The sequence below is a fragment of the Trachurus japonicus genome, chromosome 10 (genome assembly GCF_045865225.1).
Source record: "Trachurus japonicus isolate A0001 chromosome 10, Traja_1.0".
In the NCBI taxonomy this organism is placed as follows: domain Eukaryota; kingdom Metazoa; phylum Chordata; class Actinopteri; order Carangiformes; family Carangidae; genus Trachurus; species Trachurus japonicus.
Window position 1 is genome coordinate 22,921,936 of NC_140916.1, and position 141,846 is coordinate 23,063,781.

The 141,846-nt window shown below is 41.5% G+C and overlaps 10 protein-coding genes across 10 annotated transcripts in view; 5 read left to right on the plus strand and 5 right to left on the minus strand.

Moving 5' to 3' along the window:
* Positions 1–6,826, minus strand: part of neurl1b (neuralized E3 ubiquitin protein ligase 1B) — a 10,917-nt gene extending 4,091 nt beyond the window's left edge. The window contains exons 1-3 of the mRNA XM_085790130.1: positions 6,556–6,826; positions 2,184–2,425; positions 1,763–2,096 (exon numbers count right to left, since the gene is read on the minus strand). Of these exons, the coding sequence (XP_085646256.1) occupies positions 1,763–2,096; positions 2,184–2,425; positions 6,556–6,586 (607 nt within the window). The 5' untranslated portion in view covers positions 6,587–6,826. The remainder of the gene's footprint in view (positions 1–1,762; positions 2,097–2,183; positions 2,426–6,555) is intronic.
* A 20,431-nt stretch (positions 6,827–27,257) lies between these two features.
* dusp1 (dual specificity phosphatase 1) lies at positions 27,258–30,609 on the minus strand. Its single transcript, XM_085790132.1, has 4 exons — positions 29,946–30,609; positions 29,538–29,683; positions 29,196–29,415; positions 27,258–28,526 (listed from the first exon to the last, which is right to left on the minus strand). Exons 1-4 carry the CDS (start codon positions 30,352–30,354, stop codon positions 28,171–28,173), a joined length of 1,131 nt encoding a protein of 376 aa, XP_085646258.1. The 5' UTR covers positions 30,355–30,609; the 3' UTR covers positions 27,258–28,170.
* Positions 30,610–34,440: 3,831 nt separating this feature from the next.
* On the plus strand, positions 34,441–50,833 carry ergic1 (endoplasmic reticulum-golgi intermediate compartment 1). The gene is made up of 10 exons (XM_085790136.1): positions 34,441–34,571; positions 40,198–40,259; positions 43,027–43,099; positions 43,549–43,643; positions 46,037–46,161; positions 46,809–46,913; positions 47,009–47,069; positions 47,325–47,425; positions 48,233–48,355; positions 49,429–50,833. Exons 1-10 carry the CDS (start codon positions 34,552–34,554, stop codon positions 49,534–49,536), a joined length of 873 nt encoding a protein of 290 aa, XP_085646262.1. The 5' UTR covers positions 34,441–34,551; the 3' UTR covers positions 49,537–50,833.
* A 977-nt stretch (positions 50,834–51,810) lies between these two features.
* On the minus strand, positions 51,811–93,732 carry flt4 (fms related receptor tyrosine kinase 4). Its single transcript, XM_085790133.1, has 30 exons — positions 93,291–93,732; positions 77,613–77,709; positions 74,684–74,958; positions 72,372–72,505; positions 72,068–72,233; positions 70,902–71,041; positions 70,657–70,828; positions 69,512–69,629; positions 68,209–68,393; positions 67,402–67,567; positions 64,297–64,432; positions 63,554–63,662; positions 62,229–62,588; positions 61,501–61,647; positions 60,506–60,637; positions 59,784–59,890; positions 58,576–58,711; positions 57,969–58,073; positions 57,680–57,793; positions 56,869–56,957; positions 56,484–56,643; positions 56,291–56,385; positions 55,036–55,158; positions 54,730–54,841; positions 54,428–54,527; positions 54,157–54,262; positions 53,942–54,066; positions 52,852–52,972; positions 52,569–52,654; positions 51,811–52,067 (listed from the first exon to the last, which is right to left on the minus strand). The coding sequence occupies exons 1-30, from the start codon at positions 93,346–93,348 to the stop codon at positions 51,857–51,859; spliced, it is 4,185 nt and encodes a 1,394-aa protein (XP_085646259.1). The 5' UTR covers positions 93,349–93,732; the 3' UTR covers positions 51,811–51,856.
* Positions 93,733–99,268: 5,536 nt separating this feature from the next.
* Positions 99,269–104,151, minus strand: trim105 (tripartite motif containing 105). Its single transcript, XM_085790135.1, has 7 exons — positions 104,067–104,151; positions 103,182–103,516; positions 101,666–101,761; positions 100,717–100,950; positions 100,567–100,580; positions 100,292–100,407; positions 99,269–100,041 (listed from the first exon to the last, which is right to left on the minus strand). The coding sequence occupies exons 2-7, from the start codon at positions 103,467–103,469 to the stop codon at positions 99,485–99,487; spliced, it is 1,305 nt and encodes a 434-aa protein (XP_085646261.1). The 5' UTR covers positions 103,470–103,516; positions 104,067–104,151; the 3' UTR covers positions 99,269–99,484.
* A 2,994-nt stretch (positions 104,152–107,145) lies between these two features.
* On the plus strand, positions 107,146–111,768 carry npy7r (neuropeptide Y receptor Y7). Its single transcript, XM_085790137.1, has 2 exons — positions 107,146–107,417; positions 109,859–111,768. The coding sequence occupies exon 2, from the start codon at positions 109,896–109,898 to the stop codon at positions 111,009–111,011; it is 1,116 nt and encodes a 371-aa protein (XP_085646263.1). The 5' UTR covers positions 107,146–107,417; positions 109,859–109,895; the 3' UTR covers positions 111,012–111,768.
* Positions 111,769–112,873: 1,105 nt separating this feature from the next.
* On the plus strand, positions 112,874–116,841 carry prelid1a (PRELI domain containing 1a). The gene is made up of 6 exons (XM_085790138.1): positions 112,874–112,971; positions 113,592–113,711; positions 114,607–114,832; positions 114,929–115,042; positions 115,358–115,436; positions 115,846–116,841. The coding sequence occupies exons 2-6, from the start codon at positions 113,620–113,622 to the stop codon at positions 115,965–115,967; spliced, it is 633 nt and encodes a 210-aa protein (XP_085646264.1). The 5' UTR covers positions 112,874–112,971; positions 113,592–113,619; the 3' UTR covers positions 115,968–116,841.
* Positions 116,842–116,982: 141 nt separating this feature from the next.
* Positions 116,983–120,874, minus strand: mxd3 (MAX dimerization protein 3). Its single transcript, XM_085790143.1, has 6 exons — positions 120,675–120,874; positions 119,877–119,976; positions 119,660–119,689; positions 119,437–119,551; positions 119,094–119,259; positions 116,983–118,341 (listed from the first exon to the last, which is right to left on the minus strand). The coding sequence occupies exons 1-6, from the start codon at positions 120,748–120,750 to the stop codon at positions 118,223–118,225; spliced, it is 606 nt and encodes a 201-aa protein (XP_085646269.1). The 5' UTR covers positions 120,751–120,874; the 3' UTR covers positions 116,983–118,222.
* Positions 120,875–121,640: 766 nt separating this feature from the next.
* fam193b (family with sequence similarity 193 member B) lies at positions 121,641–134,542 on the plus strand. Its single transcript, XM_085790139.1, has 10 exons — positions 121,641–121,930; positions 123,376–123,654; positions 124,258–124,444; positions 126,691–126,909; positions 129,361–129,787; positions 129,915–130,098; positions 130,221–130,454; positions 132,742–133,798; positions 133,890–133,965; positions 134,105–134,542. The coding sequence occupies exons 1-10, from the start codon at positions 121,772–121,774 to the stop codon at positions 134,199–134,201; spliced, it is 2,919 nt and encodes a 972-aa protein (XP_085646265.1). The 5' UTR covers positions 121,641–121,771; the 3' UTR covers positions 134,202–134,542.
* Positions 134,543–136,074: 1,532 nt separating this feature from the next.
* Positions 136,075–141,846, plus strand: part of ddx41 (DEAD (Asp-Glu-Ala-Asp) box polypeptide 41) — a 5,849-nt gene continuing 77 nt past the window's right edge. The window contains exons 1-17 of the mRNA XM_085790140.1: positions 136,075–136,233; positions 137,217–137,312; positions 137,464–137,614; positions 137,726–137,800; positions 137,905–137,965; positions 138,061–138,197; positions 138,435–138,507; positions 138,618–138,771; positions 139,000–139,136; positions 139,373–139,535; positions 139,973–140,104; positions 140,224–140,295; positions 140,388–140,484; positions 140,774–140,923; positions 141,024–141,095; positions 141,191–141,301; positions 141,498–141,846. The exon at positions 141,498–141,846 is cut by the window's right edge and continues 77 nt beyond it. Coding sequence (XP_085646266.1) covers positions 136,207–136,233; positions 137,217–137,312; positions 137,464–137,614; positions 137,726–137,800; positions 137,905–137,965; positions 138,061–138,197; positions 138,435–138,507; positions 138,618–138,771; positions 139,000–139,136; positions 139,373–139,535; positions 139,973–140,104; positions 140,224–140,295; positions 140,388–140,484; positions 140,774–140,923; positions 141,024–141,095; positions 141,191–141,301; positions 141,498–141,634 — 1,845 coding nt within the window. The 5' untranslated portion in view covers positions 136,075–136,206 and the 3' untranslated portion in view covers positions 141,635–141,846. The remainder of the gene's footprint in view (positions 136,234–137,216; positions 137,313–137,463; positions 137,615–137,725; positions 137,801–137,904; positions 137,966–138,060; positions 138,198–138,434; positions 138,508–138,617; positions 138,772–138,999; positions 139,137–139,372; positions 139,536–139,972; positions 140,105–140,223; positions 140,296–140,387; positions 140,485–140,773; positions 140,924–141,023; positions 141,096–141,190; positions 141,302–141,497) is intronic.

The following is a 141,846-nucleotide window of genomic DNA, read 5'->3' on the forward strand; positions in this document are numbered from 1 at the left end:
CAGCAGGGAATCAAATACTTATTTGTCCTACTGTAGGTTCAACTCATGATTCATCCCATTATTGATTATTTTCTCAGTTAAAGCAGAAGTAAGCGATCCGGTCGTTTTGGCTAACTTCTTGTCAGCCGATGGAGTTAGCAGTCCCCGTCCTCGTCATGGATCTATTGGTCCTCGTCCCTACGTCACCACATTCACGCACATCCCTTGGCTGCACACACAGAGAGGACTGCCCCTTTATGCCGTTCTCTCTCCTCATTGGATAAAGGTTGTAGGATACAAGGAAAGTTTTCTCCTCGGTTTACAGCAGAGCAGAGTGACCGACAGACCCGTGTTTCAGACCAAACACTCTATATAAGTGATTGATGTCGGTAGATATAACTATTTAAGACTTATATTAACACAAACATTCCGCTTACTTCTGCTTTAATTGATTGATAAAAACATGTCTATAAAAGATGGAGAAAACTGTGTCCATTATAATGTCTTGAAGCTTAAAGGTAGGGTTGGGAATCTTATTCTGTGGCATTTTTACTGAATTGCTTGAAATCCTCTTCACACCCCGATTGCAACCAAGTAATTTAATGCATTTAAAGTCAGTCACCTGTGGAACGAACAAGCCTGAAAAAACAGCATTCAATCATTTTTAACGCGGCATTCTCAATGATTGGATCGAGATGTGTTAATCAAGCAGCTGTCTCTGTCTCTCTCGTACCGCTCTTCCTCCACTAAGTCTTCACCTACTAACGACTGCGGAAAAGACAACGACAGCGATACAATGTACCACACTCCAGTCTGGTAGGTGACAATGTAGCTATAAACTGGATGTTGGGTGGTTTATTATTATGCCTGGTGTTTTCTTTCACGTGAATGAGCCATGAGAAAAAGCTGGAGGAAAGTTTGCGATGCTGCGCAGTGAAGGCGATACTTTGCGGTGTGACCCACGGTAATCCTCATTTTTTGAGTTTGAGTACAAATAAGCTGTGTCGACAAGCTGTTTATTTGGCATTCCCCAGTATATTTACCTCCCTAATTAATTTCCATTCTTCTCTAAACCCATCTGCAGACGCGTTTGTACACAGAGTTCATAGTAGAGCTGAATTTCTCTGTGTACGGGGGGGGGGGGGGCTGATATAAACAAGTATGACACTAGTAGCCCTTCTGGAGCAGTTGCGTGCACTGGCCCCTCACCAAAGCTCCTGGGATCTGCGTCTTGACCAAACATGGTCATTGCTCCTGTCAGACTGAAGATAAACACACCCAGTGAGTACGAGAGGGAAGCGAAGGGGAGATGGTGATGGAAATGAAGGAGGCGTAGAGGGAGAAACAGCCCAAGCGCGGGAAAGTGATAGTAAGTGAGTGTTAAAGGAGAAGCGGGGAAAGTGATTAGGAGTGAGAGCTTCAGGACGGATCGAGTGGATGACACTCTGTTGAACACAGACTGGTTTTGTCACACGGATCATTGAGTCATCGCGCCGCCCCAGGCAGATCTACCTACTCTCACTATACACTGGCCTGTGCTGCTGCAGAGCTTTGTGGCACAGCTGCTCTCTGAACTCACAGGAAGCTGCTTAAATTAGCTGTGGATGTGTTGACACTATAAAAATAAGTTTCAGGGTTGTCAAAGCCATGGTCAAAATTACACGGCCTTGGAGCTGACAGATGAAGATAATTCCAGTCAGATTATCCCTAACTCAGTGCTTAAATGGATGTATGTAAGTAAATGGATGTAAATGTAAGTGAACAGCATGATAAAATGTTTTACCGAGCAGCGTGACCTCCTGAGTGATGCCGTAGATATCTACGATGGCCCACAGTGGACAGCCGATGCTGAGCCCACAGTGGAAGAGGATGGGCTCTCCGTCATTGATGCTGTAGAAAACTCTCCCATGGCGATCGACCCAGAATGACAACACATTGTCCTTCAAGGCCAGTCTCTCAGGCAGAGCTTTGGCCCAGTAGCCGGGTCGTGTCACCAGGTCCGGGCAAGCGTACTTTGGGATGTCGGTAGCAACCAGTTCGCTAGGGTCCAGGCTGGTGAAACCAAAGCGAAGAGCTCCACTCCAGCCAGTGTGAACACCAGTCAGACGGAGACGCATCTGAATGAACAGAAGTGATGTAAATACACTATATTCCCCAGATATCCCTTAAATACAGAGTGGGTGAAGAATGAGATGGAAACAAACCTTCTCATAGAGATGCACAGGCCGATGGCTGAATGTGATGCCGTTACAAAAGCTGTTCTTGCGAGTGGCACGGCGAAGCTGCCCATCCAGCCTGATATTCTTGCCTTTGGCGTGGGGGTGAAAGCGGGGTGAGTCCATATTGATACTAACCGGAGGAGCAGACGTCCTCCTCTCCACACCTCCATTGTTAGGCAGGGTGTAGTACTGCCTGTTGGCCACCGGGCGGGGTTGCAGAGTCGCATCTGTGGGTACAAAAACAGTGAGGGAAGAGAAACACATTAACGATTCAACCTGATCAACTAAGTGAGAGGCCAACACGGTATGTGAACAGCTAGTTGGGTTTTGTGTGACTGTGACAAGGTCGAAACGGGTAAAGTTCGTGACGCCAGCTGTTGGAAAAAGAAGCAAACATATCCACACACAATAACTCGTTTGCGAGCGGGCCGTGGCAGTTGGTTTAGAGGGCAGAGAGGCCAGTTATGTGAAGGAGCCCGCAGTCTCACACACTTCCTTTCCCACACTGACACTATGAAGCCTCTTTACTCCTCTCAACAAGTCTACATTCAATAATCTCTTTTAGCATATAACCCACATTTACAGTATAAAAAAGCAAACTGTCCCAAATCAGTCCTCTTACCACATCCATATGGGACATTTATATCACAGAAGTGAAAAAAGGTACATTTAGACGAAACCCTGATGTATACATCACAGGGGAACATGTCAGGTAAAGCAAAAATTAGTAGCACCACAGGAAAGAGAAATGTAAAAAAAAAACTAAAAAAAAACTCAGAACGTCGACATCAGACATGATAAGTCTTCCTCTTATTTATGGGCTACACACACCCTTGGCCTACAGCATAAACAAACCCTGAATAGCCCTTTTCATTCCTCCACAGTTATCTTCAGAAAGGGAGAATGAATCACGCAGTGCAGAGTCAGTAAAGAAATACCCAAATAAAAGGCCTAATCTTCACAGGAGTTAATGTCCTACTTGAGGAAAGAATTTCTTGATGAGCGCCACAGACCGAATTAACAAGGATCTGAAATCAAACAAGACACACTGGATGCGGGCTTAAATGAGACTTGGATTGTTTGGGTTTAATATTAAATACAAGTAAAGCTGTAGATGAGTGTTTATGGTATAGACTGGCTGAAATCCAACATTCAAAGGGAGGCCATGTTTCTCCTCCCCTCCAGGGCCACAGAGTGATTACATTTCTGTTTAAAATTCACTGTGATCTGCTGTAAAGACAATAACTCAGTGAAATGTTCCACAGTACATTTCCTAAATTAGACATTATCACTGATTATATTCTAAACTATGAAGCTGCAACAAGAACATCTGTAACATCTCAAATGATGTGCGGGGTGCCCCTTTTCCTTTCGGCTCAGAGAATTTGGCTTTTAAGGGAGTAAAATATACTCTGGGTGGATGTGCAGAAACATGTTGAGGGTTAGCCTACAGGCTCAGCTATCTCTCTGACAGAGTGATGTACTGTGAGTCTGCAGTCGAGGGACCGACAGTGAGGACTGATATAGACACTTGCCATTATTAGATGAAAGGCATAGCACAATAGATCATGAAGTGAGGGACAGCTCACAGCCTTGTTGATGTTCGCTCCAGTTTGTGCTTCTCGTATATATTACCATTACATCTGAGTCACATGCTAAACATGAAGAATAAAGAAGAATAAATACGGCGTTGTGTTTATGTAACACAGCTTGTCAACCGGGCTGCCATATAGAGCAGTTTCGTTATGAGTGACTTCTAGGATTGTGCTGATTGGCGATCTTTAGAACGATAGTCGATTGCTCATGCTTTGGAAAATGTCACAATATTTGACCTGTTCTCTCATTATTGTAGTAACTTATAATTGGTGGTATGAAATTAATTTAAAAGTGGATTTGTCATATCACATATAAGAACATATGATAACGCTTACAACACGCACAGTCACTCTGATAATTTGACCTTGGTTAAGATCGCGCAACTCTTGTGGGTCCCCATTCTGTTTGTCTTGAGCGCACGCACGTGGGAGACCTGACAAACATTACCGCAGATGGTTTCATACTAAAGCTGCATAGGAGGAGCTAATTTGCCAAGGAAAACAGAAATTTACCAACAGAGGTGCAGAAGAAGAAAACAACTGGCAAGATAAAATTAAAGTAGCATAAGCATGCAGGTTTCAAAATCAAATAATTTGAAAATCAGATGTGTACAGATACATTTAGTGTTCAGTTGAACACTGAACTCTTTGTTCATGAGAAGCTCAATAGGTTACTTTTAAATAACTTTACTGTCACATATATTGGCCTATATGTTACTTTGTTTTCCATCAAAAAGTACTCTTTATATTTATTTCTCTGTTGTTGCGCAAACAGAGCAAAGTCACATGTATGTATTTTTACAATTTATTTTTTTTGGACAACTGAGGGACTATTGGGTAGTCAAAAGAGTCTTTTAGAGACTATGACTCAGATGTATTGTTAGCACATAATGGGTACGGATTTGGACTGGGTCAGTGTCAGTGATGGAATACCAGACTCCTTTTTTACCAATCATAAGACAAAGCACTTTAAAGCAAGTCTCTTCAGTGTACTATTAGGAGTGCTGAACGGCAGTGTCAGTGATGGTCCCTGTATTAAGGACCAGCCAAATTATGAGAAGAGCAGAGAAACAGACTGGTCGAGGCAGCTGATCAGTGAAGCTCAGCTGAACTTTGGAGGTTGCCACTGCCAAAAGCAAATTTCACATGGAGGATATTTCTGCCAGAAGCCGTGTTGTGCAATTAATTCAGGAAAGAAACATTTGGGTAATGGGAACGGTGTCTCCCTGTCTTGTTCTGAGTGATGGAAAATACACAAATGAATGCAATCATAAGACTGCACAAGACACACTGCTGTACCAAGGGACGCTTTTTGAAATGTAAAACTGATTACGTGCATTCGTCAGAGTTATCTTTGGCTACAAGATGATCAGACTCTTTATCTTCTCATATCCCTAGGCCATCACCATACTGTAACTCATTTACTGTGCAGGACATGAAATCTCAGTGCATCTCAGGAGAATTTCATGGTTTGTTTAGTTACATCTTTGTCTTAAGAACTTGTGAAAGTGATCAATAGCATCACTCGAAACTCTTTTTGGTTTAATGACCTCTTCATCACATGCAGGCCTGCTAGATAAATGATGCCTGATGATAAATGAACCTATAAAAGCTTCCCTTATGATATGCAGTGCATATTTCTTCTGTAGTCCCATAAAACACAGATATCTTATTAATTCCATAATTAATTGAAACCATACAGTGCAAGCAAACTGCCCCTGCCCCTCTGACTAACTGTTCTCAGTCCAAACCCTGTGTCAGCTGGCTCTGGTGGAAGTAACCACATCATTTAGCTGCCAGTGGGTCTGTTGGGGGCGTGGGAGTGTGACAGAGATTAAATCAAAGTGATATGGGGAGCTGATTGTCAAGTTATACGCTTTAGGTGTCATGACAAAGTGGTCTGGAGAGCGATATTCAGAGAGCTCATAATGACAGTTTTATGTAAAAACCCCTGACAATCAAGTCACATGCAGGAACAATTCCCTGGCAATCACTTCAAGTTGTAATTTACATAAAACAGCTACTTGGTGTCACTAAAGGACATTACCAGGCATTATCAGGCAATACAGTACACGTATTTACAGCATTAAACATTCATGTTATTGCTGCTAGATTTGCTTATGAATTAACAATATTCTTTATGACATGAAGGAGGCAAAATATGCCTTCCTGTCTAAATATAGCAGTTTCACAAAGGATAATGAAGACTACGTTTCTGGAAATGACACAAAACGGGCAAGAGGAGGCAGCAAGCACTGCACATTATGATGACACTCAAAAACCTTAATGTGCAAGTCATTCGGTGGCTGATCAGGGATGTGGACTTTAGAAGTTCCACTGCTGAGTAGGATTTGATGTGAACCATCATAAACTGAAGCTTTGGTAGAACAAGCCTTTGCTTGATGATGTAGGCTATACCCTTTGCACGCTTCAGGTTGATCACCAACATTTCATCTTTTAAAACTAAGCTTGTGTCGCTTATGAGGTTTCTATGATAGGTGAAAGAAAGGTGAATTTGCAGAAAAAAAGCGGCTGCTGGAGCGCTCGCTTGGACTCGCTCCCTGGGAATCACGCTCGGCTCCCCCGTGATGGGAAGCGCGCCTCTCTACGCAGAGCGAACACAAGTAGCCTAGAGGAATTAGGACAAGCCATGTGTATCTCCCTCTAATCAGGCACCGCTCCGTGCATATGCACATATGTGTTTTTGTGCATTAGCCTACATTACAAGCCCCCGCGAATGATAAATGAATAACCAGACTCACCTATTAAAGGTTTAGGTGTCGTATTCCCCATTATATCGAGAATTTCCTCGCACCGGCTGACAAGTTAATTCCGATTGTAGTGTTTCTCTGTCCATCCATGTATGATGATCTGAGAAGGATCTGCCTGCAGCTAGTTCAGTCTGAGTATCAATGCCTTCAGATCGCGCTGTATCTCCCCGCTGAAGCATGGACGCGCTCCTCTTAATGTCAACCCCAAGCCGCTGCGACAGGCAGACACCTCCAACTGGCGCACAGCAGCCCCCTCCTTTCTTTAGTATAGGCTCCCCTCTGCACGACTTTAAAGACACAGTAAGCACAGAGACCACCACACTCCCTCACCCCCCCGCCCCCCTTCAGAAGCATCACAGAGCCTCTGAATAATTCATTTAATAATTCACTCAAAGCCTGTGATGAAGCCTAATGAGTGTGGAGCCTATAGGACAAACACCAAGCTTGAAGGGGTTTGTGTATTATCTAAAGGAAGGAAGCCTTGTCAAGTATATTTGCATATAGAGAACCACGAAGACAGCATGGTGCAAACTTTGATAGCACTGTAATGATTAAGAGATCATTGCTCATGACTGTTTGACAGAGCTTTTGTTCTTGAGTGTGAACTTTAAAGGGGGTTAATTTAAGCTGATCAGACTCAAGAGATTTCCAAGACTATTGATCCTTCGACGCAGTCAGACTTCTAAATCAAAAAACCCAAAGAGCCATCAGAAGGAGGTGATCAGCTCGAGATAAATCACGTATTCATACTTTTGATACGAGTCCAAAGCGCCATATGAGGAAATCCCCTTTTTTCCCACCCTATCCTCTGCCCTCCCATAGCCTTGACTGCTGGGGCTTCTCTCAAGCTGTTTCCTGTCTTCTGGACCACACCGCTCTCTGAGGAGCCATGGCCTGCAGGGTTCGTAGGACTGAGACCATTAGAGGAGGGAGTGCCGGTACAGCGTATCTCCCATAGTGGAGAAATAGAGGGGCCTGAAGCGTTACAGCAGCTGTGTGTCAGATATTCTGACCACAGCACTGCTGCTTAGGAGATGAGAAAGCATGAAAACAGAGAAGTGTGCAAGTTATACCTCCTTGACGTCAATGTAATGTTCAGATAGTGATGAATTGTTAAACATTTGACAGCACCAGTGAAATTTTTTCTGGCGTATATTTACAGTGTTGTTATTAACTACATCAAACACAGGAAAAGTGTCTCTGGGCTTCTGCAGTCACCAACATATTCTAATTCTATATCAGGGCAAAGAAGTCTCGTGAGAGATGGCGTTTGGGTGAAAGCAAACTGGGACTAAAAATAACTCAGAGACAAAAGCATTTGTTTCTACCACCTCAATGCTGTTTGTTTTAGCAGGATATGGTGGCTCCTTATGAGAGCCTTGGGTGAATGGTGTTTGGGGTGAAGCGAAGCAGAAGTGAAATTCCCCCCACGCCCTCGTCATTGCCTCCGAAAGAAAGAGCTGCTATGGCAAAGGGGATTAACACAGGAAGTGAATATGAGGCTGTGATGGAGTCTGCAATCAAGCCTTCCCTGTAAACACAGCAGAGCAGCAGTAACAAGTGCCGCTTCCCCCGATGCTTGCTTTACTGCCTGCCTGACTATGGGGTGCTAATGAAAGCATAATGATTGCTGGGCTGATTTTATTCCAAAAGGCAAGGGACTGTACTTTGCAGGATTATCTTCAGCACAAGTGGGGTGTCTACAGAAAATATTGAACGATACAGAGAATGTCAATAGAACTGTTTGACATTTTCTGGAGGTTCACTTACTTCCTTTCATGCATGTCACATGAGAAGATCAGACACTTTCAGTTTGGTAAATATACAGTTGGAGATAGAAGCCAGTTATTTTAGCATAAAGATTAGAAAAGGGGAAACAGCTAGCTTGACTGTGTCCAAAGAAGAACGCACGTGGGGGAACAAAAATCTATTATTGCAATGTTTTGAATGGCAATATTGTATCGATGCACGGGTACCAGGAATCAATCTTTTATTTTGTAGGAATTGCACATACAGATGTACGTTTTTCGCTCTAGAATACTGTTTATGATTGTGTTGGTGAGTCTGTTTTTCCTGACCCTCCCACTGAAAGAATAAAAATGATTGTTAATGGTTTGTCCTCCCAGATGTTTTCCTTCAGAACACATACAATTTAATTATACGCAGATGATGTACCTATTTTTATGTATGAAGGAGCCATCTAAATCTATACCAGCTTTAATTAAGATCATATATGAATTTAGTACCTTTTCTGGATATAAAATAAATCATGATAAGTCCCTGGCCTTACCCCTTGGGAAGAGGAGCAGTGTTTCAGAATATCTGCCTTTTAACGTAACTTTCAACTGATTTAAATATCTGTATTTCTTTCCGCCCAATCTCTTTGATTCAACTAAATTGAAATTTTTACCTCTAAGATCAAATCAGACTTACAAAGATGGGTTAATTTACCAGTGTCTTTAATAGGCCAAATTGCAGTTATTAAAATGAATGTTTTGCCACGTTTAATGTATCCAATTCAGATGTATTTCCCCAATCCCTTACCCCCAAACACACCCACATTTTTTTTTGTCCTTTACATATTTTTGTGTTTTTGGTTTTTATTGTGTTGTGTTGTGTTGTGTTGTGTTGTATCATCTTGTGTTGTATGTTGTGATTTGTGACCATGGAAGGCTGTGATCTTGTGTTGCTTTTTTGATGAGCTCTTCTTGTCGCGAAATGAAAATTAAAAATAAAGTTTAAAAAAAATTATTGAAGTCAGATGAACAAACTGGGAACTTCTTATTTGATAAATCTGATGTTGATAGTTTTTCCTTGCAGTTGAACGCAATAAACACCAATAAATTGTAATGTGTCACCATATGCTATAGGATATTGCAAAATTCTTAAAATTGCAATAATATTGTTCTGTGACGATAATATTGTATTGTGGAGCCTTGGGTGATTTCCACCTCTCCTCTATGCTAAACCAAGATAAGCTCACCAGATGCTGGCTGTAGCTTCAAATATTTACAGCACAGACACGAGTGGTATTCATTTTCTTACCCAACTCTGGATACAAAGGTGGAAAGGGACAATAATGGACACTTAGATGATTACTGATGCGTATTGTGGTGATTTTAAGAAGCAGTCAACTCTGAAATACTATGAAAGGCATATTTCATCTTTCAGTGACTGTATATGCATGCTTAACTCTCTGATACGAAGTCAAGCCTCTCTAAGTAGAGAGTCTGCAGAGAGTGGAATGTTAAACAGAACGTATTAGTTTAGAGAGCGTGTCAGCAGCCTTCTCCATATTAATTTTTACAACTCAGCATCATTGTCCGTCGAACCCTGGTTGCTCTGAACACAGATTCACAGTATGATCTTCTTGAAGTTAGTATGGAGACCAGCTGAGAAACAGCGTTCATCATTAATGTGATCGCTCATTTACTGAAAGAACTTCAACTTGGCTTAACTTCAATCGAGGTTCTTCCCTGTATTCTTCACAATAGTGAGCCACACTTCCTGGCAAATGCAAAACATTTTGGTGTGATTAGACAGTAGCCCCTTTTAAACATATCCCACTCTATTGCCAATAAGAAGCCCCCTCATTATGTTTGTTTATACTGAAAAATACGAAACTGGCTTAATGGTGCTCCAGTGTGTGGTAGTGCCCAATAATCGGAGGTATGTTGTATAGCTCATGGGCATCCTGTCCTGCGTTGCTTGCTGACCCTTTTTCCACGCACATTAATTCAGCTCTGACTCTACAGCTGTGGAGATAGTTGTACCACCCCCTCCTATGTCCATTACCTTGTGTACATCTTGTATACAGCAAGTTGTAATTTACACCAACAAAACTGGGTGAAAGACATACAGTACAACACACTGTGAGAAAGCTGTGTCTATTTTTATTTAATTGGATGCAAATGGGAATTCTCTGCTCTGGCATGAACCATAATGTATACTGTCCCCCTTTTGGGTATCAAGCATCTGTGATGCGGCGATCTCATGAGAGCCCCGACAGCAAACAAAGTTATTTCCAGAGAAAAGAGGACAGACATGCCTCGTTTGCTCAAGGAAACTTGGCCCAAAGCAGTGTGACTACTGCCATGCAGAGCGATGCAGTGACTGGTCTTTGGACAGCAAAGTGTTACATTTGCAGTATTTTAATTCTCTTTAAAGATTCAAAGGCAGTGTAGAAATGCTGAGCAGATGGCTGTTTGGGAGGGTTTGAATGTGGTGGTCTCAGTATCAGGGGAGGGCTCCTGTCCAAACCCCAGTCACTGATCTAATGGATGAAGTGAGTCATACCCACCTTCAATGTGAACACACAACCATCTCCATCAAACACACATGGGCCAGCACAATGAGCCACATTCATACAACAATGTTTTTCTGGTCACCTCTTTCTGTTCAAGCGCTGTTTTCTACCACACCGCATTCACATGTGTTTTCAATATGAGCTCCTGTCTTAGGCCGTTGGAGGCACCTGCTTTTCAAAATCACCGTAAAAGCTCAACTATTGCCAAAAGTGTTGTATCAGTAAAAGAAAGGTCCCTCACATAGATGATGAGGCATAGTGTGTTGAAAAGTGTTTTTTTTTTTGTCTTTATCAAACCTAACCGCGTTCAGCATTTGCCTTTAATTGGAGCCATTTTAGGGGGTGTTCTTGCCATGTGCTCGGTGCCCTCACAGATTGTTCTAATTTCCAAAATCTTCAGATCATGAGACTGAATGCTGTGGCAGTCTTTAGCAGACAAAATGCATGCATGCTTGGTTTCACTTCTGCAATTTCAGATTTCAGTAAATTAAAAACACCACTGAGAAGTGAATCACCAGCAAATGGTGTAAATTGGGAAAACAAAGCACTGCCGCTGGTATGAAGACTGCATTGTAATGGAGTAATTTGACAATCTGGTGTATAACGTTATACTCATGTTCGCTCCATAATGAAATAAAGTTTTTTTCAGGGCTTTGAATTGCTTTCAGAAAATAACAACAATGACTACTTTTTCCTTATTTTGTGTCAACAACACAAGAAGTAGACAACAACTAATTTTCAACATTAAACAATCGTCATTCAAACCACATGTGAACTCCTCTCTGTTTAAAACTAAAATAGCTTGGAGAAAATCATTTCAGTTGATTCACTCTTGCATTATATCAGTCCTCTCTTAATAGTTCACGACATGCTCTCATGCAAAAGTACTTTAAATAAGAACAAAGCATCTTTCTGTTGTTGATATGCCATGGTCTTTGGAGTTTTCTCAGTTGTCCCATAAATCTGTATGTTCATCGCAACAGAGAAAATTCTGCTACGGAAGTCTGACAATGATTCATTTTCCAAAAGTGAAAAAGGACACATTAGGCTTTTCATTATGAAAGATTCAAGGTCAACAATGAACTTTCATACATCTAAAGCCAGTTGCGGTCCGTCGCTATTCTACTCAGTCCTGCTGACTTTATTTTAGCTGTCAAACTTTGCAAGTTATTGGCCAAAATGACAGGAAACATGGGGGGTCAGATAAGTGGACAACACCAGACAAAATTTCCCAGCCAATATTTGAAGAGGGGACATTGTGTCCACATGGCACATGTCCATGGAAGTGTTAACAAATGGTGATGATAATGGACAGAGATATTGACTTTGATATGGGGAATTTCCTGATTCATTTTCCATTGAAGGAGTCTAAATTATGACATTACGTAACACGTCGACCCCTGACATTAAACGACTCCTGCTACTCGACGATGAAAGAAGAAAGTGGGTGGCATTTGTAAAATGCATTTACTACTGTTGTAGGACATTTTAGTCAAATGAATTAATCAGTGTTGCAGTTTTCTACAAAGAACGGCATTTTGGGTTTGCCGCAGTGGAACATGAAACAGTGGCACAGTTCCACCAAAGTGTTGTTTTAGGCCTCTCTGTCAGTGGGAGACGTGCTAAAAATGGCCTTTCAATGCATTCAATCAGATGCACGGACAGTGTTCTTCCTCCATCTGTTCTATTGTCTTAGTGTTCTCTGGGATGAGGAGCGGATGCACCACCGAAGGAGATGCAGGAAATACTCTTGGCCCAGAACAACACAGCCAAGTTCTTCTAGCCTTTTGCATAGTGGCTTCTTAAGTGCATTGTAAGACGGTGGCAAACTGGGGGTATTACCTAATGCATGATCCATAATGTCTTGTTTTATGAGTTAAGGACAATAAGTCTTCATAACTGTGATTTACAAGGGCACAGAACATTGTTCCACACAAGAATTTAATCTTCATCCTTCTTTCATCTGTTCAAGCAATGACTCAACAGTAGCATGTTTGATGTAGTGGGAAATTAATGAAGAGTCCTGCTATTGTCAGAGGATTAATCACAGCTCTGACTGGTGTCCAGTATGTGGGCAAAGAGGAACAAGGAAGTCCTAACTGGTGTCCATGTCAAGGTCTTTGTCATCTTTAACATGACTCCACACAAACAGCACTGGCTTGCCTAACACTGTTTCTGTCAGGGCACACTCCAGAAATAGACATTCAGATCCAGCATTAAAATTTACAAGGTAAAGCCATATATTTTTAATCATGCTTCAAAAACGGATAAAAATAAAAGTGAGCCCTGTAAAAGACGAGAGGTATAAAACACTAAATAAAAAGAGGGTTATGTAAATATGGGCCTGTTTTATGTCGGTGTGTGTGTAACAGTGTAAATGTGTGTTTTTGTGGGAAGTGTTATGAAGGTGGGATGGATGTTGTTGACCCAGAGCATTTCACTGCTGCACAGCAGTTATTAAAAGTCTTGTGCCATATTCACATTAACCCTGTCAGGCACACAGTGGAAAAGCAGTGAATTCTTGTGGTGTGTATGAAACAACAAACCTATAGTTAATAAGATCCCAATTAAGCCTGTAAAAATCATTAGAATTTATGACACAGCACAAAAGAAAATCGCAGGCTTGTCAGAATTTGCCTTCAAGCTCCCTAATTCTAACCTCTAAATTGCTTCACTCTCACATACTCAGTAGAAAAGAAACCAAAATCTCATTAGAGAAAGGCAAGTGGTTTTGAGGAACTGCTGAGCAGTCCATTTTGGGGCTTTTCAGTGAGAACCACTTTACCATTGAATCAGTTTCTTTATGTTGCTCCTCTTTCATGTGTTGATCATGCAATATAGTTACTCAGTCAAGCCAAGCCAGCAGTTTATTAAAATTAATGTTCCAGAGAAGTGGAACTGGATTTTCACTGTGATGTGACCTGTAGTCACATAGTTCAAGTTTTTTTTTTTTTTTAAATACACTCAGGGGTAATTAAGAAGCAATAAATACTCACCCAAATTACACAATCATTTTTGATGTAGAGTATTTCCTCTACGAACTTCAAATTAACTAATGGAATAACTTTCAAGAACAACAGCAGCTGAAAATTGGCGTAAAACATTTCACTCTCTTCTGGTGCTCTTCCCAAGTCAAATATTAGCAGATCTAAATATTTCCTACATGTTGCTAGAAGTACCAAAATGTTCACACACTGCCAGTTCCCCTGGTGATTTAAATCTTGACTGCAAGGGGCTGAATGAACCACTGTGGGCCCTGGGGTTATGACACAAAATTCCTCAGCTATTATTACACTGCGCAGTCACTCAGTACGCTGAAATACATCTAAGCCCACTTTCAACAACAGGCTTGGACAAAATGTTGGTTCAAGAAAAGATTCCAACATTTCCACGAATATAAAGAAGTTCAAGAACAACAGCCAGCAGCTGTCATATTATATGCTGACCATTAGTGTGCAATCGCTTTGTCTCTCAGTCTCAAAGGAAGGGGCATATAGGGATAGAGAGCTTCAGGTACAGCATTGCATAATAGCATACTTCCTTCCAAAGCTACTCTCTTTCCATTCAGTCCTCTGCAGTTGAGACGGTAAATATGGCAACCTACTGCTACTCTAATTTTTCTGTCAGATGTTTTTCTACCAGTTGCCCTTTCTCTGCCCCTCTCTGGGTACGGCCGACACACTGGCTGACTAGCTCCGAATTTTCCATAGAAGGCAGAAAAATCAAACTGGACAAAGGGTAAGAGTCAAAGGTCATGGAAGTTACTTTGTTGCTCCTGTCAGTGCAGGATTTATTGGCACGAGTGCTGAATGTTATCAAAACAACTTAACTCCCTTTGGATTTATCTTATGGCTGCTAATAGACCCATTACTGGTTATAAGATTTCTTCACGGTTTCTGTACTCTAACCATGGCTCACCTCCAAACACAGATCCCCAGATCAAAAGCAAATTAACTTCTGAAACTCAACTAAACTAAAACAGAGACTCTAACACAAAGAAAATTTTGTTCTCCACTGGACTGTGCATCTCGATGAAGGACACATAATTGACACTCTGGGGGACATAAGTTGAGCCTCTCCCTCCAGAGCTCTGCCTGCATGAGTCACTCACGTCAACTGTCATTAAAGACATTCAAGCCACTAGCAGCAGTGTACCAGGTCTAGCAATAATGTGCTGTTCTTTTTTGCGTCAAGGGCAATTTCAAGGCCTGCAGCTCTTTTTGCTTAGGCTTTAATATGTTGCCTCTCTTCATGTCACATGCCAACTATCATGTCCTCTGACTTGAAGCCACGCTGGAGTTTCATTAGTTGACATAATGTCATATAACATGTTCAGCAAAAGAGCACTCTCAGCACTTTTTTCAGCACATTTTCAGCATTTTACCTGCCATCTTCGCCCTATAATCACGCCAGCGCTGTACCCAGAGCGCCTGTGTCGTTTCCTTTCCAGTTTCCATGTCCTCGACTGCTGCCCTTTTGCCTTTATGCATCTTTCTTCCACAGACTCTGTCAGGACAAAGTGGCACCATGAAATCAAAGAGATGTTTGTTGTTTCTATGCTAAGGGTCTTGAACTGAGGCTGTCTTGCTGCTGACTTGGGTGGGCGTAGGTAATTAGAGAGCAGGTCCTGTTGGTCCAGGTCTCCAGGGAAACAGCTGCCATCCAAGCCCGGTTCCCATGGAGCGGCTTGAAGCTGAGGTGTGTGCTGACTCCTCTGCTGTTCTGGACAGATGCCCTTCACTGAGCACATCCAGGCTTCCTTCTTCCCTTATACCTGAGGTATACTGCTTCAGGATTACCGATCACTGTCACAAATTCTGACAGCTTCAGAATGACATACACAGAACAACATGTCTGTGGGGGGAACAGATGAGATCATATGGATTTCTCTGTGTCCAGGATTCAAGCTCCTCTTCTTGCCGGGCACAAACTATTACTGTCACTACTGTTCAAATCAAGGAAATTGTCAGAAAATGAGAAAGCACAAGCAGAAAATTAGCAGTGATCATCACATCCCCAGATAATGAATATGGAAAATAAACAATGTACATGGCAAAGCAGCAGTTCTTCATCATGATTGAGCTGCAGCAGCAGAGTTAGATCAGAGCCAAATAACCAGGCTCCCTCTGTTTTTCTATGATTCAGATCAGCTTGTTTTGGCTGACTCAATTTTAGTCCAGCACCAAAATAAACAGAATTGTGTATTTTCTTACATGGAAGCAAAGGCCCTGAAAATATAATTTTTTTGAGAATTACTAAATCTTTTTTCTTTTTTTTAAATAGCAATATGAGACAGATGATTGATGAAGTTGATGAACTTGAGTGCCAAATCAGACAGTGCTGGTCTGCTTCATTCAAAGTAAACGTACATGTTTGAATAAAACATATTCAGAGAAACAGACCTGAGTATGGATATATCAAAAAAGTAATCATCTATTACTTTGTGCTTCTTTTTAATCTAAGACCATAGATAAGGACGGAATGCAACATTTACTTCCAGTGCCACTAAAATCTAGGGAAATGGGAATGTGTTGGATCGGACACTCGCCGCTATCTGGCGGCTCACTTCATAGACGGACCACATACCAGACATCAAAGACCACTGTCATGGAGGGACATGAGCCAGTGGGAACCTTGTAAGCTGATCTCATGTCCAGGACACTCTGAGACATTACAATGTACAGTATGCAGCCAATATGTTCAAACAGGTAAACAGCTAGCCCCCAAAGCCGTGGATGCCATAAACACCCGGTTACATAACCGTTGCGCTGGGTTTGAAGGAGGGGAAACATCGGGGTCAGTTTCACAGACACTTGGTTCACCTTTAGCACTTCTACACTGAGTGCTTCCGTCCATCTGTGCCCCCTTTTCCCGCTCTCCACGTCCCTCCGCTGCCATCAGGTCAACCGCCATCCAAGTCCTTACTCTTAACCTCTGTATCCTAACATGAGTCTGTACGCTTCAATCAATCTTAATATCATTTTCATTTTTTAAAGCAAAACCCCCAAACTCTCCGCCCCACCCCCATCCCACTTCCCCCTCTCCTCGTTCTCTTGTCATGACATTGGCCTGTGACACGTGTGGGAAACTTCTGTGGGGCCCAAGCTTCGGACAGGACACTGATATACTGACAGTGCTGGGTGAAGGGGCTATTTCTGGAACTTGTAAATATGAGAACTTCCTTTCCTAAAGTGTATCTAATATCTCAGAGGACTTAACAACAAGAAGCAATACAGGGGCAAAAATGCAGTCTGTCCATTATCACTTCTAGTACAGCTTGTTCTTCCATTTTTCTGTTTGAATCAGTGGGATGCAATCAAACTGAGCTCAAGACCTTCAAAAACAGGTTATATTACCTTCAATCTGGCTCACGCTTATGAACTGCCTCTGTCAGCAATTGTTCTTCTATCTCTATAATAGCATTTTCAGGTGCTTCCACACGTTAGGCCCAAGTTTTATGGGGATTGGATTTATTGGATCAGATGAGCGACTCTGAGCTGCACAGTTTGAGAAAGAATTCTGCTTTGGAAAAACTACATTGGGACCAATGATAATAATTAACATGCATTGATATTTTTGATAATTTATTGACCTCTAAATATGATTTGGTTCCTTCCTCTTGACATGCGAGTATGTGTTGCTTTTTTTTTTCTCTTTTAGCAAACTGAAAACATTTGGGTTTGGATTTGGTTGGATCAAGCACCAGATTTAAAGAAGTCACTATGATGATAAGGATGATAATAATAATAATAATAATGAAAATCACAACCAATAATCACCATCATCTCTGAGTCCTAAAGGGTATTACTCCATGTACAAGATTATCCACGATAAGAGAAAAGACTGAACAAATGCCATGACCTGTGCATAAAATTAAGATCAACATTTCATTTTTGTTCCATACATGGCCATACATAAAAATAATAATTCACACATTCCATGCATGGAAAGGAGCAGGGTGAAGAAACATTAAAAATGTATGGCAAATGCTTTGGCACTTACAGACTCTCCATCTCTAAAGGTGATTCATAGATGACATATATGTCCAGGGAATATTACTGATAAAATGATTATGTGTCTCATTTCCTTTCTCTCTTGTCTTTCTCTCTCTCTCTCTGTCTCTCTTTGTCTCAGACACATAAAGACACACACTCGTGCACTTACACACACTTACATGCACGCATTCAAGCAGTCTTGAATAATTAAGATGTTGCTGAATGTTTAACTGCCTCCCCCTTATGCCACCCAAGGGCCTCATCACATGTGAGAGAAGTGGCCAAGGTCATACTCTCTCTCACACACCCATCCTTCTTTTACTTCCCACACATTCAGATGTACATTGCAGACACTTTACGCAACACGGGACAAGCTAAGCAACGATGTAATCTGAAAACAACAGATGAAGCGGTCATGATGATGGATCTTTGTGTAACAGATCAAGCCACGCAGGAAATTCTATACCCCGGTTTTTCACCCGGACTGCTCTGCTCTCCGCTCTCATCCCCCTTTAAACCATCTGGCCTGTCTGATGGTATCAGATCTTCTGCTGACATCATGGCTGAAGAAACGGGGGCCGAGCAACGCTGACAATATAATAAGAGCCACCACTCTTCAAAGCCAGGCCCTGCTGTAGGCTATCTTCAAATAGCCTATAGGAACAGACCTTAGACATTACACAACCACACCTGTTGCTTTAGGCAGGAAGACATAAGCAACCACTTCCACTGAACCACAGAGTAAACACACACTGTTGCAGCTTCACAGAATGAGAGTTTACATTACAACAATGGATGTTTAAATAGAAACAATGTTCACAATTTTATACTCTGATCTAATACACAGAGAACAAATGATGGAGTCTGTATTTTAGCTTTGGCTTCAATAATCCAATGAACTCACCCTCTTACTTGCCAAAGTCAGGTCATGAAGTGCTGAGCTCCCTGTCGGCCGCCCCCACTTTGTGATATTAATGTAAGGTAGTGGCGCCACCTAGTGATGTCTACTGGTATGAAAATAATAACTTCCTGTGGATAAGTGAAAGCACCATAAGAAAAAGTGAATGAATGAGAGCAATCAATGTGACTGGAGATTATGTCAGACTCATAAAGTCACAAAGCAATAATCCAGTTTTAAATGCCTGAAGGCGACACTGAGTAACATCCTAAATTCTTGGTGATCCAGAATCCAAGAAACACTTTCCCTTGAGAAGCTACACTGTGGCACATTAAATGCATTGTTTTGTTTGATTTGAACAAAACACATTGTTGTTATCATGAGCGGTGTAAGTAAGTAAAAACATAGGCTACAAATGCAAAAATATGTGTTCAATGTGAGAACTTAATGTAAAAGTCCAGGTGTACAAATAAATGGATAGTAAGGGCGTGTCCAAAGGTTTGAAAGAATTTTGTTTGTTTTCTTCTCTTCTAGATTACATTGGTTCTTGTCCAGTGACTTCCTTTTTCTATTTTCACAACCATTTTGTCTTTTTTTCCCATCACTTCCCAGGAGCCTGGGAAAGCAATGACATCACCAAAGGCCTCTGTGAACCTCTCTCAGCCACACAGGGCTCAGTGCAGCACCAAATGAGCGACAGGCATTTCCTGTCTGTCTGAAGCAACAAATAACAACGTTTAATTAATATAAGATGTGCTACGACTTACAGTAACAGGAAGTGACTCAGGAGCAGATATCTGTGCAATAAAGTGGGTCCAAACAAAGAAACTAGTGGTAAGGTGAAAAATTACTTTTCTTTTTCTTTTTTTTCCTGTGATGGCACTGTTCACTCATTTGACTTAATGCCACCTGCAATTTACTGCAGTTGTCCTTGTTTTACCAAAAATGACAACTGACCATCCAACATATGGAGGTTGGAGCTCACAACAAGATACAGATGTGCATCACTCTGTAAAAGTTATATAGGCCTATTAGCTTATTAGTTTGTCCTCTCCATATCAAATCGTCCTGGAGAGGACTCTGACAAAGCTCAGTAAAATAAGTTGCAACACTGTATCTGCAAATTCATGGATAGTAGCCTACCATTTCTAACATTCAGTGATATTAGATAAACTATTGGCAATGCTATTTGTTTTATATAGCCTAAAGAATTACTACATGAAACTATATACATTTTCATGACATAGCCTATTCGGTTTTCCTGTGCCTCAGGTGTTCCCCTGACAGCTAGTCTCATTGTACTGTCAAGACAAAGAAAATGTCATATTCAAGAAATTAACAAGGACTTACCCTCACCGTTGCGTTTGACTTTGAGTTTGTTTTCCTTGTTAGAAAGAGGCATATCGCAAAAACCAAAGGGAGTGCACAGGTTTGACGACTGGTTAACTCCCATTATGTTGCTGATACAGTCTTAATAAAGGAGCTTAATAAAGTTGACTTTGATAGTCTGGTGTAGCTGGTCTCATTCGCAGCGTGAGTCTTTCTCTAACTGAGGTGTTTTGGGAACAAGACAAAATCCCGCCTGAAATTTGAAGGTGTGTAAACATGAGCACGTGGCTATTGTTATCTCTTTATTCTGTCCAATAAAATTCAACTTGAGAGGGAAGGACGTTGACACGTGCGGACGTGCGTGCGTGCGTGCGTGCGTGTCTGTGCTTGCGCGCGCTGTTTACCCACCCCGCGGACCGTTAAGTATACACATGACCAGAGGGAAAGACCAGTGACTTGTTACAGCCCACAACCGCGCTTTCTAAAAAAGGTGAGGTGGGCGTGCACGGTGTATTTCTGTCCTTGATGGGTGTGAACTGCACCGATGTTTGGTGAAGGAAAATGTCTTTATATGCTCTAAAGGTCTGACAAGGACGATGAAAATAGAATAAAAGCTACATTAATAAACATGTTGTTCCTCAAGCTCAAATTCGTGGCTTTCCTTACAAAAGTAATAAGGGCAACATTAGATAGGCTATGTAACATATAACATAAGGAAGAATTTCTAGATGCTTTATTTTAGTTTAAGTGCCTCTTTGACTATCATATAACTTCAGCATTCAAAATTGTATGCATAAGTATTAATTTCAAATAATAGCAAAACAATAGGCTATAGGCCTACTCATAATGATAAATTGCCACACATCAATGCTAATATTATTATTACATTATATTATTTTTTTCATAAGATACCATTTTAATGCTGTGGCTGCTCTAAGTGAAGCAAGTAGTTTAATCAGTACTAATGTATTAGATCCATGAAGTAATTATATGTTTTGTATCTGTAACTATAGCTGTTGTGTCACCATTGTTGTGCACAATAGACGCTTGAACACAACAGAGCTAGGCCTGTTTTAAAGGAGTCAGACAGCAGACTGCTTATGTCCATAAAAAGGTTGTCAGGATATTTTCAAGGACTCTTTTAAAGTGTGTTTTTGTACATTTGGACTTGTGAATAATAGATATACTTGCTCTCTTCTTGTAAACCAGTAAACCATGAACATGAAGCCACAACAGTCTGGACCTCCAGCTGATATGGCTGCAAGGAATGCAGCCATTATCAGTGTTATTCACAACATCTGAGCCTTTTTATTTTTTGCTTTAACGTGGAATGTTAAAATGGTCTATTGCTCATTGCGCTAAAACTTTTTTTAATCTAAGTGTTTATTCAGCAGAGGAGGGAAGAAAAAAATAAGTAAACACATCAATGAGGCAGTTGATCATTAACTTCTTTTCACATGATATGTCAATGGACATAGATTACTCAAGTGGTCACATTTCCCTATTAAATGCTGGTTGCAGCTGTCCCATCAGCTATGTTATTCATTAACACTATGGTCAAAAGTCATCAGTTTAAATTAGAATCAATGGAGTCTGACCAATAGCTGTATGTCTTATCCCGTCTCTGTCTTATCCAACTCTCTATTGGCTCAGGGTATTTCAGTTTGAATTTGAATAGCTGTATGAAAACACACAACTTGCAGAGAGACCACAAGGTTAATTTGATATCCCATGATCCCACTCCTTATATGTTTGTCTGTGTTTGACTGTAAGCTGTTAATTATTTCATGCCCACACTGATCATTTCACAACCTCTGCAGCTTCAACAAATATTTGGAGCATTGAGCCACCTATAGATTTCTAGTCACTTGGGATGATGAAGTCAATGTGAAGAATTGTGTATTCAAATGTGCTGCTGTGTTGCTGCCTAACTGAAACAGCCTGAATCCTTCTAAATGTAAAAGATAACGTTAGTGCAGGCTGTACTTTTCTATTCATACCCATTATGACACATACGTTATCTATGTCATTGGTAGCACTCAATTTCATCCATAAGATGGCGCTCTCACCCAGTGAACCTACGTAGAAGCACACATTGCTGGCAGTGTAAGGAATCCTTTGAGCGGATCTGTCCTTCTGTGATGCGCTTGACTGATTGTGTTCAACAACCATCTGATCCGTTCACTTCAGCCTCCTGTCGCAGGTTAATTCCTGAGATTCCAGTCTGCAACTGTACTTCCCTGCATATCACTGCTAAGCTACACTTACTCAGTTCAGTAGATGTATTTCATAAATCACCTGTCTTAAAGAGATCTTCTCTTTCTTCACTTCAGCAAATCTTCACCCGAAAATTTTCACACCAGAACATTCATGTATATGTGTAAGTCTGATCACACACCATGGAGCCAACAACTATGATTTAAAAGTTGAAAATACAGATATAATACAGTCAAGTAATCACTGTGTAGGAACATGTGAAATACAGATTTCTGAACTCAGGAAATATGCTGATAATACGTCACACATGTTGTCTGTTATACTGGGGCAGCTGCAGCTTGTTGCTTTGCCCCAGAGCTCAGTCGTCACCAATGCCAGGGGGAGATCACATTCCTTGATGAAGATGGGTACATTTAGCTCAACGGCTTATCTACAAACATCCTTCGCATTACTACATGACAAAAATATTTTATTATTAAGCTGTGTCAGCTCCCTCAGCTATAATAACTGGTCTTTTTAAAGCTTTGTTTGGTTAATGAATAGAGGCTGTAATGTTGCAAGTACCACCAGTCAGAGCATATGAGCAGTAATCATTTCTCAGTCATGTGGGATCTGCTGCAGCTTGTAAGCCAGTCTTTGTATCCACACGAACTGAAGGGTCAGTGTCTAGAGTCAGGATGTTCCATGCTTGATTTTGCCCCTGGCCCTTTAATTATGATGCTTCTAATATTACTGCATTACTTTAACACCAAATGGAGAATATTCTTCAACATGTTTATTGTTTTTACCACTGTAAACAATTTCTACTTGCATCAGAGATATGTAATTTCCGCCTTGGTTTTGACTCACCGAGGTAACATTTTGGTTTTGTGGTGGCACGCTATGACGTTTTCAGGTCATGCTTCACTTACATAACCCAGATAAACTTGCATTGCTTGCCGAATGCATCTGCAAAGATGCCCTCATTATAGCCAAACTGACATTTTAGTAAACTTAAACTTTCTCCTGAATCGAAAGTGTCAATACAGATGTTTTACATTGTAGCAGTCAAACACATCTGCCTGCAGCTTTGTGATTTCTATCTGCTCGTATATATGTTCTTTGGGTGTGACATCATCTGCCCAGAGTGCAGTCGGGGTAGAAGACAGGATGCCAGACATTCCTTGAATACTCAACACAGGATCTCACTTCTGCTTGTGAACACAACCCCTACCTCCAGTGAGTGGAAAAATACAGGCTCTGTTCCGAGTCAGCAGGGTGAATGAGGCTCTATAGGGAGACAGATATGCGTCTTACTTCTGGCTATCATTCAGATATTTGATGCTTATGTATGTGTTGTTACGGACCGTTATGCAGAAGTTGTTACTTCTGCCTATTTACAACATAATAAATTGAAGAACTGATGCCCCACTTTTATGCCCGGTGAAGCAGATCTCTTTTATCTAGGTGGAACTACCTAGAACAAAGTGAGCGATCAACGTCATAATCCGTCTTTGGAGATGCCCTGGATGATATGATCAGTACAGAAGCAGTGCACAAATTCAGGGCCGCCATAGTTTCTCTTCCACCATTGTCTGACATTCCAGACAGGGTTGTTAAAGGAAGGGGAGCCCTGCCGGCAAGGAAAAGCCACTTCACTACAGCTATACGTAATGTCCTGACATTCCTTGGGTCTTTCCTTATCATGTCAGAGATCTGACCTTATCTCAGCTCTTGCCACGCAACAGAAGCTTGTCTGGCCTCTTTTGCAGGGTTTCTGGAGTTTTGGTATGGGTGTAGTTTCTTTATCAGCCGTGACAGAAAACAGAAAGGAGTTTATCACACAAATCACTATCTCTGTCTTTACAATCAATCAATTTGTTTATTTCGGGCATGTCAATTTAAATCATCATCATCACACTTCATCATCAAATAATACAATACATGGCCGAAAGGGAAAGCGGGAGAAGCAAAAGCTTATCTAGTCCCGCCCCCATTTACAAAAATGTTCCAGGTTAACATTGTTTGTGACAATGCGGCATGCCCACACGAGATTTGCCATCTGGCACAAACACAGGTGTGTGCGTCTGGTGCACTCTGTGTTTATGTTAAGAGTTAGAACCAGAGTCATTGCAATTCTTCAGCTACAGGCCGTTACAGAGGCCTCCCCATCACTGTCATAATCCTCTTACAGATTTACTGCAGGTGAGCATTCTGCCATGACATCAAAGTGTGGACTAAATCTTCTCACCCAGGATATTGTGTCTGTGTGTCAATGTGTGTGTGTGTGTGTGTGTGTGTGTGTGTGTGTGTGTGTGTGTGACAGAGAGACTTTAATCTAGTTTCAAGGCACGCTGAAGTGTGAGAGGTGATTACTCAGCAACCCCCAGTAATCAGACCAGCAGTCACATTCCCAGAGGAAGTCAGGTTAAACTGTGTGGGTGTGTGGTCATGTCCCTGTGTAACCTGTTCCTCATTGACGCTCATGCTCTGCATTATTTTGTTTTTTGTTAACGTGACTTGAAAAGACAGCTGCTGGGATGCATTCCTGAGCTATGAAATTGATTAGAAAAACAACCCCTTCTCTGCGGCCAACTGACAGATTCAATTTTCATAGTGAATTGAATGTAGGGGCAGAACTCTACTGCCAGTGAGTCTTGATACACTGACAGGCAACTGAGTCATTAGAGTTTCATGACTAAGATATAATCAACTCTGTCCTGGGGGTGTTAAGACATCACAGGACATGTGATGGTCCACACGTTTTTGTTTGGTAATATGAAGACTACACGGACCGGGGGTTTTCTGCAAAAAAAACAACAACAACAACAACAAATCACCATTGTTTTCCTTTTCAGTAATGCCAGACAAATGTGTTCTTTGAGATCAAGCAACCCCATCTGTAGAGCAGACTGTAAACACTCTAGCCACAATTGTTACCACTCTACCAAAAGTGCATAACACATTGTAACCGATATGTCCCCTTTGGTCATTCATGTATTGCCCAATATTCCCAATACACACATCAAGATATGGAGCATCAGACAGACACACTGGCAAATCTTTCACATTTCAATAAACAAAAACAATCTAATAGAAACTTGAAGGTTCAAACAGGAAAAGGATTTTTCTGTATTCAATGCAGATAGGCCATTACCATTCATTAAATAAATTGGTCTGTTACACATAACTAATGTGAAATGGCCATGCATCTAACAGAACCACAAAAGCTGCCACAGATTTGATCCAGAACAGATGATGTAAAAGGGAGGGGTTGGATTGTGTCCCTTCCTGTCACAGCAGCAGTGTCTGACACATTGTATAATCTTTGTTTCTTTAGTACTGTGTTAATTAAAATGACTTTGAAGTTGAGTCAGAGCTTTGCTGCTAAATGGAACAGCCAATTGACAACATAGTGAAACTGGCAAATGACGTTATGGTTTGTACTGTCTCACAGATAGTGACTGAAAATGTGAGGGTTTGATAAGACAAGGATAAAAACCTGTCAGACTTGAGTTTGAACTTAGGTTTTACTTTACACAAATGAGTCAAGATTAACAAACAGCCTTATTTCGGCAATGAGCTTCACTCTGACATTGTCTCACACCACACAGATTGTTTCACACACAGACTCCTAAAAACACAATGTGCTTTAATCTCCCAGACCTGGCAATTGACTGACACCCCCACACCCATTCTCCCTCATCAGATTATAAAAGATGCCTAACGACTTTCACACACATACACACACACTCCTGACAACCTCCCTCCTGACAACAGGAAATCTAAAGACACAAAGGCGGGTGGCCGGGTGTGGGGGAGTGGGGCTTGCACATATGTCACCAAAACCGCAGCTTCTCTGAGGAAGCTGGTGAGGTAATGAATGAGCCTTTCATTACGGCATCATCACTAGTCGTGTTTTCTTTCAGGGGCAAACATTTACATTGTTGTCAGATATGAGGTGGAAGTAGGGAATTACAGTAATAACCCATTTAAACCAGTTATTAATAGACAGATAGTTCTCACAATTTCTGGTTGTATTCCCCTTAACATTTTCTCTCTCCCAAAAGGCCTTGGGATATCATTATTGTCATCATCGTCATCACCTCACCAGAGGAAGTTTTTTTTGTTGTTGTCTTTTTTTCTCACACCCCACTGAGGGTCACAGCCAATGTTTTGGCTAATTTGCAACCCAAACATATTCCTTTCCCTTTCACGGCCGTCTCCGTCCCCACCTCCCCATTGGTGTGTGAGGCAGGGGACACAAGGCCGGTGCTTGACTGAGCCCTGAAAGCTCTATAGTTGTCACACTTTTCCCAAACGCCTTGCAGCTGCTCCTATTGTGGCCACAGAGGGAGGGCTCCTTCACTGATTCTTTAGGCCTCCTGCTGTTGCCCTGGCCTCAGATGGGTTCACAGAAGAGGAGTGTGGTCCGAACAATGGCCGACGCTATGACATCATGTGGCCAAAATCCTTATGCAGATATATGATAGGATTCCATTGCATGGGATAAAGTAAAGAAGGATGAGTGCAGTTGTTTCCGATATGTTAGAAACCCTGGCTGCCCTGTCTTTTTAGGCTGTTAAAGCATCATAATAAATACATTTGTTTATTTTTAATTTTATATTGGTGGATTGCCAGTAAATCAGTCTGTAACTATTTTGATAAAATATATACATAAGGTAATTATAAATTAAATATACTTCAGATTTCACAGCTTCTATATGTTTATTTACTTTATGTTACAGTAAATGAAATATTTGTACTTTGGACCATTAGTTGGTCATAGTGTGTCATTAATGAATGTGTCAAATGTTTTTGGGAAATTGTGCTTGTCACATCTCCTTATTATTTTCTCATTAAGAAAACAATAAATCAATTGTTAAAGTAATCAATACAAATAATAATTGGATTTATACTGTTTAAACAGATAAATAACATTGGATGACAAAATGAGCAAATCACCAACTGATTACAAAATTCAAATGCGATTTATTCAATGGTATAAAAACAACATTTAAACAAACATATGCAAAAATAGATATGATTAAGAAATATATTACTTTAGTTCAATAAATATGTCAGAATGCAGTCACTGAAGACCACATGGCCCCATTTTAGTAGTTCTTGGGGGTCAGTCTGCCTCAGCGCTGCAGTACACAGTACAGAAACATGAGGTATTTAATGGTTGGTTTCCCCAATGTGTCAGGATCGTCGAGGTTTCATGATGTCTTGAAAGGCAGGTGTTTGCGTTTTTTGAATTGGCAAGCCCACTCAACTCTCAAACTGAACATGAAGATTTCTGCCACATCTATGTGAAAAGAGGGGTATACATTCATTGTTCATCAAATGAAGGAGTAACTTCCGTGTCATCTAGCACAACAAGTAAATACTGAGAGCAGAGACCCCGCTGTGTCTCTGCTCTCAGCACAGAAAACAAACTAGACATTTGAGAGGATATATCAACATTCCTGAGACAACTGTTAGCCCTCTCCTTCTTTTTGTTTAGTTTTAAAAATGATTGTGATTATCAAAAGCAGTTGCCTTCATAATAAAGTCCTTTGAATAATGAATATTCAGATACTTAGAATTTCCTCTAAAAAGGAATAACCTCAACTATGTTCACCTTTCACATTTAGGAGGTTAAACGTCAAATACTGCCTATTGGTAGTTAGCAAATCTTCCCTTGAAATGATAAGGCTGACCTACAGAGATCAGCAGATCAGAGACAAATGCACTGACCCTTGAATAATAGCTCCCATTTTGTCTGGTGATACCAGTATCACCATAAAACGTATCATAATCAGAACTGTGTTTTGTGCAGTGTTCTGTGTAAAAGTCACTGGTGAGGTGCAGTTCAAGTCCAAACAAAGTCTGTGTCCTCAGCAGCTGGGAGACGTGGTGATGGGACTGTGGAGGAATGACAGCTGACCAGCTGAGGTGTGAACGGGGATCGAGACGGGGAAATTGAAGACTGTGCTGCTGTTTCCAATAGCTGGACTGCCCGCCTCCGAGGAGCACGTAGACGAGGCCAGGACCTGGGACTCGAACTGCAGGAGCTGACCCATGAAGCTGAAGTTGGGGGAGATGATGCTGCGACGCTGTTTGACAAACTCGAAGGCCTCGTCCAGCTTCACGCGGTTGGTCCGCATGAGGTAGGCAAGGCAGATGGTGGCGGAGCGGGAGATGCCTGCTTGACAGTGCACAAATACGCGGCCTCCTTTATTTCTCACTGAGTCTGGGGGGGGAGAAAGAGAAGAGAAATCAAGGTTAGTGCACCATTAACACCTTTGAGGTGGCAACATCTAGACTAGAGGTTGCAAATCTTGCCTGTCACAGGAAGCCACAAGCACAGAGCTCTTTGCAACACTTTCGGTTGCTATTTAAATTCAACAGCGCTCATTAAGACACAGGAACACAGTTAAGAGGGGTGCAGGGTGTGAGTCTGTGGGGGTTATTCCCAAAGGGGGGCAGCCTGAATGGACAAAGGAGGGGAACAGACCCCTGCTGGGGGTATTGATCTGGGAGGAAGGGCGACAGTGAGTGAGGAGAAATTGCCTTTTGTTCAGTCAGAACAAAGAGTGGCGTGGAGGGAGCCATTCAAGCCCAGCCATCCTACACACCACAAAACTATTCTGGGGCCACTGCCTCGCAATTCATTTAAAAAAGGGGGCATCCTTTTTTCTTCGCCTGGGAGGTGGCGATGATGTAATCACTTTTGTTGTGGAGTGAGGAGCCAGCTGGTTGGTTTTGGAGGGAACTTTTTAAAATTTAAATCTGGGAGTCAAAGAGTGAAGTGAAGGCAGGGGGGCGGGGGGTTGTGTTGCCTGCCATTAATGGGTACAGGAGGCTCACATTTGGCAGTTGATGGCTTGTAAAAGGTGTAAAAACCAGTGGATGTACTCACCGATAAACTCAATTGCCTCGTTGAACCAGGAGCTGATATCAGCTTTGTGGTTGTCTTCAACTGGGATACTCTTGTAGAGGAAGGAGTCCTCAAAGTGGTTGGGGCAGTTGGCAGAGACATTGATCAAAGCAGTGATCCCCAGCATGTCCAGCATGTCTTTTCTGGAAGCATGGTAAGCACTGCCAAGGTATAGGAAAGGCAAGATCTCTACAGGACCCCCCTATAAAGAGAAAACAAATAAAAACACCACATTCAGTCAACAAGCTCAGTTGCAGAGCACCAGAAGTAAAAATGGTTTGTTCTGTTCCGTCTATGATCATGCAAAAATAAACACACACAAACCTGATCATATAATGGAGTATTGCATGGACTACAGCTAGGGTCTGCACTCTCAGGGCGGCTGGAGCTCAGGGGCAAACTGAGCCCTTGTGGGGGAGAGGGTTTGGTGCACATCTCTGGATACTCATTGGAAAATGTGTCAAATCCACCTATAAAAAATGGGAGAAAATACAAGGTCAGATCACAGCACAGCACAGAAGACACATTCACATTTAAACACGGGTCTCCAAAATGGTGACAACTGGTCAAGGGGCTATTTTGGAACATTGTTTACTCCCAGCACCAGCTGGTGTGATGACAGCTGTAATCCGCATTTGTTGTCCCGTTGTTAGGATACTGAGACACAATTGTATGAGGCTCTTATACACAGAATAAAAACACATTTCTTTCTTCTTCTTTTTTTAAACGTACCTTTCAGAATAAAAACACTGGCTCCACATGGGTCGCGACACAGGGCCGTAACAGCGAGCATCAGTGTCCCGTCTTTCTTGGCCTGGCTTAAGTCCGAACTGCGGTCGTCCAGCAGCACCACGGACTGGTACTCTCCGGACAGCAGTCTATTCCTGGTGTCCTCATTGGGGACAATGTGCTCAAGTCCCAGGCCTCCTCTGGCTCTCCGGCGCACTATAGTGCTGAAGCGCACATTAGTGGAGCCCGATATATGGGACGAGTTGAAGGACAGGAAGGAGCGACAGTCCAGCAACAGGCAGCCCGGCACGTCGCCCTCCAACAGGCCACGAAGGGACTCACTGTCGATGGTGGGGACCTCCATTATGACCATAGTAGGACGGCGGGATAGAAGTAATAAATCCAAATACATAAGAGTGTAAGGCACAAAACAGAAGTTTGGTCTGTTGTGAGAAAAAGTTACAAAGTAATGTCTGAAGCGACGAGTCCTTTGTTCCGGTTAGGTTGTTTAAAGGAAAAAAAAAAAAAACACGCACACAAACAAACAAACAAAACGTGGTAAGACTATGTAAGCGGGTCCTTTTCTCTTCTCGGGTGTATCCGGTAGTTGTGTTTCTTCTTTTAAAGTTTAGTAGCCTTTGGTGAACTTTACAGTGGATAGCTTCTCGGCGCTCTCAGAGCGGTTATATACGGCCCGTGAATGAGACGCTGCTGACGTCAGGGGCCGCCCCTCCTGGCCCGCTGCCAGCTCTGCTGACGTCATCCGGCCCGCCCCGCGTGCAGCGAGAGCCGGGCTCGTGCACAAGCGGACATTTCTGTACAGGCACAGCGCACGCGGACACACGGGCACGCGGTGTCAAGCCAGCTTTGATTAGTATGTTAGAGGAAGACCTTTCTTTCTTTCTTTCACTCACCATTGACAGTCTAATTAGGCTAGTTAAGTTAATGTAAAAACAAAAAAAGTAGGCTAATTGAGAGCAAAGGATGACTAAAATGTAGGCCATCCGTTTAGTCACAACCTACCCTGGATGATCTCAGCACCTTCACCCTGCCCAAGTAAAACCAGTTATATTTTTCCTTTCTCTTTGTTTTTTTTGCCAATGTCCACTGAGTCATATCTGTCAGGTGACTGGACACACTATACAAATGACTGTCACCCATCTAACTCATCTATCTAAATTACAAAAAGCTAAAATGTAATGGCCTGGTATATTTTTAATTCTATGTTAATAACAATTCAATTCCACTTCATATGTCATAACACTGTGATTCTATTCATTCTCCATATTAGGAGTTTAGTTTGAGGGGTTAGGAAAAATGTTGTCATATCCTGGTCTAATAAGGGTGTCATCATGATTATCACACTTTTATCACACTTAATAATAATCAGTTGTATGTTCTCTGAAATGTTTGTTTAAAGAATTTCGTATGTCAGCAAATAAGGAATTTGCCAAATTTTCCATGATGTTAGTGTTTAATTAGATTTAAATTTTGCCTCTTCATCTGAGAGTTGACAAATAACAAGATAATAAGTAAATATCTGCCACAGGTGCCATAAAAGTTTATTCTTTGTTTTTATTAGTCAGAGGTACATAGTGTTCAATGCCCCGAGAGCAAAGGCTAACCATAAAAGTTAATCACTGTATAGAAATCTGAAGTCCAGTAAATTTCCACATGCTGAGAAACAAAACACTGGTCTACCAGGAAGACAACAGCAGATGGAGATCTCCTGACCTGGGAGTTACGTTTCATTGGTGATCTAATTGAAACAGATGGATGAGGTGGTTTTCCCAATCTCAGTGTATATATTTCATAAAGCAAACACGATCATAATCACCCTGGGAAACCCTTTTTGGTTGGCGGTGCGGTTTGCTGAGTCAGAGTGGACAACACTCAGGTCTCATAATAAGGAACCGGGAGGATTATCATTGACAGCAGACGCCTGCTGATGGGAGGGTGTGTTAGAGTCTTTGAGTCTGGAAACTACACAACAGAGACATGCTACTGTTGTTTTGTTGTGAAACAAATGTTTACTAAGCCGACTTACAAGCAAGTCGTGTTGCAAGAGTGCCCTCCATTCAAAATCCCATTGGGATTCTGCTCAGCAGTGCCTCATTAGTTACAATGCTTTCACACTGTCCTAGATATCTATTTCATTTGTATTAACAACTTAAAAAGAAAAACTGTCACACTGTTTATTTCATGTTGTATATATTCCTCCCAACGATCAGGGTGACATATAGGCCATGACGTCATTCACACTTTACCGTAACCTGAGCAAGTGAGGACTTTCAGCCCCTGTGAATCCACATCCATTCGGTTTTGGCTCTGTGTTTTACTTCAAGCTCAGGGAAGATGGATGTGTTATGTGAGAAAGGAAGAGGGGGAGGGGAGGGGAAGCTTAAAGGACAGAAACTTAAAGAATCACAACAGAGTGCAAAAACTCTCCAGCCGGTTTAACCTCACACTCCTGTGAGATGAGTCAACTGTGAGGCACATGCCACAAAGCAGGAATTTTACACACTATGTGGGGGAGTGGGGTCAAACAGGTTCTGAAAACAGTCCGTACCCAAACATTTTGTCCTCGCTGTTGTAAATGTACCCCCCCCCCCTCGCCTCCCTACCACCAGACACCACCACCACCAAGTCTGGAAGTGGTGGACTTACGTGCTGAAAGTTGGGAAAGAAATTGGACACCTGATGACGGGTTGAACAGAGGCACAATTATTAAGCAACTGTTTATTGTGAGGAAGTAGAAAGAAATGTCCACTCTCCTCCTTTAATACTCCTTCTTTTCATTTCCTTTCACAAAACACACCACAGGTATCTGACATATCTGTTTCCCATAAGTTTTCATAATTTTAGCGGGCACACATCTTTCTCCATTCTCATGATACCCAGAAAGGACTCTGAATCCAAAACTTGCATTTCAGTGACACCACTTTTTTTTTTTTTACATGACAGCATTTATTTATGCAAATGTACTTCCAGAATAAACTTCCAAATGTGTGTTTCTGTTGTGGACTGTGAATGACACTGAAAATAGACCCAGGGTTGTTTCTGATTCCCATAATTATGGCCCACAACCAACCATATAGCTCTCGTCCAGAAAGGGAAGTGAAACAGAGGATGAGAGGCATTTCCTGCGGTTTGGCCTCGCTGTCACTTGCTGTCATCCCTGCCTGTTTACTGTCATTGTTACCAGGGGCAACAGCTGAGCCGTCAGTGGGAAAACACAGGGCCTGTCCTGTTCACTTGTGTCTCAACGGCCAGCACATTATATGAGACAGAATTGTTTCATTTCATAGATGAGTATGGGCAAACAAAAAAAAAAACAGAGTTTATTGAGAAGACTCTCAAATGATGGAGTTTAGTTTCTGGGTTGTGACTTTAATGATTTGCACTCGGCACACAGCTGATTTTCCAAATGTTAAAAAGTTTTTTGCCATGGTGAAAAAATACATTTGGAAATTAAGATGTCGGGCACTGTATACTGTCCTGATCTCATAAGAGTTCACAAGTGCATCAGGTTCTTTCTTCTGGCTGTGAGCTTTTGTGCATGTAACAAGCAGCTAAATCCATCATGATTAATTATTTGCAAGCTTTTCTCTAAGGCCACATGGATTATCTCCTGCAGTTTTAGGCTGTCACAGTGTAGCTAAACATAAAGTTACTCACTGACCAAAGTTGGGCAGCTTGGACTGATCAACACGAGTATATGTATGCAGCAAAATTAAAGTCTTTTATGTCAATGCACCTTTTATGTACCTGTTCTTATTCATTCCAGTGTAATTGCTGTGGTTACATTACATCAAGTTCATCACAAACTGTTTTTAGTGCAGTATACTTTAGGGTACTATTTAATTGACCATTTTACATAGTATGCACTCATAACATGTGTCCAGCAACATATGTCACATTATATCATTATACATAAATGTAGCCTACATACCATTTATAAAGTTAAAGTAAAATTTAAGGCTTTGATAAGCCTATCCTTACCCTTCTTTTGCATATAGTAATAAATATTATAATGATAACTGTCTGTAGACTGCAGAAAAGTAACTTTGTTATCTGTTTCATAGTCTATTTTCTTTGCAGTAGCCTATTTAGAATCTATGAACATTAAATAGCAATGTTCTTAATTGTTAGTTACGTGTCTGGAAGCTCTTATATAAATATAAAATGTATGGCAATATTTTAAAAAAGAATGTTATGGTAAATAGGGGAAAATATGTTGCCATTATGTTTTTTGTGCATGGCTCTACAAAAAAAAAATAAATAAAAATAAAATTTCCGCAGTCTAGTGGATGTTCTTTTGGAATATAACGCTGTAATTTGCTACTACCATTATTAATTTATCATTTTCTCTCTCACACATGATTACAACATGATTACAACAAGCCGTAAAGACGACGAGCAGTTCAGGGAGGAAGTAGAATCAGAGTGAACAGGAAGTAGCTCTCAGCCAATCAGCGATTGCAAAGCGTCCTAAGCTGACGTCAACCCGGTACCGATGAACAACCGGTAGCGTTGAAGAGAGCTGTACGGCTGCCCGTTGTTTGTAGCTTTGTCCGCTAATCCCTTCACTGTCAAACGTGCAAACATCATGCCTTTCGATGTTAGGAGGTGAGTACGGGGCTTCCGTTCATTGGGGTGCAGGTATAAAGCCACGGTCGCCGGTCTCTGCAGCGGCAGAGCTGTGTTTGAATCAACGGGCTGGTGAAAGCATCGCCTACTAATGAGCGAGTTTGAGTCGTAGCATTTGGCATGAATGGGCCACATTGTCGCAGGTTGTGTAGAGTTGTTGTTGGGTCGATGAGGTGATGCTCAGGTATGCTCACTGAGGTTTTGTATGGATTCCTGCCTGCGCATATGCAGATTTCATCCCTATTAGCCTACCTAACAAGATGTGAAACTATACAGTAACTTCAGAGCATAGTTCCAGTTACTGTCAAAACAATGCTGCCATAGATGTCTGGTGTAATAAACAAAATCTATGTCCTGGTCTAGTATTGGTAACAAATTAGTAACCTTCGCAATACATATTAACGAGTGTGTCTAAGCATTCAGATTCATTAGCCACCAATAAACAGTGAGAAACCAGGAACCAGAGGTGCTGCACAGCAGTCCATTAATCTGTTGAAACTCATTAATCTGTTGAAACTGTTAGCACAGAGCTAGTTACACGGACAGAGCTGTTGAAACTGTCAATAGAGCACACCCTGATCAAAAATAAAAGACAGGATGTTTGCTCAGTGGTCACCTATTAATCATGGGCCCTGATACAGTCTATGGCCCTGACAAATACTGACTGATATTCTGTCGAAATCCTCTGCAAGTATTAACTATGTAAACTAAATAAATAGGCTAACATTTAGGCCTATTCCTGCATTATCTGCCAGGTTATCTACCTGGTTAATTGAAAATGGCTATTGTTACTTGCCAGCATCCAAGGTGAATATTATTTTGCTCATATATTAAGGCTTATATTTATTTAGTTATATAAAATAATTAGTTTACATTTTATTGTATTTTTCACAGTTTTCATCAGGAAAAAAACTAATAGCTGCTGATTTGGATGATCACTCTAGTGCAGAAATGAATAGTTGATTAACATTAATATAAAAAAATTGTCAGATTATGTAAATGTGAATATTTGCTGCCTCTGTATTGTAATACATATCATAAAATACAATAAAAATAATAATGAATAATAAAATAAATACATATCATTAGAGCTAGTATATTAAGGCTTTGTAGATGTAACTGTGGGAACCAAAAATGAAAACGATGATCTGTCTCATAACAGTAGCGGTCTCTCCTACAGACCACAGAATTAACATACAGCATCTGGCCTAAGCCTATCTCATGTCTGGACTGCTACGGTAGATGATCTGTGTTGGAGGGGGTGTCTGAGGGAGAACGTGTCATAGGGTTATCTCGTGGTCATGTCCTGCTTCGATGATTTGATCGCTCAAAACTCATGTTGCAACAGCTGGAAATAGCTCGATTGACCAACCAGCTTGTTTCGCTCAGTCAGAAACACCGAAGGGTTAGTCAACAGGATGACTGTTACCATGTGGATTACTGTATATTACGCCATAGGCTAGGCTAGCATGTATTCCCAGAATGTTGTGCTGTATCAGACCAAATATCAGTGGGGGTTGGTTTTTTTTTTTTTTCAGCAAATGCATTACCCTGACTTTCTGATCCTGTCAAGTGCACCTATCTTATTGCCCCTCTCCGAGGTCAAACAAGTCACAAATCCCATGAGCAAGATGATGCTTTCGGTAGGCGTGTAGCATTAATTCATATTCATCCATCCCTCCGTTTTGTTTTTAAGTCTTAAGTTAATGGAGCTGTGTATCATTAATATTAACCGCCAGGCTATCACTCTTGCCAAGAGCTTCACTCGTCATTGTATTTACAAGAGAAGTAGTTGTAATCCACACCCTGAGGTCTACTTCTTTAAGGCAGACTGGACGATACTCATTATCAGAAAGGGGCCAGACGGTCTGGTTGTACCGGGACTAGCTGGCAAAACAAGAGTCAACATCAGCCTTTCTTTCCAATACTGGAACTCTGGAATGAAGTTTGATGCTGAACCTGCAATGTCCCAAATGTTGGTTTATGTATTTATTTATTCTTCCCTCACAAAGATGTAAAGGACGCTCAAAGGAGTGTTTAGGTCCACTCACAAACGTTTTCTTTATTACTTTCTCTGTATTAACCTATGCACTCAAATATTTTATAGTTTCATTTAGTTTTTCATGGTGTAATTGAAAACGACTGGACTGGACTGAACGTCAGAGCCGTGTTCTAAAACGCTTTGTTTCTTGATCTAAATCTAAAATGGTGAATATCAGCATGTACGTGCTTGCGGTGTTGTGTTCAAAACCACACATTTATAATTGTACGCAGCATAACCGTTTTCAGAATGACTGAGCAGCAGCAGCAGCGGCTCTTCTTCTAAATGAGTGAACGGCAGGGAGGCTTTTATCCCATGTTTAATTGACCTTCAAAATCATGTCATTTACTGACACATGTGGGCTCAGTTTGGGCCACTGGTGAGGTTGGGGTGGTGATTAGATCATGGTGACTTAGAGCTTTAGTACCGATGCTGACAGTGTTCGGTTAATAGATGTTATATCTCTTCATCTTGACAGCGATGGGTGACTTCGCTGTTTGATACTTGACGTACACTTCCAGCAGATGACATAAATAGAAACCTACCTACATAGCCAAACTCGTGTTGCTTATGTGCGATGATCACATGCGAGAGAATGAAACTTAACGGTCCATTAATGTGGCGCAAAACATAAAAGAGATGAAGCTCTGACTCACCGTGACTCATTTAAGAGATACGGTTCATTTAGTAAGGGCCCTTCCTTGAAAAGCGGCCCCGTGCTTTCACTTCGTGGTGTCAACAGAGAGATACTGGTACATCATGTCCTCACTAATCACAAAACATCTGTGTCCTTTTACAGAAGACTGAGCGGTGCGAGGTGACGGAGGGAGATGGTGTTGACTGCAATTCAGGAAATTACAAACGTTGATGTTAGACCAAGAGATGAACTCTTGAGAGTCATCATCAATATGCATGAATACAAAGTGTTCTCAGAGGAGGAAGTTACATGGAAACCTAGTTCTCATCTAGCCTAAAATTAAGTCTGCCTAAGTCTAACAAACGTATTGTTGACACACGTAATACTGCCAGGCGCCTGTTGACAGAATATGCTTTAGAATATAATTTAGCTGATTATGTATTACTGTACTTCATATACTATCAGTAACAAATACACTCACAAAACAGAGGTTATCTTCACGTGTTACATTAATGTATATTTCAATTCATGTGCTTTAAATTATATAAATATGACCTTATAACCTCATCTTAAAGGTTTCCTTATCAGATTGCTTAACACATTTCAGTTAAATTAAACAAAATCACACAATATTCCTATTTAAAAATATATAAACAAGATATCATAATGTACGTTTAAACTGCAGCACTTATGATATACTGGATGCACCAACCTTTTTTATTTCTAATGTTATAGAAAAACTCAGTCAGTCTCTCCACTATATCAAAACAAAATGATCAGGTCTGTGTGATGTGTGTATTTGCATGTGATCCCCACTGCGACTCTAACGAGCAAACAGTCTGGTTACATGGTTTTTGTATCAGACTGCTGCAGCAGGAGGCCCATGTATCTCGTGACCTTGAATATTTAATAAGTAAATATATCAATATGAAGATAGCACCCAACGACGTGTCATTCATTTTTTCCACCTCTCCAAGCCCTTAAATTAGAGTGTAACTCAGACCTTGTGTCTGGATATATCCAGCCTGTCTACTGTACATCCATCTGAGACTATTTACAGTTCACAAGCAGCATCAGATTCCATGTCGGGTCTCAAGTGACCACTTGTGAGATTTTGTTTCCTCACTCGCATTTGATTTTAGCAGTGGGAGATCACAACGGCTAAAAAAAAAAAAATGTCACACACCAATAAGATGAGGATGACTGGAAGTATTTATAACCTGGTCTCCAACCAGGTTGACAGGCTGCAGTCAGTGGTGTCATGTCATTGTGGTGGAGCTGAAGAATTCAGAAATATCTGACAATCAGTGGCCTCTTCGTGGTTTTTCATGTGGTTGGCACTGTGTACACACGTCACCTCTGTTGGCATGTTTGGCAACTTTTCAACAAATGGACTTCTAGTTTCCATCCTGACCGATGTGATGAAGAAAAGAAAGTTGATGAAGTTTCCAGAACGATAGAGTTTGTGTGTTACCTAATGGGGCGGGCAACCTACTGCACATGCGGAGAGTGTCATCCTTGAAGTGAGCTCAGGAAAGTGGAAATCAGCAAAACTAGAGTTTCAAGGTTTTCACATGACATGGGTGTACATCACTGTGCCCCACCTGTCTGGGGTTTACATGAGCTCAGCACTGTGGCTGGGTGGAGAGGATGTGAGGAAGGAGACTCTGCCTCTGCACATAAAGCTTAACATTCAGGAAGTGTGCTAGTGTCGAAGCTATTTTTCATCCTGCATACGGACGACCCCTCCCCAGGTCCCCTCTCCATGCTGCCTGCCCTGTATATCCAGCCAGGCCGGCTATTAACACGCAGTGATCTAATACTAATGGGACATTGATGCAGGAAGTTAGAGATGGATGCGGATCAGAGGGAGGGAGGAAGAGATGAAAGAAAGCTGGCCGAGGCGTTCAGGATTCAGGGCTCCGTGCGCGCTAGATAAAAACACAGGAGCTAGAACAGGAACCGTGGCGAAACAAGAGAAGCAGCAGGGCTGGAGCTGGACAGGAAGCCCTCCCTCCCACTTCCTCCCACCGCCTCTCCTCGCTGCCCTGCATTGCATCAGCTGTGATTATTTCTCTGGCAGCTCGCGGTGGAAGAAATGTGAAGAGATGTGAGTGTTTTGGAAGGAGATGAGGAAGGATCGAGAGAGAAAGAGAGTGTGCGAGGGGAGATGAGAAGTGAGAGTGGGTGGGGTTTTACAACCGTCAGCCATGGAGTTTGGGGTCGAAAATGTTTCACTGCCCAAAAAGGACATGCGCAAGAACTCATGAACCTAAATAGTTTCAGTGTTGAGTAGTTTTTCCCCCTTCTCAGCTCCCCAAATAGGCAACAACAGCATTTCACAAGAGGAGAGGTGGTTGTGTCAGGTGGTAATGATCCTCCTCCGCCTCTGATTCACTGATTCACTATGTAATTCTTTTTCTTTTAATACCTAAGTCCATACGAAAATGTTAAATTGAGGAGTTAAGTGGGAATACAACGCCGCCAGAAGTTCCACTTACTGCCACAAAGATCAAACCAATGTACTATCATCATCTTAAATTGTAAATTTGCTCGTGTTTATATTCCTCCATGTCTGTTTTCATTGGTGTGTCTGTTGTGTTTGTGTTGGCTTTGTTTTTTGCTGTGTACATGCAGAGTGTGAGAGACCTTTGTTGGGGTCAGGTCAGAATTATAGAGCACACATTCAAAAGGAAGAGGTGTAACCCTGTTGTGCGTGTGTGTGTGTTGTGACTGGCTGTCTGGGCCCGTTATGTGTAATGGCCGTGGTCCACAGCTAACATTCCACCACTCTTCTGTAATATCGCACAGCCTGATGGGTACAGAATGTGCTTCTTTTCTCAGCACGTAGTGTTTACATATGCAAGTTTTTTTCTCACTCCTCCTTTTTTCTTTTTTTCTTTCTTTCTATTCTGTTCTCTCCTCAGATTCGATATCTACAGGAAAGTACCAAAAGATCTCACCCAGCCCACATACACAGGAGCCTTCAGTGAGTAGTTCTTCACCTTCAACAGTTGTTGTTGTTGTTGTTTTTGTTTTCGTATCATACATTTCCCGCCTGTCAAGTTCAAGTTGTCCTTTCTCAAGAAAGTTCTATTTCCATCTCCGTGACAAATAAAAGCATGGAACCTGTTTCCCCTCAAAGGGGAAACAAACAAAAATTAGTGGCCAGGGGTGTAAAACTGACATATTATTGTCTCAGTTGTCATTCACATCAAATAAGATTTGACCATTCCTGTAAATAATTCTGTGAACCCAATTATTTTGTTTTCCAGGAGACTTACCTAGCTTTAGATAGCCGTACTAGCAGCATTTTGCTTGTTCCACTTTCGTAAATGTGTTGTCTTTTCAAATTGAAACCTAGAGCAACCAAAATAAAAGTAAAAGACAGATTGTTATCAAAGAGTGCTTTTGGAATTTTATTATAATTCATAAACATGTTTTATTTCACTTTTGCTATTTCTAACATCTAAACAACCAGGCGGCTCTTAAATGGCATCAACACATGACACTTACATTTCTACTAGTGCTTACGTAGTGTTTAGCATACCTGTTGCAGTCATTAGGGTGTAATGAGGAGGACGCATCAGTAACTGCTCAGTAATGGTGATGGATTGAGGAACAGTTGAGGATGACGCTGCTGATTCAAGTACCTGCCTGTCTCAGTGTAAAGGTGCATCCCGCTGTCAGTAAATGGGCCGTACCTGTTACAACTGGTATGGTAAGAATGTTAATGAGCATGTTCTTTCATCGCCGCAGGCACCTTAACAGTCATGATTGGGAATCTGAATGCTTTTCCTGTCAGATCACACATTTCCCGCCTGTCACTGGCAAGTCATTGTGTAATTAGGAATTATATAGATTATGGACTCTTTTTTTAACTGTGTACAAAAGGCCTGATGACATATATTTGGCTCCTCTGTCATTTTCGAGAAAGGTTATTCATTGAGTGGCAAAATGTCAAGCCCAAACCGATGAGTGGATAAACAACACTCAGTCAGTGAAAAGTGAAAAGTTCTACATGGATTATAAACACCTTCCTGGATGACAAGGAAGCGAATGAATTGGCTAAAGATACACACAGTTTCCACCCATGAGGAAATGGATGGAAGTTCTTCCTGTATGGAGTTGACTCCCTTCCTGTCTCCGTCCTCTGTCTAGGGGTGAGGGCATTCGGTTGATTTGGACATTAGACAACATACTGTTAGTGCTTCGACCCCACGGCGGCTCAACTTACACTTTGCTCTGTGGGTTTCAGAGGCAACCAGAAACGAACTCCCTCTTTTCACAAAAGGCCAAATATTTGACCCCAGCTGCTTTTGTTATTCTGTTTTAGGGCCACATTCCTGTGGATTCAATTTTTACGGTATTTACTTTGAACAATAGCTCTGTTTTCTGTCGCAATGTTTTTTTTTTCCGGAGCTCTTCTCACTTTTGGTCAAAATATCAATCTGCTGTTTGACCGATTTTTCATATTTCTTGTGTTTGCTTGTCCTGCCTGTGTTCAGTGTGGGAGAACAAAAATAGATAGGAAATCTGATTACAGCAATGTAGCACAAGTTTTGGGTGTCACAGACTGATTCATGGTGTTATTGTGTCCGACCCTTCTGTGTCACAGCTTCCTTTCTGTCAGAATGAAGCAACCTTACAGCCTAGTTCATCTCGTGTGTGTGTGTGTGTGTGTGTGTGAGAGCACTGGGAAGGATGAGCAAAAGCTAAACTAAAGAACAAAATGCTCCTGTGAAGTCTTTGTAAATCATTTGCCCTCTCAATATTTCCATTACGGAGCTGTTGAAGTCTAAATCAGCGGCAGTCCATGACACTCATCTTTAGTAATCCCCCTCCAGTATTGCACCCTTTGAAGCGCAGGAAGAGTTTCTGTAGCCGTCTGTTGATGAACCTGAATTAGTGACCTCTGTGTCATAGTGACGCTCCCTATTGTTTGTTGGTTAAACATTAACTTATGTAAAGACTCTGCCAACCACAGGTTTGCCGGTGACGCTCTGCAGACCACAAGGTCATGTGACTGTGTGTGATCCTAGGAGACGGTTGTCACGTAAACAGGCCTCACCTGCTGAGTGAGAGCTTTCTGACTGAGTCTCTTGCCATACCAGATAAACCACAGTTGCGCAGACACAGATCAGCTCCTGTCATATTATTAATCTTGGTAAACACATGACGTTTTTATACCAGTCTTTGGCTGATTAGTATAACACATGAAGTGAAACAGACAGCCCGGCTGCTTCTCCTTTTAAGATCAGACTTTATTTTGGTTCAGATTGAATAAAAAATACTTAATATTTAGGGTTAAAATTCCTAATCTGGTCACAGTCAGGCTGCTCATTACAACTCTGACTGTAAAGTGTCTTTGTTGGAACCATTTTTGGTGTGGGTGATTGTGTGAAGTTTGTCCCAGGAAGCCTTAAAAAGAGCCATTAGTAGGACTTGTACTGTATGGCATGAGCTCAGCCCCTCACAAAGCGGTGTAATAGCCGCCTGTTGTGCTGGTATTTAATGTGTAATTAGTGTAGGAGTGTCTTTAAAGACCTGCGTAATGGCAGGCTTAATACTGCCAGTAAAACAGCTATTTTCGGGATCATTTTTTATGGCCGGTGTGATTTCATTAATGTCAGCGGCTTAGGTCAGCCATTCCTAAAGGTTGTTTGCATCACTCCTTGAAGAGCCGTACGTAAACTCCGCGGTGACTTCAGTTTAAACAAGGTGCTCATTCTAACTTTCTTCCTCTTTGCCCACAGTTTCCATCCTCTGCTGTGTCTTCATACTTTTCCTGTTCCTGTCTGAGCTGACGGGATTCATAGCCACTGAAATGTAGGTATCAACTCCATGACTCCCCCACGTTATCTTGTATTATTCTGTACCTGCAACAATCTGATCATAAGACTTACATGTAGCCACCTGAGATACACAAAACAGGAACGTAATCATGAATGTCATTGCCTTCATTATGATGTATTCTTTTCTACTCGGTCAGTGTTGTAACCAATGAGTGGAGTCAATTTTCTCACAGGAAATTGGCTTGGTGCATGCGTCAGCCTCTTGGCGATGTGTAATAAGTGATGACTTGGGGAGGGTGTGCCAGGAAGGAAATTACACCGTCAGAGATACACAAATGCTTCTTTACTTGCCATTTGGCTGAAGATGAGTTTGGTGCTGATTAAGTAAACGGCGCGTTTTCTTATTCTAATAGACTCCCCTCCCCCCTTCTCATTAAAAGTTTCGTCTCATCTAATTGCTCTTCTCTTCTCTTTCTATTACAGAGTAAATGAACTGTATGTGGATGATCCTGATAAAGACAGTGGTGGGAAGATAGATGTGAGTTTAAACATCAGTTTGCCACACTTACACTGTGATTGTGAGTATATACATATATATATATAATTATTTAAAACTCTTCCTACACTTCCTGTTTGTGTGTTATGTTTTTCACACCTTTTCTGACCTCTGTTTTACAGTTTGTTTTTCCCCTTTACCAGACAATATAATAGTTGCCCTGCCCATCATTTAACACACCATATTGGCATCAGATAAATGACGACCTAGATAAAGAACAGGTTCAAAGCCAAACAATGGTTTGTTTACCCTGTCACGGCGTGGCACGCTGCTAGATAACGCTAGACTTTGGCCAGACCTCTGATCTGCGTCGCCTGTGTTTGATCTCTTTCTGCCACACAGCCGCGATGTGAGTTTGACATGAAGTCGCCTCGGTTGGCTCATCTACTGTACTTGGATGTCAGAGAGGTGGGCAGGGCGGTTGAAGCGTGCCAGGACGGAGAGCAGTCACTGGTTATTTGCTCCTCATGACTCCCCTCAGAAACTATGCCCAATGACAAATCACTCACACATACACACACAAATACACCACATCCATGCACACACACACAGTGGTGTGACTCCGGCAGCACAGAAAACACACACACATCCATTCAGTTCAAGCGATATCCAAAAATGGCAAAGCCAATAAATGCTTGTGTGAAAAATTAAGTCCAGATTTCAGCGAGAGAGGCTTTGGCATGCAGACGCACAGCTGTTGGCCATGTGTTTAGACAAGCTCGCTCATGGCATGCCTAAACAAAGGCCGTCCCCTGCCGTTTCCAATTAAAGCTCTTGATGATTGTATGTACGGTGGTTTTGTTTATTTGCAGAATTTAAACTTTTATTTTATTTTTTTCGGTCAGGAATCTGGGGCCCTCTTAAATACGGCTCAAACACGTTGATGTAACCACAGTGCAGCTGCATGTAGTGAGCAGAAATGTTCCTCAGGCCTTCCCCCTGCGAGTTTATATCATTGTCAGATTATTTTCCGAGCCTCCAAACAGGTTGTCGCCCATTATAGATTTACTTGCAGAGAGAAATCATTCTCATCATGGAAAAGCTGGCATTTCCATCTCTTCCTCTCACTATTTATCTGCTCTGCTGTGCTCTGCTGCTCCGGAGTTAAACACTGTCTCCCTCCGTTGACCTTTACGGATTGCCAGGGTCTGATTTGTGACCTCATGGAAAAGCAGAACCACGTGTAATACCCTTATAATAATTCTCCACCACCCACCCACCCACTTTACATGAACACACTTCCAGTGCTAAATGTCTTAAAAAGGAGAAACAACCACCTCTCTCTCTTTCACACACACACACAGGGGCGGACATCACTTACATTTGCTCACCGTATTTTGAGATCAAGATAGACGGGTGGTAACGGTGGTGGTCGGGGGGTCGGGGGGAGTGGGAGTCAAATTTGTCTTGAATGTCAAAGGTCAGACAGACGGCGTGTGGAGGTTTTAGCACAGATTCAGGAGACATCCCTCTCTGCTCCTCTGGCCAACACTCTGGCCTCTGAAAATAGGCCACTGCCAGTGTGCCAATGCACGTCGGCCTGCAGGGGTGGGGGGTGGGGTGGTGCAGAAGTCTAGATGGAAAAACACAGACATGGAGAGGCAACGGGCAGGAGAGGTGGTCTGTTTGGACTTTGTGTGTTTACTTTGTGGGCCACACTGTTGTGATATGGAGAATCTCTCTCTTTATTCCTCTGTCTCCCTGCTCATAGAAAGTAGCAGTTTGCTTATTGAATGTAAAATAAATCTGCAGCTTCTGATTATTCCCATCACCAGTGAACCCATCGTTAATTTCTTTGATTAACCAAACTATAAGGAGTCCAGTCATAACATGGTGACGTCTTCACTTAACTTGTTTTGTCTGTAATGACGCACTCGGATAAACTTTGAATTCAATTACGTTTTTTTACTGCATTGAACTCAAACACCGAATTCGAGGAAAGTATTGATTAGTCAAACAACTAACAAAAAACTTTTTTAGCAATGTTTCTAATTGGTAAATGCGCCTTGTTAAGAAAAAAAATCAATGTTGTCTGATTTCTGCCTCTCAAATGTGGGAATTTTCTACTTGTGTTTCTGTGTGTTTATACCATGGTAAATTGAGTTTGTGGATTTTGTGCGTAAATTGGATAAAACAATCATTTCTGAGGTCATCACACTGGGCTCAGATTGACATTTTCAGTGTTTTCTGACATTTTTAAATTAAACCAATCACTAAAACTAATTATTGAGTTAAAAGTAAAGGACATTTTATACAATAATGAAAAAGTTGTGATTTACAGTTTTAGTTTTTGTGTTTTGTTAATACACACACACAAAAATAACCTACCAGCAGAGGAAACTCTAATATTTTGGTTGATGTTCTTTCTTGTTCACTATTGTAATTTTCTCCTGTGTGTCTTTGTTATTTTTTCAGTGGTGGGTTTGGACATCCAGGATGAGATGGGCCGACATGAGGTCGGTCACATCGACAACTCCATGAAGATTCCCCTCAACCAGGGTGACGGTTGTCGCTTTGAGGGCGAGTTCACCATCAACAAAGTAAGACTTCATCTGACGGCGTGTGGAGTGGAGAGGAGAATGACGTTGGATGAATTACTTGTTTTATGAGGCCGTTCTGCAGAAAATGCTCAACGTCAGCTTTTGATTCTACCCAGTGATTACATTATGATACATCAGATAAGACTATTCATATGACCTGAGCGCTTGGATTATATCTTGTGTATTTGTCTCGCCCACTTGAGTTAAACATAGAGGCTGATCCCCTGTCTGAGACAAATGAGTCGGACCTGCTTCCTCCTGCAGTCTAAATTGAGTTATGCTAAATGGAAGAGCTGTGGGATTCAGTTACACCTGACAGCCTGCTGTAGTCTGGTCCCTGTGAAGCCCTGTTTGTCCCACCACCACTTTGTGCGTCAGTCTTTCCACCACATTTAAAATGATTAACCCAGCAGTTGTACATTTAACACTCTCACTGGTGGAATAAATGGAAATCTGTGGAACGTGTTAAAGTGCGAAGATTTTTCTTCCGGAGGCGTCGACCATTTATTTTCCAACTGAGAGTGTGTGTGTGTGTGTGCGTGTGTGTGTTCAGACTTGGTCATTAGATAACTCAATGTGTTGCTGATACAAACTCACCTGGCTGTGTGTATGTGTGTGTATGTCTATGTGTGTCCATCCGTCTTCAGGTACCAGGAAACTTCCATGTTTCAACACACAGCGCTACAATACAGCCTCAAAGCCCTGACATGACACACACCATCCACAAGCTGGCCTTTGGGGAAAAGCTTCAGGTACACACACACACACACACACACAAACAAAGCTCGATAAGATCTTTAGTATCAAGGCTAAACACAGATCTCATTTTCCCTCTTTTGTCACGCAGGTACAAAAAGTGCAGGGAGCCTTCAATGCCTTAGGAGGGGCCGACAAGTCTGCATCGAATCGTACGTATCCACACTGTGCATGCGCTCATCATAACCACTATGTGACATTTATGTAAGGCCAGTGGCCACTCGTGTGATGCAATGAAATGAGACACCTAGTGGATGCCAGTTGAATCCAAACCCAGTGGAAACTTGATTCAGACAGCTGACACTGCAGCTCAAGCAGAAGAGGCTCCATCCAGTTTGCGTCACCATCAAAACTGGATCCGGGATTAGAGCGTTTGTCGCTTAAATCACTTTGTTTCCTCTTTGCAGCTCTGGCCTCTCACGACTACATACTCAAGATTGTCCCAACAGTGTATGAAGACCTATCAGGCAGACAGAGGTTCTCCTACCAGTACACGGTAGCCAACAAGGTGATGTATCCGTCCGTTACCTCTCTTTTCCCCTTCCCACCTTGCCCTGTTAGATCGCACCACCGTGTCATGTTGTTTTTGTGCTCGTCATTGAAGCAGCGTGACCATCCCAACATATGGCCCGGGCATGTATCGCCGCGTTAACTTGTGCACTCACCCGGAAGTGAAAGCTCACCCCTAGTGACTGGAAAAGCTCCCTAGATGTCAACAAACCATAAACACACACTTCCTAGAACTGTGTTGACTGACAGCTGGGTTTTGGAGTTTGAAGTAATAACAGTGCAGGTCAGCTGTGAAGCCAAGGAGGATGAGGGGCCCAGAGCAAAATACTCCAAAATCTCATTGCACGAGCATAAATACAGGTCCAGCTGAGGCCCTGCAGCACTGCTTGGATTTTCAACAGTCTATTTGTCCATTATAAATATATTATTCTTATCAAAATTATTGAATGCAAATCAGGCTTGATTTAGTGGAAATGGGATCTGTAGAAACCCACTGATAGTGCTGTCATCACGTCATGTAACGAGTTAAGTTTTTTATTGCTTCATCTGAGTTTTATTAGGCCAAGATTTTTTTGTTGTTGTTATTGAACAGTCATTTTATTATTCTTGAATGACTTTACTCGAAACCATCTCTGTAATGACTCATAAACACCACCGGAGATAAGAATGAAATGACAGGCCGCGCCAAATTGATTTCTAAACATAATGGAATGAACTCGGTGGTGATTAAATCGATCTGTCCCAACGAGGAAGAGTCCAAAACACATTATAAGATTTCTCTCTCTCTCTCTCTCATCTCTCACAGGAATATGTTGCTTACAGCCACACGGGCAGGATCGTCCCGGCCATCTGGTTCAGATACGACCTCAGTCCAATCACAGTCAAGTACACGGAAAGGAGACAGCCCTTCTACCGTTTCATCACAACCGTGAGTGAATTTACCCCCAAGGGATTTGCCCCGAAACCAAAACTTGTGGCCAGAAATCTTTAATGTTGATTCCTCTTAAATTGATGGTCTTTTAAAACATTGAAAATGAGGGTTTCAGGTTTTAAATAAAGCTGTTCCAATGTGTATTTTTTTTAGCGTTGTACCAATGGCTTGGTGTTGGCAGTCGTGGCATTAATGGTTAGTCGGCTGAAATCTGGCAGATGTCTATGACGTTTATTACTTGTGTTGGTTTCCTGGAAAACAAAGATGAATTAAGATGGAAAAAACAGTTAACATGATACATGCAAAAACATTCCATTTCCCCTCGGCTTTACAGAACTTTTTAGCTTATTTTAGCTCCTTGTTTCACTTTGACAGACCCAACTTTATGTATTTGACTCGCTCTCATTAGCGTTATGATTCAGTGCTTCGGGATTGATGATGATTTCACTTCCCCTTAGGCCTCTGGGGCTTGGAAACAGATAACCGTTGCTTCTTCCAACCTCCTTTTCAAACCATTTATTACTGTTGTTCATTTTGTTGTACTATTTTGTTGTTGTAGTCAATGCTGTGAATAGTGTAATATTTTGGGGATACACTTGTTTGCTTACTTGCTGAGAGTTAGAAAAACAGCTTCTTGGCTTTGTGGCCTTTAAAATGAATGGTATTAATTCCTATTATCTGCCTCTACCCCTCTACACTTCACCCTGTCCGTTGAGGAATTTTCTGTTAAGACTGTCCCACCTCATTAGGAAAGTTTCCAGCTGACTGATGATGCAGTCGGGACTACGTTGGCTCCTCCAGTGATGAGCTACACTGTGATTTGTCTTTGATGTTGTTTAGGTTAATCATGACTTGAGGCACGGGTAGGAGATGACTGTGCGTATAGAGTGATTATGACTCACGGCTTAAGATTGTGAGTCAAGCAGCAGCAGAGCCCTTCACAGGACTCCAGCACACCCTGAGGTGTCGGTGTAATGCATTGTTGTGATTAAATGTGATTTTATGACCAGAGAAGACATCATTGCTCTGAAACACAACTCGAGACTGATGCAATGATTTGTTTCCTGTAGATTTGTGCCATTGTTGGAGGGACGTTCACAGTCGCAGGCATCATCGACTCCTGTATATTCACCGCTTCAGAGGCCTGGAAGAAGATCCAGATAGGAAAGATGTCATGAGGATCGCTCCTCACCTCCCCCAACACATTTTATTTATAAGTGCAAAGTTGCTGGCCTGTTAGCTAAATCCAACCCTGCTGGAACCGACTTCCTTGTGGAGATTGTATCACCGTGACCAATGGAGGCGGCTCCAGCACTCGATCTAACTACCAGGCTACACGCCACTACTGCATCTCAGTTACTGGAGCTCCTCTCAGGCTCCCATCTGCTCTGCTGACGCGTGGACGCCGACTATCACATGTCTGCTTCCTGCATCTTCAGTGTCAGATGAGGAGAGGAGAGGGAGGCTTTTCTGTTACTGTTGGGATGAAATCTAAAGTACTGTGTGTCAGGGTTCAACCAGTATAGGTGTTTTGAAGGCTGCAGTTGATATTTTTAGAATGAAGTAAAAAAAAAAAAAAAGGCCAAGATTTGTTGATATTCACATATTTTAAATATGATCAAGCTCCATGTACCACAAATCTGTCATTCCACATGTAATCAATCATAGGGAACCTTTCAAATCATGGCTTAATAATTGGGGGGTGAAATCAAAATATATTTACTATTTCTATTTTCAGCCCGATCTGTTTGAATATCACTTTTCTCGTACAGATTATTTCCCCAACACTACAAAAGGGACTTTTTATTTGAAGGACGTTTCGCTACACACTACATTTGCTATCACACAACATTAGTTTCATCATCTTATCTTCCCTTTTTTATCTCCAGTATTCAAACTGTGTGCCTTTGGGTTTACTGCTCCACCAAACAGGATTACATCAGCGCGTCATTATTTCCTAGTTTCAGTGGCTGACACTAAAACCAGTATTTTCACAGGCTCTTTCATGCATGCTACAGATACAGTATCTTTGTAGATTAGGGGTTTCTTCTGATTCAGGGTTCATTGTTTACCTTTTCATTTTCTTTATACCAAATATTTCATCAACTCTGTGATTCAACTGGTTTCATTCCATTTGAGTGATGGCGAAAAAGAAATATATATAGTGAATGTCTTGTTTTTGTACATGTTACCTGAATTTGTTTACTGATTGTTTCTCAATGAAGTTGTAAATTGTGAAGAAGGTTTGGGTTTTGTAAAGGAGAGAACATGTAGGCCAAGGTGTTTTTCCTCTTTGGTCATTATTTTTCTTTTTATACTGTTGTTACCGCAACGTTCCTGATGCCATGAAGGACGGTGATAGTCACAAACCCCCAGAACTGGTCTTTCTACTGCAAAGGTCATCCATTTCCTGTTGTCTCAAATTACTCTGAAATGATACATGTTCCTCAAGTAAAAGTACCATAGAGACACTGACTGTTCTGTTGTGCACTTTTTAAAAAAAATGTAGATTGCTGCCCGTTTACTTTGACTTTTATTTTTGTTTCAACTGCCTATAACTAACTTATCCCCAGTTACTCATTGAAACATAAAATGGAACACTAGCGCCTGTGATTTCATAACATTAACTCAGCTCTAGTGGCGGTAATTATGTTTGTCCAAAGTGGACTTTGCACTCAAGACACTGCTCATTTCCCTCAGCTGACAGCCACGGTCAACACGGTGCAGCTTGTCATTTGTGATGTTGACATGTAAGAGGCTACTAAGCCGCCGCCGCTGTCATCACACTTACGTCCAGCTCTGATAAGAGGTGCTTAGTGTGACTCACCCCTTTATTCGCCTACACCTCTCTGTTTACCTTCGTCATATTCCTTGTTCACGGTGTCTGTCGTGTATCCAAGCGTCTCCATCGCCACTGAATGACACAGGCACTGATTGGTTCACTACATCATGGATCATCACAGAGATTGTGAGGAGGTCGATGTGGACCTTTAATTTACCACAGCATGATGAGTTTAAATTTGCACTTCAGTCCTGCACTTCACTGCAATTATGACAGATCCTTCATCTTAATCACAAAAGAGAATCAGAGGACTGAGAAGATAAATTTCTTTATTTCTTCCCATATGAGGCATAATTTGTACAAATAAAGGAAGAATACTCTGTATATAAAAGATAAAAAATATAAATGTGTGAATAGAAAATACTTAGGGTTTGTTTCTTGTCATAATGCTGCCACCCAGTGGCTGGTTAGAGGAACTTCAGGCACATTTGGCTCAGTGTGTTTGCTGAGGCAGCAGCCCAAGAGGACAAAGTGAGAACAATGAAATGAGTAGAGGTCAACTCTGGTCAAGATAATCTATAAGCTGATCTTCATCAATAAATGACTAGTTACATGTCAATACTGGGATGTTATGAAATCCTACACACCTCCCACAACCTGAGCTGTGCACTTTGTTTTGTATTTTTTTGTTCTTTTGGGCTGCGTCTTTGGTAAGATTACACGTTAGAGGAGGCCAGGCAGGAGGCGTCTGGAGAGGAGAAGAAATCGCAGAAGCCCTCCTCGGACAGATGCCCGTACTCGTTGTTGTAGAAGGTCTGTCCTGACAGCTGGCTGAAGAAGCTGGGATGGTGCCTGGAGCTGCTGCCTCGGCCCAGGGAACCATGGGAGGCTGTCAGAGGCTCTGTGCTGCTGCTGCTGCTTACACGACTGGACATGCACACACACAAAAAAGCATTCATTATTGTTATCGGATATCATTGGTAAAAAAAAGAAAAAAAAATGCCACTTTAGTTATAACATGACATCACTGTTTCTGTTCCATGTACTGGCTGCACATGTGATAAATGTTCCTCCTACACTTTGTTTTAACCACGGATCAGTTACTTAATATATGACTGATATTTTTCCTTTAGTAATTGACATTTTAAGATCCTTCTTTCATACTCCCTCACATGTATTTGTCAATCAACTACACACCCTGTGTTTAAATGATTCACACTGTTGCTGACTCTTGCTTACTCATCTTTAAATCAAGACTCAGTGGCTCCATTCTACATTTATTAGCGAGATGTGCCTGACGTGAATCTGACACTCTGTCGCTATGAGTAACAATGTACAGCACTCCACATGACAAACACTGTGACGAAATGAAAGTCTGTCGTTTCAGTTTCAGACAGTTATACGCATCAATGCTTTTGTCAAATTAACCTTTTAGAGACGGCTCCCCTGTGCTTGTGCTCAATTCTCTCAAATTCTTCGGAGGCCAGGACCATCCCGCTGTCCGTCTGGTTATCCTGGGAAGAGACACAGTTACACATGATGTGAATGAATTGACTTTTAGCTGACCCAGCTGCTATGTCTGTCTCTGTCAGTGGGCAAATATTTTTGGTAATTATCTATGGAGGGAAAATATCCAAACTCTGGTGCCATTCAGAAAATGTCACCAGCTGGTTCACATTTGCGACCGTAGAGGGGAAGATAAAGAGCTTACTTGAGGAGCTTTCTGTGGGTGCATCTCCAGGGGAAACTCTTCAAATGTCTTCACTCTGGGCTGGCATATTTTGGTGGGTCCGACAAACACGCAGCCGGCAAAGGGCACACAGTTATAATACCTGGTCAGGAAGTGTAGAAAATATCATCAGATTGATACATGACAGAGTTTCTTGATGATGCCAGGCACAAACTTGATTGAAACATTAGCAAAGTATGTTGGTGTTATTGTAAAAAGAGGAAAAAATTGAACATTGTTTTCTATTTCGATATCTAAGCTTTGATTAATGTGAGGAATAAAGATGATTTAATCAGTGTGACTTTCTTCATCTGTTTCTTAACTTTTAATAACTGGATTCTCCAACTGCTTGCATCTGGCAGAGGGGTGATTCTGTCTTTTCAGTTCACTTCTATGAATAATTATCCATCAATGAGGGCCTAGAGGCTGAAACTATTCTCAATACGAATACGAGATCTTTTCCGCTCCACATCAAACATTTAATAAAACCTCAAAATTATCTTGGGGCTTCCTGTGAGGCCTTATGAAAACTTCTGTATAGTAGACTCCATGGCTTCTTCCACAATGGCTTGTGAATTATTTTCACTTTTAAAATCCTAACTTACATGAAACCTACGCTATAAATTCTGTAAGAAATTGAACATACAAGTTGCTCTTTGTGTAGCATGGTGCCTTATTTAATATGATAGAGTTCCACCTGCACAGCGAGTGACCTTTACAGTCTATAAACCGACGGGAGAGGAAACAGTCGGGGTTCGGCTTAGTAGAAGAAAAGTAGAGGGAAAAAAAAACTGGTGGTTTGACACAGTTAAGAGTTTTGATCGCCACACCACAGGATGCATTTAGCAGCTGTTCAGACAGTCAGAGGAGTAATTTTCTCATAAACAGCCCACTGACTGACGACTTAGTTAGATTCAATTATTCCTGAAACCTTAATTGTTGGATGTAAGTACATGGAATCACATTTTTTCCCCTGAGTAGTTTTCCTCTAAGCAGAAAACAGTATGAGTGTGAGCTCCATTGCTCATAGTAAAAAGCTGATTGAGATGTACTGCAGGTTTTATGTTAGTACCTGGTGGGTAGAGTGTTGCAGGCCACCCTCAGCTCCTCTTCAGACGGCGGCCGTGACGAGGCCTGCGAGAAACCGTCGTCTTCCGAGCTCTGCGAGTGATTCAGGGGGATGTAGTCCTTCCCATCCTACCGGGGAATGCAAGAAGAAGATTTAGATGGAAACTAAAACAGAAACATAACTTGCTAGAATGAGTGTCTCTGTAGCAGTGGACTTACAGGTAGGCTGTTGTCCTGCAGCAGGTCTCCCAGGATCTGCACCAGAGCGGGGAAGGTTGGTCTGGCTTTGGGTTCGCCGTGCCAGCAGGCCAACATGATGCCATATCTACCAGCAGAGGGCACCACCATCACAACAGGGACAACACAGAGCTCTTCCATTTTCCTAACTCAGTAATATACCTCCAAATTGGATTCCACAGCGCCTTTCTTATTGTCTATTTAAGAGCAGGTTCTTGTTTGACTGAATGAATAAATGAAACTTTCCGCTTACATTTCAGGAGAGGCAGTCTCTGGTGCCCTCATCCTGACACCGTCTTTCAATCGTTTGCAGAAATCCTCGTCAATCTGAACCCCTGGGTATGGAGACGCACCTGAGAGGGGGAGAATTAGTTAATGGAAACAGTGAGATTCACTCTGCTTTTGAGAGTTAGCACAGAATACATTCCTGATTGCTTTTGGCAGACATTGTAAAAACAGTCGCTCCACAGCTCTGGAAGAGACTCCTTTCACTTCTGCACACAAGATTGTCTTTATAAAAGGTGAAATGAATGGGCTTTGATTTTTTGTCTTTACCAAGTGAAAAGATTTCCCAGAGGAGAACTCCAAAAGACCACACATCGCTCTGGCTGGTGTAGACTTTGTCAAAGATACTCTCTGGAGCCATCCACTTTAAAGGCAGGCGAGCCTGGGAGAACATGAAAAACATATTACAGGATAGTTACATAAACAGAAATGACACCTGTCTTTAAAGTTAATCACTACGTGGGTGGTTTCAAAAACAAATAAAAAAGGAGTTGAACATTTCCCCACAGTAAATGGAGATGGATAATAAACCTTGGAGTTTAACCCTGAGGAGTAGTGAGTGTGAAGATGCCGTACATTGCCTTTCCTGACGTAGTCTGGGTCTTTGTATATGTCTCTCGCCAGGCCGAAGTCACAGATCTTCACAATGTTGTTCTCCGACAGAAGAATGTTCCGGGCTGCCAAGTCTCTGTGGATACACTGTGGATACACACACGAACAACACATACATCAAAACCCTGCAGGCAGGTGTGTGTGTGTGCGTACAAGTGTGTGTTTGCTGGAGTGCTTGCACCCTGTTTTCAGACAGATATGACTAAATAGCAGGTTGGCCATTTTAATAATGGCAGTGGCATTGAAATATGTTTGTGTGTGTGTGTCTGTGTATGTGTATGTGTGTGTGTGTGTGTGTGTGTCTGTGTCTGTGTCTGTGCTGGTTTGTGACTGGGACTGGACTGTGTCTCAGCCGGGCTGAGCACTGAGGAATTGCTACAGGAGAGCCAGCACCACAAAGCTGTCAGGTGAATGTACTGCAGGGACAGACGGTCTGCTGAAAGTCTGCTCACCTCCTTCACATCCACTAGCTGCTTTTGTTGTCACCATTTTAATTTCATTGATTTTTAATCTGATTTTTAATACTCTGATCAAAAACTGTCTGTCTGTCAGTCTATCTGTCCATCTTTTAAATTTCAAAATAATAAGATAATAATTGTGAATAATTCATTCATAATTTATAGACACTAATTTGATATTTAATTTGATAATATAAAATACATAATTAGCAAAGAAAATACTGGAGAATCACTTCTTTTATTTCAGTAAATGATCTGAGTTACTCCACCACTGCCTGGGACGAGTTCATGATGTTCATGATGCATTGTTATAAATACTGAAATTTACCACTCAGGATTAAAGCAGAAGTAAGTGATATATTTGTGTTAATATAAGTCTTAAATAGTTATATCTTCCGACAGCAATCACTTATATAGAGTGTTTGGTCTGAAACACGGGTCTGTCAGTCACTCTGCTCTGCTCTTTAATGGAAGAAAGATGCAACAGTGCAAAATGTTTCAATGCCAATTTAATTTCCCTGGTGTGTTGCACTGAAATGAATGTGAACTTGTCACACACTCCGGCCAGCTCAGCGTAGTAAATGTGCAGTATGGAGCTGTTGAAAAGCACCACTTGTGAATGGTCATGTGGCTAATTAACGAGCACAAAGGACTGACAAGCTGAATTATATGGGTTACAACCTACTGCCCACGAAGCAGACCTCTGGTGACAACTGAACACAGTTCATTCACAAATTGCCTTTGTAATGCTGACAATTAACCTTTCTGGAGGCAAGGAAGTCCATCCCACGAGCCACCTGGAAACTGTAGCAAATTAGATCTTCTATTGTCAGAGGAGTTTTCCACAAGTCCTCCACTAGAGAGAGAGAGAAAAACAGAGTGCAGCCATGAGGATATAAAGAAGGAGGAGAAATGAAACCACACAATGATGGGTTAAATAGATATTTTTCTCACTTTTCTCCACAGCAGGATTCTGATTGGATGTGTTCGATGATGGACTCTGAGGACTGGTGAGCGGGGAGGAGGACGGAGACGGGGGGTGACGAGCCCTTTGGTCCATTTGACCCGCTTCAATCATCCTTCTAACCTGGCTCTGGGTTTTCGGAGAGCGATCCTGAGTGAGGAAACAATTTAATGCATCATCTCCAAAATCAATACTGGAAAAAAAAAAAAACAAGATGTGAAATACATGTCACAGTTTTATCGAGCTTGTCCTTGTTGTTCAATAATGGAAACAAAGGAGAGAAATGTTGGCTAACTGAAGCAGACAAGGTTCTCTCTGAAGATTCATCACGGCAGATCAGACAGATAGAAGTAGAAATTGCTTCACGTTTGATACCCTGTATGGGAGAAAGAACTCTCTCTTGGCTCGTAGGAAGTTGGACAGGTTCCCATACTTGCAGTATTCAACTACCACCATCAGCGGACCTGGGGATACAGACATCATAAATGTCAGTGGTCTTGCTTTGTTTTGTTTATTTTACAGTGTCGCATAAAAAAGACTATAAATGTGTCACTACACTTCACATTATGTTCTTTCTTGATTAAAACATCAAAATGATCTTTTCATTATGTTTTAAAGCCCCCTTTCTTTTTTCACACCATATTAAAAATAGTGAGGGGCTGCATTCTTGAAGCACTTCCTGCCAGAGATGATCAGTCAGGCTGGTATGGTTTTAAGGAGAACACGGTAAACAGGTTCAACATGTACAACCATGCATGTGCTCTGTGGGTCAGATTTATATGTGGAATTGCGGATATAGAAAAGAAAGACTGTTTTGCTTTCTCATTTGCTGTTGAAAAATAAAACTGATGTGAAAGCTGCAGAGGGGAGACAGGATGATGTAAACACTTCATAAAAGAGGAATTAACAACAGAACAAACAATGCAGTGCAAACAAGGTCAAACTCGAATCCAATTTTAAAAAATATAAAATCGTGACAACACATCTTCCATAGACCAAGAAGACAAATGGAAGCTGAGACTGTTTCATAATGAGATGAACATTAACAACGCAGCGCTTCATCTACACCAGTTGCGCTGTAATCCTGCAGCCATATATCACAACTACAGACCACACACTAATTATTGCACTCACATATTGAACATTATGCCACATGTACGTATATGAGAATAAATTGTGTATTCACCATTTGGTTTGGTGCAGGCTCCCAACAGGTTCACCACATTCAGATGGTTACCAATGTGGATCAGTATCTTCAGCTCTGACATCAAGGCCTTGTGCTCACTGGCTGTGGCGCCATCTGAAAACCAGCAGGTCCAACATTATGCATAAAACATTTATTTTATACAAGCACATCTAACAAGTCATACGTTACACACACAGCACTATATGCATATATAGCAGCTGTTTACTGAAACCTACTTTCCATCTGTGCGTGGCATCTTTGAAAGCTACAATAGTCATAACAGTCTCACCCTTCAGCATTTTGACAGCCACTGTGTCCAAACTGTTGCTCTTGCTGATGCCGTAGATTGATGCCTCAATTACTTTTCCAAAGGCGCCGTGGCCTAAAACCTTCCCTGTGTCGGAGACAGAAAGAAAAGAAAAATTACATAAGTTTCAGGCCCATTGATCTAAAGAGGCCTGCTTTTTGTCTCATTGGAAAACACAAACAGCTGAGGCCGGGAATAGTCACAAAATGTAAATGCATCTGGCATCCGTAGAGACAAGAGGAAAGAATTAAAAAATCTGAATCGTGGCATTTCAAGAGCACGTTCGCATAAGTTGCCATTTTACAACAGATGCTTTTCCTTGGGGTGCTTTTAAAAAGCTGTGCTGGGAATGTGCGCATATTTAACATTAGCACTTTACTTGGCAGCACTTTGCCCAGCTGGCTGCAATCCAAACTCGCGCCATTACAGATTCTGGAAATGGAAATGTAATTCAGTTTCATCCATCTATTTGCTCTCATCCCCGCCTGTGTAATTCTTCACGTATGCCTCCCTCCTCCCCTCGTGAGTTCCTTTATCCAGAATCCATCAATGCGTCTACTTTTCTCTCCCATTCATCCCAGTGGCTCACCCAGTCGCAGCCTGTCCCTGGAGATCTCCCACTGTGAGGAGTCATAGGGCAGGTATTCACACTGCTCATCAAGAGGCACCTCTCCTGGGTCCATAATGATGGACAGATAGCCGGTCTTTATGTCTGCAGGGTTAACCTGAGGTACAGAAAGAGGAGGGAGGGAAAGAAAGAGAGATAAAGTGTAAAATGAGGAAGTGATAGATCAGGTTGGACTGCAAGTATCGAATGACAGAAACAGAAAAATGACACAAACGTGAGCAAGGACAGGGTGAAATAAAAAATCTAACCATGGTTTCCAATTGCAAGTGATTAGTAGATTGTTATCATTTTATCATTCCTCTCAAAAAATATCAATGAGCTTTTTAATGTATTGTTAATATTTACTGTTACAGATAAGAAATGAGGAGGGTTTTGATAGACAAGTCATCATAAATGTCCCTCAAAGGAAATCATGTAGCAGACAAAGCAATTTCATTGTAGCTGGGCTTTAACATTTAACAGATATATTTTCATTTGAGGAAATAGGATTCTGTTTTTTATCGTATCAGACAACTGAAAAAAACAATAAAACAATTATATTCAAGATGGAAATATTTTCATTTTCCTGAAAAGTCACCTGACATTTGGCACAAACCATTCATTCAATATTGATTATTTGATATTTTTCACTTGGCTGCCTAGGCGACCAGTATCCACAAACTCTACATGTGGACACTAGTATCTACCTGGTTTCTCTCAATAGACAATAGGGCTTTGATCAAACATGCTGCCATGGAGAAATGGAAACACAGATGGAAGTGTGTGTACAAAAGGGAAAAGACACTGCAAGAAGGAAACACTGTTAGTGAGGAGAAAATACAGGACAACTATTTGTTATTGACAGTACCACCCTGTGGATTTTGCTCCAGAAATTGTGTAGTTCTAATAAATGAGTGACATGACAAGTGAAGGGAACTAAAAATCAGTTTTAGCCTCATTATGGACGGGCTTGTTTTTGGAGCCACTCTCAGCAGCAGTAATTAATTGGGCTCTCTCTCTGGAGGTATCGGGACCTCTCTGCAGCACATCACACACTCCCTGAGATCAAACCGGTCGCGCTCAAACGCCGACAGACACGTCGGGAGCCAAGGAGGTTAAAATGCCCCTGTCACAGCCTGACAGTTTCTCTCACAAACACAGACACACAGTGAGGTGTGGCGTCCTCTGACCCGTTTCACATTGCAGTAAATGAGGATGAGCAGGGCCCAGAAGAAAACAGCGATGACTCCGGTCCCGATCAGGATTACAATCTCCACGTTGGCCTTGTCACTTGAACCTTGACAGAAAAAAAGATAGAAACAAAGTTGCTTTTCGATCCAAATGTGCTGAACAGTGATCATCAGGAACCACTCTTATCCTTCCACACACTTATCTTATGTAATCTCTACTGATGACATGCCTCTTCACCACCTGTAGGGGGTGCTGTATTACAAACTATTGACACTGGCCTTCTTGCCAACTCCTTACATTATGTCTTTAGGTTACATCGGCGTGCCAAAAACACATTGAAAGGGTTAAGCCATTCATCACGAAACCACTTCCAGCAAACCTATTCAATTATTCACTCTGCATATAAAATGTCCCTAGCAGTCAATGGCTTCGATTTTAGTCTGGAGAGCTGTCCACGAGGAGAGCACTGAGAATTACAGCAGCTGTGTAAAGTGTGAGAACTGAATGACTTCAACATCCAGACCTCCTGTGCAGCCTGTGTGCACAGATCAACACTCAAGGGCAACTGTGATTTCAGGCCTGAGTGCTTTTAAAAACGCACATCAGTGGTGAATAGATACAGGTGCTTCAGTCAATGTATATGTCCCTGTGTGTGTGTGAGTACCGGTATGTGTATGTATGTGTGTGTGTGTGTGTGTGTGTGTGTGTGTGGCTGTCTCACCAATGACCCTAACGGCGGCTGAGGAGTGGACGCATCCACGTTGGTTGCAGGCTTTGCAGGTGTAAAGCCCAGCGTCCTCCTCTCTCACCCGCTGGATACTCAAAGTGCGGTTTGCATCCTGCAGCTGGATCCCTGCAAGGAGGTGACACGTGACGGTTAGTGACACACACACGCGCGCACTCCTCCACTGGCAGCGAAACAATCGCAGACGCTCCTTTACCCCTCACATCATAAATCCAGCCACGTTTTCAACAACATTGCAACGTTTCTTGTCGCACCTCTGGATTTTATTCATCTGTGGTCCTGCCTGCCCTCCTGCATCCCCGGAACCACAGCCGCCCCTCAGAGTGAACCCAGAGCAACAGCTGTCACTCACGCCCATATTTACCACCCCTCCTCAGCCCTCCCTACCCCCTCATCTCTTTCAGATGTTAAGAAGTGACACACGCTGGGAAAGCTAATGAACTGTGTCTATCGGCCTGCAGGGTTTCATGTTTGTGTGTGTATGTGTGGGTGGGTGAGTGGGAGTGCACATATGCAGCAAACACATCCACACAAGAATTCTCGTCCCTGGTTTTGTGTGACACATTTGTTTCACAATGTGTGGGTGGGCTGGTGGGTAGTTGTCTGTCTGTGTGCGCCCGTATTGACTTTTTATTGTAAAGACATCATGGGAAATGCAACCGATGAGGGGAAAACAGCAACATCTGCCAAAAAATGCCATTGTCAGTGTTTGGGTAAATATTAGCAAAGCTTATTGTTCCACTAAACAGACGTTCTCCTATCTATTGTGAGTGTCACAGATCATGGGAACTCACAAGAACAGAACACACTCACAGCAGGATATGAGTCAAATTGTCTAAAATCCACTGGGGGCAAACTTTATGAGTAGCTTCTGAGTGTGTGTGTATGCCTGCATGGTGACTGGTTTGTCAGGTGGGCGGCTGCACTGTTGTGTAAACGTGTGTATCACCTGTGTAGGTGTATTAATGCACCTGACATTTGGTGGAGAGGCTGGTTGTCTTTGAACCAGGAGAGGCGGGGTAGGGGTCTGCCCTCCGCGTCGCACTCCATCCGCAGAGATTCTGTCACGTTCACTGTCTGGTTGGTGAGGCTGCGCTTGTAGCGAGGTGGCTCCAGGGCTACGGGAGGGGAGGGAAAGGCCAAAAAAGATGGAAAATGAGTAAGAGCAGAGGAGAAGGGAAAAGGAAATCAACACTTTGACTTGTCGGCACTGATGTGAACAGTGTGATAATCAACTTGAGGACTGTAAATGAGCATGGTATTTACTGAGGGGTCTCGAAGGACTGAGGAAAGAGCAAAAAGCCAAAAAAACCCATTAGATGTACATCTATCCTCCAGGCACTGTGACACAAGGCTATAACACACAACATGAATGAAAAATGGATTGGTTTATGAGTTTCAGCCCTGCAGCGTCTCAGCTCTGGTTTCTATCAGTACATATTGATGCTGTGCAAACACCAGGTACTCTCTCCATTACGTGTTGATGTGGGTTGTCGGGCTGTGTGGGCACCTCTCTGTGAGTGCATGTATTTTTAAGCCCACAGCATCTCAGCACCAGCCCCACTTTAAATTGTGTGTCGCTGCAAACAAAGGTCACGCTTTTCTCTATAATTAGCTGGGGGTTAGAGTGGCTATACTCTCTGTGTCGGGCAACGTATGTCTGTCTGTGTCTGGAGCTTTCATCTCGCTTATCTCTCACCTTTGACAGTCACATTTCTGAACAGGCACTCTCTCTCCCCGTTGCGCCTGCTCAGAGCCTCGCACACATAATAGCCCCTCTCATGCAGCTGTATAGAGGGGATGGTGACGTCCAGGACCCAGCTGTTGGAGTGCTCCTGGAAGGAGAGCTGGCCGTCAAGTGCGTTGCCATATAGTTGCACGCTCCTGCAGTCCGGCTCCCGGGGCTTGCCCTGCTCGTTCTGCGCAGCTTTGGGGTCGAGGCGGTACCACTGCAGCTGCTCGTAGGTGTAATTGTCAGCGCTGCAGCGCAGGGACACTTTCTCCTGCTCCAGGGGATTCAGTGAGGGCTGGACGTTGACGCCGAATCCCTCCGGGATGGCTTTGAAGATACAGACAGGGGCAGGTGAGCCGGTTAGATAACCTTGCAAAACGGAGTTTGTGGCCTGTTTATTAATGAAAGGTATTCCTTAATGAGCCGGGTTGGGTTACACCACCATGTTCCAAAAAGAGGGAAAACATTTTCTCACATAAATCCAGTAGTAGCTAGCTATGCAGATAGTTTTGGTTTTGCTTAGTTTGAGGTTAAAAAAACTTTTCTGTTTGAGGTGCTCACAGCATTGGAAAAAAAAATTCAACAGGAACTCGATAACAGCAGTACTCACAGGACCATTAATCATTTCTTTGGCATGGATGAATTATTAGCCAATGAGACAGACGACCAGAGTTCCCTCCCTGCAGCACAGTTCATAGTTGTTTTGCATATTTGTTTGTTTTTCATATTGTTGGTTGAAATTATTTTGTCATGACAATCATCCGAAAACCTTCAAAAATATTTCTAAAAATCCCTCAAAGGAAAGCTGTCATGTAGCATCTAGCTTCATCGAGAGGGGCTGCTCTGCCGTCAGACATTAAAATTGCTTCAATAGGTCAGCTTTAATGTACAATAAGTCTTAATATAAGCTCTTGCTCTGATATTCAATATTAAAGGATCAAGAGAGAGAACAATGTGATCAGGACTCCTTTAATTCTGACTGAGCCCTGTGACTTACCACTGAGACATGTTAATAACAGTCACTCAGGCTCTGGACCAGTAGGAGGCCTGTTCAATAATCCCCTCAAGTTCTTTGGAAGAAAGTTACTTTGCTGAATTTTTAAAATCTCATATTTCATTGCTGTGAGCAACCCATATAAAATTCTATCCACCCGTATTGTAATGGTGTGAAGGCAGAAATCTCACAGATAACTCAACCCCGGGACAAACAGAACGATTAGAAGTGACTGGTGAACCCATTCTGTGTGTGTTCTTAATAAAACACAAGGTGAAGTCTAACCCCACACACTTACTGGTTACATAGAAGGAGATCAGCCGCTCATCTTTGCCGACTTTGTTTTCAGCAGAACATTTATACATGACAGAAACATTGGCATTTCGGATGTGAAGCCTGCTCACTATCTGTGAAGAGAGAGGATGAGACTTTAATTCATCTGGAAGAACAACACGCATATTTTAAAAAGGAAGTGCAGTCTGCTGTCATGTTATTTCCTGTGAGCTGACAGAAACCTGATATTGTGCTGACAGGCCAACAAAAAGCAAACTCACTCAGGTGTGACAGAAAAGAGAAAAGAAAAGAAAAAACACACACAGGGACGTTTGCATGTGGGAGTCCCTCTGTGTGATCATTTCCGCTGATGGTTGTGGTTTATAAATGTACAGGCCCAGGGATGTGTGCATGTGCCCCCTTTTTGCATGTGTGTCTGGGTGTGTTTATAACCAGTCTTTACAGGAAGTCTGCAGAGGAAGACTGCTCTAAATATTTCTACTGTGGAAATGGCTCTCGATTGACAAATTTTGCTATGGAGCTCAGAATTGGGGGCGCTTACATAAAAACATCACAGTTCATAGATAAGTCCACTTACATAAATGTCTTCATTTCTGGGTTATGTCCTAATCATGTTCAGTCATTATTTTACAGAAATTCTATTTGATTACAAAATCACATTACAATAATATTGACATAATGTTTCAAATATAAACAGGTTAGCCTTCCCCAAAAAGTGCCAGTAGCAATTAAAGAGCTGTGACTGACCTTTTGTTGTTCCTCCACCACTTCAACAGACGTTTTGATAGCCACGATTTCATTCACTGCATTTTCCAAGTTAATGTCCTGCCAGTTCTGACAGTCTGCGATCCTGTCACTCCGACCCTTCCTGTCTCGTCGGACCCTGGAGAGAAACACAAACACATTCATGACATCTCCCCTCATTGACATGCACAGCAGAGAGTGGGCAGTGGGGGAGAATTCAGAGGCACATCAAACCAGACATCCTGAGGTTTTACGAGATTTTTTTTTTCCGCACACTGGATTGCATTCCCCATTCGTGCATCAGCTCGTATCCTAAAGCTAAGGCAATTATGCTAAGTGTCCTGGCAAGTAATGGAAAAACTACAGTATCAATTGCTGAATGAAAATCCATAGTGTGGGTATCATGGCAGAACTAATGAGACATGAAATGAAATGTTGTGTTGTATTTTCTCTTAAAGGCACTGCTCTGCTATTTTGGGGTGATGAGGGTCAGTTTATTTACTCAGAGTCTTCATGCAGGATGCAGGTTTCATAAATAAGTCAAATTTATACATAAAACAATTGTTTAATTAAACAGCACAATGTGGGTGAAATCATTTCACTGTCAACAAACATCAGGAGATGACCATTTGTACAAGAAGCTATAGCCAGTACTATCTGCAATTATGGTCTTTTTAATTTGTGAAATTGGACAGGCTGAAAATAACAGTATATATTTGACTGTACATATTTCACACATGTAATTGCAAACTCTGATGTTCTATCCATGCTTGCAGTGTGGTTCTATGGCAGGGTACATCTGTCTGGCACTTTAGTTCAGACTGGAATTTTGTTAGTGTTATTATCAGATCAAACTTTTCATTTGTAAAATACAAAATGTGCCTTGTTATCATAATAATTTGCTGAATTAAGATAGCAGACAGTATTATATCCGTGAAACATTAGCACATTGTAATTGTGAGCATGTTTGCAAGCAGGCATTTGCACCATTATGCCAAACACAGCGTCACAGAGAATCTAACCCATTAGAAAAATTTCCTGTGAGAAAAACCATACAACGTCTCTGTTACCCTGCTCCTGTGGCCTGTACCACATGCCGCTGTGGTAAATTCCTGTGGTGACTTGTGTGGTACTTTGGGATGTTATATCAGAATTGTACCTCAGGCTTTGTGGTGCTGTTCCATACATTCTACCATATTGTACCAGACTCTCTGTGGTCTACCATAAGCTTATAGTAAATTGCTATGTGGTTTTTAGAGATGTTTATCACTGGATCACACCACAGGGTATGTGATACTGCTACCATACCACAGGTTAGTTACTTTAGAAAATGCAGCTTGTGCTAAAAGCATGGTACAATACCACAGCTTTGTCATAAATTACCACTTGAACACCACAGGAACCTTGACTGTAGCACAACACTGTATATATGTTGTCAAGTTAAATAGGACTTGACTGGCAATGACAATTTCGATTATTGTTATTATTGTTATTATTGTTATTGTTATTATTATTATTATTATTATTATTTACCTTTGTAAAGAGCCAGGCTAGCTTTCATCTCTATTTGCCTTCTTTATGCTACCCTAAGACAGCTGTGTCCTGCCCGTATAGCTTCATGTTTAATATACAGATACATACGTGGGATCTTCACATCCAGCTCCCGGCAAGAAAGTATAAGTGTAAGTGTATTTCCCAAAGAAACCAAACTACTTCTTTATAACTATAAAGGAGTCCTCAAATGGGAGAGGAATTTAGAATCCATTAAATGTGACTAACACAGATGTTGGAGGCTTCGCTCCTAAAAAATGACATAAAAGAAAAATATTGAAGCTTCTTGAATAGAATTATGACAAGAAAAAAAACAGCTCAGTTGATTAAGTGTCTTGCTCAGGTACACTTCAGTAGACTGCTGTGACCCAAGACAAATTCAAACATAAAGTCCTATACTTTATGTTTGAGCTGTGAGATTTACAAGAAGAAGAAAAAAAGGAAATTCAATTCTCATACACCGGAAAAGGTCAACACAGCCTTCTCTCAGTTCACGCCCATGAAATGTCATATTGGATGTACATGAAACATGAACATGAACTGGACAGCTGGCGCTGAGGTTGAGCTTAAGCTACCACTCTGTTTCAGTATTTGCTCTCTAAGAACAGGGTGGGCGCCTCAGGTCTGCACTTATTTTGCATGCCCACATAGAAAGGTCAAGGAAACAGCAATAAATTCATAAATTAAGCCTTGGAGGAAGATTTGAAGAGGCAGGTGGATATTAGGATAGTTCAGTGGGAGCAGCCACACAGCAGGGGTTTAAAAGAATAGGAAGTAACTGAGATCTACCATATGGCTGTCCTGAGAGTTCATTATATTATATCATGTTGTGGGATTCAGCAGAGATGAAGCTGAGAAAAAAGCCGCAGGCAAAACCTGGCAATAAGTGTGTGTGTGTGTGTGTGTGTGTGTGTGTGTGTGTGTGTGTGTGTAAGAACATATGTGTGTGTGAGCCTAGATAGCACATAGATGAGCTCAAACACACCCGGCTTATGTTCATTTCCGAGCAAGTGAGTCTGTGTTTGCATATTGTGTGTGTGTGTGTCTGTCTGTGAGTACATGTGTTTGTGTATGTGTTTGCCTGTGTATGTGAAATAGTGAGACTGCTGTGTAAGACTTGAACCGTGGCAGATCAGCCGCAGAGTTACGGGCGCATCATTACTGTGCGGGGGTGGAAACAGGTTCAACACTGAACAGACTTAACTCTCCTTTCATCTCCCCTTTCCTCCATCTACTTCTCCTTCACCTTCCTGTTCCTTTATCTCTGCTATTTTCATCCACCTCACCGCCTCTCTTTCTTCACCGCCTCTTTCTTCATCATCTCCTCCCTCTCTTCTTCCCTCTCAGCCAATGGATAATTCCACACTGACCTCTTCTCGTTATTTGGTCCTCACATAATAGTTCTCTAACTGCTTCCCACTCCTCTCTTTCTCTGTCCCGTTCGATCAAACCTTATCTGCTCCCACACTGGTTACACAGAGTTTCCGAAGATATATCAGCCCTGTGTGTGTGTGTGTGTATGAGTGTGTAGGTGTGTGTGTGAGACATATTTCTTACAGTCTGCTCTGCGTGCTGTTGAGAACACACGGGCCCCAGGGTCTCCACTGCCAGCTGATGTTAGGAGTTGGGAGTCCATAGGCAGTGCATATCAGGGTCTGACTGCTGCCACTGAGGTACGGACCGGATGGCTCTGAGGCTTGTTTCCCATGAATCTGTGGGGAGACTGGGGAAGAGGAGAGACATTTAATCCACCAATACATCCAGCTATATGTCACAGGAATATCCCATAGTATGTAAACAGGGAAACATCCTCTGTAACTTGTCTGCTTAATTTGATTTGACTGCTTACTCCAATTTCCAACTCTGAGGCTTTTACATTCTCTAGGGTTTTTAACCAATTTGTGATTTATCATTTATGACACACTCATGAGCTCATTTGTCTTTGCATGCCCTCTGTAATTTCTAATAACGGGTGGCATCAATAGGCTGGTCTACATCATTAGACATTTTACAAAAATGTGAAGTTGAGGCCTGTCCCACAGCTATTCTATTTGTCTCCATCAGCTTTTTGTACATACTATTTTACTGTTTCAGCCTTAGCTTTTCTTCGGAAAAAACAAAAACAAAGCAAAAACAGATCCATATCACACAAAAGAACATCAGTATAGACCCTAATTATGCATATATGTTTGAAGCCAAGCATTTACATTGATACTACCATTGTTGTGTTTGGCAGCAGCTAAAAAAATCAACTGCACTGTCTCTGCCATTGTGAGAAAACCTCTAGAGTTTTATAGCTGGAAGATTTACTGTTGCACATCTACACACAACATCTGGTGCGATTCAGGCCAACAGCTTAGTTACCGTTGACAACAAGTGTGATGTTGAGCCTCCTCTCCAGCGCAGCGGCACTATTTTTCAGCACCACTGTGTAGTGCCCAGAATCCTTCTCACAAACATCCTTAATCTCCAACGCGTGATTAAGGTGCATCCTCAGCTTTTTCATCTTGAACTCAGGATGCTGGTTTATCATCTTTCCATCTTTATACCTGGACACAACACACACACACACATTCAGTTGTTACAATACAGACCAGACTCTCATAATGGAGGCGCTCCGCAGCTAAATTAATTCAGACATCTCAGCTGCGTGAGGCTTAATTTCTCTTTTGGAAATTGTTCATTAGATTTAACTAGAAAAAGCATTTCCAAGAATGGAAATGGTGTGACTGTTGACAGCAACTGAACGCTGTTGCAGAATTAGCAAATAGTGCAAGCAGTGATCACCATACAAATGTTTGACCAAGGTCGGAATCGAACCCACATCCTCATGGTCATTAGACTTCCACTCTGCCTCTAGGCCACGGTGCACACACAGTTGCAGAGACTGTTGTCTGTTAATGATCTGCACACTGTCAACATCAAGAAAGCTTGAGAGTCAAGCTTGAATGACTTAGAATGAAAATGTCTGTGAATTTCAGGCTGAGCACTAACCATATGGCCACAGAGAACCTGAGTTACAATGAGCTTTATACTATGAGGAATCAAAGACTGTCCAATGACAGCTGAATAATTGGAATCAAAAGTCAAGCAATGAAGTGAAAAGACTGAGGCAGGAATCGAACCCATGACCATATGATCACTAAACCTTTACTCTGCCACTCGGCTACAGAGAGCACACTGCTTTCAAAACTGTTGTCATTCATTGTAATGTGATGATGTGCTGCAAACTGGTATGAGTAATCAAGGAGATAACAAACACCTGTAACCAATTGAAGGCGGTGGAGGAGAGCAGAATTCAACATAACATAACAAGAGTTCTTCCCTTGGATTCGAACCAGTGACCTTAGGGTTGGCAACCATCCACCCTACCCCCTACACTACAATGGAGTTGTGAAGAAGAGAGGTTGAGACTTTGATGAATGTGACATTTTTTGTGAAAAAGTTAAATATTTGAAAAAGTATAAATAGTTAAAAAGAGAAAAGTAATGCCGATAAAGTTCAAAAAAAGCTGCACGTTTTGATATATGAATTGTTGAAATAGCACAAAGTATGAAGGACTAGAAGAAGACCGTAAAAAGGCGGAAGAAAATGGCCAAACAGAAGAACAATAGTGTGACTGCTTCAGCAGTCACACTAATTAGTATATAAGCGAGCCTGATCTTACCATTGTGTTTCAGGTGTGGGGAAGGCTGACACATTTACTTGTAATTTGAAAGACTTCTGGCCAGCAGTTACCTCCACCACTGGTCCAGTTTGGTAGTTGAGACTGATGAATGGCTTTTCTGGAAAAAGAAAACATTCACTTGTTCACAAAATGTCAGTAGAAGCGCCTGCAGGAACTTCTCAGATCAAACCTGTGCTGTATCGGTACAATAACTTCAGTTTTGTATGGATATTTCAATTCACTTTCCTGCAGTGAGTCCTTGGGGTTTCAATGTGTTTTTGCTTTGGTAGAGCATCCTTTAAAGCAGTACTAAAGAACTTTCAGTTCTGGTTGAGTTTGGCGGCGCCAGTGGCCCAAAGCGGTAGTGTTTTGCCTGAAGGAAGACTCCATTTCCCATGAGCACTAGCGCGTAGCGCCGTAAACATCCTGATCTCCCGGTGCATGGAAATTAACAGAAGACGTCCAAACTAAGTTTCTGTTACCAGCGGATCATTTCACAGTAAACACACATACACAATCTGACGGAAACGTGCCGCATTGTCTGCTCCCTCCTCGTCGTTACTCGCAAAAGTGAAAGTGAAACTTAAGTGAGAGCCGGTTTCCCACCATGCTCCTCAAAGCTGCTTAGTGCCAGTGAAGGCGATACAGACCATAATGATACAGACCCCCTCAGGCCATGACAGAGGTGTCATTCAACCTGTTGTAAGTCGATGTACCATCACAAAAGTTATGAAAATATTATATGAAGGTTGAAAAGTTCCTTAGTGTTGGTTTAAAGATACAGTGGTTTCTGACTGATAACTTATGGATTGCTGCTTTTTCCATCTTTTGTGATGTGATTGCCAACCCTGAATTTGTCCAAAACTATTAAACCTGCAAAACTAGGGAGATCATTACCATCCTCAGGTGTAGGCTACTTTGAGTTCAATTCTAATTATCAATGCTAAAGATGGTAAACGTTATACCTGTAGCCATGTTAGCACCTTGATATTAGCATTTTGCCTAGCATTGTTGTGTTATCTACGTTATCTACATTGTTGTTGTTTAGGATGATGATTGTGATTGTGTGTTTAGGCTAAGAGACAGTTTTACTGAAATAGAGGAAGACCAACTAGGAAAATTTGTAGCTCTGAGTCAGTGCTTACCATGAACTATAACCTGAGTTTGTCGGGTTACTGTGACGTCAGTGCTGGTCACGTTGCAGAAGTACGGGCCACTGTCTGTGACATTGACACTACGGATGGTCAGGATGTTAACAGCCTCTGTGGCATGGGCCAGAGCTTCACGATAGGGCCGAGTGTCCACCAGGCTGTTGATCTGGTGAGAAGAAACAGACTCTGAGAATCATAAAACACCCTCGGAATTACAGGTTACCTCCTGCTATACGCACCTCTTCGCCCGGATAGGACCACTGAATCTGTACCCCAGTGTTGAACTCCACCATTGCTGTGCAGTTCAGGGTGAGGGCCTCCCCCACCATCAGCTCTACTGGGTCCTCAGGAAACAGCTTGACATCGTAAACCTCGCTTCCTGTCCGGGAAAAAGAAAAAAAGGGGGAGGGAGAAACAGAGGGACAGAGGGAGGGAGACAGTGAGAGAGGTCACGGTGACACTGTCAGCAGTTTTTCCTTCCTTGCTAGACCAGAGGAAATGACTTTCCTTTGGACCTGAGGAGCCATCCCACCATAAAGAATCTGTCCGTCACAAGTTCACACTGTTTCCATTCATGTGCCAAGCTATATATCAGTAAAGGAAATTAAAAAGGAGTACAGTGAAGCCTCAATTCCAGATAAGAGAGAAAAGGCAAGAAAGCTTTGGACACTGGCCTCTGATATCCAAGCCACCTCTCTGTGCAGTCACTGGTAATGAAACGTGGTGTAAGGAAAAAAAAAAAAAAAAGCACACACATGCTGGTGATGTCTGTGTAGCAGACTGTGATTGCCTGATTGTTCAAACGCTCCATTACCATCCCTAGCGAAGACTCGTTCTCACTTTCTCTGGAGAGTGATGTTGCTGTTACTTTTGGCCAGCGGTGGGTATGAGTTTCCACACACCCTCTGAAGTGAGGGGTGAATGATCTCACACAACATAGCAAAGTGCCTGCGGGTCTCTCAGAGTACAGTCCTGACCAGAGGGAACCTCGACATAAACCTCCTGTCCCCTCATCTCGGTTTCTTTAAATTTAATTATGCCCTGCCTGCCCTCTCCTCCTCTCCATTCTTTTCTCTAAATTCTACTCCGATAATGGCACACGTCCCAACATTAAAAGGGGAGTAGTTGACATAATGAAATCAAATTATTCAAATTGACACTATTAAGGCATAATTTGTTCAATTACTGCCTGAATTACTGTGACAATGCAGTTGGCCTTGCACCACCTTTCATTTTCTAGCTAATTTCTCCTTCAACATGAGCACAACATGAAATCTGATGTAATGAATATTTGCGCTGGGCGTTTTCTCGTTTGCCAATTGCTGCTGTACAGTACTTAAAAGTGTGCATGATACATTTGAGTGAACCTTTGAAACTTTTCAGCACAGACTGTGAAGTGTTTCACCTGTAGTGTGGATCAGGTAGTTGGGAGAATGGTGACGTTGACCGTCCAGTATGGCCATACACACAAATCCAATGATCAATGCAGTGTTGACATTTTGTCGGGGAATAGACCAGCCTTTCTTGTTGTCCCATGTCATCTCGCTCACCTGCTCCAGAGGTGTGGGAAACTGAGATCACACACACACACACACACACGCACACACACACACACACACACACATTTGCTTGAGTTAAAATCCTTAAATAAACCTTGATAGCTTCAATTTGCAGTAATAGCGTGTGCGAAATCTGTGATGAGTACAAACCGCGATCAGAGTGACATTCAGATCTGGCACTGTGACGAGACATGGCACTGTGACGTCCGTGGAGAGGTGCTTGATTAAAATGGTCTTCAGGTCTTCTTTGTCGCCCTCTCTCCTGAGGAAAGGCAGCTCTGGGTCTGGATGCAGATAGAAACAGGGGAGCTGTTAAAAGGTAACGCTGATGGCAGCTGGGATAATGACAGCTATTACTAGAGGTAACTTCATGAACGTACAGACTGGTACCTCGCAGCTGGATAATAACCCCTGAAGATGTGGCATACGTGGACTTTATCATGATTACCACATAATGCAACAGCTCACCCTGTCCCTGTACGGTAAATGGCATTTAGACCTGCTATTACACATCAGCTGAGGAACAGACAGCCGTGGGGTTTAATCCTCCTCTAAACAGTGTTACAGTTTCACCCCGAGATGTCTGGTAGTGGGAAATATCTCTCTGTTTCATCCTCAACACCTTGATGTTCTCTCTACTGTTGCACATGGCTTTGTAAGACATCACAGGAGCTGTCACCAATTTACATTGCACCTGTTATCACTATAAAACCTTATATTCCCACAGCATGAGCGTGCGTTACTACAATGGAAATGCTTATCTCTCAGGCCTTCCTGTCATTGGCAGCGAATTTCATACAGCAGCGAGATGTCGTACGACTACAAACTGCTTGCTTGATTTTTTATTTCTTTTATTTTTGACACGATAAACCGCTTTTTATCGTTGTCCCTTTTTCTGCAGCACTTCAAGCCGGGGTGGGCACAAAGGGTCTTATCTTATCGAGAGGCTTATATTTCTCACCTGCAATGATCTAAATACACACAGGTTACAGGAATAATACACAACCTTTCGCAGCTTAAGTTCTTCACAATAAATCACTGTAGGTATTAGACTGTGATTGCTTTGGAAGAGGAAATGTCCCACCCGGGGCAAGAAGAGTTCGCAAAAGCACGAGGGATATGAGCCTGGGTGTGTATGTGTGTGTGGTTGTGTGAATGTAGGTGAAAATGTGTGTCAGAGGAAGGGCTTGTATATTTTGCATGTGCCTGCGCGTCTGTATGCAAGCCAGCGCATTTACAGTGCATTCATGCATTTGGGTCACACTGTATACTTGTGAGGGTTTGAGTGTTTATAGGACTGTGTGCAGCACAGACGGGTTAAAGGGTCGACGTCTGCCTGTTTAACTGAACCCACATGCGTCCCCCCTCTCATCTCCCCACACGCTGGGTCTAATTTATGGCTGTGATTTCATCTGCTTCTGATCAGCCCCCTGGTTAGATCTGTGGAAACTGTTTTGGCACCTTGTCAGAAGGGATAAACAGACGTTTCACATGAGTGGAGTGGTCAGCAGGACTCCCCTACATGACAATCATCTGTCTCTCTATCCTCCTCCGCCTCCTTGTACATGTCCCCCACAGCACATGGAGCAAGGCGAATAAAAGGAAAGGACAGCCCTTAGGACAAACTCAGAGTCTAAAGTCAGAGCAAGTGAGAGCAATGGTTATGAATCCTAATACATGACACACTATGAAACGATCATGTGGTGAGAAAGATGTGGAGCGAAACAAATTTTATTGTGCAGCCCTAATCAGATTTGAGGCTCTCTTAAATAACATGTAAAGCCTCATGAGAAGGTGGGCTAAAAGGGAGCTCATGCTGTATTTCAATATTATATTAATAATATTAATAATATCTTTTCTCTAATTAGAAGAGTGAATGAGCAGCTCTTTCCTACCTTTATCAAATGCTTCTCATCTCTCATTTCCGAAACATTGATCTCGCCAGCTTCGAGGGTGTTACTGAGGCAAAGTAAACAATCTCCAGTTCTAATAATGCAGAGGTGGCTTTGATATTGGAGTCAAATTCAGTCTGCTGCAGTAGGACAGCTGTGGTTTTCTTGTAAACCTCCCAAGAAAAAGAGAAACTAAAGCCTAAAAGGGTCCACATAGCCAAGCTAAAGAGCTGCAGACCAGGGCAGCAGGCATGTAGGAGATGAAAGATGCTGTCTTCAAACTCAGTACAAGTTGAGCAGCAAAGTGGCCTCATAAACTGCAACATAAAATGACTTCCGAATGGAAAAGTTAAGTTGTGGATGGAAATGGAATATTTTATCATATTTGATAGTCTGTACTCTGACAGCTACTTTTAAATGTAATAGGGGAAAGGCCTTCATAATGAATATTTTATGCTGAGCCAGCAAGGTGAATGAGTCATTCAAATATTGCGACATGTTGTTTTCAATTGAGTTTGCATCAGCCTGAGTGTGTCTGTGTGGGTGGGTGGGTTTTGTAGTGTAGCTCACCCCTGACAAACACATAGACGCTGACGGCAGTGGTGTCATCGATGATGGCCTTTGCATCCTTATAAAAGCATTGATAGGAGCCTGTGTCTCTGCCCTGAGCCCTGTTCAGGACAAGCCTCTTGCAGTACGGCCTTGTCGGCTGCCCTGGACACTCGCTGATTAAGACAACCCTCTGCCCGAGGGCCCCGGGGGTCGGCGGCTGGGTCTGACGGTCGGTTAGCTCCTGTCCCACCACAGTCTGATCAGGCCAGCTCCAGGTCAGAGTGTGCTGTCCCCTGAGGACACATCCAGTCAAAGGACATGGAACAGATCTCACATTAGTATGAGCATCAGGATAATAAATCATCACTCACAGTAATAACAGGAAGAAAATGTCCACATTTTTCAAGCCTGTTTGAAAATAATTGCTGCTTGTGCACATAGATACACACATGATTTCTGATTTAAACAGACGTGAAAAATATTGATCTTTTCACAATTTTAAGTTTATTTTTTAAGGAATCAAATTAATACCGTTACACACATTCTACTTGTGTCATGTTTTTGAAGTGTCAAAGTGACCAAAGTGTTTGTGTGTGTGTGTGTGTGTGTGTGTGTGTGTGTGTGTGTGTAATGCTATAAATTCCTCTGTGCATCCACACATCCCATTCTTCTTTGTGCTTTGTCACATAAATTCAGTTACTGGTGGACATGTTAACCTGGAGGCATTAAGAGCCACATTGAGCAGGATCATAATGGCAGTCTGAAAACTGATATCTTTCACCACCTGCCTCCACCAACTGCAAATGTCAATGTACAAACATTTGCAGACGGTGCCAAAATGTGATGACAGGAAATGGGCAAGGGGCAATGGAAGTTTTCTGTGGGTTATTTTCCAGCCCTTGTGAATAGCATTTATCTGTCTACATTCTATAAAATGCACGTTGTGATGACTAAATTGACTAAAATGAAACTGACTTCCTTTCCCTCAGGATTGGCGAAAATGTAAGGTTTACATGCAAACAATTATTCAAGACCTGTGTTGGGAAAAGTCCAAGAGTATCACCAGCTTTCCAAAGACAGCATTTTTTTTTGTCCCGGAGAGACAAAACAGCCAATGGAGTGACAGCTTGGCAGCGGACAGTGTAGAAGAGATTTCATAAGGATAAAGGATGGTTATTATGAGTGAATTCATATCTAACAACAACATGGTTTACATCAGTGCTGGTTTTATTTTAGAACAAAAAGTCTCTGTGTGTCTTAAAGGACATATGCTTTTATTTTTATGGTTCATAAAATCTGGAGTAGCCTACCACTTTTTCCCTATTAGTGGTGTTTTTTGTGTGTGCTTTTTTCTTTATTCAAAAGCTCTCAGTAAAACCTGTAATTTTAGGCTTCATGAATAAAAACTAATTCTTGACTGTTTTCCATCAGAAACACAATGCAGAAAAATGCACTGAAGACTTCAGTGAAAATGAGTCGCTGGTGTATGAAATGCTAAAATAAAAATAACACCAACTGACAATACAAAAAACAAAAGTTTTTTCTTGCTTTATCTTAGGTAGGCTAAAGTAAATACTGACATGGCACAATGTTGGGTCTAATGGGTGTAACATATTGAGATTGGTTCCCTGTCCTGTCTGCCACCATACTTCCCTGAATGAACGAATAGGCTACTTCATCTAGAGCACAAAGGAAGTGAATCTGCCACTGCACATCCTCAACAGAAAAAGGATAACACATGTTTTCCCCAGTAACTACAGGTAGCTTTCCCTGCATGTGGCAGAAATAGTTGATGGAAAAACCAGAGTAATTGTAGAGAGTGAGACACCATAACCAGCAAAATAAAAAAGGAAAAAAAGCTCCATTGTCACAAACTGATGGGTGAATTGGGAATTACCTAGGGCTGGCAAAGAGACTGGCACGGTCAGTAAATCGTCTTTATTTTTACGGTCCACCATTATTGTCCTGATCTCACTCAGATTAAGGAAGCTCCAAACTGACAACAGTTGGCTTTAGCTATTTCCACCTGATCAGCAAGTAAACAAACCTAACTTAGAAATACAACTGTATTAGCCTACTCTTTATCACCCCAGTAGGATCTGGGGTTTGCTACCGTAAGCTTTAGCTGGCAGAGGCCATGTCATGGCTAGCTGCCACAAGCTACCTCCAAGGCTAACAATATTGATACATGCTGCTCAGTCACCAAACCCTTTCAATACAATACATTAACAGCGCTGTTAGCACTGTGTTAGCTTCTGCGAGTTAACCAAAGAATTAAGTACCAATATGATAGGCTACGTCTTCTGGTAGCTGATTCTCATGCACAATAAACTCCTCAAAACCTCCTAAGTAAAGTTTTGACTTCTCAAACATGTGGCTAAGTCTCTCCAATATTTCCTCAGTTTATCTAAAGGCGGGGTTTTTTTTATTGATTTATTTATTGATTCTTTTTTTTCTTTTCTTTTTTTTTTTTTACTTTAAACAAAATAAACATTAAGCTGCATTTTCTGTTGTCCATTGAGTATGTGCTATTATGTATTGGGTTGCAACTTTTATTTTCATAATCAAGTGATCTGATAATGAATTCAAATCAGTTAACTGCTCTGTAAAATGTCAGAAAATATCAACAAATGGCCTTCATCATTTGCCTAATGTGACATTTTCATACTGCTTTTTTTGCCCTTGTTTTGTTTGTATTCATTTTAAGGGGACAGCAAATCCTTTACCTGAGAAACTGAAACCATAAAATGCATTACTTCTATGTAAATAAGCTTAAAATATGTTGCACTGTTACAGTAACAGTGCAACATAAGCTTATATTTATATTATGTAGGCTACTGTAGGCTAGGCCTATTGCCACAAACTATAGCCTATCTGTACTGTTCCAAATAGTGTCGATGATACTGTGCCTACTAATTTGTGCTCAATCACTGCATTTCCTACATACCTGCATGTAATAATGAGTGTTTCGTTGACTGGAATCACTAGGTCGCCTCTGGAGCTGTCAAGGATGGGTGGAGTCATAGAAAAGCCAATCACCAGACCTGAGGGAGAAAACATGATAACTGCATTAGTTTCATGTTACACAGGTCAGTCAGGACCTAGTGGATTTGACAGAGCTGCTGGTTAGGCTGTCAAATCACAGAAACACATCAGGAATCTGAAATCTGACACGACGGCAGCTCAGATAGCACGTTGTTCATTACATTTACAAGCTGTAAGGCAATCTGCGGCTAAAGGACTTGGTCCCTCATGATGAGAACACCCAGCCAGAGAAATCATGGCCCACTCATGAGGCAATGTTGCTCTTCCTCTGACATAACCACCATTTGCCCTTGATTCATTACCAATGCATTCACTCCACTGACTTCTGCTTGGTTAATACAGCCGGTCCAGAATGTCATTACCTTCCCAGAGTCCCCTCAGGGTGCTATTAGCGCTTAGCCAGACTCCACACCTACAGTCTATCATATATAAAAGTGTCACCATGACTTATGCACCACCTGGATGTCATTAGAGATTTAAAAAAAAACCGGGGGTGTTGTGTTACGAGGGCGTAGAGACTTTCTTTGCATTTATAAAAACAACAAACAATAACCATTTTTCATCGTTGAAAGCAATCACAGTACGTGTCCAGTATTTAATGTGCTTTACAATTCCCAACAGAATACACAAAACAGGATACATATTCAAGGACAAACAGCAGCAACTCAAAGACCTGACAGATAACGTTTAATACTTTGCATACTATTAACGAATACGGACAAAGAGAAGTGCTTGGGGTCAGGAGGCATGTGCATGTGCAACAGAGCATCAGATGTACATTAATATTAGTGACTCACACAACCTCAAGCATGAAGTACACTCTATACAGACAGAAATTAACACCAGCAGAAAGAACCATTTCATAACGGTCAGTCATGACCTACCGCCAAACAAAACCCAGAGCTCTGGACAGCTGCAATTCTTTTTCTTTTTTTTTAAGTATATTTTTTGGCTTTTCATGCCTTTATTTGATAGGACAGTTGAGAAATACATGAAATGGGGAGGCAGAGAGGGGGGGATTGATAGGACAGGGCCGCTCAACGTGGGATTCGAACCAGGGCCGCCTGCAGTGAAGACTATAGCCTCAACACATGGGCCAAGTGCTCTAACAACTTAGCTAAACACTGCCCCAAGCAATTCTTGTACACAAACCCCATTCCACCAACACATCCTGCTGCCCATGGCGTACAATAGAGTCCAGTTATTCTTATGTAAATATTTTTGTTAATCATGTTTACAGTAAATGTTGGTCCCAGTGGAAGGAGAGTGATCGACCTGCCCCGGGCTCCCTCCGATGCAGGAAAAAGACAGAAACTCAACTCAAAGATACCTTCAACTCTGAAGGGTCAGCCTTGACTACACTGAAGTGACAGTTATTATCACAATAAACTTCTACCCTGCAACATCAAAAGGCCTCAAATAAACTTGTCCTTGTCCTTTGTGCTCGACTTAGAGATTTCCTACTTTACCCAGGATGACGTTAAACACCCTGCAAAGCAAGAGAGGAAACTATTAAAGTTGATTTCATGGAAAAGCGGGGGTGTGGATTAATATAGCTGAACTTTTTTACACACTGGCATGACAATAGTCAAGGACACTTTTCCACTGAATTGTCATCCTTCTCATGAATGAAATCCCCTTTGTGCACTTTTGACATTTGGGTTTTGTTGTCATTAATATTGTTCAGATTTTATACAAATTAAGAATTTTCTATCAGCTTTTTACTGTCAATTCTATGTTAAAGTTAGGGTTATCAAAAATAATTTGACATTTTGAGAAATATTAAAATTTGTCTCCATACAGCAGGCAGTTAGCTTTGCTTAGCACATAGACTGCAAACATGGAGACAGCTGGCCTTGCTCTGTCTGGAGGCCATGAACAGAGTCAGCCTGCTCACCAATGAACACTTTAAAAAATATATTTTTTGTTTATTACAGTCACGGAAACAACGTGATTGCTCACTTTGTACATTCCTGTTTCCAGTCTTTGTGCTTTGCAATGCTAACTGTCTCTGAGCTATAGCTTCACATTCACAGTAGCCTACATATGCAAGGGTGCAAGGGTCGTATTGTAAATGCTGAACAATTCCTGTGTTTTATTATTGCTGATATTGACCTTCCTGTTTTCTTTCAGTAAAATAATAATTATCATTCATATTCACATTCACAATATCTTTGATGATCTCTGCTGCAGGGATCACAGTTGAGACAAAACCATTAATGGCCATCTGCCTCTGTTTTTGTGAGAATATTAAAAGAGATGTAGGTACCTCATTGAAAACCTCATAAAAGCTAAAAAAAAAACAACACTTAAATGAATGTACAATAGAACAGCTTGTGGTACTGACAAAACAAACTTGAGGGGCTAAAGTGGGAAGTGATGGCAGTACTTTAGACATTCCCAGTTTGGCTCACAGCAGGGTATTCCTTCCTTTATACCTTAACTCTTCCCCAGAGGAGAAGCCAAGTTTTCCCAACATATTGTCTCAGCTCAGATGTGAACCTGCCACCAGTGTCAGTCCCATCACCACCCAGCCACAATACAGCACAACACAGCTTTGTCCTCTCACCTTAAATGTTGTGAAGGCAAACAGCGGGATGTGTCTGAAAAACATACACAAGGGCCAATTACGGCCTCCAACCGACCCCTAAAAGCCATTTCCTTGTCAGGACTCAGCTCACATCTTCACTATTTTAGGAATAACAGTTTTCCTTCACACATGCTAAGGTTGGAGGGCAAGAGAGTGCATCTCCTTGAATATAAGTTCAGTATCTGAGAAAAACAGACAGATGAGTCCTGGACCTCCCACGGCTTCCCAAGATTTCAGATTTCAGTCTCTCATGTGCTCACTATGGACGACAGACCAGGGTGTTTCACTCTGGCTACAGACGAACATTCAAATGTAAACCAAAACAGGTAGATTTAGCATAGAAATATTTTTTGACAACATTAAAGCTGCACTAATCAATATTTACATGTTGTAACATAGGTGGCTCACTGATGTTGTCAACCTTACAGAGAGTTTTAGCTTCTATCAGCATGTTGTTTTGGTAGGCAAAGGTAGCAACTGCTTGTTGAACACAATGCAGCGTTTGGGAGTCAGGACACAGAAGTGACAGATGAATGAAGAGAAACACATTTCCAAAATCTTATCCACGTGTGACAGAACAAAAAGCCTTCTTTGTTAAAAAGAAAACTTCCTCTGGTAGAACTTAAAACGTGCATTTGTTGTTAAATGAATGGAAAATGGTTTGGTTTTGTAATTTAGGATTAAAAAATGACTAACTTTGGCTCCCTCCAGCGATAGTATCAAATCAGACACTGTGGCAGAAAGCAATACGCACCACCACAGATACAAGTTTTTTCTATTTTCATACAAATAAAAATTCATGACATCAAGAATTATTTGAGTTGAGTTATGAATTTAACAAGGACACAGGATCTACACAGTGCCAAATATCTCTGAGGAGAAATAGGGGAGAAAAAAAATGTCCCCAAATCCAGAGTACAGTCTGGCGTGTGCTGACACAATTTTTCTCTCTGGCAGATGTACAGACTGAGTGATGAGCTCTGAGCTAAATCCAAACTGTAGCTGAGACTCAGTGATGGATGCTTCCCTCACAATCTGTTGAGAGATTGCACACTGTGACAGAACGCAAATTGTGAATCTTTTTCAAATGTCACAACTGACTGGCATCGCTTGAGAGACAAGACGTCGAGATGTTTGTTGAGGTGTATTTAGGAGGGAAGCATGGATACGTTATATTTACTATAAAAGGAAAACCTCTAGCTTTGGTTTATTTGAAATGCGCCAATGTGAGATTGACTGATGTGTCTATCACAGCGCAGCAAGAGTATCATTCACCAGAGGGCAAAGAAGGCAGTACTCCCACACAGAGTCAAGCTAAGAGCTCTTTGAAGTCAAGCAGAACATTTCACAGATCATTCAAACTGATACAATTCATAACAAATATGTGGTTGTACTCGGAGCTCGGTACTCCCGACACGGCCTGTTTCCAGGGTGAGTGTGAGGCTAATGTGTGCCACATTATTTGTTGAGACTTTGGATCTCTCCTATACATCACTTGTCATGTGAAGTGGCTCTCTGATAACTGCTGAGGGAGGCGCTGCAATATCATGACTTACTGCGTGCAGGGCTGGGCTGCACACATGGCTACGGGCCAAAACAGCCACCGACGTCTCGGCTGTTTGGACACAACAGATTGATGAGAGGTGGGAAGAGGGCAGTTCTAAACCCTGCATGCTGTAGGCGACTTTTGGCCTTGATGCCCCAGGAGCTTCAAGTTCATTCTCCCGTGATTCACAATGTTGAAAATGCTCGGTGCCAGATGTCAATATCTTCCATATGGATGTGCTGTATAATGTATACGCTGTGTTTCCAAACTGTGAGACACCAGATATGGAGGCTTGACAGCCCATCAGCTACACAAAGGGTTTGAGAAAATATATAATCCCATTAGCAAGTGTTTGCGTTCTGTCAAGTATAATTAAAAACACACATTGCCCTAATGTACAGCTATGTGTAGCGAATGCCAAAGAAAACCAAACACATCAGTTCATACAACTTCATGGCTGATAACATATCTTGTCCTGATAATAAACACATTTTCCTGCTGTGACCTTTCATGCTGCATTTCATGACAGATTGTTATGACTGCTATCACTCAGTTACCTCATTTATCTTATTACTCATTAAATGGTGAAGTTAAAAAAGGTTAACAGTCTACATTCATTGTGCAGCATGCTTTGTTCTTGAACAGCAGTATCAGCTGGAGGAGAGAGGACAGACTGTTATGTCGGAGAGTGAGTAAGCAGAGCTGCAGCTGTGAACTTTGGTTAAGGAGACGGTGAGACTGCAGCTTCAAACCGAAAATGCCCGGTGCAATGATGATGTGAGTGCACTGCGAAGTGTTTCAGCTCAACTTGATTTTCTTTCATTTATTACCACACAGCCACTAGTTTCAATTCATCTCCATGAGACATGGAAATCAAGACATTATTTAACTCTTGAGATTTGAATTGATTCATTCATCACAGCTTCTCTGCATTCATTTTTTCTAAGTGGTACATTACCATGGATTGCAATGCAGTAGTAAGTGGAAATTGATATGGAAAGTGCACACTGCTTTAACTCATAATGACAACGTGAATGTGAAAAAATAATAATGCAGAGTTGATGATTGTAGATTAGAAGTCAGTAGCACAAAGTCTGCTACTTGATTTTTTTTTTGTAACAGTTTAAAACACAGCATAAAGGTACAAAGTATACTATGTGATTTCTAGAAAATGAGTTTAAAAGATACAAAACAAATACTATTGTTGATCATTTTCTGTAGCCAGGAACATCTGACCGATCAACATCTGTTTGCTCAGAATGATTGCCAGGTTTAAAAAAAAAAAAATCCTTTGCATGGTGATTGGCTCGTGGAGAACCACCTTACAAATGTGAACACGGGGCATCAAGCCAAAAAAATATTTGAGCTTGGTTCCTTCTTTTCCCATGCATTCCAGCTGGTGGTGCAGAGATAAGCAGGAGCTCTGGGTGATTAGCTTCCACCAACAAAAAGCAACTTCACTTTTAGCCAACAAAGAATAAAACTAAGTATATCCAAAGCTGATTTACTCCTTCTGTTATCATGTTATAACACGGGGTATATGAACACACAAGGTTAGAGGTGGAAAATCTTTTAGACATATAAGAGCTGCATTAACTACTGTATCTCTGACAGTGAAGAATTAAAGTTGTAGCCAGTTTTCTCTGTTTTAAGTGCTTGCAATGACAGTGATTCCAATAAACTTCTACAACCTTGTGTTCAGCTCGTTGTGTTCACAAAATCGGAGACACTGATCACTGGGGATTGTCACAAATAATATAACTCAACAATTACTGAAGATTCAGCAAAGAGTTCTTCACTGCGAGTCATTTGCTATGGTTTGTTCTTAGAGAAACAGCTCACTGAACATGTCCTTGTGCAAAGTTGACATTGAGAAATGTGATTTCTCTGTTGTTGTGAAAAGCCATTCTCACTGTGGGAGCCGTGTGTGTGTATATCCTGCACCAGCTCCAGCTGGATGTGCCAAGCAAACATGAGGGTTTGAGTGGCCTAGAACAACTCTTCAGGCGGGTATTTGCTTAAAACAGCAATAAAAGAGAGGAAATGATAAATGCTGCTGTAGATAAAAAGTAATTCAAATAAGGGTGAGATAATGAAACAACTTTGGTTTATTGTGTTCTCAGGCATGCTGACTATGTGATTGTATACGTAGATACGACTGCATATGGCTTCACACAGCTGTTCTTTGTGTCTTTTTTTTGTCTTGCATTCTTCTGTCATGATATAGGTGTTAGATGTACATACATACCGGTACATATATACAGTATATGTGTGAGCCAAGTGGCAGGAGTCAGAACTTTTCTCTGACAATTGTGCCTGTTTGTGCGTCAGGCTGCACTTTGATGTGTCAGCTCCACATACCCGGTTGATGGAAAGGAAAGATGAGCCACTGGCTACTTGTCAATTGAAATGGGTAAACAGCATGCCAGAGGAACATCTTCAGTGGTTTCTCTACTTAGGTTTGAAGAGTCAGAATACCAAGAGGTGCAGAGGACTGCTCAGAGAGTTTTGCAAAAACTTAGTCCTGTGTATTATTCAAGAAATGCATAGCACTGCACCTGATATAATTTTGGACAGTCCTGCAAAACATATGCATAATGCAAAATGAAGCTGGTTTCCTGTTATACTTAGGTTTCATATTAAAACTAAAAAAAAACATGCACACTGTAATTTGAATCCAGCCAGGGACATCTTCTTCACGTCACCCAGTCTTTTTCTGCCCTCACATTTCCTGTCTGATTCTCTGTTGTACCCTAGCAAAATAAGGCGAACCTCCTACAAAGTAATAAAAAGGAAAACTGCTAAAAAATATTGCAGCCCACTCTTTAAAAATTGCACTAGAAATACATAAATCAAGTAAATATGCATCTCGAATCACTTCTTTCCACTTCTGCTGTCATATTGATGTCTAGACATGCAGGCTTTCTCTTTCTCCTGCTGAAAAGTGGCAATAATGAACATTTCCAACAACTAAAGTAGCTCTTCAGTCACAATTTCAATGATAGTTTCAATTCCAATGCATTATACTGCACTTTTGTTGAGAAGGGTTGTGGCAAAATGAAATGTAGAATTGCTGAACCAAGTGGTGAACACAGAACACAGAACACATTTTACCAACTTAAATGCCTCTGTGCATGTGTGCTCATCTGATCCTTAGCCGAGCTCTCATTATGACTCATACATAGTGGTGGCTTTGTAACAGTCAGAGCACTGAAACTGGACTTCCCAGACTATGGTGGTGAACACCTGGTGTGTATAGATAAATCGCATACATACACACACACACACACACACACACACACACACACACACACACACACACACACACACACACACACACACACACACACAGGGAAGACTGCACCCTAAGCCAGTTAAAAATGTAAAGCTCCTCTGACAAGCAGACAGATACAAGGAAGACAAGAGTTGAGTGCATCAAAGGTACACGCGAAGATGAGAGCTCGTCTCCCCGTAGGTACGTCACAGTCTGCATTGAAGCCCGTGTGAAAAGCGACAAAATGTTTTTCATTGCATGCAAATTTCCTGTTTTTTTTTTTAAATCATGTTCACGCTTCTCCCACTTCCCTTTTTCATGGACAGTGAAGGAGATGTTGCTCTTAGTGTTTCCTCGCTCCTCTGTAGTTTTGTCAGTCATGTGACGGGAACGGGAAAAGAGGAGGCTTAAGTAAACAAATAAATCTTTTTTCAGCATCTCAGTTTGGCAAAAAGGATGCGACCTGGGAGTCTTTCAAAAATACGACTGCCAATTGTGCCTGGTATGAACAATTTGAATCAATTTGTATACTGTATAGAGCTGACTCCCCTTCGGCTGACACTCAAAGGGTAAGGACTTGAATGAGACAGCAAAAGTAATAACTGCACTGCAAGTTTTTTTGTTTTTTCTTTGTAGGTTTTAAGGTCAGAGAGTAACATGTAGGTGACAGTACATCCACACCGTTTTTTCAGTGTCACAGTAGTTGGTAAAGGTCCAGGGCTGAAGCTCTCTGAAATAGAAACACCCTGTATGTCCGGCGAGTGACAGGAGGCCAGGCAGGCCACGGTGCAGACCTGATCTCTGGATGTGGAGTCAGCCGGCCTCAGGCTACAATATACTCCCTCTCCCCCTCTCTCTCCGAAACAAATAAATTCCGCTTCCTCTGTCATCTGGAGACAAGGCCGGGCCAAAGCCAGGCGGCGGACTGACTGGCAGCCATGGCTTTGATTTCATTGTTAATACAGAGGAGGATGACATCCCTGTCCTCTCCACTTGTGGAGGAGTTAGGCCTTTTCCAACATCCTGCCAGAGGAGGGGTGCAAAATTAAGGATGCAGCAACAAGCCATCTGGGCCTGTTTCCTATGTTTTACACCCTCTGTCCCTGACAAAATCTTCCTGTACCTGCCTCATAGGCACACCGGACAACTCAAGTGCTTCCTCTGTGGCAACCAGTTCTTGCATGTCATCATTTTTATCAATGAGAAATGATTTCCCCTGCTGAGAAAGGAACTGAGCGTAGCTCAGCTAATGCTTTGTCCCAGCTCATGGTGATGACATTTTCTGTTGGGAAACATCTAAAGCATCTTTTGGAGTTCAAGCAAGTGCCAAAGATTAGCACATGCAGTCCAGGCCTCCTCTGATGGTTTTGCACGCTCCTAAACCTCCTGCTGCGACCGCTCAGAGGCCAGACTTTGAGCAGCCCCATTACTGTGCTTGTTACCTAATTCCTGAAGATTCGGGTCATAAACAAGTCTCTGCTGCCATGTCAGATGTCACAGTGAGCTAAATCACTGGGGCAGCTGCTGTAGAAAACAAGGTCAAAGTGTGGAGTGCAGGGTCAACAATTAAGGTGGTGGATGCCTAAAGGGAGGGAAGCAATTTCCGCAGTATTTTGCCACTGAACTCTTTCCCATGAAGCCAACCACCAATGGCAGGAAAAGAAGTATGGGTGACCAACATGGACTTTCAACACACAGCCTGCTGACACTGAGCAGCGATTTGAGCGTAATAGTGATGGTGGCTCTCATTAATCTGATAAGTGCTCTAACTGATGCTTGTTTCTAAGCAACGCAGGCTCTTTGGTGTGCTGTAATATCTCCGCAACAGCCACCGTGTCCCAGGATCCAGTTACAGCCATTCACACCATGTAGAGTGATCAACCAATAAAGGCAAGAGATGCCATAATGCCATTTTCCTCAGCACTGCAGTGCTACTGCTTACAATAAATGTCTTTTCACTGGCTGCTACAGTTGCTGGATCACATAATTAGCCTCACATTAGCATGTCAACCAAGACATGTGTTTGTAGCTGGGATTTAAAAACCACTTTACTTTGGTGATACATCCATCTTTTAAATTAAATTGTAGTTCCTTGCAAAGATTGAAGCTGAGCAGAAAACTGTTGCTGTAATCATTTGAGATCATTTTGGTCTCAATTAACAGTAGCAGCAATATATAATTTATTCTATCTCACAGATAGAAGCACTTATATTTTTAATTGCGCACACTCTTGCCATTTCATGGGCGGGTTAAATCACTCAGAGAGTCACAGTTCAAGTCCTCAGTGAAGCTTGGATGAGAGAGGGAATAAAATGAATTCCTGTCTTTGTGCTCTGCTGACTGCAACATATGAAACTCAGGTCTACATGAACTTGATGGAAAGGACAGAGAAAGAGATTAAAAAAAGAAAGAAAAGAAAATCAATATGTTATACCTCCTCTGCATGGTAATTATTCCAACAATAGGAGTACATTTAAAGGGCGAAGAAAAAGAAATATGTGCATTGTTGGAGGAAAAAGGGGAGTATGCTGTGCCTAACATTTCATTTGCACAGTAAGAACACTGATAATAACTATGAAAGGATGACTGTGAATGGACACTTTTATAAAGTCAGCGACAATGAAACACAACAGTTTTATGGACTCTAAAAGGACTGAGAAGCTGTTCTGTGTTAGAATGGGAGGGCAATAATTGCACAAATGGCTACTTTTCCTGGTGATGTGGGGTCAAGCACTGAAAGGACCATTTAGAGAGGTCTGCCTTTGTAGCAGGACTAAAGCTGCCAGCGTGATTCATCAGGATTGTTTGTTGGGTGGATGAGCAGCTCTAAACCTCCCTTCTCCTACACTTTTACAACATCAGAACTGAGGGGGAGGTTTGTGTGAAACGGTTTCTGTAACTTTCCGAAATCAACATTCTGACAATCACACCCATTTCACATTGTTTCAGCCTTTCTCAGGTTTCTGTTTTATTCTTACAAATACTCACATGTGAAAATGTGCAGGTCTACACTATGACTATCAGCATCCGTATCCCCATATTCAAATGACACATTCTCTCTGAAGAGAGTGATTGTAGTTGGAACAGCTGTAAACACCTTTGCCTTTCAATTTATATATTTTCCTGGCAAAACCAAGAGTCTGAACCTGTACTTAGGCAATCTGAACTACATGCTGATGTTAGCATGCCAACATGCTATCATGGACACAAGATACAGCTGTGAATGATAAATAACTTCAGATAGTTTGAAAAGTGCACTAATGGGTTTTCGTATCTCAAAGAAATGAATGTCCACAGTTGAAAAAAAAAATAAAAAATCAAACACTGCAGCAAAAATCTACAGAAACAAGCAGCTCTTTTTTGGCTACGTAGGCGCCGCTAACTGCTAACGTCTGCATGCTTACATCCTCTCAGGTATAATGTTAGCAAGGAGATGGGAAAATCATTCATTTTACAGGTCAGGCATAGAAGTCATACAAGAAAATTAAGTAATCAAGTTACAATTCATTCTGAGGGCTCTACCTCATTTCATGGCAAAACATCAATTTCCAATTTATCTGATAGCCATCAAGAATATTTAACTATAAGAGCCAAATATGTAGAAGAGAAGTCCACGGACCACAGGAGTGGTGGATTCAAAACCCTTGGGATCATAAACACAAGTAAAAATTGAACTGCAACCCAGCCAGTGGTTATTGGGATATTTCACTATGGACCGAAGTGGTAAACCAACCGCTTTACACTAGGCTACTATGTATAGAGCCATGCTGCAAGTGTGACCCAGAACTGGGCACAGAAAACATGTAGGGGTCATAAATCTAAAAACAAAAATCCCACAGATGGTTTTCATCAACTATCTAACACCAACTTTTGACACATATTTGGCGTCTGCCACAGATTCCTGGTGTTGAAAGAGCTTATCTCTCAGCTCTCGCCATATTTGGAGTGACGGTTCTTTAGCATGATGAGAAAGTGAGTGACCAGACATTGCAATGCCCATGGGGCCTCACTACTCCATGCCAGTGATGAGTGAGGCACCGGGCTCCCTATTTATTTGGACTTTACTGCAGAGAGCTTCCCACACGGAGCAGCAGCAGCAGCAGCAGCATTCCTCTCTCTCATCCGAACTGCTCTCCAGCTGATAGAACAAGATACTCAAGGACAGACACCAAGGGTCTGCTCCTCGGAGTCCTGAGGTTGAATCCTGAGATCAGCACCGAGGATAGGGGGCTATTGTTGGCTAAAACAACTCAACCTCTATAAGTGGACGACAAGAATAATACCCAAAGTTGAGAGTCAGATTTCTGGGATGATCTGATCAAGCAAAGGTATGCGTACAGAAAACACTCTGCTAAAAGCAATATCAACATTATTCACCCAAGACCTAGGGTAATCCAAAGATCATAGAGCTCAGCTTTAGAGAGAGAGAAAAAAAGGGATTCATGGCTTTTATGTGTTGCTTCTCTGACTTGCAAAAACAAGAAAATTAAGAGGTGATGAATCAATCAGTGATTCACAATTCAGATCAATTGTATCCTATACCAGAGAAGCTGGGCCAACAGGTCTTTTTTAAACAAGACTGAAATTCTGTAGCTGTGTAGTAAATGTTTTGGGAACACCATAATTCAAACCAGAGACAGAGCATGACAGGAAGATGGTAGAAAATGGCTTAGGGTGAAATCTTGGATCTCCATAAGAGCAATGACTTCTGGACAGACAGGTCTACGATCCACTCTCCCTCAGTCAACCCCTCTGAGATGAATGATGTGAAGCCACAGTGCTCATCACACTTGCATCAGTCTCCAAATGACAAGTGTCACTTTAATGCCACACATTTGTATTTTATTGAGAGACATTTTTAGAGGCTAGAAACCCTTCAGACTGAAGAAAAATTAGAAGTAATTTAATGGTTTAAATGTCCTAACAACATTTTTAAACTAAGCTTTTATCTCTTACAAACACTCACCCTTCTCTCAGCTCCCTGCGTTAATGCGGCTGTTAGTCTCACAGGTACATCTATAGCTACCGTGAAGCTGTAATTGGAAAAAGTGTGTCTCCAATATGAAGCCAGTGTTTCTCTCTCCCTCCGTTTCTGCTTCGTGTTTTCAGCATCAACCAAGAAAAGCGGGAGTTCGACAGATAACATCGCACAGACCCTTGTGGTGCACATTAGATTTGTGTGATCACAGTACTGACAGAGATTTACCATTCCAAGATACACATTGTGGGTAAATGAGAAAGTCTTCTGTGTATTTCATTTTAGTTTTCTCATTGTTTTGGGTTGTGCAAAAGTTTGAATAAAGCCTCCAGAGGACATACGGCCAGGTGAAAAGAGAGGAGAGCTCTCAGACTCAGTTTTCAAAAAACACCATTTGTCATGGATTAAAAAATCTATCATCACAGGGGCTCGATAATGTTTACTGTTACTGAGAGGAGTGATTCCCCTGAAATGGATCTTATGATGCCATTAGCCCCCTCTACTCTCTGAAAAAAAACCTCATCTGTTCATCTGTTCCTCTGAATGTATGGGACCCACCCAGCACAGCTCAGAGATATTTATGAAAGAAGCGAGAGCCATCCCTCCACCCCAGAGTTATGATTTGGGTGGCGTGGCCATATGGTAAAACATATCCCCTGTTCCTTATGAGCAGCTGTTCAGCACCAATCAGACATGAGCTCATACAAACACATCCAGTCGCTGAGCAAAACTGCAAATGACCTCAGCCATATAGCTGATCTGCATGGCTTCTGTCAAAGAAACAATGTGCTTTACATTATTTAGTTTGCCATATTACTAATAACCCAGAGATCCAGTACTAAGTGAGGGTGGCATTCAAATTCACCTTTGGTTTAGAGAAATTAAATAACAATCCCCTACCCCACCCCACCACCTCCTCTCTATTCTCCTCATGTCACATGTCCAGTCTAGATGAGTCAGCTCTCCTCCCACCCACTGAAGTTATGACCTACATAGACCTAAATGCACTGCGATGTAAAGCCACTCAAACTCAACATAGCAAAAACAGACCTTTCTGAGTCAAGCATCATCAATTAACAACAGCATTTTCATTAAACACAACAACAGCATGCCTCCCCCTAGTGCCTATCTGCTTTCATACAGACTCTCACTGGGTTACTAATTCAGTCCCAACTTTCAGTAAGTTATGAATTATGGATGTTGTGTTTAGCTCTATTCAAAGCTGTAAATGAAATGTATGCTTGTCACTGCAAACACAAGGGATTTACAAGAAGCTAAAGTATCTGTGAGTTTTGTAATAACTCATAAATCACATAATGGGAGAAAAAACATATGTCAACAGAAAAACAAAATAATAAATTAGCATATTAAAGGATTTAGAAATATAGCCTAAGGAAAACATAAAGGAATGAAATGATAAAATAAATGGCTTTCCACTATTATTTTTGCCATTATTTGAAGGGCAGAGCTGCCAATGAAGTGGCATTAGGCGGGCTTTCCTGGTCAGGCTGAGTGGTCACTTCCTGCACTCATGAGTACTGCTTTGGCTGGAGTGTTTAACACGGACAACATGAGGTAAATGTGGATGAAGTTTGAATTGGGTGGGGAAAAATACTGGAAAATTTAAGTAAAGGGGTTCAACAAGTTCTTTTAGCATGTGATCAGTTTGTGGAGAAAGTAAACTGAACTGGACCTTTTTTTAAAGCTGGTTGAAGATGACATGGAGAGTCTTGGGCAAAGCTCTGTGCTGACTACTAGACATGGTGCAGTCTTATGATCCTTGGCCACCTAAAGCCTCAAATGGACTGTGGAAGTTCTTGATGAACTTCAGGCATCCAGCCTGTCGGCAGCTTCATTCAGTGGCTTTGAAATAAACATGCAGATCACCAGAACATGGCAATGCACACAATAACAGATATTTTTCTATATCCTTTCCTCCCCCCCAGATTCAGACCGCTGCCACATTCAGATTCAGCATGCACAGTCCATATCTACTTCCCTACACACCTGTCAAAAAAGCACCTGCCAAAGCAGATGGAGAGCTCACCCAAAGCCAGTCGATTCACATCTTGGCCCTTCAATGAATAATAAAACCAAGAGGGGGGAAATAAGAATGGGCAAAGGAAGGAGAAAATTGTTTATGAATCGCAAATTGCATCACATCAATTGGGTTGATCTTACAAGTCACGATGTCTCAAAGTTTTAACTTTAGAGGGTTAGGCTTTAGACTTACAGAAAAACAATCAAGCAATTATAAGCAAAGTGCAAATTTTCTTTCCCTAGGGGTCAAATGGCACCAGATTTATCGTGTCTCACTCTGATTGGGGCCCTTAGCCCATGTACTCAGTTAGCTTTTCTTACATAGGCCTACAATATTGATTGGCTTTGACAAACAAGCACCTTAGAAAAATAAAAATCCAATTGATTTGTGAGGGTTAGGATGTCCAAACCAATCAATGTGACTTGTGAGGTTTTGAATATTATTGTCTAAAACCAATTTTGATTGAGATACAGAATGAAGAAAAAAAAACTCTTGAATATGGGGGAAAATCCAAAATGGCAACACAGAATTCAGTATGGAAACTGATACCACCGTGAATTTAACTCGATCCCACCAATGGTACCTTTTTGAAGATTGGACATAGGATTCTAAATTTATGTATGAAAACACCTAAAACATTTTTGGTGGCACTAGATGACATTTAACTTGATGGAAAGTATCAAGGCAGTGTCCTCTGTAGGTAAGCCAAAACGTTTTACCATGTGGTTTAAGGGACTTATAGACTCCCATGGCAGAATAAGAAGATGATACAGAGGAATTGGTGGAAGGCACAAACCTTAGTATCTGACCCCAAAAGCAAAAGCAACAGGGAAAAATGTTGAACTCTTTTAACTTTCTTGTGGATTTATTCAGTTTTATGGCACTCCTGTGACTCCATATACAATATCCCAAACCCAATAAAACATTTTAAAACAAGCACATCAAATTCTAAAAAAAAGTCAAAGTTCAGGATCCACCCATCTTCGGTTTAAGCCCTCAGCTTAACACGAATAAAACTTTGAGCCTCTAAATATAAAAGCTCAGATCAATTATTTACTTTAAGTCAGTGCAAACAGTAAGCTCGACCTCTCCCTTCATAGAAAAAAGCTGTGCGCTCAAAACTTTCACACTCACTGTAAAAGTCTCCTCACCTGAGGCATATGCTATTCCAATCCAAGTCCGACAGAAAAACGTGAAATCTGTCTTCATTTCCAGATCTCCGGTCCAGAAGTGCAAAAAAGCTTGAGCGATGTATCAGATGTTTTGAAAAAATATATTTATGTTAAGTTTAAACTCCGGTGGAGACAGTGGAGAGAGGTGCTTTGAATGAATGTCCGCGGATGGGGGGAAAACACCCAGGTAAATGTCGGTCAATCGATGGCTGTCTGTTCTGTGCACACAGGGAGGACGGGGGCGAAATGCTGAGGAACAGGGAAAAAAACGTCTATTTTGTCAAAAGGGTGCATGCGGCGCTCAATGGGATTTACAATGATTTCCCTTTCCTCTGCTCGTGACCGGAGCGCATGCACACCCATCCATCCACTTCATAAAACAAGCTGGATCTGGAGGGGTGTGTGTGTGTGTGTGCGTGTGTTGGTGGGTGTTAGTGTCAGTGTGTGAAAAGGGGGGCGGCGGTGGGGGCCACTAGGGGGGTCCTCCTAACATCCACGACAAATTTCCTTCCTGCAAGATCCCATTCGTGTTTTCCCTAGCCTCTAAGACCAATAGACGAACAACATTACTGTGTACCAGTTTACTGAAATACTACAACACTACTATTTTTCAGTTTTATTCAAAGTACTGCAGCCTAAGTCCACTGAATGACTATAGGCCTTACATTCTCAAAGCAGAGGGGAAAAAAGAAACACCTCAAATTTTTTGCAGAAGCTTTTCATGGATTAGGCAATTGGCTATTTGCTTTACAACAGACGTTAATGAAGCCTTGAAAGTTAATAAAACCAATTTGTCCAAGTATACCCAACTCTTGCAGATTGCCTAAATCCTCTGTGTGTAGGTACAAAGGTAGTGTTGGAAGAAGCTGTGTACCGCCGGCTGATGCATCATTAGGACACCACCGAGTGTAGTGCTGCTGTCAGAATGGGAAACAACAGGCAAGTAACAAAGGAAGACAGACTAGCTGGCTGGGGATTCAGCCTAAAGCCCAAAACATTAGAAGCAAAAAAAAAACTACAAGATGGAATAGCAGCACAGACTCCAGGCTAAACCCCACAGAGCAGGTTTGGATGAACAGGACACAAGATGAAAGCAAAGGAGCAAGTGCAATGCATTTGTGGCCACTTGTGCAACAGTGTTGGATGAACCAGCAGAACAATGTTTGAATTGTATTTCTGAAAGAATGCCACAACTGTTCAGCTGCTGAACAAGTCAAAAAGTAGGGTTAAATTTAGGATTAAAGATTCCTTTTATTACTTTTTTAAAAAAAAGATTAAAATCCTTTTCAAATTACTTTCTACTACTACACTGAAACATTAATATTTCAGCATATACTAGAAAAAGGGGAAATATTCTAGCACTTTTAATAAGAAATGTGGGAAAATAAAGGATAATACAAAGTGAAATGAGGCCTCTATGAACTTAATAATGTGAGAATTTCTGATGCTGTATATGAGCTGTGGAATTTCTATTAGTTGCATCAGTGCAAAATTGTTTGATATTGATTTTTATTTCATGGGGGTTTTGAGCCATTTAAATGCCTCCTGATGTCCAAATGGCCCAGCAGGTAATCCTAATACCATCAGGAGATTTTCAAAAGCCATCACAGGGAAAAAACTGTGTCACCTCAGGAAGTGAACAAATACCGCGTCAAGAGCAAAGACACACAGCCTCTAGAGGAATATGAGGAAAGTATTACACTGAGTCGACTGTCTTTAGTCTGCAAAGTAATACACCTAATCTCCAACTCCCCTGACAACAGGATGTCAGTGCAATTTTATCTATTCAGGTCAAATGTTCACTATTAATTTGAGGTAGAAAAGTTATTTTTTGTGCCTATAAGAACACACATTCTTCTAAATGTTCAACAGGCCGAGCAGAGGTGCTTGGGAGTATAGCTCTGTTAATTACTTTTTCAAAGGGTCAGATGTAGTGATGCCTCCAAAATAAAACAAGACTGAGCTTTTCCATCCTTGTTCTGTCCTGTTCACCCCCCTGCCCCCACGTCTGTCTATGTGTCCATGCTCCTCAGGGGGCCCTCAGAGTGTGAATGAAAATCATGTACTAAGAGCACAACATGCCCGTGGTGAGCTGCTATCAGAGCTGTTTTATTTTACAGGGCAGGATTTTGAAAATTGAAAACTCATGTACCATATACACTCAGAAATGAAAAGTCAGAGAGGGTGCAAGGTGTGTGTGCACTCGGATGATTGCACATACACATGCATGCACCCACACTCAGACAAAGTTCTGAGCACAGGTGTGTGCTTCATTCTTTAACTATCCGAAGTATCGGCAGCTTCGACTGGGCCTCCAGTAAGACTTGTGACGGAGCCACAGACGGACCAGCGTGCCGGTTCAAGTCTGAGCAATCAATCCCAGACACCCCTGCTTTCCAGCACCAGGAGTGTGCTGTGAAATCAATAGCACACTGTATCTCCACTTGGAAATTCATTACAGCGGTAATAATGTTGTCTCACGCCAGACTCTTTAGACTGGTGCCTTCTGAGCTACTCCAAGCCTGTTCACCCACCCATCAAACAACAGTCGTTGAAAAGGCCTACCAGGAAAAAATATTTTTTCTCAATATGAGTGTGTGTTATTCTCAGTGAACCTAATGTCAGGAGTTTGTGGAATAACAGAGAATCAGAGGATCAACTTTGTGTTATTGTGGGCATGTGTTTCCCCCCCAGATCCCTTACAGCAATCCACCTCTCTGACCTTAAAACACAATGTTGTGATTGAATGGTTGTAATTAAAATGTTCCCCTGGTGTCAGCCCCACAGCGCCCCCGGTTTCAGAGGAAAATAAACACACTAAATCGTCCTGATAGTCTAACAAAGCTTTGTCCTTGAGTTATCAAATCTCATTACAAATATAAAACACATAATGTCATAAATGCTTGAAAACACTTGAGTGGCCAATATGATAATAAATTGCACACATAAACGCGCAGAACAGACAACAGTGATAACAAACAATAGCCCCCATGCAGGATAGCACGATGGCCCCTGCTGCGTCAGATGAAAAGGTTTGGGTTTATAATCCTGCCGGCTCCTGAGAGACAGCTGAGGGCTCAAGGACCCGTCCTTGAAGTGCCAGCACTCTATCCGGCCCATCCTCAGGGCAGGAAACACATTACAGATCCACGGGTACTATCATAGGAAGGATGTGGAGCATGCATGCAGGCTACGCACTCCTGCCTAAGTTCACATTCATGCACACTCATGGGCCTGAGCGCTACAAAAGCACTGTGCCAAACTATTGAGGTACAACTGTCATTGCCAAAATGGCTTTTTACAACAACAGTAAAATGTGAATACAAACAGAATGCGATGATTTGCAAATCTCATAAAGCAATATATTATTCACAACAGAGCATAAAACATGCTGGAAATTAATAAAAATGATGTTGAATAAATGGATGATAAATAAAGTTAAGTCTACTCGTAGACACCCTACATGTACACTCATATCTAACATTTAAATTATTACCATTTAGGGAATTTTATATTTGCATTATAGACTACAGGGGTGTAGCCCACATGGGAGAGCGTGGTTCATGTTCTGTTGAGAATAAATGATTGGTGTTTGAGATTTGCAATTAATTGCATTCTGTTCCTATTTGCACTTTACACAGCATCCCAACTGTTTTTGAATTGGGGTTGTATTTCATTTTGATGTGCTAGCCAAAGTTTCCCATCAGTTGTAGATTATGTTTGCTACAGGTCAACAGCTATGTCACTCAATAGCGAGTTGCTTGCATGTAAACTGTTTACCACCACCTCTTTAGCCATATAGTTAATGATCTTGGTGGTGAACTTTGGCAGCACACAGCAATTACCTGGAGTTTAAGCCTGATATTCTTTATCAACTGAAACCTACATTCATTGATTCATGGACACCTGGGAGCAATAAAGCAGGAATCACAACATTGCTATATTTTCACATTATGAAGTTGACTATATCAAGCAGGCATGGAAAAAATATTAATTTTGAAGTTGTTGTTTTTTTTTTTTACTTATTTATTTATATTCTCCCTCTCTTATCTCCCCTCATTATTGCTCTTAACTAACTCCAGATAAAACTGCCCTGTGTCTTTAGCTGCTAAATGCTCGACTTGATTCACAGCATGCTAACTTTCAGATGGGTTTACTGAAGCCTATTCACTGGTAATCAACTGTCTGCTGCTGAAAATTGGGCTAAGCTCATGAGAGTGGTGCAAGTGAATGAACCAAAACACTAAAGTGGAGCAGAAATCTCACTAGAATTGAGAGGAACTGAAGGGTTGGGTGGTTATTCTTTCTGAGTTCATCACTAGAAACAACAGTTTCAGAGAACTCATAGGGATTGTTTTCCTTTATTAAAATATTCATTGTCACAGCTACAAATTGTCATGCCCATCTTGCTGCTACACAAATCTTTAATCTTGCACTCTTTTAATCTCATTTAAATCAGCAAAATACAATGTATGATGAAATATTACTTTCAAATAAGAAAACACAGTTTCAGTTCTGAAAAGAACAAGGAGCTGAACACTTCTCATTGCAATATTTGGACATAAATATAGAGGCTTTTCATCTTAAATATTGAGGTTCTATCCAATCAAGTAGCTTGAGCTGATTTCAGTTGGAATTTTTTTTTTTTATATGTTTTTTAATTTTATTTCACAATAATTCAGCACATAAGACAACAAAATATACATCCTGATACAGTATCAGTGGCAGATAGACTGTACAGTTTTGGTTTTGTTTTTTACGCCCCCTTACCCTTCCCATATTCAGTTGGAATTTTAATCCAAATTTGAGGGACTGGCGTGTGATGTGCGAGTCATTATGCACCCATACCCATGTAGCCACTGTGCAGGAAGAACAAGAGTCCCCCTGTGGTGCAATTCATTGTGCCACTTTTCCAATCAGCAGAGGAGGCAGCAGCATCCTGCTTCAGCATGCCCCGGAGGCCCATTGAGCAGCCTGGAGGAATCACCACTGTCTCTCTGTTTATCTGACCTTTCACCTGACAGCAGGAAACAGGACGCCAGTGCTCTTGTGTGTTTGTGAAGATAACCAAGAACCCGCCTATTCTTGTTGTTCAAGTGTCAGGAGATGGCTCATGTATTCAAAAGTCCCAGTCCAGGTGCAGAGGAGTCAACAACCCTACGCCGTCGCTCTTGTTAAATGGCTTTGAATTCCCATCAAGCGCGGCGTTCATAGTGGCGTGCTCTGCTTTGATGATGCTTAATAACATCCTCGATTATTTCAAGTGAGGTCACGGAAGTGTGCGGTGTCGCAGCTGCAGAGAAGAATCAAAGACTGTTTATTTAAAAAAGAAAAAAAATACTTCATTTATTATCTGCATCAGCATTTTTTACAGTGATTGTTTGGGTTTTTAATCAGGAAATGATGAAAAATGAAAAAGACATGACAATAATGGTGAATACACTGCATTTTAGTACTTCCGTCACCTTTAACAATTTAACATTCAAGTGCATTATACCACACGTTCTAAGTCAGGCACATACGATGTATATAAAATAAGATACAAACCATGACAACACAAGTCATAAGGTGCTATAAAGATCCATCTGTGACATTAGAAAACATCTAAAATAAAAATAAAGCAAAAAGTACAAAAAAAAAAACTTAATACTGATTAACCTCAAGTGTGATTAAGATGTTCTTTTTACATGCAAGCCTACAGAAAGTCTAGCTTGATGAGATAATTAATCAGATAATCTTTTTAAAGGTCAACTATCAACTACATCTATAACAGACACTTGGTTGAGCAGTGTAATTACACGCATCTGAGCTTTGCTTTATTAAAGCTAAAGTGGTTAAATACAGTGTTTTTTTTAAAATGAGTTTCTGACAATTGCTCCTGCAAACTGATTAAGCCCTTTCAGAATGATTACAGCACAATGGACTTTTGTAATATAATGTGCACAGCAATTTTCAAAAATATCTGAAGCCTTTTAAGGTTCATTTCAGACAGAAAACAGAAGCATCTGGTGACATCCAGTCAGTAAAGAATGGAAAATAAGAGAACAGTATATTATTATGGCACCATTATACAAACAAGGTCATTATTGTCTTAATAGCTGTGACAGCCCTTGGTCAATAAGTGAATGAACAGCTCTTACACACTGACAGGCTATTATTGATTGTAGGCATGTTTAGCAAGACAGAGCGACAGGTGGGTAGTGGAGGAGTTTGATAGGCTGAGCCTCCTGATTGCTGCCACTAATACACGGGCTGAAGAAGGGGAAAACCTTGCCCCTCGGCCCGTTGGCAAATGAGTAGAGCAGGCTCATGTCATCTGCGTTATAGAAGGACACCCTCCTCTCCTCGCAGTCTAAGAAAACGCCGACCCTCTGAGGGGAAGAGCTGAGCTGCAGCCTGGTCCAGGGCTGGGTGCCGGCTGAGTACTCACTCCTGTTACGGAGCCGCAGAGTCCAGAATCCGTTTTCGGGACTCAGCTTGATCCGTGCGTGTCTGTTGACTGTATCTGAGGCCACACCCAGGTCCCATTTATGCTTAGAGCCCACTTCTACCTCCCAGTAGTGTCTGCCGGACTGGAAGCTCTGGGAAGCCAGGATGTTAACACACTGGAGGAAACGCTTGGTGTCATCCATGTGTAGTATCATATCACTCTCGACAGCGGCGGTTTTGTCCCTGGAGACTCTAATGCTCGGGTGCGCTGTCTCAACGTCAAATGTTAAAGGGGAGGGACCTTTGGGATGAAACAGCTCATTATATGACAACACTGACAATATTGTCAAATTTAAAATTGAAAAAATATCCTACCAGTGGAACAATGGTGTCATTACTGTCATTATGATACCAATTTAACATCTTTATATAATACTTGAATCATTTCTCCATAGTAATTTCTCCATAATTACTCCCATTCTTGAAGCGAGCTGGTTTTCAGCTGAAAGATTTTTTGTGTGTGTAATGAAGCACATCGGAGAGGAAATTACCTGGCTTTAAAGACTTGAATATTTTCCTCCATGCGATGTACTGTAATGGGGCCATGTATTTGTTGCTGAAAGCGTTTACATCGAATTCTGGGGCTGTGTCCACATGTGTACATGGTCTGTTGAAAAAAAATAAAGACAAGCATACACTTCATTTGGTTGGGGTCATTTATTCTCAGCACAAATGGTAATAAATGGAGGTAGAAATCAAATAAGCATATGGCAGGTGCAAAACACGCCAAAAGCAATCAATCAGTCACACTGAAATGAACACTTACCTTAGCTGTGGAAGCTACAGGAAGAGAGGGGAAGAAAACAAACAAATTAAAACTGGTTCACAAGTCACAAATCCGATTGGATGACAGATTATTTTAATCTTAATCTTTTAATTTAGATTTAATCTACATATGTATAGCATAAGGCCTCACCTCTGTCAGCACTATGTTCTCAGTGTCGGTGCTAGCCTGCTGAAGCGTCCTTATATTCTCCTCCAGCTCCCTCACGGCTAGCTTGACGACCTCCAAGTGGCGCTGAACCTTCTCCAGCTCCTCCTCCTGCTCCCTCCTCAGCTGCTCCAGCACACACGTCTCCTCGTCGTCCAGGACCTGATGGAGAGCTCTGAATTCACCCTTGACACGAGCCTGCAGATCTGCACCGAACCTCTGAGGAGAAAAAAAAAATCACTGTTGTTTCGGCTTGAGGACATAATGTGATATTTCTTAGGTCGTAACTAATTTCACATCAACCAATTAGAAATTGACAGGAGTTAGCCAAGATGCCAAGATGCTCATTCCTTTAAAGCTCTGAATAGTACTTTGCGCCCAAGTACACAACACTAGAGAGAAACACACAGGGGATAATGAAGCTGCACTCAGCATCAAGGATCTAAATGTCAAACAACTACAGACTTTTAAAGCAAGAAAGGATTTCCTGCTCATTATTTCATCACAGCATGCACAACTAAACCCACCTCTTATCTCCCATCTGTCTCCAACACATCGGCACAGTTTGTCATGTATGAAACAGTCTTGCCAATTGTTAACAACTTAAGGCAAAGTGTGAAGTGGCTGGTTTAGCATCGCAGCACTTATACAAATATGACAAGAGTCATTATCCTGTGAGAATGAAACCATATAGAAGGGGTTTCAAGGGTTTCATCTGCATAGTTTACACAAAACTAAGTCAAAGGTTAGAAAGGCATTTATGCACCCAAGCGCGAGACCATTATGTTTTACATATCAAAGCGCAAACTGTCACTTACCACATCTGCAAACACCACTAAATATGCACAGGGACGTATTGCAAACAGCCATTAGGGAGCGACATGTGTATTCTTATCTGATAAGTGCTGCCATCCTGTGACTTAGAGTATTGTACCTTTATGGTATCCATCTTGTCTTTGTCTCGGCTAACACTGTTGCTGTAGTCCTCTCTTCTCAGGAGATAGCTGTCCAAAGACTCTCTCAGCTGTTTCTGTACAAAAACACACAAAACTCAGTGAAAAACAAAAATCAGTGAAGGGGACACAGGCAATGACAGAGAGAGAGAGCGAGAGAGAGAGAGAGCAGAAAAACCATCAGGAAACTCATAGATTAAAAGTGACATCACTTAATATCACATTACAACTATCTGAACTGTGAATGTGATTTCTCTCAATAAATACTGCTGGGTGGCAATGTTAAACACAGCAACTAGTTTTCAATGCCCGTGATCAATCTGTGCTAGGTGCTCCTGGCTGGCTGGGATGTCAGCTATGCTGCTACTGAAGGAAAGGCAGCTTCAGTATTATGGACTGTATAAAATCTAAGCCTCAAACTGTGAATAAATCACTGAAATCCTTCGTCTTTGTGGTTCTGGCAGGTGGTTCGTGCTGTGGAAGCTGACCAATCACAGCAGACATGGCTTTTGCTGAGACGGACACTGCTGTTCAAATCAGTGCTATGCTACATCCAGAGGATGACCTTTGAGGTGTTGAATTAAACTACGCTGTAGAGTTTAACATTTAAAGATGTTCCTGCTTGCTTTCCAGCTGCCTTGTCATCACCACAGGGTTACCCAACATCCCGTGGAGATTAGAGGAAGTGATTGTGCAGAACGAAGAAATTATCAAACTCACAAGGCCCCATAAAACTGACGCTTGTTCTTCTTACACTAATATTTTCACTTGGATCAGTCAAACAAGATACAAATGTTAATTACTGAGTCTTAGACATATTTATGATTGGATTTTATTATTCTTGCTCAGAGCCAAGCCAGCTGTTACACCTTGTTTCTTGTCTTTATGCTAACATGAGTTAATCAGTTTCAGACCACTTTGCCATTAAAGTGGACACTGTGTCTCTTCGTGTAACTCTGCAGGAAAGTGAGTGACCATATTTCCAAAAATGGAAAACTATTCCTTTGAAATTATCAGTGAAGTTGAATGAAGACCTTTGTTGAACACAGTATGAAAATGTATGATAGCATGATGGGAGTTATTGCAGGCCTACATTATACAGAACATGCACAGGTGGTTTTATTGTTCTCTGTTTTGGTTGCTCTGCTGTGGTTAAGTTATATATCATGTCATAGAAAGTAATATAAAAGGGAGTGAAGAGTGAACTTGGCCCTGCAATTCTAGAGAGATAAGTTTAGGGTGGAACTCGAGTGATATACACAGATGTTTACTCAAACATACATAGCCTACAATTGTGTTAAAAAGTTGAACACAAAGGTTACAGAAGGCTCATTTTTAATTTATCACTTTACTTAGGAGCAAACAATTATTTGATTAAGATTGCCTAACAGTTAATAACACTGTCCAGGTGACCAAGAATAAAGGCGTGGTGGAACAAAGCCAACAGGATAATGGCCAAACCTGTGATTCAGTCGAGGCTAAACCCAGTGAACTCACCTGCAGGTTCTGAACGTAAGTGTCCGAGGTGGTGGCCCTGACTTTCTCCACCATGGCTGTGACCAGGTAGTTGGTTTGAAACTGCCGGCAGCTGAACTCCTTTCGGCACTGGGGGCAGGTGACGGGCCCCTGGGTTCCTCTCCAGTACCTGGTGATGCAGGGTCTGCAGAAGTGGTGCATGCAGGCCAACATGACGGGGTCCCGGAACAAGTCGCAGCAGATGGCGCATGTCAGATCCTCTCTCAGGCTGCCTTTGGCGGATGGACCAGCACCAGGAGCAGCAGCCATGGTGACGGGACCTTTCCTCTGCTGTTTGAGGAAATGAAAGTAAAACCCTGGAGGAAGAGAGAAAGAGGGGGGGATGAACACTCCCTTCCTTTTACTGAGACAGCATAAAGGGTGACATTTTATACATCTGAGTCAGCAGCTATTAAATAAATTCACTGCCAAGCTCTCATACAGCAATGTCTTCCTGTTGTTCACCGTGTTAATCATTAACACTGAACCCGGGTCACGCACCTCCCCTCTTAAAAGTCCAACACTTCAAACGCACTGGTGTAAATAACTTTCCACCAGCTAGTTCTGATATCCTAAGCACCAGCTTCAAGTGAAATAACAACCAGCTCGAGTGAAAACGGTAGAAACCAGGTGATATATCACGGGACTCGGTAAGCTAGCCTTGAGATTTGTGTTGTGAAAGCAACGTGAAGTCGGAGAGGGTTTGTTTGGTTTTTGCACCGCTGCACAGTCTATGGTTTAGCCACGTACAGCGGCCACTAAACTGCGATATTTTAACAACAAAATGAAAAAAAAAACAAAAAAACACATTACAAACTTGACGTGGGTATTATATTCGACGTTTATTCAACACTTTATTGGACTTACGTTATTCTGCCCGGGATAAAAGCCTCCTTCGCTGAGCTCTGGTCCTTTCGCCTGATGTTCAGGAACAAGACGTCCACGAGTCACTGCGCACGCGCCGAACACAACCCCACTTCTGATTGGTCAATCCAGTCAATCAGTCCCAGAAGGCAACAGCAGGATGCACTCTTATGGTCGATACAGTCTGCTGCTCTCGCTCTCCTCTCCGCTGTAGCTCCTGTGTGTCGCCTTTATGGAGGTTCTGTCATGACAAACACAAACCACTTTTTCTCATTGCTGTAACTTTGCGGAACAGCCAGAGCTCCTGACTGTGACCGAGCATTTTCACTTCCTTCATCATATCTTAGGCTACTACAAGCTGGTCATGAGCTGGGATTTTAGAAACCCCCCTTTTCCCTCAGTGTTGATTATGTAGCTAAATGTTGTTTTATTCTTCACAGATGTTTCAAAGATATAATCCTGACAGTGAATCATTTCATATAATATCATTTCATATTCTAAGAGGCCAGTAATTTAGTTAGGCCTATATCAGAATAAAGTTGACAGACTAAAAAGAAACACGTTTATAAAAGAAAGCTCAAAACAGAAGAGATCGAGACACGCATGACTAGGACAGGTTTAGCCCTCAGAAACAGCAGATGCTACGTTTCCTCAGTGATGACTTTCATCAAATCTTTATGGCTTAGGCTACATAGCCTACATGCCCAGTTTGAAACACAAGTTCTCTGAAATTATTTTGTTCCTTCTGATTCCAAACTTGCAAGAGGGAAGAAAAGGGTTATGACTGAAACTGTTCATTTTTTCAGAAGTTTGTATGTAAAATTGATTCCAAAAAAGACCCTCTAATTGACTTAAACTATAGGCTACACCAAGACACTAAAACCACCAATTCAACTAGAAATAGTATCAGGGGCCTCGTGTCAGTGGAGCTGGTAAGACACAGACACAGACACAGACATAGCGCAGCTAAAGATACAATAGGCATTCCACTGGGACATCCTTGACAGGCCTGAGTCATTTTTACTTTCATGCATTAGAATAAAGGAAAGGTGCACCATGAGGTAGCCGATGATTGGAGCATCCCACACAAATGTTTACTCAAGAAATCCAATTTGCAGACTCCACAGACTGTCCATCCATATAAATCAATATTTGTAATCACTGAAGAATTAAGACTGTTATCTGCAACAGGCTACACTCTCCACCTGTCAGGTTTGACCTCGGTGAGAAAATCCAAGAGCACAAGGAAAATGGAGGCAGAGTGAACAGGACTCTTCACTTTGTCTGTCCGCCACTCCCACATTCAGTAAGTTACACAGCCCACACACAGAGAGAGACAAGAGCACAGCCCCGATGTATGCTGTAAGACGTGAGGACGCCATGGTCTCTGATCAGATCACTGGCACCAGGGCTCTCAGAGGGCCTGGACAGAAAGATCAGATTGAGGGCGGTGGACTGTAAACACAGGATCCCCTGCCATATGGAGGGAGTCCTACAGAGCTCACTAATTAGGTGCATGTCGATTCAAATGAGCCCAGGAAAACGAATGTGGTGCAAACACCTACTTTGAAAAGAGGTGGTTTAACTTAGAGATATTGCAACAAGCAAGAATTTTCTGCAAGGTCACGTGTAAAAGCTCCTCACTTTTCAGAAACTGTTGCAGATAAGCAAGTGTGCAGCAAGGACAGAAATCCTTTATCAGGAAAGCAGGGAAGTCTGGGAGAGCTGTCAACCTTGACTGCCTAGTGACCCAGTGCATAAGGAGGCAGGGGAGTGGACTTCATAATTGAAATAATAAATTGAGGGGTAGAGGCAGGCTGCCCCAATCAATAAGGGTAATCTATTTGGCTGACACAATCAGCGCACCAATTATTGCATCATCAAAAAATCCCACCAAGACGACTCAGGGATTTCATCCAACACTGTTCCCTGAGTGATAAATCTGTGCTGGGTCGGTGAGAGGCAGCTCTTCACAGTTCAGGGGGAAGTGCAGAAATGAGACTCATGGGAAACATGATCTCCTGTTCTGTTATCAAATTCACAAAACATCCTTGTATAGAGGGTGGACATGGCTTTCCTCCTTTGTTTATGTCTAATTTCAAGTGACAGAGTGTTTCAGGTCTTTCCCTTTCTGATGACATACCCACCACATCTCTGCAGGTGTGATAAGGTGAATTTATTTCAAACAGAGTCATGGGAGATGCAATGTGTAAATTCTAATTGTTTCAGTATTTTTCATCACTCTAAATCCTATTTTTTTCCAGGTAACTATTGTTTCAATATTTTAAATGTGTATTGAGCAAGCTTTATTTTACCGTAAACTCTCCACTGGAGATGTCCCGTCTTATTCAATGCACACCTATACAGCTTTGCAGCCTAAAAGAAAAAAAAAAGAAAAAGGATGTGGCCTTGAGAAAATGTCCAGAATATTCCTTTATCAAAACATTCCAAGTTTTTGCTGAAAGAAAATAGCTCTGTGGCGCCATAAATATAATTCTATTCACTGAAACCCCCGAACCTTTCGGTACACTCTGAATGCCAACATATTGATGGAGATTACCAAACAAACCCAATTCAGATGCACTACAATTCAGTATCTCTTGCTTCAACTGAAAACAACATTCAGTTCAGCATAACTTCATTCAGAGTTTAAAAAAGGAAAAAAAGAAAAAGAGACAGGGAGCTTACAGAAATTAGCCTGATGAAATTTGTGTCTTCATTGTCTTCACAGAGCAGAACCAGCTAAACCTAAGTTGAAAACGACCTCACCCCAATACTAAAAAGTGTGTCCCATGCAGCGCAGATTTAATGCTGTTTACCTGCAGGAATTTAATGTTGTGGCAATGACCTGCAGACTGAAATAAAGCAATAGGCCTAGATGAGGATTTGTTTTACAAGCCACAATTGTTCCAAAGTTCATGCCAAATTGTTCACAAGAATGCAAAGAAGACACAACAGGCGTTTGAGAGGAACGTCTTACTGGAAATAAAGTGAATGGCGATAAAACAACAAAATGTTATAAACCCAGTGACGTAACGCTGGGTTGGCACTATAAAAGACATTATGTGACATTCAAACACTTTTTCTTCGCCTAGTAATGCACTGGAAACGAAATAACACAGTTGCCCCTTATTAAACTGTGATCCACAAAGCGCATATACCCTGCGCGGTATGCTCCCCGCGCTGATGTGGACGCTCACACTGAATCCTGTAGATCTGCCACAGGAACGCACAGTCCAGCCACAAGATGCGCACTAGACGCCACAGTTTGGGAGGAGCTTCGGGATTTTCCCCCCTTGTTTCACGCCACTCTCGAGTGAGGACTCGTTTCCAAAAGGACATATAGGGGGAAAGGTGAGTCCATTAGTATGAAGATGGCATTCATTTAAACTTTGATTGGATGTTTCGAGTTTGCTAATAGAAACCTGAGGTGCAAGGTATTAATTCATCTGTTTTTGTAACAGCAACCTGTAGTTACTGAACTATACACTGCATGTGCGTAATTTGGATATGGGAGAAACCTTTCGAAAAAGAGAAGGAACAAGTATCCAAATTGAGAGTATTTGTGTTATTTGTGCACCTGTCTAGTCGGCTGATTAAGCACAGAGTGCTCAGTTGGAGATATTTGAATGCGTACTATTCAGTAACTTAAACAAATGGCGAGAAATTACGCACGAACGAAGCATCAATGCACATTTGATGGGAATAATGTGGCAGCAGCACACAGTTCATTAGAATCCGGTTAGATCGCGGCTCTCTGCTCCAGCAGGTGTAAGGAAACAGATTCCTCAGGGGCACAAGCTTGCCTCAAGTCAAGGATCAGGCTGCCATCACTGATCAAAAAACGCGTGCTTTGACAAATTACCGATGCTTGGTAAAGTGCACATGTAGCCCGCAGCTTGCCTGATAAATCAGTGCCGTGTGCCACTGTGATGTTGTGTGCCCTGGTGACAGAGGGTGAAGGCAGGCTGTGCATGCTTTTTGGTTTATTGGCAGTGCAACTGTAGCCTACTTGTCCGAACATCTTACACTGTGGGCTTGAATGTGATGAACGGCTTTAATTTCTTAACATTAAGAATTTGTAACATCTCAGAGACACATTCACACACTTGTTGTCTAAGGCTTTTGTTGCTTGAACTCAGTTGCATAGAGGACCATATTCATGATGCACACAGATGAACATGAGAAAGCCACAAAATATTATTCATTAGGTTTTGTTGATGATAAAATGATGAAAAGGCAATGATGTTAAACTGAAGTCTGGGCAATGTTGAAGAAACATTACATGGAATCAAACTCAGAGCCACCTGTCTGCGCCAGAGATGGCCTCTCACTAAATGTTCTAATGATTGCCTATTTATAATGAAAAGAGCTGCATGTAAGCCACAGAAATGTTTCAATGGGGGAAAAAGAAAACTACAGGTAGTCCAGTTTTTAACACTCAAAATGAAAAACCTAATACATAAGTATTTTGGATTTGTTGAAAACCCCTTGCTGAGTCTAATGTCACTAATTAGCATCTATCTGATTATAAGTAAGAGTCATTGACAGAAACACTGACAGTAATTTTTTTAATAAATGTCACAACAAAATCTTCTCTGTATTCAGCGAGAGCTCTCAGCCTCTCGCAGGAAATTGTCAGAAATGACAAGATAATGAACTACTGAAATGACAGGATATTTTTTTACAGTTGCGTAACGTTGGCCAGCACCAGTCTCTTTGTCAAAAATAGGCTTACCACACAATAAGATGCAGACTGCATAGGAGAGCAGCCTGTGGCTCTAATGATGTTGCTTTGAACTAGCTGATCACATTGCTTCCTCAATCACTTTCCTTTAGCACGGTACAGGTGTTCATATTCCTTGGAAACACTGCATGCCGTAACCAAATGAATTCTTGTACCTAGGCCACTGGTAATGGAATTTTCAATAAGAACAGTGTGAAGGAGAAATTTGGTTTATTGAGTTTGTGGGAGGGGTTTGGAACAAGCAAACTGATCTTCTATTGATTATCATCTTATTAAAATTCATATTTCATTTTCATAGCTTTTCAGAATGTCTCAATGCAATCTTGAGCTATTGGTGTAATAATTAGGACATCTGCAGAGTGCTCTCTTCTCTTCACTGTCATTACTGTCAACTTAAATACTAGATGGCTTTAATAACAATGACCTTTACAATGCAAAGCACTCCTTTTATGAAATAGGTGTGTTTGAATGTGTATCAGTTTTTGTTTAGTTAGATTTTATTAGAATTTGGATTAAGTCAAAGCTCCCAGAAAATAAATGACAGGGTTTTAAGTATGCTGCTTATAATACCACTTTGTGTATCTAAACAGGTTGACAGTTTATTGCTCTTGACAGAAGGCGCTGTTTTGTATAAATGAAAATATATTAAACTAAATAAGCACCTTAAGCAGAGGTTAACCAAAGATACCTTATACAGTCACCCAGTGGGAAGCCAGTGAGGGATCACCTCCTCTTTGTTGCACTAATAACTCCCACTGGTTAGTTTGGATCAATCTTTATGTGCATCGTTAGGCAAACACATGTTTTACCCTTCTGGTGAAGACAAGTGACAACATGTGTTTGCCACAGTGGAGGTGGCAGTGACAAGAAATCCAGAGCAGGGTGGTTTCAAATTGGAGAGGAAAAGTGGAAATGAACAAAAACCTGCAGCTCCAGGGTTTCTAATATCGAGTACCTTTGTCATTTTCTTATATAGCTTCTATGAATAATATTCTGCCTGGCTTGTCTCAAACAATTTTTTTTGTTGTTTTATGTTTTCTTTCCTCAGGTGGCTGCACAGCCTTAATTTGGCATCTTCCGATAAAATGAGCCCACCAGACACATCCAACAGCACAGAGGAAGGAGAGACTGGTGAACCTGATCCCTCGGTTCTGCTTAATGACAGCATGGGTTTACACCCACCTGGTTTCCACACTGACATCACCAAGCACCTTGGAGTCCAGATCACCTTGATAATGGCTTACTCCCTAATCATTCTGCTGGGGCTGCTAGGGAACGCTCTCGTCATCTACATGATTATTCGCTACAGAAACATGCGAACAGTGACCAACTTCTTCATAGCTAACTTGGCCCTGGCAGACCTCCTGGTGAACACTCTGTGCTTGCCCTTCACTCTGGTCTACACTCTGTTAGATGAGTGGAAGTTTGGGGCTGTGCTTTGCCACATGGTGCCCTTTGCACAGGCCCTGAGCGTGCATGTATCCATCTTTACTATGACTGTCATTGCTCTGGAGCGTTACCGCTGTATTGTCTTCCACCTTGGCCGACGCCTCACGTGGCACTCCAGCTTCCTCATCATGGTATTCACCTGGACTATGTCTGCTGTCTTGGCAGCACCCCTGGCCATCTTCAGAGAGTACCGCAATGAAGAGATACCTTCCATCAACCTTCGTATCGCTGTCTGCTCTGAGAAGTGGCCTCATGGGACCAGCAGGGATGGAGTCATCTACAGCCTCTCAATGCTGCTCCTACAGTACATTATTCCGTTAGCTATCATCAGCTATGCCTACATCTGCATTTGGGTCAAATTGAAGAATCACGTTAGCCCATCCAGCCGCAACGACAGCATCAATCGCCGCAAAAAGACCACCAAGATGTTGGCGCTGGTGGTGGTGGTGTTTGCTTCCTGCTGGCTTCCATTCCATGTGTTTCAGCTGGCCAGCGATTTGGACCTGGTGCTTAGGTTTAAGGAGTACAAACTGATATACACAGTGTTTCACATTGTGGCTATGTGTTCAACTTTTATCAACCCTCTCCTTTATGGGTGGATGAATAAAAACTACCGGAATGGCTTCCTTATGGTCTTCCGTTGCGAGGATAAACCAGATTCTTTCCACCCTGAGGGCTCGTTCAGGACACGCTCCATAAGAGGGTTGACTCTGAATGGTCGTAACGGTGGACATCCTCCTACTGCTGTGTGAGATGAGCAGAATTTAAAAGGCCTGTAGAATATGATTGGACACAATGAATGCACCACTGGTTTGTGGTACTGGTGGTTCAGAAGTAGCCTTTTGACTTGAATGGTCTTATCTTGAGTGTCTATGTCACTGGAGAGGGCTCAAAGCTTTGCATGTAAATGGCTTTATGTAAGGCTTTTCTTTACTTTGTAAATGGTACTAGTGAGCATACATTTGTTGAATGTATTCAAATATGTGTTGAAGATGTTTACTAAGGTGTTGAGTAACTTGGTACAGTGTATAGTGTGTTTCCTGTTGATGCAGAGCCCCTGTTGGTAAGTAATGTATTATTAATTATGCTTTCCATGCATATTTTGCCTGTTTGAGGCTGCTGATGTGTTCTTACTTACTGAAGAGAAGCTTACTGTGACTGTGAGAACAAGTTTAATTTGTCACACTTGTTTTTCAATTTTTGGGGGGCTGTTCAAAACATTTGGACGATTTTCACTTAATTAATCCAAATGATGCGTTGGATTAATTATGGTGTTCAAAATTCAGTCCTCGTCCAAGGAATCCAGCGAAGGCTACAGCTGATTTTCTGTCCAACTAGGAATTTAATTGTGTTCACCTGGCAACCAGCTGTTCCTGATCAGATGGACCAGCAGGACTCAGAGTCCAAAGGAATGGGATTGAAAACCACTGAACTGTGTGAAGGGAGAACAACAAGTTCATGATATCTTCATCATAGAATGGGAGCAGCTGCTATGAGGATGTGTAAAAATGTGGGATTTGGAAGACATCACACAAACCTATATTGATTACACTTAGCTGATAAAGTGTCCTTTGTTGATGGTCTTTTAATAAGGGAAACACGAACATTGATTAATTAATTGATTGATGACAGAGCCTCTGGGCACACACACTGAGCCGCAACTTTACACACAACCCCCAGAGTTAATCTTACTTTCAGGAGAAACTGTTCCGTGCCTCCATCTCAAATAAAGAGACAATTGCTTGAATAATATGTAGAGAACTTATGGGGGTAAAGTAGTACTACTTACTAGTGCATGTGCTGTGGTGCATGTATTCTGCATACTGACGAGTAATACAGGAAAATAAACTTGAACTCCCTGAACCTGACAGCTGGAAAACCCATCTATAGATGAGAAAACAGAGGGGAAATTGAAGCATTTTTTATACATAAATGTGTGGTCAAGCAGTCCTACACACAAACTTACAGACATGACCTTACCAGAGGGTCCAAAGAACATCTAATAAAGCATTTAATGAAAAAATTATCCAAACGTATGCAGTGTGATTCATTTCATAGCAGTGAAAATACCTATTACATTTGTATTGCTGGTTCTTCTTGACACCCACATTACCAATTTCATGGCTTAGCCTATATTCCTTTATGTGCTGTAGATTATTATAGAAGCTCTAAGCCTTTAACAGTACTAACAGACAAACATTAAGCTCCGACCCGTGGCTATAGATGTTTGCATGGTTGATTTTAGCAATGCAGAATAAATGATCTATTTATCCTTCACCACTGTAGTGTGCTTAGGGGCATGTAGGCAGAAATAGCAAGACAAGGTCAGATTAACCATTACCTAATTATGTTAATTTATCCTTTAAATAGAGAAGGTGGTCTACTTTTAAAGGAGCCTTACACAGCCGGTGTAGGGCTGTTTTTTTTTTTCCTTTTCTTTTGACAAAAAGACAAAAAACAAAAACAAAATCTTATCTAAATTCACACTTTACTGTGGCACACTGTGTGGTATTTTGTATAGTCACCTGCTGCCCTCCAGTGTCCAAAGTGAGCATTACAGCTGCACCGCCTACCGGAAATGTCGTGATACTTGACCTTCTCTTCAGCCCCTGCCTCTGGTTGCGATGAACAGTGGACGGCCGCACGGTGAAGTTCATCCTGGCAGGAGTGAAAAATGAAAATAGTCATCTTTTGAAAACTGTCATCACACAGGTAACCGCCTTCGCCTCCGAGACGAGTTTGCTGGTTGAACGTCGGTCGCAGAAACGTCTGGGTCTCAATGGGCCATTCATTCATGGCGTCTGTTTCATGCTAGGCTAGCTCATGCTAACGAGGAAGCTAAGTAGTGCGGTCCTGTGGTGGCGGACGTGACAAATGTGGCGTTACAGCTGATGTTACCACAGACCGTTTAGATATTCATTAGTGTGTGTTAGTGATGTTAGACCTTCTTTTTACAGTCTATGTGTTAGACACACAGGCTACCGGTGATGACGCGGTGTGATGATGTTTATGAAGTAGGCTAATGAGTTAATTTTGAGTGTACGTTTGATTGACAGCTGTCATGTAGCGGTCACAACTTGTTTTACATTTATCAGTACAACCGAGTATAACAAACTCAATTCCTATTATTTAATCGTAGTCGCCTTTTTTGTAAATAACTCATCTTGCATGCTGACACATAAATGTGCTAAAATTTAGGCCTACATTTATTCACTTGAACACCACCTTGATTTTCAGTGTGTTTACACGCTGTTTGTTCTCAGGGGGCGTTATGAAACTGCCGGAATAAATGTAGCAACCTAACATGTTTTGTTTGTTCTGGGCCTGCGCAGGATATTGCTAGAATAAACGGAGGGAACAATGGTGAAATATTTCTGCTGCGCAGATTACCTCAAAAACACCTGGGACCAAGTGTGTGTTGCTTTCTGGCAACGATATCCCAACCCCTACAGGTTAGTGCACGATACACTTTTCACCGATGACCTTTGCTAAACATCTCTATTCTAATAACACAGATTATGATGTAACATGTGCACCTTTTTAGGTTAAGCAGGGTAAAAGCAATGAAATACATTACTCAAGCAAGGTGCCTTGCTTATTTTCATTTATGCAATTCAGTATTGTATACCGCTGCATATACCAGATGCAAATGGTGCGCATGAATACATTTATTCAGCAGCTAGTTGTGAAGAATATCAGTTTTACATATAAAACCTATTAACATATATAATGTGAAAGCTCTACAAACAAAACTGTCCAACAGTATATAAGGTAGTTAAAATTAGCTTAAACTCTATCAGCTGAAACATTGAATTCTGGTATACTGGTCACTGCTCAGTTGATATGGTTGTAAACAGTATCCTTGGAGTTTGGACTGATCGCTGGAGAAAAAAACAAAAAAAACAAGCAATCTGAGTCAAGTTACCATGGGTTTTGGGAAATTTTATTTTCTAGGCTTAGTTATAACTCAATGAATTAGGGAAAAGGCTGTAATCAAGAAACTGTTAGTTACAGCTCTTTTAATCAGGTCATAAACAGAAATTGTTGCTAATCAGTGAATTGTTTCTTTAATCAAACTAAAGAGTTAAAAAAAAAAAAAAAACTTTTACAGCTTCTCACTTTGTGGGTTTGCCATTTTTCTTGGTTCCAGATTTCTCACAGAGAAATTAGTTTTCACACATGAACTTCTCTACTTGTTCACTGACATATTGTTTACTGTGTGACAAATTATTTAATTGATAAAATAATCAACGTTATTATTTGGAACAAAAATTATAATCAGTGGCAGCTCCACACAGAGTTTTATATCTAATCTTGATCCATAACCTTTTCTTCTCTTTCTCACAGTAACCATGTTTTGACTGAGGACATCATTTTCCGAGAGGTCACTCCCACCAATTGCCTCGTTTCCAGACGTCTGTTGACCAAAACTAGCCGAGCGCCTCGCTGGATGGAGCGGTACCTTCCAAAGCACATGGCCAGCTCAGCGTACATTATTGAGGACTCCATTGTGGACCCTCAGAAACGGACCATGACCACGTTCACGTGGAACATCAGCCACGCTCGGCTTATGGTACTTTAGTGTTTCAATCTATTTGCACTCGGCATTGTACAGAGTAATGTAACATGGCCTCACTTTACTTTTGTTTGTTTTTGTTCTGTGTCCCAGTCTGTGGAAGAGCGGTGCGAGTACAGAATTAACCCTGAGAACGGCAGCTGGACAGAGATGAAAAGAGAAGCTTGGATCTCCTCCAATGTCTTTGGGCTTTCTAGAGCTATTCAGGTCAGTAGAGTAAAGTGGAACACCACAATACGTAACAGTACAGGGAAATGGTGTTGGGGATCTGAAAGGGAGACTCACCTTTCTATCAGTCATTCTGAACTGGCAAACAAAACATTGAGTGTTAAGATGCAACAGCTGAGTGCTTTAAGTTGTCTACCATATTACTGAATGATTTATGATACCAGAATATCAAGTTAGTTGTTATCACCTTCAGAGTGCATGCTTGTAAATGAGTAAGGATGTGAGTTATAGTCTGCTGACACATTATTTGCTAACAGGTATTTTCTTTCTTGATTGACTGTTGTCTCCTTCCAGGAATTTGGACTTGCAAGGTTCAAGACCGGTGTTACAAAGACCATGAAAGGGTTTGAGTATGTGCTGGCTAAAATGCAAGGTAAATCATTCAGTCATTCATCATTAAGCTGTTGTTACATTTCATTTTACATCTCATGGTGTTCAACACCATGGATTTGTGCATTGCATTGATTGCTGAAATGATGCCAGGAAAATTCATGATGAAGAAGCACAGTCTGTTACCATATAGGTTAGTAAGTTCCATATAAGGTAAAAGAAACAATAAAACATATCATTTTTTCTTAGGTTATACATTTAATTTTAATATTAGTAAAAATGTGTTAAAATTTAAATGCATTGAATACATGAGAAAAAGACTTAGATACTGCAGAACCATTACCCACACCTAAGTTTTAAATTGTTATTATGGAATAACACTGGTATTCACGCCCTACATAAAAACATACATACTCAGCCATATTAAGGTCAATGTGTCATTTCTTCTACAGGTGAAACTCCATCAAGAACCCTAGCAGAAACAGCTACGGAGCGGGCAAGAGAGACAGCACTGGCAGCTAAGGAGAAAGCCAAAGACCTCGCCTCACACGCCCAGAAGAAACAATATGTGTGATGAGCTTTACAAAACACTGATACTAGGACAGATTTCTGTTTACCCCCCTCTCATTGTTCAGCCAGGCATCAGGGTAAGACAAAACTGATCCCAGTTCTAGGTAGTCGCCTCTGTGAGGTAGCATCCAAATGAAATGGTGGGTGGACCATAAAAAGGCCTGAGCCGGGTTCAAGAGCCTCTTCCAGCCTCCCTTTCTGTGCCACGCTGACTTTATTGTACCTTTAAAACTAGATCATCTCAGTATTTACCGGAGATAGGGATCTGAGAAAGGAATGGTCAAATGTGGCTGTGGGTGCCATAAAATCATAATAGCACTTTGCCATCCTTGATACTGTCCCTCCTGGACCTTTGCTCAACCTCTGTGCCCATCAGCAATGTTTGCTTTTTACTCTATTCCTTTATGAGTATGTCATATTGTTTTGTTGTAGCATTGTGTTATCACCCTCTTCTTCAGAGGCAAAGGTTAATATACAGAATATCTTATTGCAAACTCATGGGTGTGATTCACCTCAGCTGTTTGTTTTTTTCTCAATCCTGTTATATTTTACTTCAGTTCACCCACCTACACCTTAATCGTCCAACCAAGACTGACTGCTTCAGGTTGAAGTTCATTGACTGAGGAAGAGTCCATATTATTGACAGTCATAGCTTGAGAAGAAATGCTCACTTGGCACTTAACGATATAGTGATACGATCTGGTTGCTATGGATTTCCGTCTCCACTTAAATATTGAATGTGTGTGTGTGTACAAAGGCAAAAATGACCTTTGCTTTGTACATTCAGCTTAGGTTTGATAATGCAACCCATGCAACAATGTGCTCTTACTGTATCGATTAAATATCAGCTTGTCAATAAATGGACAATTTATTTGTAACGACTATGCTGTGATGATTCTACACAATTAGTGATATAGTTGGTCAGTGGACACCCACAAGGGGTTGCCAGATAAATCTGACAAGACAAGATGGAGAAATCCAATCGAGGTTTTGTTCAAACAACAAAAAAAAACAGTACATAAATATAGAAAATATTTATTCATAAAAAAAAAAAAGATTACACAAGTACAAAATGCTACATAATATTACTGGGCGGAGAGACAGATGAATGCATACATACTATGAGAAAGGTAATAAGGCATCTTGCATATACAAAAATGAAGGGAAAAAGCACCTTCAGTTATTAAATATATAGCAATGAACAGAATAGATACTTGTAACACAGCATTCATTGCATAATCATTACAAGTAGACATTACCTGCTTGACTGGTGAATCCGGTGCATGCAAAATTAACATTTTAACTGACGAATGCAGAAGCAGCGAAGTGTACAGTTGAGATCATGGACACTGCTAAGAATATAAGCAGTGAAGAAAACTCATTTGATCTGTGCAAGGAGCCCACTTAATGCTCAAAATGTATCTTTCACACAGGCCTTGACATTTTTGCATTTAACCACAGACTGAATTGTGTAAAAATACACTAAATTAATATTTAGCATGGATATGCAATTGCAAGATATCAATGTGCAAATGTCACCAGTTGATTTCTCTTCACTGTTTTCTTTTTGATATACCCACAATCCTTTTTGAAACAAAAAACAAGTGCAACATGTGGTCATATTGTGCAACAGAAGAAAAAGAACAAAACACATGACTGAACCCAACATAATAGGACAATAATACATAACATAGCAGATTATTGTTTAAGTGCATGCTACACGTGACATTACTGAAATATAAACTTAGTGCTACAGAGAAGCTGTATAAACTATTAGACCAAATCTGATTTAAGGCAGAATTCAGTATAGATATACTGTAGTAAAGAATAAGTTAAGAGATTTGAATAAAAAGCCCTTGGATTTAGAAAAGTCCTTAAAGATGAAAGAACTGTATGAATCAGTACGAAATTACAGACACCTCATGGCTTAGAAAAAAATGCCATTTATGGTAGATGCCAAAATATATATGCGTAATGTTACATCCATCCCAGCCCAGTGATTTTAACTGCTATTCAGTGCAAATGGACATAGCTCATTCATAACAAACATTATTGTTTAGCTTGTAGTCTGACTTAATTTGAAAGGAGAATATCAAGACTTACTCCTTCCTTTAGAAAAAACAAAAACAAAGTGTTCAGTTGTTCAGTAACATTTTTTTTCATTGTCCCTGATCCTCCATTTGCCCATTTTTGGAATGTTTTTTTATCCTCTTCCTCTCCACCCGGTGTCATTTAGTGAGGTACTTGAGTTTACTGCCGTCATAGCCAGGCTTTGTCCATGCTGGAGTAACAGTGGTCTGCATCAGTGTGTGTCATGTTGAGTCCATCAGAGTCCACACAGTCAAACACGATGCTCTCCACATCAACCTCCACGTCCTCTGTAAGGTCACCAAAGAAAAGATCAAACCCATTAGCAGAAGGAAATATGAAATAATCGCCTGTTAAACTTGTGAGTAACTGTAAACTGTAAATTGAAATAGCATTCATTTAAAGCAGTAAATGTTTGACACACTGCAATGTAGCAAATGCATGGAAGATGCAGAATAATATAATCTATAATATATATATATATACTGTATAATCTATATCTATTTAATAAATTGTGTTTGATTAATGGTACAGAAAAACTGCTCAAAATGGTTAAATATAATATAATGGTTATAGTTTGGTATGAATCATTTAATTAGATTTGATAAGCTATAACTTAGTAAAACAATATAATCATAAATGTTAATTATTAATTTTAGCTCAGCTGCAGCCTGGAGCTCTTACACTATATTGTTCATAATGATTAACAAAAATGTGTCACTACTAAAAATAATGTGAGACACACATCTGTAATTAAGATGCTGTTCTTTTAACCAGTTCAATCTCCAAATCTGCCTGTCCACATCTATTTATTAAAATAATAAATAAATAAAAACAAATTAAATTAGCATGAGATACATTTTGAATAACATTTTATCACAGATTGAGGGCTGCAGATTTTGCTCTTCTTCATTCCCATTTAAGGCCCATTAGAAAGGAAGAATAATTACAGAGAGCAAATCCTGTATTAATATTTAAATGCCCTCTTACACAGACTTGAAAAGCTGTGAAACAGTCTTGAATGAGTCTTGAGGCGACCTACCTCTGTCGGAGTCCGACCTCTCCGAGGACATGGTTGAGCCCTGGCTGTTGTTCCTCATCCTCTCCGTGCCCCTCTGCAGCTGCTCGAGCCGAACCTGCAGCTCCCTCTGCTCCCAGCGCAGGCGGCCCTTCAGCTTCTCCGCACGCTCATCCTGCTCCTGCAGCTTCTGAAATGACAAGGCCAACGGAGAAACCAGTGTGAGCTGTGGACCCAAATCTTAAGACACATTAGCTACATCCAAAGTAAAAGACAGGCGGATGACAATGTGAGATTTCGCCGTCCCAAATGCTGCGACCTCAACCTGCGAGCATCAGTGCAGGTCAAGGGGTTCTGCTGTATCTACCTTTATGTGAAGCTGGGCTCGTCTTAGCAAGTTGAGGGTGGTGTTCCTCATGGAGTCGGATGAGAGAGGGACTTGTTTCTTGAGCTGCTCCAGACAGAGCCTCAGTTGAGCTCGCCTACACAACAGGATGCAACAATTGAGGAGGTTAATTCATGCATAATGCAAGAACAGTGTATTACAACTGTGATGAGTCAAGCTATTGTTATGACACAACAAGATTTACCTGTTCTTTTCCAGCTCATTGTGAACCGACCTGCAGTTACAAGAAAAGCAACAACCAGATATTTTAGTTTGGAAACACACAACATGACAATGCAACTGAAACTTAAGCAATGGCAGAGTGTGAGGTGTTGGTGTCTAAAAGGGTGTTTTATCAAAACTGAAAGTCGAACTCTACAACCACACCCTCTTGTCAGTTGTCTGTTATGTAATGCATTCACCTATTGCCACCGGCAGATATCTTCTTGCTCTTCTGTTTGCTTCTCTTATCGGAGTGACCTGGACTGAGAGGCAGGACTGAGGCATATCCATGTTCTGCCTCTGTGCAGGAAAAGAAAAGAAAAACAACACATCACAGCTGGGTTAGAGAGCAGCCAGAGAGAATCCATCAGCTGCTTCCAACTGCAAAGGCAAAACTGTGCTGAATGCAGTCATTAACAATAATGAATATTATTGAGCCTCCGTTCCACACATTGAACATTATTACAACAACTAAACACCGGGGTTACAATGAAACGAGCAGGACAAAGGCACTCTGCTGCTGTCATCGGCATCATCATCATCATCCGCGGGACGGTTCGTTTTTGGGTTTTGGCGCCATCACGGTCGCTGTTATAAAATCGCTTTTACAGCCCCGCCGAGTAAAACAGCTCGTGCAGTGCATACAAGGACTAAACGATGAGTGAAACTTGTAGCATCGCCTTTTTCTGGCCCACTTTCATTGACCGCAATAAGCGCTCGCCGCCGCTCGGATTCATTTTCAAACTGGACCAGATTGGCGCCTTTGAGTACAATGATGCGACCGATATGTAGGTCACTGAGTCAAATGAGGAAGATCGTCAGAAAATCACTTTCCAGCGAAAATCTCGATAGAATCGGTAAGGAATCCGGTGTATTGTGCCTCTGTGTTGCATTTAACGCGGACAATTCCTGCCCTTTCATTGTACATTTGGTTGTTTTAACAATAAACAACTTCCTCCCCTGCAGACTGACAGTTGTCATAAAATACACAGGCCTACCTCGCTCTTTCCTCTCCAAAAACTCGGCTGCACGAAGAAGCACCTGGATGTTGCAAACGTGTCCTTGGTTGTCCATAGTTGTGTTTTGTTAAAAATAAAACAAGCGCAGGTAAACAACCTACTGTGGCTCAGGCGTCAAAGGTCTGAAGTGGATGAAGCTGTGAGTCTGTGCTACGTCCTCAGTCCACAAAACCCCGACACTGACGCTCCGACGCTGCCTTCACTGCACCACGTAAGCTCGGACATTTGAGACTCCAGTCACAAAGAGGATCATCATCCGACAGGGGCCGAGTTTGTCGTCATGAAGGATTGGAGGTTGTTGTTTTTTTTGTTCCCTCAAGTTTAAAATAAGATAATTTCGTGGATAATATATTTCAAAAATCTTGTGTGACAAATATCCACATAGTTCGACAACTTCAAAACTACATCAAAGTAACTATTACCTTTTCGATTGCCATGTTTCCGAATGTTTTTGAAAGCAACGTAAAACGTCATTTGAAGTCCCATTCCATCCCCCTTCTTCCTCCAATACATCTTTATTTTTCAACCAGGTAGCCTATTACATTGGTTAACGACGATATTGTATATTGACCAAATAATGACCATATAAAACAATATTATATTATATTATATTATATTATATGTATTATTGATGATGATCAATAAATATGTCCCTTCACAGAGATCAACACAGATGAAATGAATGCGGGAACTCAATAATCCCATGCTCAATAAATATGTTGCATATTACAAATACTGAAACAACAGTGTGGATCCACTGACTGTGAGCAGGTGGAGCTGTGTGTTCAGAAGAAAGTGGGAGGAGACGAGGCTTGCCCTTACTAAATATGGCGGCGTGTTGCTTCACTGCCTGTATTCAGTTTCACTTGTATCCTCCGCGTGGGAGTGAAGCCTCGTTGCCAGCAGTATCTTTAACCTATGAACTCCTGAGTGTGCCAGTCCTCCGCCATATTGACTGTTGTCTTGACTGGAGGAGATAGAGAACATTTTGAGGTCCGAGAAGAAACGAAAGTGTGCTCCTAAATTCATCGAAACTGGTGCAAACTTGGCCAAAGCGTGCTATAAACGCCGTCGTAATGGCAAGGAAGAAAAGCAAGCAGCAAGGGGTCGCCCAGAAGGAGCTTGTGCCTGGACAGCAGACCGTACCGAAGAGCCCAGTCTCTCCCGGCGATGCAGCTGGCGGTGGCGGTGGAGATGCTGGGCTGGATAGGCTGGCCACTACCAGGGCGAACCAGGTAGCTAGCAACAAGCCAATCGCTGCTTTTTAAAAATACGGCTAGGCTAGCCTCTGTGTTAGCCCCCTCTCTGCTAACCCAAGCATCCTCCATTGTGCTTTTATTTAACGTAGCTAGACCCTGCAGAGGTGAAGTTATATACATCCGCTGCTTGGCGAGAAGCTATTTTAGTCTCAACGTAGTAGTCTTTGATGTTGTGCTTTACGTCGTTTTGATATGTAATTAAATAAATAATAAGCTCAACTTAACGAGCAGAACCGTCCCCATTAGGCGGCTCCAAGGCACCGTGGCTAGCGTAGCCCATCTCTTGTGCCGGACAGGTGACATTGTGCCTCGGACAGGTCGTCCCATTTGCAGCGTTTACAACTCTTCATCCGCCCAGGAAGCTAACGTTAGCCGCCAGGAGGCTAGGCGGGCTACCATCTCCAGCTAGCGTGCTGCAAACGTGCTTTGCTGCCGAGCTACACTTGAACCCGTCCACAGGAACCACACTCGGTCGGGGTGGCTAGCCAGCTGCTAGCTAATCGGCTAGCCAGCTAAAAGAGATAATGGGCTCGCACTTGAGGTGGCAGACTCGCAGACATGGTTTGAGTTGTTTATTCTGCTCTGCCACTCTCTCTGCTCTCGCTGTGTTGTGTACTACTACTACTGTCGGCGTGACAGGAGCTGATGTCAAAAGTTTCAGTGCATGCCATGCAGTTACCATCTGCTAAAAATGCATATCGCTGGCTAAATCGGAGTTAGTAACATTAGCTATGTAAGTTGAGGGTGATCACTAACCTCTTCAAGCTAAAGACGATATGCTGTTGGCTGACCCACAGCTAACCTTACGTCTGACCCCTGAAACTTAACTTCTACCTGACTGCTGCTTGTTCAGAGTAATTACACCTTATACCACATGTGTACGACAACACTCAAGACACGTCTCATAACAAATCAAGTATTTCATTTGTAGCTAGGAATGTTGTTATTCATTTTGAATAATCCCGGTTGCATGTAAACGTAAATATTGTTACATAAGAGCATTTATAATACTGTGGAATAAGTATCAATTGATCTGTGCCAGTCTGTTAAGTTCATTAAGGTAAAACGAATACCATCTAACAGCCTTGCAATTGATCTCACACTCAACACTGTTTTGTATTAAAATGCATTTACTATTGCTATTATATAAACCAGTCAGAAGACTTTATTGATTCCTAAGGAGAAAGTTGTAAACAATTAACATATTGTCTGTGCACATGTGTTCAAGTCATTAAAAAAAACACCAGTTTGATCACCTGCTATAAGCCTTTGGGATTGTCTTGAATTGTTGAATTTCTTTGAAAGACATCAAACTTGCAAGGCCTTTTTAGTAGTGTGAACCAACCAACAAAACTATGTGTCACAGTTTGATTGGCAATCACAATACATGGCCTCTTTGTCCATTTTTTTTCTCTACCCAGCCTGTACACACCTGCTGCCTGCTGTGCCACCGTGAATTTAAGGACTGGGGAGCAGGCTCTGTGAACGGGCTCCCTGGGGGACATGGGACCAAGCTGGCTGATGCCGTGCCTGCGCTCTCCCAGGCCTTATTGCGGGAGGCGCCAGGGCGTAAGCTTGCTGACGCTGTGCCCTCGCTGTCTCAGTCCCTACTGGGTGAGGTGCCTCTGTGGATCTGTCAAAGCTGCTGCAAGAGTGTGGAAGAGGAGGAGAGGCGGAGCACCCAGGAGCAGCCGACGCCGGTAAATAAAAGGGGACTGATTTGGGTCACATGTCGTGGTCCTATTCACAACTTCTTCTTACTACTTTGTAGCTTATATCTGTTTGTCACTGTGGACTGATGTAATCTCATCTTTATTCATCATCGTTTCATTTGCATGTCCCTACTAATGAAATAGATCTGTCGGTCTGAATGTAACCTTGAACTCAGTCTCAACATACAATGCGCTTGTCATCTCTTCAGAAGTATCTTAATGCTGTATTTGTGTTTCTGTAGCATATGCCTGGCAGCAACAGCAATCACGCTTGCTTTCTGTTTTTATAAAAAATACTTTCCATGGAATGCAAATGCAGGTCACCATGATGTCTGAGGTGTTTTGCAGATATTTGACTTAAACAGCCCAAAAATAGGAGATAAAAAAGAAAGAAAAAATTATTGCCATTTGTTTTTCACATAATATAGATCTTTCATCTTGTAAGATGTGTTCCCATGTCTTGTTACACCCCATTATTGTGCTTCTAAGACTAGAAGCTGCTGTTGGGCACTACTAGCGCTCGAGAGAAAGCCTGTGTACTGTAGACAGCCGGATGATTAACTAATTGGGTGGGGTTTTTTTGTCCTTCAGGTACCATTGTCACACTCTTCCTCCTGTAAGTCCCAGAGCTGTGGGAACGGTTACCCGGAGCAAAGTACTGTGGACTGGGACCCCAGCTCCTTCCTGTCAGCCCACAAACTGTCAGGTCTCTGGAACTCTGCCCACACCAACGGAGGGGAACACTGCAACCACAACACTTCTTCACACTCACAACAAGGTCTGTCATCACAGGGTAAAAGACAACTCAGACATTTAATGACAGTGACAGTGATCTCTGAAAAAAACACACACAAACCAAAGCGTCAGATTGTGAGCTTCAGTTTTGTGGGTATTTACAAATTTGGTCAGCATCACAGCTCTACTACTTGCACGTTAGCGAACTAAATGTGTGATAACGTTTTCCGCCTCTTCGTTCAGGTGCCGGTCTACTATGTTCTAGGAGAACAAAGAGGCATCTTATGAAACTTTATAATGCTCTACTTTCTAAGGCACTCAGAGCTCAGTGTTACTAAAGGTGTAATAATGTTTAAGCTCGTTGTCACTACTGTCAGGTGTACGCAGATTATGGATAAAAAGTCAACAGAATTTAAAATAAAAATGGTTTAACAGGATCTGAGAAATATGGCATGGGCCACAGAAAATACTGAACTAAACGTTTATTGCCTTCCTGGATTTGCATCATTCCATTATAATGAAAGCTCAAAAAGTCACACTCAGTCTTTTTTAAATGGGGCTGGTGAAATGCAATCATCTACATGTGATTTGAATATTTCTTGTAATCCTTAACAAAAAGCATTCTCCTCACACAGTACAAAGGAACAACTCCTGTGTTAAAGATAAAGAAAATAGGCAATTTAGTGCAAATGGCTTTCCATAGCAAGTGCGCCATGTGAAATGTTACTCAAGTGGACTCAGGCAGAGGATACTGCACTCAGAGGGCCATATAGAAGATTTTAAAACGATATCTCATTGCTATTTTCCGATTTAAAAGCTACAATATTGATGTGTGTTGAAAAGAGGGGAAGGAGGGAGCTGAATTACAAGGTCCAGGCTCTTTAACTGACAGAGTTTGTATACTGACCAAGTAACATGGGAAGTTAAATTACACATTAGCCTTTTCATACATTCGAAAAGATAAAACAGCATTGACGCAAGTTTTATCTAAACGATCTGCACCTGTTCTTTCATCATGGAAAGCCCAGCATATTGTTGCATATTTGAGACAATAATGCTGTTATCACACTTTGCTCAAACAGCCATACCTAAACTGCCCAATGGTTCAGAAATTAAAAAATGGGAGCATAATGGATGTTTGTCATTATCCAGTGAGGATTGTTGTGATTTTCTTTTTGTATGAGTATTGTGAAACTTGGAGATAAAGATTTATTAAGTAGCACAGAGAATAGTTCTGTAGTTAAAACATGTACAATGAGAACTTAGTTACAGATGTTCACATGACAAGGCCATACAGTTAACAGATAAACAGAACATTTGATAAAGTCTTCCCTTTTAATTACTCTGTCCTGGTTTAACCTGACTCTCTGGGAAAATACCTCAGATGCACTATCCAGATGACAATGTGAAGCCATGACAGAGAGATTACCTGACAGACACGTGATAACTTGAGAATTGAATGTGAAAGTGAGACATTCGTCCCTGGTCAGGAAAATGTAGTTGAAATGAAACAGTTGCTTTAAATTGTTTTTTTTTCTCTGTGGTGAGGGACTACCTGTGGGTAGTTTAGCAGTTAGTAGCTATCCAGCAGTACACATGTATAAATAATTTGATTGTTTAGTTAAAATTCTTCATGGTGCTAACTGAAACAATGGATACTGTGAATTATACTAGTCAGCAATGTTTTTTTTTTAACTAGTGGTGATATTAATCAATTATTTGGCTTGAATTGGATGCATTACATGCCATGGTAAATGTTTAAGTGAATATAACTTATATCATCGTCTGCCTGCAATTTTTGATATTTGTTATGTTAAATAATTTAATGACGGTCGCACCACTTTTTCATTTCTAATTTGATAAGCAAACCGGGGCAGACATGTCTTTCAGTGGAGGTTTCTTTCTTTCAGAATACAGACATTTTCACCACTAGACAATTACACATGACTCCAAAGAGGAGGAAATCCTTAAAACACAAATTGCAGTCCAGTTATAAAAAGTGAGTGTGGGTTACCAAAAATCTTTCAAGGTAACTTAATTATTAAAACTACCCCAGAAATAGATACTTTGTGTCATGGCCAGTAAAATCTGACCTTATTGCTTCTCTAAATCTTACACGTCAACAAAGGAAACACATTTTTATTGTGCCCTGAACCAAGCTGTAGTCTTAACAAGGTTTGTGAAAATGATGGTTGTAATCCAAAGGAGTCTACTCTCTTTATTGTCTCATATTTCCTTGAATGAATCATCAGTTCTCTTGTACAATCATTGAATTTCCTCCATCTCCAGGCGTCACACCAGGATCAGCCTGTCATGAGAAAAGGGGACTTCACGAAGCGCCTGGGAAATCTGCTAAAACATCGGGGACCAAAGTCTGTCCCTACAGTCACCCGTCTACCCAGAATTCCAGTGGACCTTCTGCTGGGAACCCCCTGTCTACCTCAGCAGACATTTGTAAAACCACTCCCAAGCACTTCAAGACCATGTGCCGTCGACCAACGCCACCAGGTGATTTGACGTGAAAATGTTCAAAATATCTTATAGAATCTGCATGGTTTAATGTTTAAGGATATAATCTATGACAACAAGCACAAAAAAACAAGTTTCAATTCAATGTGACAGACTTAAATAAGATGTGTAGTCTTCTCAGAAATGGAAAAAAAACTCTTTAAACAAAATGTATTACCGTATTTCCTCAAATAGTGACCGGGGCCTTTATTTACCTCAGCTGCCCAGGGTACAAGCTTTTATTTAAAGGACAATTCCAGGCGAATTCAACTCAGGGGTGTATTTTCCTATCATTTTAGGTCTAAAAGAATGAATCTGAAGATTTTCAGTTTAATCGCTCCTGTTTTGCGGTAGTTGCGTCTGTCCGCGCATCGCCACGGCAGCAATGAATGGGAGTGGATGTAAGTTCCGCTGTTTAGGCTGTTTCCAGCCCTCAAAGCCGCAATTTTTTTCCACAGACAGCATCAGATGGCTACTCAAACATGCACCGAGAAGTTTATTTACTTCAAGCAAGCCGACATGTTTGTAAAAGTCGATCTAATTCAAAGTCTCCCGGAGTCTCGCGCGAGCCCGAAGTTGCAGTGCTGGTGTATTCTGGCGCAGTAGGAGCTACCGCTTGTGTCATAAACACAGGAATATCAACTCTTTACTTGCTTGAAGTGTAAATTTTTTTCCACAGACAGCGTCAGATGGCTACTCAAAGATGCGCCGAGAAGTTTTTTTTTACTTGAAGCAAGTAAGGAGTTGATATTCCTGTGTTTATGACACAAACGGTAGCTTTTCCCACTGCACCTGAACACACCGAGCACGGCAACTGGGTCTCGCGCGAGACTCCGGGAGACTTTGAATTAGATCTAGTTTTACAAACATGTCGGCTTGCTTGAAGTAAATAAACTTCTCGGTGCATGTTTGAGTAGCCATCTGATGCTGTCTGTGGAAAAAAATTGCGGCTTTGAGGGCTGTAAACAGCCTAAACAGCGGAACTTACATCCACTCCCATTCATTGCTGCCGTGGCGATGCGCGGACAGACGCAACTACCGCAAAACAGGATTAAACTGAAAATCTTCAGATTCATTCTTTTAGACCTAAAATGATATGAAAATACACCCCTGAGTTGAATTCGCCTGGAATTGTCCTTTAAGAATGGCTTTTATTTCTAATCCCCTCTGTTTTATAAGTATATTTGCTTATATTTTAATATGAAGCCTCCTTATTTTCAGTTTTCCTTCCATTTGCTCTGTTAATTTTTACACATCCACAGCCACCGTATGCAACAACAAGCTCATTGGGCCTCGTTCACAAACCGTTCTTAAGAACAAATTTGTTCTTAAGTCCCACTTACGAAGTTTTTACAAAGATTGTGGCATTCATGAATGTTTTCTTATCCAGGATTTGTTCTTAACTAAGAACAAAATCTACGAACAGTCAGGAGCATACTTACGCACATTTAAGAGCTGAGACTTGTGCAAAATAACTGATTATTGCCTTTTCTTCTGTTCCGCAGTTGTATGATATTATATGATTTGAATAAGAATTATGTTCTTATCTTTTATGATGTTTTTAGTAATCATATTAATAATAATAATTTACAAATCATTGCGGCCTCTTAAAAAATGACGTTTAATTCATATAAATTTTTTTTTTCCCTCTTTTTTTTGGGGGGGGGGGGCATTCATCGATGTAGTAACACAGCTGCGAACATTTCTGAGGCTTACGAACGCGTTGATGAATCTGACATAGGGTTTTCTTAAGGAACCTCTTAAGAACAACTTAAGAAAGAATCTAAGAAGATTCTTAAGAAGATGTTGGTGAATGAGGCCCAATGTTCACTCAGTAGCTCATTTTCACCTTCCTCTTGGGCTGCTGTTCTCCTCGCTGCGCTGTCTGAGGTCGGTCGCTCCCAGTTTCCACACACTGTCTCCACTCCGTTCCATCTCCGTTGCACATGCCGGACCAATCAGAGCATTTTCACAGCGTGTGCTGCAGTCTGTCTCTGGCCCGGGGATGGGGCAGAAACCTGCTGTCCAGCAGTGCACGGCTATCCCTCTCTGAAGCATAAGATGAGGTCGTCTTCATGCCCGTCAGTTTCACAGACAGTCCACAAACTTTGAGAGACTTTCTGATGACACCCCTTTCCAGTGTGTCCCAGGCGAGGGACTGTCCAAGGCAGCAGATTTTTAGTTTGGGGCTGGCCTTTATTTGTGCATGTAAACAATGCCCCCGGCTGTTATAAGAGACCCGGTTCTTAATTGAATACCAGCTTATAATTGAGGAAATCTTTGTTGCACCAACCTTTCTTAAGAGAAATTAGAGTTGATGTTTTATATTGTCCTTTAGATATAGAGGAGTTGTAGTTGTCTATATACACTGAATCTCATAAGAAAACCAGTGAAATATGAATGTTTGATGCAGTATTTTTGATCTATATGTAACTTCTTTACATTGTCCAGGTGAAGCCTTCCACCCCAGTGACCACCATCAACACACAGACTTGTCGGTACCCCCCAACAGTCCCACCGGCCTGTCATCCCAGCATTCCTCCCTCCTGCCCCCAAAGCTGAACTCTGGGCAGCACAGCCACGTAACGTCCTCGTCTGGCACTGGTGTGGCAGGCCACGCTCCCCACGCTCCCCACGCTCCCTTCTCTCCGCTGGTACCAAATCTCCACGGCCCCACCAAACTCAATTCTCCCAGTCCAGATAGCCCAACATCTGTCCATAAGCCCAGCCCGTGCAAAAACTCCCACATTCCTGCCGTGAACACACAACACAACAAACTGAGCACGTCTCTCACAGGCTGTAGCCACTCCTGTAATGGACACAGTCCGGGAACGGTGGCCCCTTCCAATGTAGGTCATCTGACTGCTGGGGCTTGCAGGTTAGTACTGACTTCTATACATCTCTTTCTTTAGTATGTTAAACTCACACTAAGAACGTGTCTTTGTATGTGTGTTAACTCAGAATACATAGGTTTTCTGATTGTTTATGTTATGTCTTGTTTGTAGGGACCAGGCATGTAAGGGGCACAAAATGACAAATGGGACATTGTGTCATCCTTCATCTGAGTTGGAGGAGGGGGAAGATGAAGACAGCAGCTCTGAGAGGAGCTCCTGTGCCTCCTCTTCCACCAACCAGAAGGACGGGAAGTACTGTGACTGCTGCTACTGCGAGTTCTTTGGACATAATGCGGTACTTTGAAACTTTGTTTTGCACCACTTTTGATGTAGTATTTAAAGGTTTCACACATTAGTTTCACAATATATGCCTGTTAAAGCTGACATTTTGACAATATCATTATCATTTGGTCACAGCCTCCAGCTGCACCGACAAGCCGAAACTACGCTGAGATCAGAGAGAAACTCCGCTCACGTCTGACGCGACGCAAAGAGGAGCTGCCTCAGCGTCAAGATTCAGAGCTGACAGTGACTGGTGCCATTGACAACCGAGACGTGGACGAGCTGCTAGACTTCATAAACAGTTCTGAGCCCAAACCTGTCAACAGTGCCAAGGCTGCCAAAAGGGCTCGACACAAACAAAAGAAGAAGGTATGATAACTTCAGAAGCAGTGTTTTTTTTTCCTGTTGCAATTAGTTTTTAATATTGTGTATATAGAGAGTTTAAAGGGATAGTTCAACATTTTGGCAAATTGGCCCATTTAGAGTTGCACGATACCCACGGTAGCCACGGTGCCCCGCGGTGCCAAAACGTAACGGTTCCTACTGTATACGCTCCGTGTACAGGCTGAGGAATAAAGAGTTAAAGGATGTCCAAGTATAAAGCACCTAGAAAATGCATAAAAATATAGTTTTCACAGGGAATCAGTTCCTGTTCATTGTATTCTGTCCTCTATGATTTATTATGTTGGAGAAGAAGCATTATTGTCAAATAGATGTTTTTTAAAAGACATTGGATTTGTTTTTATCCTAATTATTATTTATATTTGTTAAACATTAATTAATGTGCAAGAGACTGAATGCTTATTTATTTTCAATCATATAAATTCTAACTTCATTTATTTGTTTTTTATTGCTTATTTAAAAATATTTGTTTCAGTCTAATTCCTACTTCACCAGTAGGCCTATTATGTTTATCATGCACCAAACAACATTATAAGTAGCCTAATTAATAAGTATTTATAACTTGTACAAATACATTGCAGTTCATAAAAATAATAATAATAAAAAAAGGTTGCAGTATTGTGATATTACCCGGAACCGTGATACTTTGTCTGGTATAGTACCGTGGTTACTCATTTTGGTATCGTGACAACTCTAGGCCTATTGCCATAATCACTATAGTCATAACAGTAGGTTCGTTACCTTTAATTGTCGGTGTAAGTTATTTTTAGAACGGCGGAGTGGAGCGGCAGAGCTGCTCAGAGCTACGCTACGGAGACTAATGGAATTTCTTGGTTTACCTCATCAAACTCATCATATACACAATCCAACAACTCCAAAACGCTTTTCGTGGACAAGTTGTGACCGGCACATTCACCACACTATGAGATAATAGCAGAACGTTACAAGACAGAGTTGTTTTAGAGGTAAATTCATGCAAAACCGCTGATGTGCGTTGCGTTCAGGGACAGTTTTTCTGATTGATTGATTGTTTTATTTCGTATGAATGACATACATACATATGTACATACGAAACGGATAGGTAAGAAGCCAAAGGCTTATGAGGAACCTACCCCCTTACAACTATTACATTTACAATCAATCATGGTGTAGTGACAATATCACTAAGGTACTTACATATAATACAGAGACAAGTTGGAAGACATGATTCAGTAAGCAAACATTGTTAAATAAGAAAATAAGACGAGTGTGGGTTACTTTGGCAAAATTCATACATAATTCATACCTCACACTTTATGAGAAATGAGGAATAGCTTTCTTCTCACTTATTAACGCAATTTCATAACACATTTGAAACAATCATCATGTACAAAACACACAAAGCCTTAAAGCTATGAGCCAACATCATTTTCAGCAAGCAGACTCTGTATTTACCTCGAAAATGGCTCCGTTTCATATCGTTCCGTGATTATCTCATAGCGTGGTGATTGTGCAGGTCACAACTTGTCCACGAAAGTGTTTTGGAGTTTTTGTATTTTGTATTTGATGAGTTTGATGAGGAAAACCAGGAAATTCCTTTAGCCTCCATAGCGTAGCTCTGAGCAGCTCGCCGCTCCGCCATTCTAAAAATAGCTTACACCGACAATTAAAGGTAACAAACCTACTGCTATGACTATAGCGATTCTGGCACTGGGCCAATTTGCCAAAATGTTGAACTATCCCTGTAAAGATTTTGTGTTTTGATGGTGAAACAGTACTTTTTTGAAAAGGCACTCAACGAAATTTCTGTGATGGTAAATGTTGATTTAACAGAAGCACCTCTTCAGTAATTTAGTACCACAATGATTCAGCGTTGACAGCATGATTAGTACAGGTACACTGGATCACATGCATTCATTGTTTCATGAGAGTCCCCCATGTGTAAACTACTATTTAGAAGCGTGATTACATAATGAATTTATTGAATCACTATTACTAAAAAGAAAATGGCCACCATGGTTTATATAAAAACAAAGGGTACGTTTTCATGAACATCTTGAGGATTATGATTTTGAATTAGGAACTTATTTATCAAAGAATAAATAAACATCTGAGCCAGCAGTTGATGCCAACTTTTTGTACTTTTTTTATCCTATAAAAAGATTTTGGTCACTACCCAAAAAGCACTGAGGTTTGTGCTACTTTTGTATTGTCTCTGTAACATTTTGTGTGTTGGTCGTCCTTACCCTTGTACCTGTACCATTGTCTGTTTCAGGAAAAAGCTCAGCAGGGCAACATGGGTGCTGCAGGCAGTGACCCCCACTCCAATCCATCTGAGCCTGTGGACGATCCCATTCCTGACGGCTCCGAAGCCAGCCGGTTACTGGACTGGCCTCAGCTGGAACTCGAACGCGTCAACAGTTTTCTCACCAGTAGGCTCGAAGAGATTAAGAACACCATCAAAGACTCAATCCGGGCCTCATTTAGCATGTACGACCTCAATCTGGACGTCAATGACTTCCCAAAGAAGGCAGCCACGTTGGAGGGCAACCATTTACTGTCCCATCTCAATGGGTCCTCTGACCTGCAGCAGATAGACCTCGACCTCGCCCCTCTTTCACTGGGATCCTTTAAGAGCCACCTTGATTTGGTTAATGGATGGGAGGACACAACCACTGTCCCATCCCCTAATACCACCACCACCACCACAGCAACTGGAGTCACTGCTGGGTCAAAGGACATCCAGCGGTTGCACACTACACCCAGTCTTTCGAAGCTCATAAGGGTACGCTCCCCAGAGAGATGCACTTCTACTGGATCTGACAATTTGCCACAGGTGCCAGCCCAAGCGACGGCTAAAACGAAGGAGGAAATCCCCGATCCCAAGAACACATCGGTCGGGAACGGTGGTGCAAAGTCGAAGAAGAATAAAAAACAGCAGCAAAGACAGGAGCAGTCGGTGTCAGAGCAAAACTCCAGCAAACCAACCAAAGCTGCCTCTGGGAGTGAAACACAGAAAACCAATGAAATAGCAGCTAACGGCTCCAAAGCTGGGAACAAACAGCCGCAGCACTCAGCAGACAGCCAGAGAAACATGCCTAAGAAAGCTGAGGAGGGGAAATCGTCCAAACACGTGGCGAACGGAGCAAACGGCGGCCTCTCGAATGCACAAAGGGGGAAAGGCGACACAGAGACGAGGGGAGGTCGATCCGAGCAAGACGCAGAAAGCAAATCTCATCCCGCCATTCAAGCAAATGGGCAGCAACAGCAGCAATCCAAGGGGAAAAATAAGAAGAACAAGAACAAGGGTGAAAAATCGAACAGCGCTATCGGTACGGGAGAATTTATATTTACACCCCTGTGGGTGTTATTATTTCGAAACAGTTTGTCATCTAATTTTGAATCTTCATTTTCCTTCCCCAGATGACGTGTTTCTCCCTAAAGATGTGGATCCAACAGAAATGGATGAGATTGATCGGGAAGTGGAATACTTCAAAAGGTAAGCTCAATACAGCAGCGTATCAGGAAGCTTAAGAAACTGTGATGTTGATTAACATTGAATGCATCTCTAAAACTCTGCTTTATTTCTTCCCCTTTCTCTCTTTGTCTTCCGCTCTTTCTGTTTTTGTTCCCTGTAGGTTTTGCCTTGATTCTGCAAAACAGACTCGCCAGAAGGTAGCAGTGAATTGGTCCAACTTCAGCCTCAAAAAGGTTCCTTCCAATGCAGCTCAATAACTTGGATGAGTGCCAGAAAAAAAGAACTTCACACAATGAACTCTTTCAGTAGAGCCCTATTTGGCCTGAGGTCTTCTCTCATTCCCTGTTTTCTTCTCTTCCTTACTAAGCCAAGGGACCCTGGTTCAAAATCATACTCTCCATTCAGAAGACTGAAACATAACTTGTGGCTAACAAGCCAGGGATCACTCTCAAGGCCAACTCTACCCTTTGCTATTATTGCAATGTTCACTAAATGAGAGATGCAAAAATGGAAAAAGTCTGAATCCACTGCATCCATGTGCTTACGTATGTAGTATGTAAACAATTACCTTACATGAAATAAATGTTTTTATCACAAATCTGAGACATTTTAACGTTGTTAAACTTCTGAATTCCAATCCGTTCAATTTGGTGCTGATCATCATTTACATTTTGCATCACTAGTTGATCACTTACTACACCAATCTCTGTAGACACTAGAGACCATTTGTCTTCTACTGTACAACTGACAAACAGGAGCACAAGACACCACCTAATTATAATGGAAAAACTCTCCTCCTCTGTGAGGAGCAAAGATAGCAACCATTGCATTGATTTTACTCACAAGCAGACTGCAGCACATTTGGTGGCTGTTGATAGTTTTCAATTGGAATATTTTTCTTAATTTTTAATTGCTATGATTGAATTTCTAAGAGAATCTGTGATAGAAAAACAAAGTGACAAACACTTGATGACCTACTTGCTACACTGTTCTTCTTTTTGTATGAAACTGTGTTTAAAAAAACATGAATGGTTAACAGTTTTCAGTACACTACACTAATATAGCCTTGTGGGAAAAATATCAATGTGCTGTGTATGACAGTTGGCTCACAGGATGCATCCTGAAAAAAACATTAATAAAATTAGGTTCCCATGCATGACGTGTAGAACAGGAAAAAATCAAAATAATGGCCCATAGTCCTGTATTGGGCAGAGTCCATTGTGTCTGTTGCTTCAGTAATAACTGAACAATAATCTCTTCCATACTGATATCCAGTTAACACTTTGCCATCTGTAGAAAGAAGCCCTAAACCAGTTTCCTCACTCTTAAACTGCTATTTAATGCCTATAGTCCCAGCAGTGACAGGTACACCAGTGTGCAGTATTCATTTTAACGTTGGAACCATCACACTTTGTTTGACGCAGTTAATTTTAATGCTTGTACATATTGAGTGATTATTTTGGGCCCTTTTGAGCCTTTGTCATGCGTTTTCTGGCAGTTGTGTGTATGAGCTATATTTTCAACAATACTACTATTTTTTCCTCTCTCTCTTTGTTTTTCTTTCCCTCTGTACTGTGACCTTGGTGGCACCCTCCACCTCAGGTAGCCCATCTAAAGTCCAAGTCTTGCTTATCTTTTGATGAGAAATCACAGAAGATTTGATACATTTGGCACAAGGGCCTCGGGATTTATACCAGTATCCATGTTTTAGCTGATGGCTTTCATTGAGATGGATGATTTCTTTCCTGAATCTGTGCTGAGATTTTGTTTTCATATAACATCTCTGATGCTTTTCAGGTTATATTCAATTAGAGAAGATTATCTTAATGTTTCGAATGTAGATTTATATTATACCAATAATAGCCAAGTGTATGTTGGCTTGTTTCTTTTTTTTAAATTCACTTTTTGATACTGTGAAAAATCTTTCGTTCAGAAAGATTAAAAACAATACAGTTTTGACAAAAAATAAAGTGTGGTGTTTGCTTTCTAAGTTTATAATTTTGGTTTCCATAACACACTGCATTTACACGATCTGCTCCTCCAACAGACCTACAGTCTAGGCACCAGACCGAGCTGCGCTGAAGTGTCTGGACGCGGCTTCTCGATAAGGTTTGGCCCTTCTAGCTTGCCGTACAGTCTTAGAGCTTCCTGTGTTGTGTAAACATGTGGGTTTATTGTATTTAACGAACTCTGTGATTAATATATGTTTATTAATCCCGTTCCTTAAGATAAAAGATAAAGCCTCTATAATATTAATTTAAAATGGAGACCGAAAACCGACCAAAAAAGGTAAGTTTGTTTTACGCTGTCGTTCATATTACGAAGAGGTTACAATGGCTAATGCTAGCTAAAGTTAGCTAGCTATGCAATCATCAGAACATGTAACGTTATCTGTTGTTCATCATACATTAGGCTATATTATCAATAAAGTGGTGAAAAACACAGGGACAGAAGAGAGACACTTAACAGAAACGGGTTTGATTAATGTGGGCGTTTCAGTTGGAGTGTACATGAATAGGAAAAGCTAAAGGAATTGGCTAAAATGTAACGTTAGTGCTACTAAATCCACGGTCTACGCGAAACGACTCATTTGTTACAAACTGCGCTATACGGATTGACTCAGTTTTGTACAAGAGTTAGATTGAAGACTAAAGTAAATTATTAGTTCTCAAAATAAGGTCATGATGATGAATGAATGATGGCAGAGCAGCCGACAATTGCACGGCTTCTTTTAAAGTGTGCTCCTACTACGCTCATGAAACTTGCTGAGGATTGATCACCCAACGAGACTCTCCTGTGCATCTCTAGGCCGTTTCGTATTGTCGCGACAAGAAAATAATTCACTTGGTCAGCCTCTTAAAACAGCGGTTTACCTGTGGGAGACTTCTGCTGGTGGACATTACGTGATAGGAAGCCATGTTTACTACCATTAACCATTAGTTTTTAGATGAGTTCTGGTTTTACACATGCAGGTCCAGTTACAGTAATGTTGCTTTGTACAGGTTGTGTTGTCAGCTGCAGTATGTAACAGTGTAAATCTTCACACAGTGAGCAAACTCATCGTCTCCACTGCCAAAAGTTTATTTATTTTATTTTATTGTATCAAAGCTAGCCTTAAAGAGCAGCCAGGTACTTGTATGTGGCTTTATGATACACAGATCAAAAATGTCTACAATTCACTGTATTTGCTTTAGTGTTAGCTGCTGTTTGCTTTATGTGACTTGCTGCACTCTGGATGTTATATGCCTAATGGTGGTATGGTGTTTGTACAGAGATCCTTTGGGGAAGATGAAGGGGCTGCCTCAGAAGGATCAGAGGATGATGATTATGTCCCCTACGTTCCAGTCAAAATTAGAAAACAACAAATGGTAAGTTATTGTGCACCGTCCCGTTTGACACTTTAAAAATTAATAGGAATGGGAGTCGAATGGACGGATCTGCTGGTTCGGTATCAGGGCAAAATCACACACAATTACCACATATTCAGACACATCGCATTTGGACATGTTTATGTTACAGCTACAGAAGATGTTGCGTTTGCGAGGAAAGGCAGTGGACGAGGAGCAGAAGGACAGTGGCGGGGAGCAGAGGGACGAGGACGAGGGTCTAGGTCCACGCTCTAATGTCAGTCTCCTTGATCAGCATCAGCACCTCAAGGAAAAAGCAGAAGGTATCCTGTTCAATCAGTGGATTTTTAAAGTTGCTGGATTAAATTGTTTCCTGTCTTTTTACCATGACAATATTTGTTCTAATTTTAATTTCTAATTTTTCGCATCTGCAGCCCGTAAGGAGTCAGCCAAGGAGAAGCAGCTGAAAGAGGAGGAGAAGATCCTTGAGAGCGTTGCAGAGGGCAGAGGTAAAATGAAAACAACACAAAGTTCTTGAGACACCGAACTCACTTTTTTTAAAGGGAAGAAACAAACAAACTCAAATTCTAAATATTTTTTTCTCTTTCTTCAGCTCTGATGTCTGTAAAGGAAATGGCCAAAGGTATTATATATGATGATCCAATAAAAACAAGGTGAGCTCTTCATCAATGAATGATGTAATACTGCATTGTGCATGTAAGTTCTATGTAAAATTTCTTTCTAACTATTCATGTAATCTTCTGTCTAGCTGGGCCGCACCACGCTACATCCTGAACATGCCAGACACACGACATGAGCGCGTCAGGAAGAAGTTTCATATCCTAGTCGATGGAGATGGCATCCCTCCTCCAATCAAAAGCTTCAGGGAGATGAAGCTTCCACCAGGTTAAAATTGCATTATGTTTTTTAAGTATTTTTCAGGGCTTTTTAGGCCTTTAATGGATATGATAGTAGAGAGACGGAGAGAGGGCCGCTGGTGGAATCAACTGAGGCCACTGCGGCGAGGACGACAGCCCCTGCACACGGGGTACCCGTGCCACCCACTGAACTACGCGGAGCGCCTTGTATGAAGCTTTTAATGCCGACTCATGATTAACAAATGTCTGTTTATTGTGCTTGCAGCAATTCTGAAAGGTTTGAAAAAGAAGGGGATTGTGCATCCCACACCAATTCAAATCCAGGGAATCCCCACTGTGTAAGTAGAGTACACTGAACTCTGCAGTGTAAATGCTGTATAATTGGCAGTTCTGTGTTTCAGTTAAGTTCTTGAAAATTGTTCATAAATTGACCTTTGTTTGTCTAAAGTCTGTCAGGTCGGGACATGATTGGCATCGCGTTCACTGGATCAGGAAAGACGTTGGTTTTCACTCTGCCCATCATCATGTTTTCCCTGGAACAGGAGAAAAGGCTTCCGTTCTTTAAGAGAGAGGGACCTTACGGACTTATCATCTGTCCTTCAGTAAGACATGAAAAACAAACCTATATCATATTACAGCTTGAAATACATGAGACAGTAGCATATCATGGACATTAAACTTTCGGAGGTTCAGTAATCTGTAATCAGACAGATCCCAGCTCCAAATAATTTCTTACTATTTGTTTTGTAGACAGATGCGTATACTGTGAACAGCTTTACTTTTTCTGCAACTAAACAAATCTGATGTTAATACCTTTCCCATCACACCAGCGAGAGTTGGCACGGCAGACCCACGGCATCATTGAGTATTACTGCAAGCTGCTGGAGGAGGAGGGAGCTCCACAGCTGCGCTGTGCCCTCTGCATTGGAGGAATGTCTGTCAAGGAGCAGATGGAGGTAGTAAAACAGTAAGTAAGGGGGAAAGTTTGTGTGAAAACTTTGCTGCCTATATTTTATTCACCATGAGCAGTTTAATCTGGTGTCAAACAAAAGCAAGCATGAGTCAGCTGTATTTAATTATTTAGAGAGAACGATATTGGCAGAAGTTTAATGTTTGTAACAGTAGAAAATCTTTAGTATAACCCAGAAAGCTCAAGCAGTAAACAGTGTTTTTAGTTGTTCATTCATTGAATCTGTGTTCTAGTGGTGTTCACATGATGGTCGCCACTCCCGGCAGACTGATGGACTTGCTGCAAAAGAAGATGGTAAGTCTGGACATCTGCCGCTACTTGGCTCTGGATGAGGCTGACAGGATGATTGACATGGGATTTGAGGAAGACATCAGAACCATCTTCTCCTATTTCAAGGTGAGGTCCTTCTTTTTTTTTTTCTTTGTTTATTTGGATGGGACAGTGCACATTAATGAACATAAAAACATGTAAATGTAACGGATTATAGCAGCAATGCTAATTTCCGTCCGAGTCCCATAGCATAAAAAACAGTACAGTGACAATACACATACTAATATAGACAACATAATAATGCAGACAACAAGACGACTAATAACGAAATATAACATATTGACATTTTGACAAACACTTCCATGGGTAGGGGGACCATAAGAGTTTCTGAGAGATAAAGTGCAAAAGTGCTGGGGTATGGCTTTTAACTCCCTGTGACAACCATTTTCACCAATGCACAAGGTTTAGAATGTTTTACCAAAACAAAACCTTACACTGAAAACTGAGTTGGAGAAATGTATCCAGGCAAGAATTGTTTTAACATGTTTTATCTCTTCATCTAGGGACAAAGACAAACCTTGCTCTTCAGTGCCACTATGCCCAAAAAGATCCAGAACTTTGCCAAGAGTGCACTGGTCAAACCCATCACTATTAATGTGGGCAGAGCCGGTGCTGCCAGCTTGGATGTCATCCAGGTATGTTCATCTCTCCCTGTAACAGGTTTGTGCTGTCGGGAGGATTCATTGCATTCATTTAAAAAACCCACCGATGTGAAAACTTTGTGAACTCGACTTCAATTTGTGTCTGTGTGCAGGAAGTGGAATATGTCAAAGAGGAAGCCAAGATGGTGTACCTGCTCGAGTGCCTGCAGAAAACACCACCACCTGTCAGTACCACTACATATGATATTGGCAAATACCTAAAGTACAGAACTCAAACATGTTGGATGTTAAAAAATATTCTGACTTCATATGACAGGTGCTGATATTTGCTGAGAAGAAGGCTGATGTAGATGCCATCCATGAATATCTGCTGCTAAAAGGTGTGGAGGCTGTGGCCATCCACGGAGGAAAAGGTACACAGAACTTTGGTTTTACTATTAACATACAATACATTGTTATAGAGCCTGAAGAGGATCATTCTTGTCCAACCCCACAAGTTCAGCTCAGCCTTGCTCTTCAGCTTTGATGTAGTTCCTCATCATGACCACCAGATGCCATCCTGCTTGCAAATGTCACAATTCATCCTCAGAGTGTGTTTTAACATTTCCATGATATTGACAGCACTGCAGATAAGTCCCACACAGTTTCCACTTGTCATTGTCTTGTGTTTGGCTAATATGATATTTGCTGTTTTGTATTTAGATCAAGAGGAGAGAACAAAAGCCATAGAGGCATTCAAAGAGGGAAAGAAAGATGTCTTGGTTGCTACAGATGTTGCCTCCAAAGGTCTGGATTTCCCAGCTATACAGCATGTGGTGAACTATGACATGCCAGAGGAAATAGAAAATTATGGTAAGAGGATATGTCTATGCTCTGGTATCCTTTAAATCAATACAAAATCTAAGCCTGAGTATTTTTTTAAAGACGGTTTGTTAAAATTTCTTTGCTTCAGTCCACAGAATTGGAAGAACTGGACGATCGGGCAAGACTGGTATCGCCACTACATTTATCAATAAAGGCTGTGGTGAGGACAAATTTCAGTTGAATTAATTTCTGTACAGGAATAGTAATTTTCTTCCCCAGAATATTTGCAATAAATGTTTTTTCTTTCCAACATAGATGAGTCAGTGTTGATGGACCTTAAAGCCCTGCTAGTTGAAGCCAAGCAGAAGGTGCCACCTGTTCTCCAGGTGCTACAGACAGGAGACGAGACGATGCTGGACATTGGAGGTGAGACTTGGACACCAAATCTAGTCTTTATCTCTTTTCTTCTGAGTCCACCTGCTCTTCACTTAATGGGATAGATTCTCAATGAGCTCCCACAGTTTCTCTCATCTTGTCTGACCATCTCATCTCAAACACACAGAAGCAGGAACAGAGTCTTTGCAGGAACTTTCTAACATACCTGGTGTTTGTGTTTTCACAGGAGAGAGGGGCTGTACATTCTGTGGTGGTCTCGGCCATCGTATTACAGACTGTCCCAAGTTGGAGGCCATGCAGACCAAGCAGGTCACCAACATTGGGCGCAAAGACTACCTGGCTCATGGCTCAATGGACTTCTAAGAGGTTTTCATACGAGGAAAGGTTTCTCCAAAGCCAGGCAGAACTGAGAAACATTTCTGAAGAAATCGATCATACACTTATGTGCCGTGTCACTGAATGAGGGAAGTGTATTTTTTTTTATCATCATCTACTGCTGTTGTTTGCAGGTATATTAGATAAAATGATCAGTTCTTGCACCTTTCCCCCCACTTTTTCCCCATACTTGCTTTATA

What these genes read in the sequence shown, in the direction of transcription:
- prelid1a (XM_085790138.1), top strand. Translation starts at nt 113,620, where the DNA reads ATGGTGAAATATTTCTGCTGCGCAGATTACCTCAAAAACACCTGGGAC. An exon ending in CGATATCCCAACCCCTACAG is followed by an intron (nt 113,712 to 114,606) that starts GTTAGTGCACGA and finishes TCTTTCTCACAG; the next exon opens with TAACCATGTTTTGACTGAGG. An exon ending in TGTGCTGGCTAAAATGCAAG is followed by an intron (nt 115,437 to 115,845) that starts GTAAATCATTCA and finishes TTTCTTCTACAG; the next exon opens with GTGAAACTCCATCAAGAACC.
- trim105 (XM_085790135.1), bottom strand. Translation starts at nt 103,469, where the DNA reads ATGGCTGCTGCTCCTGGTGCTGGTCCATCCGCCAAAGGCAGCCTGAGA. An exon ending in CTTACGTTCAGAACCTGCAG is followed by an intron (nt 101,762 to 103,181) that starts GTGAGTTCACTG and finishes GTTTTTGTACAG; the next exon opens with AAACAGCTGAGAGAGTCTTT. An exon ending in ACAAGATGGATACCATAAAG is followed by an intron (nt 100,951 to 101,665) that starts GTACAATACTCT and finishes TTTTCTCCTCAG; the next exon opens with AGGTTCGGTGCAGATCTGCA.
- dusp1 (XM_085790132.1), bottom strand. Translation starts at nt 30,354, where the DNA reads ATGTATTTGGATTTATTACTTCTATCCCGCCGTCCTACTATGGTCATA. An exon ending in CAGTGTTTTTATTCTGAAAG is followed by an intron (nt 29,684 to 29,945) that starts GTACGTTTAAAA and finishes CATTTTTTATAG; the next exon opens with GTGGATTTGACACATTTTCC. An exon ending in ATACTCCATTATATGATCAG is followed by an intron (nt 29,416 to 29,537) that starts GTTTGTGTGTGT and finishes TTCTCTTTATAG; the next exon opens with GGGGGTCCTGTAGAGATCTT.
- flt4 (XM_085790133.1), bottom strand. Translation starts at nt 93,348, where the DNA reads ATGAAGACAGATTTCACGTTTTTCTGTCGGACTTGGATTGGAATAGCA. An exon ending in TGGAATAGCATATGCCTCAG is followed by an intron (nt 77,710 to 93,290) that starts GTGAGGAGACTT and finishes TTTCTCCCTCAG; the next exon opens with GTCTGGTGATTGGCTTTTCT. An exon ending in GGCTGTCAAAATGCTGAAGG is followed by an intron (nt 57,794 to 57,968) that starts GTGAGACTGTTA and finishes GCTGGTTTTCAG; the next exon opens with ATGGCGCCACAGCCAGTGAG.
- fam193b (XM_085790139.1), top strand. Translation starts at nt 121,772, where the DNA reads ATGGCAAGGAAGAAAAGCAAGCAGCAAGGGGTCGCCCAGAAGGAGCTT. An exon ending in CCACTACCAGGGCGAACCAG is followed by an intron (nt 121,931 to 123,375) that starts GTAGCTAGCAAC and finishes TTCTCTACCCAG; the next exon opens with CCTGTACACACCTGCTGCCT. An exon ending in CCCAGGAGCAGCCGACGCCG is followed by an intron (nt 123,655 to 124,257) that starts GTAAATAAAAGG and finishes TTTGTCCTTCAG; the next exon opens with GTACCATTGTCACACTCTTC.
- npy7r (XM_085790137.1), top strand. Translation starts at nt 109,896, where the DNA reads ATGAGCCCACCAGACACATCCAACAGCACAGAGGAAGGAGAGACTGGT.
- ergic1 (XM_085790136.1), top strand. Translation starts at nt 34,552, where the DNA reads ATGCCTTTCGATGTTAGGAG. An exon ending in CCTTTGGGGAAAAGCTTCAG is followed by an intron (nt 46,914 to 47,008) that starts GTACACACACAC and finishes TTTGTCACGCAG; the next exon opens with GTACAAAAAGTGCAGGGAGC. An exon ending in CGACAAGTCTGCATCGAATC is followed by an intron (nt 47,070 to 47,324) that starts GTACGTATCCAC and finishes TCCTCTTTGCAG; the next exon opens with CTCTGGCCTCTCACGACTAC.
- mxd3 (XM_085790143.1), bottom strand. Translation starts at nt 120,750, where the DNA reads ATGGACAACCAAGGACACGTTTGCAACATCCAGGTGCTTCTTCGTGCA. An exon ending in ATATCTGCCGGTGGCAATAG is followed by an intron (nt 119,690 to 119,876) that starts GTGAATGCATTA and finishes TTGTAACTGCAG; the next exon opens with GTCGGTTCACAATGAGCTGG. An exon ending in GAGGTCGGACTCCGACAGAG is followed by an intron (nt 118,342 to 119,093) that starts GTAGGTCGCCTC and finishes GTGACCTTACAG; the next exon opens with AGGACGTGGAGGTTGATGTG.